Source organism: Gekko japonicus, unplaced genomic scaffold, assembly GCF_001447785.1.
Source record: "Gekko japonicus isolate JY-2015 unplaced genomic scaffold, Gekko_japonicus_V1.1 scaffold1858, whole genome shotgun sequence".
Taxonomy (NCBI): domain Eukaryota; kingdom Metazoa; phylum Chordata; class Lepidosauria; order Squamata; family Gekkonidae; genus Gekko; species Gekko japonicus.
In genome coordinates, this window is record NW_015177068.1 from 224,103 (window position 1) to 336,551 (window position 112,449).

General features: G+C 43.0%; 3 protein-coding genes across 3 annotated transcripts; 1 reads left to right on the plus strand and 2 right to left on the minus strand.

Annotated features, from left to right (window-relative positions):
- Positions 1–18,147: 18,147 nt before the first annotated feature.
- Positions 18,148–36,306, minus strand: LOC107124700 (carnitine O-palmitoyltransferase 2, mitochondrial-like). Its single transcript, XM_015428199.1, has 5 exons — positions 36,062–36,306; positions 33,338–33,418; positions 29,815–29,921; positions 24,591–25,889; positions 18,148–18,613 (listed from the first exon to the last, which is right to left on the minus strand). Exons 1-5 carry the CDS (start codon positions 36,235–36,237, stop codon positions 18,279–18,281), a joined length of 1,998 nt encoding a protein of 665 aa, XP_015283685.1. The 5' UTR covers positions 36,238–36,306; the 3' UTR covers positions 18,148–18,278.
- On the plus strand, positions 36,012–95,687 carry RHOBTB3 (Rho-related BTB domain containing 3). Its single transcript, XM_015428200.1, has 15 exons — positions 36,012–36,088; positions 41,193–41,244; positions 41,504–41,689; positions 41,816–42,041; positions 46,890–47,082; positions 52,859–52,861; positions 71,989–72,140; positions 73,819–73,930; positions 75,171–75,536; positions 78,552–78,664; positions 82,055–82,175; positions 83,824–83,997; positions 88,282–88,448; positions 91,433–91,529; positions 95,277–95,687. Coding segments are annotated over exons 3-15 (1,842 nt in total). The 5' UTR covers positions 36,012–36,088; positions 41,193–41,244; positions 41,504–41,687; the 3' UTR covers positions 95,393–95,687.
- An 8,248-nt stretch (positions 95,688–103,935) lies between these two features.
- Positions 103,936–109,566, minus strand: GLRX (glutaredoxin). Its single transcript, XM_015428196.1, has 3 exons — positions 109,262–109,566; positions 106,142–106,262; positions 103,936–104,833 (listed from the first exon to the last, which is right to left on the minus strand). The coding sequence occupies exons 1-2, from the start codon at positions 109,460–109,462 to the stop codon at positions 106,152–106,154; spliced, it is 312 nt and encodes a 103-aa protein (XP_015283682.1). The 5' UTR covers positions 109,463–109,566; the 3' UTR covers positions 103,936–104,833; positions 106,142–106,151.
- Positions 109,567–112,449: the final 2,883 nt, after the last annotated feature.

The window sequence follows — 112,449 nt, forward strand, 5'->3', positions numbered from 1 at the left end:
GTGCGGCTTGCCGTGCGGGCCTCGCTGCTCTCTTCCCCCCCAAAGCGGCGGCGGCGGTGAGGGAGTTCGCAGAGCGTTCCCTGCGCATGCGCAGGGGATGCTCTGTCACTTTTGGGGGGATTTAAGTATCCCCCCGATATTTTTTCCGGGTTTTTAGATTTTTGTGCACACCTGGGGACTGCCCCAAGTGTGCACAAACATCTCCCTCCCCCCAGGTGCCCCGATGTGCGGAAATAAGTATCCGCACGCAGGGGGCATGTTCGGTATTAGATATATAGATATGGAGCAGAGGTCCATCAGTGGCTATTAGCCACAAGGTATAGATAGGGACTCTGGGGCAAGTGATGCTCTGTCTTCTTGGTGCTTGGGGGGGGCAACAGTGGGAGGGCTTCTAATGTCCTGGCCCCACTGGTGGACCTCCTGGTGGCACCTGGTATTTTTGGCCACTGTGTGACAGAGTGTTGGACTAGATGGGCCTTTGGCCTGATCCAACATTGGCGTCTCTTATGTTCTTATGCTCAGATAAATGGCTGAAATATTTCCACTTGTGCTGAAATAGCTCTGATCTGGATTACCCAGGCTTGCGTGATCCTGACAGATCCCAGAAGCTAAGCAGGGTCAGCCCTGGTTAATATTTGGATGGGAGACCTCCAGAACTACCAGAGTCATGATGCAAAGGCAGGCAATGGCAAACCACCTCTGAATGTCTCTTGCCTTGAAAACTCCATGGGGGTCACCATAAGTTGGCTGTGACTTGGCGGCATTTTACATATGCACACATAAACATAACAAGAAAATAAAGTAAGTAATAGAAAACACAGAACATGGTATACTCCAGATGTCAAATGCAACGAATGGAACCTCCTTAAAAACCTATCTGTGATCCTGCCAAGTCCTAATCACTACAGTGAGGTACATGTTATATCAATAGCATTATTATATAATGGCATATTTGGATTGTGGTAATAACCCATTTTGTTAACAAATATATGCAATGAAATCTGGGTATTGAATCCAAGAATTGTGTTTGCCTGGAATGCATGTGCTTTTAATGCAGCTATCGAGTAGGAATGTGCAATTTTTAAAAAAGGAGGTGTATATGCAAACAATTCTTGCGACTTGTCAGGCTCAGCGGGCCTTCAGTGTAACCATTGTCACTGAGATTTTGTCCTAGCACACACACACCCCAAACTCCAAGCAACCCAGTTGTTGGCAAGCAGAAACTCCCTGTCCTCCCTTCCTCCCCTAATGTTGCTCTTTGTTCTAGGGTGCCATGTCTCAATGCAGCCTAGGAAATTTGCCTGACAGAGGAAGCAAGATTCTGTACTTGCCAGGGTTTTCTAGCTCCTACCTGACTCATTTGGTCTGGGTTGAGCTGGTGGTAGCAGCATCTTCCCTGGCATTCAGCATGTACATGGCAATTCAGTGGCAATGGGGCTTCCACATGGTGGGTTACCTTGTGTTTTCCCTGCCCTAGGTGCCTTGCAGCGCCTTCTTATCCCCATCACCAGGAGGCTTTTCCAGATCTTTTTATCGGTAATTGACAAATTGTTACAGCATTATAATGCAATAGCAACTTTTCAATTATTGACTTTCAAACCCTGAAAAGGCTGCTAGGTGGTACAGCTGGTTGAAATGGACAACATGGAGTGGGGAAAATGGCACTGATGTGGGCAGGACAAGAAAAGATCTGGATCGCCCTGCCCATGTGGCAGTCACCCTGGCTTTGCTGCAATCTTTTCAAAAAGGTTGTAGTAAAGAAAGTTTTGGGGAAAGCCAGAAGGTGCACAGATGCACCACTATGCTGTGTGGAAGCAGGGCAAAAAAACCCCTCACTTCCTGTAAGCATGGGACCAAACAGCTGGTGTGAAAGTGAACCGTGTCAGTTACATTATTTTCTCCCTCCACCCACTGATGTGAATTTTAAACCAGACAGCACTGAAATATCAAAAGATCCACTTATTATCAAATACTGATGGATGTTAACACACACTTGTTAATAAAATCAACAAAAATGTTCTTTAAGTTGTTCATATTTGAACACAAATCCCTGCTATCAAGCTGCCCTTACTACTTTCTTCCCCAGTCAACCTGTGTACCTCTTAATCTGTCAGACTCTGCTTTGGCAGGCAGATTAGTGAAGTAAGATAGTTCCAAAACACAGAAGAGTCGGGTATGGTCTACATTTAAACTGATGTATCTGGCTACCTCCTCCCCCCATTCCACTTTCATATATTTTGCAAGACACTAGTGCTACTAGGGCCAAACCAGACCCAGGGGTCATTTCCTGCGGGAGTGCACAGGAGCGGAGCTCTGGCAGTAAGGAGCCCAGGGAGCAGGCACATGAAACAAACCCCGCCCCCTGCTCCCAGCAGCCCTCAGTTGGGCCACGAGGAGCAAGAAGCAGCCAGGTAAGTTGCAGAGCCCCCCCCCCCCAGCCTACCTTCAGGTACAAACTCTCCTCTGTGAGGGCAGATCTGCACATCCCCCCCCCAATAGCTAGCAATCCAAAACAGTCCAGTGGCACCTTTAAGACCAAGTTTTATTCAGGTACAAGCTCTCCCTCCTCTGCAAAGACAGATCTGCCTCCCCCCCAATAGCTAGCAATCCAAAACAGTCCATGGGGTGTGGCATATGCAAATAAGTTCTGCTAATGAGCTCCTGCACCTCTTTTTCTATGAAATGACCCCTGCCAGACACATCCTTTAATCTTTCATAAGTAGCTTCAGGAATGGGCAATTGGGAATGGGGGGGGGGCAAAGCAGAAGAGTATTTAACCTTTTTTCTGTCAGCTGTTTTACATTTCAGATTGGCTCCCCACTGGCTATTTTCCCCCAATGGAGTTCCAAATACATTTGCCCTGGGGATGGGGGAACTGGAGATGGTGAAAGGGCTTGAGAGGCTAATTTGGAGGGGAGAAGAAGCAGGTGGGCAAAAGCTTACAACCTAACTCTGTATTACACATCAATTTGTGTAATGGAGTCCCAATGGCTTATATATAATTGAATAGTGGGTGCCAAAGTTCTAATTCTAAAATGCACTTCCTTAGTGTATGGCTGATGGCACTGCTCCTCAGCATATATCGCCACCAATCAGAAGGCAAAGCCCGGATGTAAGTCCCTTCCTTAGCACCTCCTGCTGGGCTGCTGTCATCTTGACTTAAGAGCACAGAAACCAATGTGAAGCTGAGCTCACTATGGTTTATTAGCACATCTGAACCCCAAAGAAAAGCTTGTGGAGAGCCAAAATAAATGAGAAGGCCTCTGTTCAAAAGGAAGTTGAGAGCTCCTAATCTTTGTTCCAGATCTGTAAGTAGATATTTTGGAACATTTTGTATATATGTATAACTATTTTGGAACATTTTGTATATATGTAAAACACTAAGCAGAAGTTTTGCTAGCTGGAGGGCAGATACACAATATTTGCAATAGATCATATTATTACACAACAGTGGAAACCAAACACGCAAATAAGAAATGGAATACAGAAACGTTACCTGGTTTGAACTTGTCAGTCTCAATAAATTTGGGAATTCATCCCTAATCTCATCTATAATTTCCAGGAAGACTCTCTGTATTATCTCGGCTGAATTGAAAAACAGTAGTTAGTAAAGCTCCTGTCCTCACAATTAGACGACATGTGGAAGTATTGCTGAAACTTGTAAGATTTGGAAAAGGCTAAATTTATTCTTGACAGTACAGTCCAATGCAGAATTACATCCTTCTTAGCCCATTGACTTCAGTTGACTCAGAAGAGTGTAACTTGGCTTTGGGCTGTACTTTACATCTATAGTCAGGGCATGGGTTGCTTATCAGCTACTATTTGACTGGTATAACCTGTATTGCACCACTGTGTTCTATTACATAACCAGAATGAGGGACCTGAAGAGCCAGCAAACTCCAGATTCTGTCCTATGATGCCCCAGATTAAAACCATAATGTGTCAGATACTGCCGTAATTATGCCGCTGCTCACAAGATTCTATTCTGGCTCCACTCTTTATTCTCCAGGTTCCATTCTGACTCACTCATCGGGTTCTGCCCAAGCTCTGCACGTTCCAGTTTTGCCTCCAAGCCCTTTTTTGGAGGCTGGTACTCTTTTATGGTAATTGTATCAAAGTGGAAGGGTCCCTCTTACCCTAGAAAGTCAGTCATCTGTTCAAGACTCAGACACATACCTTGTCCAGCAAACTTCCTGACCATCTCCCCACATATCCAGCCAATTGGCCTGAGAGCCATTTTTTATGCTGCAGTGCATTGCCTAGCACTCCATTAAGTCGACGTGTGCTCCTAATCAAACTGATCTTTCAGGCTACAAATGACTGCATCCCATACATACTCACATCTCCATATTGAAAGCAAGAAACCTTTGTGAGACCACAATGTGTCTCTTAGGTACAGTCCCTGCTTGCTTGACACATTTTTCATGTATGCTCCCCAAACTGCCTCTTTTAAAATGACTGTTCATAAAAATGTGTGATGTCTTTGTTCTCAGTGCTGCAAGACTCTATAGGGAGGACTCTCAAACAGATGATTACAGAATGATGGAATGTGTGATTTTGTGAGCCTCTTCCTACACTACAAGAAAACGTGAGAGTTGGTGAAAAACAAATATGGCTTTGTTGAGTCTTTTTTATATATATAGTTTATTTGTCATTTTCCATTACAAAAAGAAAACAAAACATAATCTTTTACATATTTTGGAGTTTACATTACACATTTCCCCCCATCCATCTATCTATCTTTTGCCATCTTTTTTGAAACATACTTTCTTCTTTCCCTGCTAATATCATATTTATTTTATTCATTTCTTTTATTTCCATGATTTTCATAGTTAATTCTTCTCTATTTGGAATTTTATCTGATTTCCAAGATTTTGCTATAAGTATTCTGGATATTGTAAGGATATATAATATCAGACATAAGTCGTTGTGTTTAGTCCCATCAGGTAACATATTAAGTAAATATATTTCTGGTTCTAACTTCAGATCTATTTCAGTTATCTCTAATATTAATTGTTTTACAGTTTTCCAAAACTTGCAGATCTTCTCGCATCTCCACCATATATGATAGTATGACCCGATGTTTTTGTTACATCTCCAGCAATTCCCTGAGACATTTTTATAGCATTTAGCAATCTTATCAGGAGTCCAATGCCACCTATAAAACATTTTAAAAATGTTTTCCTTATACGTTGTGGCTCTTAATAATTTTGTTGATTTCCACATTTTTGACCATTTTTCTACATTTCTACATTTTCTACATTTCTACGGCCATACCACCCTGAACACGCCCGATCTCATCTTTGTTGAGTCTTATAGATGTTATAGTAGCAGCCTGATAGTCCAGCCTAGCCCAATCTCATCAGAGCTCGGAAGCCAAACTTTGGATAGGAGACCACCAAGGAAGTCTAGGGTTGCTATACAGAGGAAGGCAGTGGCAAATCAGCTCTGTTCAACTCTTTGCCTTGAAAACCCCATGGTCCTAGGATCACCATGAGTCAGTTGTGACTTGATGGCACGTGATCCCCCCTGAAATGACCTCTGGTCATACACTATCCCACCCCAAAATTGGTTTCTGAGTTATCTTGTATTCTCAGTGGTTTGCTTCCAAGTAAACAGAGTTCCAAACCAATTTTCTCTTAGTTTCACAACACAAGAATGTAACAACAGGTTTGTGTGTGTGTGTGTTATGTGTGTGGCTAGATTAATTCCAAGAATACCATTCCCTACCTGAAATTTCTGAAGACACACTGGTGCCTTAGAACCTTTCTCCAACATAAGTGGCTCTTTGGAAGAACTTCATTGAGCTTCAGACTCTGGGGTGGTAGGATACATGCCGATATATTATTCAGCGCAATGCAGTTAGGAATGCATACATTCATTGAAATCAGTGGGATTAAACATGCCAATGTAATGATGGATTATGCCTTAATGGCTGGGCATTTTACATTATGTTTCAAATATTATGACGGATGTTATATATGTGTAATCAATATGCTGCCTTGAATCTTCTGAAACTGTATCTGTTAAAATCCTTGGTAATTTTCTCAGTCAAAATAATGTCTTGCTAGCAACAGAGACAGAGAGAGCATTGATAAATTCTGTTACCCCATGCTTCACTCAAACTATCTCCCTCTTAGGACTGGGAACAAAAGACCCTTTCACAGGGACAGGTTGCTGGTTAACCAAGAATGTTTCAAACAATAAATCTCTATGAATGATAACTCTCAAGCCAATGACTTTAGGATTCTGGTTTACTGAAGACAAGCTTGGCAGTATCCTTTTTGCCACAATCACTAACAACCCAAATTTAATTTAGTTGAAATATTGTCATTTTGTTGTTTTATTGAAGCCAACTGGATAAATGTGGCTTAAATCCAAGCATTTCTAATTACTAGCACTGTAGGCTAAGTAGTAATATGATATTCGGTCATTTATCCAGGCACTTGTGCTTCAATTACAAACCATAGTTTCTGCAATAAGTATAGAAAGCTGATACATGATATTTCTCAATTAAGGTGGTAAACAGGTCCTCTTGTTTAGCAGAATTCTAATTCTGTGTTTGTATCTAAGTGCTGGACACACATGACTTCATGGGAGACCTGTTGGTTTACCAACCACCTTGCTTGCAGTCTCCCTATGTGAGTTGTCAGAAATGAACTTGTACCTGATGTTGGGACCTTCTGGGTTTTGGATGAGAGACTTTGACATAGTTCCTGAGCCCTCCCTGTCAAAGTAGGCTCAATAGTTTATGGCTTTCTTGAAAACCATGGAGCAATCTCCATTTGTTTTTGGTTCTAGAGTGGCAGACAATATACTTGAATTAATGTTCTCTGCTGAATGGGATAATGTTAATCTGGGGTATGGATTTATCAGCTGTTTCCTTCTTGTGGACAAATCACTTCCTAACAGGATGGAGCAGCTGCTGCCTGAGAAACTTGTGTTGGCTTCCAAGGAGTGATTATGCTGTCCAGTTGACTGGAGTTGACTTTGAGGCTGAAAGGCCATGAACACAGCCCCAAGTGCCACAATTTCCCCTATCCTCTGGATGGCTGTGGTAACATCACCAGTTCACTTAAACTTTGGCCTCTTGGTTAATAGCATCTTGACAAATGGGAGTGAAAAATCAGGTCCAAGAGGTGACTGAGGCATGAGAGAAGATGGGTGATCCTGAAATTTCAGCCAGATTTTGTCCCTAAGCAGTTTACAATTCAAATTCATAAAATAGACAATTAAAATAATACATCAACTTGCAAAGCTCTGTTGGAACAGCAGCATCTTGCTTTTGCAAAAAAGAAAATCTTTGCCTATGCTGGAGGGATGGCACTATTTAGGGTTTGATGAGTAGGAACAGGGAAATGATGTTTAGAGGATGGTACTCTCATTATCCAAGCCTGAAATGTCCAGCTCTTGTTTCCCCCCAAACCTCCTGCTCATTTGCTGCAGCTACTGCTGCTGTTTTTTTTAGTCTTTACCCTCATTAACTCAGATTAAGTGGCTGATTGTTTAAAATTTTAAAAACATCAGAGATGTTCAAAAAGCCCTCAGTTTTGTTCTCTTTTAGGCACAAAGAGAAGGCTATTATTTTCATTAGCTTTCAAATAAAAATCTGTAAACAAGATAATTGGAGTTTTTATGTTAGGTGTCATTACTATGTGGATAACAGCTTTATACTTGTCTACCCCTCCAGATACTGCTTGAACCAATAATTGGAGGCGATGGTCAAATGGACAGGAGAGAACATGCTTGAAATTGAATCCAGAAAACATGGAGGTAATGCCGATTGAGAAAGCAGATGTCCTTGAGGGATTATATCCTTAAATCTAGGTGGGGTCAAATTGACTTTGTTGGATCAAGTAAAGAGTTTTAAGTGTACTTGTAGGCTCATCCCTGTTTTTTTAAAGAAGCAAGTTACAGTAGTTGCTAGGAATACTTTTTACCATCTGCCTTTAATTTGGAAACTTTCCACCCTTTTGAAACAGCAGCACTCATTGTCTGTTCATTTATGGGATCAATTCAAAGAGACGGTTTAAATCTTTAAACTCTTTACAACCTGGGACCCACATATTTGAATGACCACCTCTCTGAGTATAGAACTATCCACTGAGTCAACTAACACCTTCTTTTAAATATGCAGTGTTTTGGGGAGGAACTTCTGATGGTGCAGTGTTCCCTCTAAGCTGAGTCAGTGTGAGCTAGTTCACAGTTTTTTAGCCTCTGGCTCACCCGTTTTTGTCTTAGCTCAGGAAGGATGGCTCCAGAGCAAACTAATGTATGCAGTAGCCAAATCGCTCACTCACAACTTTAATGCCAGTAGCTCACAAAGTAGGATTTTTGCTCACAAGACTCCACAGCTTAGAGGGAGCATTGGATGGTGTTTCCCAGTCTGTGGCGTCCATACCACAGTAGCATCCACACCAGGATATGTAGGAGTTTGTCTGTTGAAGCTGGACAGGCATGACACTCCTTAGCCTGAATCACCTGAAACCTGGAGTGAATAGGCTCATTCTATTCATTTCTCAGTACCTGGCCAGATACTTAGGGAAGGGCAAGATAGAATCTGCTACTAGAGCTGGCCATAACCTCCTAGATCCTCTCAGTGTCAGGAACTCATTCCTCCTGATGTAGGAGATCCACAGCAAGAGTAGAAAGTTTCAGGAACTTTAGGGCACGGGCAAATGATGAAGGAAAACCCTGGTTGCAAAAGGCTTGTTGGGCTGGTGGAATGGTGTCTTGAGGAGGTGTGATGGGCTTTTTTTGATGGAAGGGTGGAATGGTGTCTTGAGGAGGTGTGATAGACATGGGGTTTTTTTGATGGAGGCTCTGCAACACCACACTTTCCCAGAAGACTTTAAGCTATACTTTTAAGCCAGTTTTCTCTTTGCGCATACAAATGGTACCTGCCTTTGTTCTACAGAGCAAGCATATTATTATGGGAATTATGTTTCATTTATGAGCTGTCTGGGGGCTGCTTACTCAATCATCCCCATCAACTACTGCGCCAAACATCTGGGTGAATCTGGCCAAGGTGTTGGGATGTCCACCATGAAAACATTGGATGAACAAAACAGGCCACTTTCCATTTTATACTCACAACAATCCTCGGAGGCAGATTAGGCTGAGAGGCAGTAACTGGCCCAAAGTCAACTAGCACGCCACCAGGGCAGAGTAGTGATTTGAACATGGGTTTCTCAGTTCCTAGTTGACACTCTAAGCACTACACTATACTGCCTGTCAGTTTTCCCTCTTTCTCTCTGGCAGCCACTCCCTGGGAAGGGTCTAGGCAAGCTGCAGAAGTTATGTTGTTGCATGTCACTCACATGAGCTGTATGGTAGCCACTGCTGGCCCTTGCCAAGTTACACAAGTTGTGTGAAGGCTGCCACTGAGCCTAGGCAAATTTTGAAGCATTAAGTCATCTGGTGGTAACTGCCACACCTTGGTGGAGCGAGTCACACAAATTGTATGACAACAAGTTGCCTCATGGTGGCTGCTGGGCCTGGCACCAATGAGTCTTCTAAAAAGGAGGGGGGGGGTGGATTGGGAGGCCACAATAGCCTTGGAAAGCCCCCCCCATTCCTTTGACTGACAGAAACCAAGGTTTGAAGGTAGCAGCTGCTACATTTTGAAGGTTTTACTATAGTTCCTAGTATTTATTGCCTTTATCTTGTATTCAGTGTATTTCCCTGGCTGGGAAATCATCTTATTCCTCTTTCAATGATGCAACCTAATTCCTCATTCTGAAACTAAAACAAATAAGCAGCTGCTCTCTGCCCAGTCTAAAATCTATGCAGGTCTGTACCGCCTTTCCCCACATATACCCCCAAGAGCACTTCAGTCCGGGGCACAGGATCGCCTGGTGGTTCCAGGCCCCCGGGAGGCAAGGCTCGCCGTGACTAGGGCCAGGTCCTTTTCGGTGGTGGCCCCTACCTGGTGGAACGACCTCCCGGAGGAGGTCAGGGCCCTGCGGGGCCTTATGCAGTTCCGCAGGGCCTGTAAGATGGAGCTCTTCCACCAGGCTTTCACATAGGGGCCGCCACTACCACCTCCACCAATGATGTGGACATCGGGGTTAAGGATGGCCCAGGAAGATCTGCCACAATTTTTGCGTGACTGATACCACTGGACTTACTTGTTTGGGATCAGCTATAAGACAACATCATCTCCGGAGAACTGTCTGTTTACCATCATGGCATACATCCGGGGACCATCTTGTTTTAACTGAGTATTATTGTTGTTGTGATTGTTATTAATGTTTTTTATTGCTTTTACCTTGTTTTATATGGGGCTTTGCCCCTTGTAAGCGGCCCCGAGCCCACTTTGCGGGGAGGGCAGGGTAAAAATCCCAATAAAATAAATAAATAAATACTCAGGATATTTATTTTCCAGAGAAAACACAGGCAAAGAAGAATGTGACACAGATTTCAGACGTTTATTTATTGTCCACATTTCTCCCCAGCTTGATGTTTGCAATACAGCTGAAGTCTGGGATTACTTGGAATTTGGAGGTAGATTGGGAGGTGAGGGGTTGACCAACATTCATCATTTTTTTTTTACTGGATATAAGATTTACCAGAGTCTAGCAAGGTCTGAAATACATCTAAGTTAGACCTGGATCTACATGGTAGGGATAAAAACATCCTCTTCCTCTCCTAAAACTGAAATCAAATCAAATCAAATATTTTATTTTTTTGTAATTCCTTTGTATTTATAGCAGGCATTTGGAAGGCAGCAGCATTACTGGATTATTATTTTTTTGCTCTGTGACTGTTTGGCAAATTATTTTAATTGTTTACTCAATTATGTAACTCTTTACTTACTAACCCTATAAAAGTAATCTCCAGTTTTGTAACATAAGGAAGATTAATGCCTTTCTTCTACAGATTGACATTTGGTTGCACCACTGCCTGTTTTTCAGAAGTGGTGTGGCAAGCTATTCTCTGTGACAATGGGTCTCAATGGCAGTTGCAATTTTGCTGTTGGTGCAAACCTTACATCAGTAAGAACTGGCAGGCATTGGAGATCAAAATCTGGATGAGACTCAGTCATAACGCATGTGATCTTCCCATCAGCAGTGACATTGGCAAGGGTAGCAGGAGTTATTATCATGTCATGGTTATGGCTACCAGTATTGGTATCAATAAATTATAGAAAAGTTTCCTCTTGATGCAACTGATATGGCAGTTGAAGAAGAGCTGAATGGGAACATGTGGCTCCACCCACAAAGCATATGTGTTAAGCATCCCTGTGCTTGGGCTGCACCAGCTAGTGCCAAAAACGTTGTACTTTAGCTCTGAAAGGTTGTGAAGGATAATCTGCCCTGGCAAAAGTTCCCATAAAGGTGCCCGCACAGAGACCAAAATGTCAACTGAGGTATACAGCAACATTATGACCCTGTAACTCTAATGCATATGAATGGACAGATGCAGACAGAGGGTGGCGTTGATAATATGTACCTTGTGTTGGGCACCAAGGACATATTAGGGATGTAAAGAAAAATGGTTCCTTGCTTTGTTCTGAGAAATAAAATCTTTGGTTCAGGCTGCAGAAAGGCCTACAAGAATCTTCCCAGAGGCAGTTAGAGATAGTTGGAACACAGTGACCTTGCCAGCTAAATTGTTTGCAGCTGAAGTGCTAGGGAGTACCATCTTCCCCTGGTCCTTCCAATTAGCACATTCCAAGTAATTGATGTTATGGGCATCTGTGTGGGACCTAGCTGCAGGACCTAGCTGCAGTATGGTTTCGTTTCTCTTCCCCTCTAGTCCATCCTTTGATGTCACATGCTTAGCAACATACAGAGTTACCTCATCTCTCTGGTTTCTGATTGGTCTAACAGGGCTGAGGTCAATCAGAGACCCTCTCCATAAATCTAGTTAGTCTTTGCACGATGGCTTGTTGCATGGACACAGAGTAGAGCTGGGTGACCGCTTCGCAGTGAAGCATGTCAATGGCCGTACAGCTCCCGACTTGGCATCCCACTTGATTGCTGTTTGGATGGGCTATGCCCTGACTATCTTGATTTGCTGGAACTGCCTGTGCTAAATCATAACAGTAACTGGAACCTTGACTCTGTGTTTTAGCTATGCTGGAAAACCTTAGGTTTAACTATTTTATTTCCTTTAGTGTCTTGTCTTTTTTGTATATTTTTGCACTTTAAATAAATAACTATATTTTTATTCTATTGTGGTTTTTGCCTTCATTGACCTCAAAACCTTTATCCAGAGCCTTGGCCTTCGACCACCTACCAGCTAACTTTTCAGTTTGGAAACTCAGTCTGCAGTCCCACTCTGCAGGGCTGACTTTTCTTGTTAATTCCCTGAGAAGCCAGACTTCTCTTCTTTTTGCACTGAGCAATTTGCTGGTCATCTGATTAGGGGACTGGAGGTTTGGCCCTCATTGTGGTCCGATCACTATCTTTAGAAGGCACGGTTGAGCATACTGCCTCCTCCCGGTGTAACCAGCAGCACAGACCCAGTACCTGGGGTGGTTTTTCCCCGAGAAACACCCCAAAACAGCCTCTGAACCTCCACAAGCAGTGCCCTCAAAGCCAGGCTTGGCTAGAACGGTGGCTTTTGCTGGGAGGCTAGGAGAACCTCATTTTAACTGGGAAAGCTTAGGCCAAGTGCCAGGCCAGCTGCATGGTCAGCCATCCTCCATGCGAAACCCCCCCCCCACTCTTCTCTCCTGTCAGCTCAGTCCCAAAAGGACTAACAATGGGCAAATCTCTGCCCTTGCCTCAGGCAACTTCTACTGACCAAATGCCCAGTCTTTTGTCTGTCAAATGCACAGGCAGGAAGGAACAAAGAGCCACTGGTCACTGTGTCTCTGTCATGAATGGAATATGTTGTATGTTTTCTGTCCCAAATCCTTTCACACCCTGAAACTCAGAAAACACCTCTTGGTAATCCTTAAATTTTAACTATTTGTCTAAAATATCTGCATTTCTCTCACCTGTGCCAGACCCATCAAGGTAAACATTGCTGTAGAATGGTATCCACTCAGCTTCATCCTGCTAAACATTAAGGAAAGGATTTTCTCCTCTGCCTAGTACCAGGGAAGCACCAGATTGCCCTGTTATTCCACAATGGGAATCCCATCAATCCGTTGTGAAACTAGCTACCACACTTTAACATACCTTCAGGATACATTTTGGGATATAACTATACCCAGTCTTGCACATGCCCAATGTGACTTTAGCTGGGCGTGCACAAAGCTAACACCCCTGAGCACAACTCAGGTTAGGGTTGCCAAGTGGCACTTACCTTGCTGGCGGGGGACTCCCATGCGGATCCCGGCACGCCGCATGCACGTCACAGGGAAGTGACGTCATGACGCCAGGCCCGCTGGGGGCGGGGCCATGACCATACAAGGGAAAACCATAGTGTTTTCCCTTGTATGACCGTGGCCCCGCCCCCAGCATGCCCGGCATCATAACGTCACTTCTCTGTGACATGCACGCTGGGGCGGGGTTCCCCCTGGGGCCCGATTCCCCGGCATCGGGGAACGGGCCTCTGGGGCGGGGGGTTTTCCAAAATCTAGAACATTCCACACGCTCCAAAATCAGTTCGCTCTCTGTCTATCAGAGGGTCTCCCTATTCACTGGCTGCTTTGCCTGAGTCCTGCCTCCAACATTCTAAACATTTTGCTGTTCCTCCCCCCCCCCACAGCCAGTCAGAACACAGAGGTTATTTGCATATGCAGCCTCATTGGCCTTTGCCTCGGAACACAGAGGTCATTTGCATATGCGACCTAATTAGCTTTTGCCTCTAACATTCTAAACACTTTGCTCTTCTGAGGTAAAATGTGTCCAATCTCCAGGTGACGGCTGGAGATCACTCAAAATTACAACTGGTTTCCAGATGGCAGAGATCAGTTCCTTTGGAGAAAATGGTGGACTCAGTGTCATTATACCCTGCTGAGGTTGCCACAGCATATTGACACTGAGTGTCCAAGGCCGGGGCACCCACCCAGAGACTCTTTCTAGAGGCCGTTGTATTTATTTCCACAACGGGCCTTTTTCCTAGTTAGATAAATAAAACACATTTCTGCTACAATTTGGACTGGTCATTGCTTTAAACTAAGGGTCTAAAGGGAACTATCTCCGTAAAAACTGATAGCAGTTCCATGCTATACCCCAGGCTCTTGCTAGTTTTGCCTTTGTAGCTAATTCCCTAATCAAAGCTGTCTTGGGGTAACACCGGCAGGGGTGGTGAACTGATCTGGATAGTCCAACGTCAGAGATTCATGGTTCTTGTTGGTTTCTAGGTGGCTCTGGGGGATTTTTGAGAGCTCCCCCAGTGATTCTGTGGAGGCCCTTGTAGCCCCACGGAATGGGCTGACTGGGACCATAAAGAGATGCTCCTTGACATCCTCTTCCATGCTCTGTGAGGCCCCCAGCTCCTTCGTTTACCGGGGTGATATGAAGTAGACCAGAAAACAATCAGAGCAGTGTTTGTGGAAGGCTCAGGATGAATCGGACAGAGCACATCCTAGAGCCAATCTCCAGGCCTATGAGGTGCTGGCGGCGGCAGTGAAGAAGGCTTTCTTCTCTGCCACAATTGCTTAAGCAGGATCTCAACCAGCTCAATTGTTTAAAGTGGTTTGTAACTTGGTAACATCTAAATCTGACCTTGCTGGTAATGAAAATTTGGCTGCAAGCTGTGATGTTTTTGTAAGGTTCTTTGTTGACAAAATCTCTCATCTGTTGTCACTTGGAGGCCAAGTTGAATGCAGATCTGGTACTTGAGGTGTCAGAAGCACCTGATTGTCATTTTGTTATGGATAGTTTCAAATTGATCCTGCCTATGGATGGTAACAGGGTCCTTGGGACTGTGAGGGCCACCACTTGTGTTCTGTATCCAAGCCCATCCTGGCTTTTAAAAGCTTGCTGGGAAACGGTATTGGAGCCATTAATGAAAGTCATCAATGCCTTCCTGGTTGAGGGGGTTCTCCCTAGGCCTTTGGAAGGAGGAAGTCATTAAACCTCTGCTCAAAAAATCTTCACTGGCTAGGGATGATATGGCTAATTACAAGCCAATCTCCAATTTACCTTTTCTAGGGAAGGCAATAGAGCATGTGGTAATAGAACAGCTCCAGGATTTCCTGGATGACACATCTACCCTTGACCCATTTCAATCTGGTTTAAGGCTTGGGTTTGGTATTGAGATAACTTTAGTTGCACTGGTGAAAATGGGACAGACTTCCCTGTTGATACTGTTGGACCTCTCAGTGGCCTTTGACACCACTAACCACTCTGTTCTTATCCACTTGCTTGAATATGGAGTTGGCATTGAGGGTGTAGCCCTTCAGTGCGTTCATTATTTTCTGTCTGACCAGAATCAAAGTGTCTCTACAGGAGGTTAAGGTCAGCTGGGTGGAATTTATCTTGTGGAGTGCCACAGGGTTTTGTTCTCTCATCCATGCTTTTATCCTTCCTTCTATCAGATCACCGCTCTCATATCATCTTTGCAGTGGCGAGGCTTCTCTCTATTGCTATGAGGGTTTGAGAATATACAGTTAAAGCTCTGGCAGGATGACTGCCTTTGTATATTTAAAATCTGTGATTCCTATGTTGTTATTGTTTTCTTTTTCAATCTATGCCAATAAAGGTTTTGACTGACTGGCTATATATATATATATAGCCACTGAATGAGATTCTGCAGAGCTTTGGGGTTAGGTGTCATCAATATGCAGTTGACACCCAGCTCTGTATTTCATTATCCAGGCCTCCAGAGCTGTAGTCAGGTGACTAAGAACAAGCTGAAACTGAATCCAGACACACTAGAGGTAATGCTGGTTGGGAACACCGATTTTCTAAAGGAACTGAATTCACTTGTCCTACATAGAGTAATGTTGGCTTTTTCAGATCAGGTCAAGAATAGGAGTGTGCATTCTGATGTACCTGAGCCAAAAATATATCCAAAAAATACCTTTATTAGTATTTTTCAGGTATATTTTGGCTTCCCAAGTATATCCAGGTTTTCTCAGGAAAACTGCAAAAAAAATCCCAAGAAAATTCCATATATATTCAGGAATTTCCAGTAGATCTGAAAACACCAAGAGGCAGGAACAATCTGCTCTCTGTTTGTCGGGCTTCTGCAGTCCCTTTAAAGAGGCTGCAGAAGACAGCCTCCACTGGCTCGGCTTGGGGCTGGCTGCCTTCTCCTGGAGCCTGATTTAAACTGGGCTGCAAGAGAAGTCAGCCCAGGATCAGCCTCAGCTGGGGCTGGCTCCTCTCGCAACTCGGTTTAAACCAAATTGCAAAAGAGGATCAGCTGGGGCAGTGGGAGCTGAGAACTCCACACCACCTCGGCTGGGGCTGGCTCCTCTTGCAGCTTGGTTTAACCCAACCTGCAAGAGAAGTCAGCCCAGGATTGGGATCTGGGATTTTTTTGGAAATCTGTTCCCCCCCCCCCCAGTACCCAAACCGTGAAAAACAAACAGAAAAAAAACTGCAGACCCCTAGTCGAGAGCTTGGGCCTGCTTAGGGACCATGACTTGCTGTTTGAAAAGGAGGCTAGCATAGTGGCCAGGATTGTATCTGTGAGTTACATCTGATTTGGCAGATCTTGTTACCTAGACTCAGCTGATCTGGCCACACTGATCCATGCTTCTGTAACCTCATGGTTGGATTATTGCAATATGCTGTACATTGGGCTGCCTTTCAAGACAACCCAGAAACTATAACTGGTCCAGAATCCAGCAGTTGCCCATTTTGAAACAGGTACACTGGTTGCCAGTCTGCTTCTGAGTTCAATTCAAGGTTCTGGTTATGACCTTTAAAATCCTTAACAACCTGTCACCCAAATATTTGAAGGACCATCTCCTTCCATATGTCACAGTCGTCAGGCCGCCATCTATTGACTATCCCACACCTAGGGTGGCCTATCTGGCATTGCTTAGAACCCAGGTCATTTCCATCATGGCTCTGGCTCTGTGGAAGGGGCTCCCAGAAGAGGCTCCCTCCTTGGAGATCTTCAGGAGATACTGCAAGGCCTGCCTGTTTGCTAGAGCTTTTGAGGGGGCTTGAACAGCAGGCATCTTTTAAGAGGGTGAAGAGGCAAAGATTTGGGGTTTGCTGTTTTATTTTTGGTTTTAACAGAACATGTTTTTACCTGTTATCGTAAACCACCTTGAACCATGAGGAAATGATATAAATGTTTTAATAAAAATAAATAAATAATACGTGAACAAAAAGAAAAAGTTTCCTGCATTCATATCATCATTCCTCCTAATAATAAAGTAACTTCCCTCATTATGATTATGAAATTTCCTCAAAGGAAAAAAATATACCACAAAATGTCCTAAAGAGGACTGATTGTACTCCAGGAGGCACAGAATTTTGGGGGCAGTTGAGAAAGAGGATAAAAAGTCAGGAGAGAAAATCAGCCTTTGCCAGCCTCTGAGAGCTTACAGAATTTCAAAATCGCCCCTTCCAGGATTCTGTAAGCTCCCAGAGGCTGGCAAAGGCTGATTGGAGGGTGGGGGGGGGAAGGGTATTTGTTCCCCCTTTTTGTTAATTTACAAAGTCATATTTTTCTGCATAAGTGTATAGTCCCTTGAGTCATGTAGATACCCCAACTACACAGGATTCACGATAGGCATTTAACCATCAAGTTTGCTATTAGAGGGAGCAAGCTGGGCAGCTGCAAGGAATTACTGGGGTGGGGGAAACAAATTTAGAGTCCATTGAGTGGAGGATGATTTTGAAATTTCCCATCCACACACCCAAATTTTCCCCTATAGGATTTTATATACAGTTAGGGGCTTAAGCAAGTCAGATTCCCTAGTTCTCTTTTCTTTAAATGACACTTGATATTTCATGCTTCGTGTATCATTCTCAGCCCCCCCCCCCAAAAGGGAGGGATTGGATTGTACCTTTGGTATTAATACCATACTTTCCCAAAGTGTCCAAAGTGTTTGAATCACATGTGTACAATAGAACCCTGCAGAGTTTGGGATTCAACTTACAGTTAGTGAGCAACTCTTCACCTCAAGGTAACTTCCTAAGGTATGGCAAAACTCCCAGAGATTAAATTCAATAGAAAAATCTTAGTATATTCTTTAATACTTAATATAAAATTTAGAATAGTAATATACACCAAGAACAAGAGATGAGCTGGTATCCATTAACTTTTTGTCTAGGGGTTTGTTGTTGTTGTTTTTGCTTTTTATAACTTTGTCATTCTAGTTAATTTTCTATGTTCATTTTATTGTATCTTACTTAAATATTTTGGTTGATTTTGCACCATTATTTCTTCTGTCATCAATAACAACATTTTTAATACTGTGTAAGCGCCCTTCCTTCTAAGACATCAAATATATCATTCAAACTATACTCAAGGCATCTTAGAAATTCCTCTAAGTCTTCCTCTAAATAACTAGTCATATTACCTCCTATCCAAGTATCAAAGACATTATATCCAACTCCAAAACCATCAGGCACCACTGGTCCAAACCCACCATAATTAACAGCTGGAGTGCTTAACGTACTAGTTGAAATTATAATATGGTTTATATTTTTGTAGGCTGGATCATTATAAAAATCAGGCATACTTCCACCTTTGACCTGGATAAGGTACTTCAAGGCAAATAAATGACGATCAAATCCTTGGCCTAGAGGGAAAAAAAGAAAAGGCAAATGAAGTGAGTATGGAAATGAAGTGAGTATTTATAAAAATAAATTCTCATGCTAAGTTTTTTAAAAAGTAATACCACAACCTCTGGCATGATCCAGTGAAGATTAAGCACTTTGAAAACCCTGAGATTTCAAAGTGAGAGTTATGGAGCTACTTAACATGACCCTACTGAAATCAATGAGATTTCAAAATGCTTAATGTTAATTGTATTGTGCCTCTTTGACCTGCTGTCATTTTACTTAGTGATGTCCTCCAAACTACCCATGAAAAGACTCTATAATTAAAAGTGGGCACACTTGTTTCAGCTTTTATCTAAAACCTTGATTTTCAGGCTATGTTTCTCTCTGTTTAGGTTATCCTGAACTTTTTATTCTTGTCCCTTCTATGCAATGCTTGTTATTCCAGAAACTGAATGTGTTCAATCTCTGAATTGATTCTAAAAAGTGAATACTGTTTCCTAGGACCCAAATAGCAAGCACAGTGAAAGGATTTTGTCAGAAAAAAAATACAGAGGGATCATAAGAACATAAGAGAAGCCAATGTTGGATGAGGCCAATGGCCCATCCAGTCCAACACTCTATCACACAGTGGCCAAAAATACCAGGTGCCATACCAGGATCCTGATGGTATGCCCCCCCCCCAAACTTCATGGAAATCTATTGTTCAGAACCTAATTGTCAGCAGAGCTCCAGTGACAGATCTTTTCCAGCACACTTTCCAGCTGCAGCTCCTTGTACCTTCCTCCTGAGGATTAAGGATCCTTGGGAATGGTCTCAGATGTGGCACCAGATTTTAGAGTTTAAAAAGGAAGGTTTATGGAACCCTCCTGCATAACTGAAATTCGTGCTTCAGAAATGAAAGGACTTAGATCCAGTCATAAGGCAACAGAACTAGTTAATAGTTTGACATCAGGACATGTAGAACTGAACAAAGTACAGCTGAAAAGGGAAAGGAATGTTAAATAAGGTCTTCTAAGTCTGTTTAATTAAGAAGGGACTCAGAAGCCCTGTTTTCTTGCTACACAGAAGCAGAATTCCCATTTATGCAATTCACAAACTAGGGGGTAATGAATTTCTTTTGGAGATGATTGCCAGGGCTTAAAAGTAAAATATTGCTATTTTAAAATAAAATGTATATCTAAATGCATCTGTACAGTTCTGGGAAATGTAAAAACACATGCATCATTTATAAAAATAATCTTCATTAATTCACAGTTCCTAAATGTCCCTGACCATTAGAAGTATTTCTGATTGATACAATATTTAAGGTATTTTTTCCTTCATGAACATTGGGGCATTCCTCATGTATCCTGGTTTGCCACAGGTACCCAGAAGTACCTAACAGTGAAATGCCTTTAGGTGGCTCAAGTGGTTAAGACGCTGAACTGCAGGCTGTGGAAGGTCAGTAGTTCAGCAGTTCGAGACCTGGGTACCGCATGACGGGGTGAGCACCCGTCTCTAGTTCCAGCTCCTGCCAACCTAGCAGTTCGAAAGCAAGAAATTGCAAGTAGATAAATAGGGACCACTTTGGTGGGAAGGTAACAGTGTTCCGTGCGCCTTGGTGTTTAGTCATGCCTGCCACATGACCACGGAAACGTCTTCGGACAGCGCTGGCTCTTCGGCTTTGAAACGGAGATGAGCACCGCAACCCTAGAGTCGGATTCGACTGGCTTTCGAGCAAGGGGACCTTTACCTTTACCTTACCTAAATCTAACCCATCCTTACTAAACAACTGGTAGGAAATTATGAAGTTGGGACCCACAGGGAATTAGAGGTAATAAACAACTGGGATATTTCCCTTTGCCTTTATAATATTGTGAAACAGATGATATTTGGAGTTATAGAAGTATCTTCTTGTTCTTATAACCCTGAGACAGCAATACAAAGTTATAGCACAATTGCCCTATATTGCTGACAACTAAAGTTTGGGGCTAGGCGAGCAGCAATAATTTCTTCTAGGTGCAAACCTGTACTGTACAGTCAGAGGTGCATTTTAAAGGCTACTCTCTGTACTGTTGGAATTTGGGGTGGAAATTGGTGGCTCTGTCTAGTTCTTGCATTTTTCAGAATTCTCCTTCATGCCAAGGAACGGGGGGAGGGGGATCAACATTAAATTTTGAAGTAAATTCTGTCAAGGCTTGCATGTAGCTTAATGTTTCCACAGGCACAAAGCCTTTGCCCACTGAGTGCAATTCCCACTCCCCCTGCTTATGGCCCCTCAAAATACCCCCGGAATGGAGTGTGAGGTGGGATTTCAAGTTGCAGAGCATGGGGGGGAAGTGCTACTGGCTGTGGAAACATTAGTCTGTATCCAGTCTCCAAGTCTGCTTTTAGAATAAAAGCAAGCATTCAGAATGCAGACTGTAACAAATAGGTTTTGAAGATAGCATTTTTACAGTAATTTCGTCCAGGACACACTATTGACAAAACCTGTTGACTTTGGAACAACCACATCCAAAAGCCAGCTATGTATACAAATCTAGAACCATTTGGTGTCCACAGAACCTGGGAAAGCAGAGACAAATGCAAAACATATTTAACTAGAGGATTTGATGTTGTCCATTTTAGGGTGGGGGGGAGGAAACCCATTTTCTATAGTTTTCAATGGCATCTATTGTACATCTATTGTACATACTTGTACATCTATTGTACATACATTTGACCTTCTTCATCCTTCTGCCTTAAATCTCCCTATTTTTCCAAAATCTGACTTCAACTTACAAAGAAAGTTTAATGTTCCTCATTTCAAGATATTTTGTACCCTCATAGCTCTTCATTTAGAAGGCTTCTCTTCCTTTATTTCAAATGTCAGGTATAAGACAGTTTAATGTCATTAGCAGTCTGGAGAAAGGACATATATTCTAGTAATTACATAATTACATTATTACTCGCGGGGGGGGGGAGAAGAGCTCCGTCTCCTCCATCCCCCCCGCTCGATCTCCCCGAGGTGGCGGCAGCGAGGCCGGTCCTCCCCCCCTGCCCGGCGGCGGAGGCGAGTCCGGTTCCCCCCCCGGCTCCCCCCCTGGCCGGTCCTCCCCCCCTTTGCCGGGCTCGGCGACGGCGAGGCCAGCTACAGAGCGTTCCCTGCGCATGCGCATCCGTGAGTGCATGCGCAGGGGACGCTCTGTCACTTTCGGGGGGATTTAAACATCCCCCTGAAATTTTTTCAACTTTTTGGATTTTTGTGCACACGTGGGGACTGCCCCACGTGTGCACAAACCTCCCCCCCAAGTGCCCCTGGAGCGCGGATTTAGCGATCCGCACTCACGGGGGCAACTTGGCTATTAGTATATAGATTATTTATGTATTTATATCAAAAACAACAGAAAAGAACAGGAAAGGGAAAAATTCAAAACCCAGTCAAAATTTTAAAAAGAAAAATAAGTATATATAAAGTAGAAGCAAAAATATAACAAGAGTGGTGGCAAAATTTGAAATTATTCTTTATGCATATGATCTTTTATTGTTTAATTCAGAACCTCAGTCTTCCATTCCTCTATTAATGAATAGGATCAATACCTTTGGAGACATTTCTGGCTATTCAGTTAATTGATGCCCCGGGAGACAATATATCACAGAGTGTATTTGCTTATGCTCATTTGTGGTAGTGCTCAGAAGTCATTACTTAGCTTGGAATATTGATTCATAGAAATATTACACATAAGATTATGCTACATTTTAACAAGCTAACTGCTAATATATCTTTGGATTTGGAGAGATGGGCAAACTTGTCTTTATGGGACAAAGTAAACACACTCAAAATAAATATTTTTATTTTATTTATATTTTATATGCAATTCCTTTACATATGCCTTGTAGATGTATTCATAAAATTATTTATTTCAGAAATGTATGTGGTGTTCCTTACTGCTTTGGATTTCTTTAAAGAGAATGCAACTCACATTCAATGAAGGAGGATTTGGTTTCCCCGATCTCAGTTTCTATCATCAGGCATATCTGTTAGCTTGCATTAATTACTGGGATTGCTTCTTACAGTTAGACAATCTATCTTGGCCCCTCTTGGAGGCTTCCTGTCTGGTACCACTCTCTAAGTGGAATGCATTAGATTGGATCCTGTATCTCCTGCAACTTCTGCAGCTAGAAAACTATGGTGCATAAAGTCACAACAATATCAATTTGATCCATTTTTATATTAAATTAACATTATGGGCCAATCCAGACCTAAAAATTGGGAAGAAATCTTTTTTTAAAAAAAAGAAAAAGAAAAAAGACTTGGACCAATAGGGGGATTTTTATGTTGGACCAATTGATAAGACCCTGCTAAGTTTGTTTGCTTTTATGAGGCAATTTTGTTCTTTGCAGAGTATTTAAGGTCTTCATTGTGCTGCTAATTTCATGACACTGGCTAAATTTTCAGTTTGTTTTTTTCCTCAAGAAGGACAGAGTATTGAAACCGTTGAGGATGAAAACTAAACTGTATAACCAAATGGAAAAAAATTGCTTTGTACTACTTTTATTCTCTGGAGAAATCACAGCAGCCACAGGTCCAGGAGTGTCGATTTGAATGGACCCCCTGCAAGCTAAAGGCATCGGACTTGCAGTGGACTTCCTCAGGATGCCCCTCTACGAGAGGGGGGAGGTCTAGTGCAGGAGGAGGGTTGCAAGTTGGAAAACCAAGTTGATGGGCAGTTACAGCAAGGGCAGCTGGTGATGCCAAGTCTGGCAGGCGGGTGTCCAGAGGCACAGAAGTTGAGGATCTTAGGGTCCAAAGTGCAAAAGGGGGGAGATCTAGCGTGGGAGGGCGATGGGAAGTTGGAAAACCAAGTCAATGGGCAGGTACAGCAGGGGCAGCTGGTGATGCCAAGTGCACCCCCCCAGGTTGCTTTGACAATTAATTGGTTTGACAATTAATTAGTTGGTGGCACCAACGCTGTGGAACGAGCTCCCCAATGAGATTAGAGCTCTACGGGACCTCCAGCAGTTCTGTAGAGCGGTAAAAACGGAGCTGTTCCGCGAAGCATTCCAATAACAACTGATTGCTCCGGTGGGGCTGCACTAGCACTTTATTATAGGATGCCGCTGTATTTATTTATTTAGTCTAACTGTATTTATTGAAATTGTATGAATTGCATTTTATTTTGTATTTGCTGGTTTTAAACTGTATGTTGGTTTTAAATTGTTTGTAAGCCGCCCTGAGCCGCTTCGGCGGGAGGGCGAGGTAGAAATTTAATAAAGAAGAAAGAAGAAGAAGACGACTATGATCATGAGTTTTTGTCATTTTCTCAGTTAAGGTCTAGATATGACTTGTCACCTTCCGTTGAATGGCAATATTTACAACTGCAGCATCTATTGGTATCTAAATATGATTCGGCAGCATTAAGTGTTCCCTTTGCTTCTGGAATCTCTGAGTTGATGCAGAAAACGAAACCTATAATACTTGTTTATAAATATTTCTGTTGATTATTAAATACAATATGCAGAGTCTCATGAAATAAGGACTTGTACTACAACAATGGAGAGATAAATGCTCACCTCCTGTAAATCAATGAATTGAGGACCTTACAACTTTATCAATATTTGAAAGCATGGCTTATAGACAAAATTTGTCCATGAACTTATTTTTCAATATTTGGAAATCTTTTATAGAAACATATGTGTAGATCTGTAATTAAATTATAAAAGTTGTTATATGAACTCTATATTCCTTAGTAAGTTATTTAACAAAACTAGGAAAAGCCAGAGTAGATATTACTCATATTTCCAGGTGAAAACTAAGGAAAAGACATTTTAAGAAAACTCACCTTTTCATATATTTTGTAAGACTTGTAAAACAGTAGAAATGTTATATTTTTAAAAGCATTTACATATTTAAAATCCCATCTTGGTTTATAGTACAATATATTTATTGTGATAAAAATCCTAGAAAGACTTTCTCACAAAACTTAACTAGAATAAATATTATATATATATGACAAAATGTTGAAAAGGCCTAACCTAGTGTAGCTTCCAGCTGCAAGCGTCTATGGTACTTTGAACATTCATCAATCATGTTTTTCATTTCTTCAATGCTATACTTTCCTCGTTCATCAATTAATGCATTTGCACACTTTTTTGTGTACATAGATGTTGGCCGAATTGTTTCAGTACGGCCATGCTTAAAAGCAGCAGTGCTGCACGCTTCATAAGAAGGAACAAATTTTCCATACTGGCGATAGGCAGACATCTGACATGCAAGCTGAAACACAGCATCGGGGCTCATTTTTTGACTCACTACAAACTGTTTTCCGAATTTATTGTACCTGAATGTTCTAAAAACTATTTTTTTCCTTTTTTCCTCAAATTTCGTACGTGCAGCACTTATAGCAGATGTTATTGTCTGGCTCAATTTAAATTCCAGTTTGTCACATGATGTAACAAACAAAGCTGGACTGGAATTTGGTAAAACTGCAGGATGCTCTGTACTGTCTCTGTAGACTTCGTTAACAAAACGTAGAACTGCAACTCCATCTCCCCAAGAATGTTCAAAATTTACTCCCGCAGTGCCATTACTCGTGATAATGAGACTAAAAGATTTGTCAAACCAGCGATTGAAACCATATCCATGAAGCATACAATGGGAGAGTTCAATTTCGTCTTGTGGGGAAACATCATCTAAACAAAGACAAAACACTGCACTGTCAATTTTCTTGAGGTATTCTTCATTACCTTTTTGGACAAGAAATTGCCTTACTGCGGCCCAAGTATTTCTGTCTTCAGTTGTCAAGTAGGAAAGTTCAAATGCAGGCAACCGATCAGCATCATATATTATCTGTGTTAAATGAGCCTGGATTTCCGATGGATGTAGAATGTTACCAAAAGGATCCAGTACTTCAAAAACATAAAAATGGCCATTTCTCATCACCAACAAATGTCTTGCAAATTCACTTGTGAACAATGTATCTTTGGTTAAATTAGGAATTCTGGTACTGTTGAAGAGTGACCTATACTGTGACATATCTAAAGGATAAGCATTCATCATGTATGCTCCATACCAAGACACAGAAGGTGGAAGAATACGGAGAAAATGTCTGAAAATTTTATTCTGACCCCATTTAGGGTTGACATAATATATATCTGGCCGCAAAACGTTATTCTTCAGGGAATTAAGAAACTTTAAAGATGATACAACCAGGTTTGTTGCTCTTACTACTTGACAGTTGTATTCTGGTTTTGGATCAGGATTTAAGGCAATAAAAGGGTTGTAGTTAAAGACAACTGGATCTCTGGCAGAAAGATACATATCATACCAGGGCCCTAAAAATAAAAAATAATTCAGTTATTAAATACATTGCATATAGCATGCTGTATTCTAGGCATAAATGGTTTGAATATGGAAACAGGCAATACATTATTTAGACATATTGCTTATCAAGGATCAGATATATTGCTTATCAAGGATCAGATAAATTTCTATTTCCCGGTCGAAGGTGAGATGGTTCATATGAATATAACCCAGATATTATTTTTAGGTTTGAGATAATTATTTTTAATTGATTTGTATATGTTCTGTATGATAGGATGTAGAGAATGGTGGAGACGTGGAATCTAAGCCTCCAGGTGCTGCTGTCTCAGTTCTTGGTCACCGTCTTGAAGCCATGGTCAAGTGGCTAAGGAAGAACAAATTAAATCTAGATAAGATGATGTTGGGTGGAAAAGCTATTCTTGGGAGTGACTAACCTGCATTAGATGGGGTGCCACTGAAACTGACAGACTCGGTATTTTGGGAATACTCCTGAGCCTGACCCTATTCATGGAGCAGCAGATTGGTGTTGTAGCTAGCAGCACCTTCTTCACCTATATCTGGTCAGGAAAATTTGGCAATGTTTGGACACTGCTGATGTGGCCACACTGATCCATGCTCCTATAGCCTCAAGACTGTATTATTGTAATGCTGCAAGGAGCTGCCACTGAAAATGGCTTGGAAACCGCAGTTGGTCCAGAATACAGCAGTCTGTCTATAAATAATAATAATAATAATAATATACTTTATTGTCATTGTACACAGTACAACGAAATTAAAGGTGCAATCATTTCAGTGATCTACAGCCATACACATATACACTCACACAACCATTCACAACCATCCCATAACTCCCTTAAGGTTCACATTGCAACCTAAACCACCAAATGTATGTTAGTTGTACTAATCTAGTGGTGTATTGGCTAAGAGTGGCAGATTCTGATCTGGAAAACCGAGTTTGATTTCCCACTCCTCCACATAAAAGTTGCTGGGTGCCCTTGGGCCATTAGCAGCTCTCTCAGAACTCTCTCAGCCCCATATACCTGTCTGTTGTGGGGAGAGAGGAATGTGATTGCAAGCCACTTTGAGACTCCTTAAGGTAGAGAAAAGCAGGGTATAAAAAACTATTCTTCTTCTTCTACCCATATGACAGTAGTATTAGAATAACTGCACTGGCTATACCTGTTTGCTTCAGAATACAAATCAAGGTGCTGCTCTTGACCAATATAGCTCTTTATAGTCTGGGTCCCTCATACCTGAAGGACAGCTTCTCCCCATAAATGAGCCTGAACAGATGTTCAGATCATCACAAGATTTGCACTCTTTTTCCTCCTTAAAGGAAAGATTTGTAACTACCAGGACAAGAATATTTAATATGGTGGTCTTGTCCTGGTGGAATTGGCTGTCAGTTATAGTAAGGGCTGCCTCTCAGTCAATGTATGCAGCAGTGTAAGGCCAAATGATTCCTGACTTGGTTTCAAGCATGCTTAATTGAGTCAATTTTTTAATATGTCAGAATTCCTGCTTGCTTTATTCCACTTGTTTTATTTTTCACTGTTTTGAGAATCAAGGAAAAGTGATATAGAAATACAGTAAATAAATATGTATATAATAACACATGCAATCTCTCCTAAAGTGTGATAGTATCATCATTTTCACATGGTCTTGCCACAGCCACTGTAAGGACAACAGCAACATAGCCATTCTACTCCCAAGAAATAAGCAAGGAGGAGTTGTGTTAATCTGACCTGAATAAATCATAGAATGAGAGAGTTGGGTCATACAGGCCATCTAGCCCAACCTCTTGCTCAATGCAGGATCAGCCTAGAGCATCCCTGACAAGTGTTTGTCCAGCCCCTGCTTAAAGACTGCCAGTGAGGGGGAGCTCACCACCTCCCTAGGCAGCTGTTGAACAACTCTTACTGTAAAAAGGTTTTTCCTAATATCCAGCCGGTACTTTCCCACCCTTAATTTAAACCCATTATTGTGAGTCCTATCCTCTGCTCCCAACAAGAACAGGTCCCTGCCCTCCTCTAAGTGACAGCCCTTCAAATGCTTCAAGAGAGCAACCATGTCCCCCCTCAACCTTCTCCAGACTGAACATTCCCAAGTCCCTCAGCCTTTCCTCATAGGGCTTGGTCTCCAGGCCTCCAATCCTCGCCACTCTCCTCTGCACCTGCTCCATTCTGTCCACATCCTTTTGTGAAGCCTCCAGAACTGCACACAATACTCCAGGTGTGGCTTGACCAATGCAGTGCACAGCAGGACTATCACATATTGCATTTCAGATGTTATGCCTCTGTTGATACACCCCAAGATCACATTAGCCCTTTTTGTCACTGCATCACACTGGCTGCTCATAATTTACGGTCCACCCATACCCCAAGATCTTGTTCACACATACTGCTACCCAGAAATGTATCCCCCATCCTGTATGCATGTTCCTCATTTTTGTTACTCAGATGTAGAACTCAGTACTTATCCTTGTTAAATTGCATCTTGTTCACATCCGCCCACTTTTCCAGTGTGTTCAGACCTCACTGAATTCTATCTCCTGGCATGTTTGCTGCTCCTCCTAATTTGGTGTCATCTGCAAATTTAATGAGTAGCCCCTCCACAACCTCATCCAGATCATTTATAAAAATACTGAAAAGTACCGGGCACAGAACCAAGCCTTGTAGCACCCCACTGAACACCTCCCTCCATTCAGATGAAATACCATCGACAACTACTCTGAGTGTGATTCCCCAACCAGTTCCATATCCACCTAACTATCCTAGGGTCCAGTCCACAGTCCTCTAGTTTATCCATCAGAACATCATGCGGAACCCTGTCAAAAGCTTTACTGAAATCCAGTTAAACAACATCAACAGCATTCCCTCAATCCAGTAAGCTTGTCACTCACTACACAGTTACAACTGTGGTGTTTTGGTAGTATATGTCCTAGTAAGATATTCCTCTTAGGCTTGTAGTAGGTCCCACAAAGTCAGCAACAACAGTGGAGGAACACCAGGTTGAGGGTAGGTTTTTAAACATGACTTATCAGGACAGCATTGAGCTGTTTCATGTACTGTTTTAATATACTGCAAGCCACTATGGAAAAAAAGAGAAACTTATAATACCTTTTGAAGTTAAATATCCCTGTTGTGCAGGCAGCTAATATGAAATATTTTTATACTTTAAATTACACATGTAATTCAGTTATCACCTACTATGTATTTTCTTAGTACCCCATCCTCCCTCCAAGCTCAAAATAACTATAGCAAGTTTCCATGCAATCTCCCATCCATGTACTAGACCTGCTTAGCTTCCAAGCAGGTATACAATAAATGCTTTAATTTACCTTTATAAAATAACAATCCTAAACATTTGGACCTTCACTTTCCTTTCTGAACTGGAAACACAAAATTCCTAACAGGAGATTTCTATACAGTTTCATAGAGAAGACTGCTATTTGCTTTTAATCTAGGACAAAATGAGATAACATAATAAGTATAAGCAGAACTAAAAAAAGTAAATCTACTTAATAGAGAAACAGCCATTCATATCACCATTTTGTTCATTTGCAGGCGTTTAATTTTCTACTTGAATAACATCTTGATTGCAACTTGCTTAACTTGATTGTGTAAGAATTATATTATGGGTCTAGATTGTGATTGGAGGACAGTATGTAAATTATATTATGGGTCTAGATTGTGATTGGAGGACAGTATGTAAATCTCCTGGTGGAGAATTCAGCTGCAGTCCCAGAATGAGATCGAATCCTTACATAATCATTAACCTACAACAAAGTGTGATATGGCATTAAAACAAACAAACCCAGCAACCACGGGTAACATGGTTAGTAAAAAAGTGGCCCCTAGACTGACTCAAAAATCAACACCAATATAAAAGAGAAAGTACCCTAACATGTTTAAAACATTGCAAAAACAAACAAACCTGAGATATAACTTGTATGCTTACTATTCCTATCATGTTCAAGAATATCACGGTGTAAGATCATGCCCATTCCATTTTCAAATTCTCTGGCAAGTTTTTCAGTATGTCTGTAAATTAAAATGTGTTAATCCTTACATAATCTGACTGTAATAGTATGTTTTAATTAAAGTACTTTTAATTATAACATTTAAAACATCATTCAATTTTCAGCAATGTCACCAAATGCACACACAGAAATTAATATAGGTTGAACATAGTTCAGGTGAGTAGCTGTGTTAGTCCGTAGTAGTAGAATAAAATTCAAGTCCAGTAGCACCTTAAAGACCAACAAAAATTTCCAGGTATAAGCTTTTGTTAGTCAAAGCTCACTTCATCAGTTGTAAACTGTAGGTTGTACAATCACAGTACTTTTGTAATTTAATACCACAAATATTCAATATGAAACTATTTTAAAAGTCAGAAGTATGCATACTGTAGAAATGATTTAAAATTTAATAAATACTCCAAACCAGCCCCATAGCCAGAAATTTTGGGTTGGTAGGACATGGGGAAATTTTGTGGGGCAGCAGGGGGAGGGGAGGGGCACAGGCAGCCCCCATTTGAAAAAAAATGTAAAGGGTTCCCTTTAAATTGTATTTTTCAAGCAGGGGCGGGGGCTGCTAGTGCCTGAACTCCAAGTAGTGAAATCACCACCTGAAGCTCAGGGAAGGCATGTTGCTTCCCCTCTCCCTCCCTTCCTGCAAGATTTAAAGGGCCTTCCAGCTGACAGGTGGGCCATCCTGTTCCTGCTAAAGTTGGAGGGCTCTTTTAATGTCACAGGAGGGGAGGGGCAGCAGCTGTTGTGGGGCATGCGTCACATTTGAGGTGGTGGTGCCCCAAAATGCCCCACTGTAGGTATGGGCCCGCTCCAAACAGAAATACTAATACTTCTATACCGCTCTATGCTTGGGAAATTTAGATGTGAATTTCTGTCAGGAGTCCACAGATCTGTTCACTAGGTTGCCAGTGGTGGCTGCCTCTGTGCCTCTGGTGACTAACCAGACCTCTCAATGGCTGCAGTTACACACACTAAATAATCAACTTTTAATTCACTTTCAGTGCACTTTCCAACTGGACTTTACTGTGTGAACTGGCAAAATTCAGTTGGAAAGTGGATTGAAAGTGGATTATTTAGTGTTTGTGACCACAGCCAATAATTCATTAATTGTACAGAACTCAGAGGGAGGAAGGATATTTCGCTGTACCAGGCACAATGGGAAAGAGCTACCCCTCCCATGAGTCCTCTGACGCGGACAGAAAACTTAGGAGAGACATCAGTCTCTCACATCACAGTTGGCAATGGAAAAGCAAAAGCAACAAGAAAGACTAAGCAAACAAGAAAGATTATGTTATTTCTGAAATTAGTAGTTAGACAAGATCTCTCCCCCCATCTGCCCAAGTTCTGGAGCTGAAATCTTCAGTTTTGAGAAGCCAGGTCTTAATTGTCTGGTTTAATGTATTTAAACCTTGCTAGCAGAAAAGTGGAACCACTTTTGACTCAATGTGTACTCTGACATAAAAGATTCTGTTCAAGACACATGTCTTTAAATTTATTGAAATAATGTATCAGTATATATAAAACAAGAATAGTAGCATAGATAGCAGTCCAAGAATTTCTCTCCTCAAAAGTTCCTTCCTCAAGATTTTTACTGCTTCTTTTTAAACAATGTATACTCTTATCTCTCAGTTCCATAGTAACCAATTTGGAATTAACTCTCAGACACAACAGGACACGTGTTTGCTCTCTGCACAAGAACTAAGGAATGCAAACATCTCAGACACTAATGTAACTCAGTGTTCCCCAATTCAGAGACCAGTGTTTTTCCATATCTTCAAGGCTAAAGAAACTATCACAGCGAGCACCAGAATCAAAAGTCACCAGATCAAGAAGTATCCATCTCACTATGTTTGTGCAGAGTTTTCAGGGGAAGTCTTTTTTATATCACTTTGTCCTGGGGCTTAGAACAGCCATCCTTTAGAAAAGCAATAGTAAGTGGTATGTGCAAATTCAGTTACACACGGGTCATTTAGTAGAAAAAGAGGTGCAGGAGCTCATCAGCATAACTCATTAGCATAACTTAGTTGCATATGCCACACCCCCTGGCATCAGATGGAAGGGAAGGCAGTTTAAACCCCGTCCCCTTCCAAGGCAGCCGTGGGGCAGCCATGGGGCAAGCCAGCTCCTTGGATGGAAGGGGAGGGGATTTAAACTCCGTCCCTTTCCATGGCTTGCCCGTGCGCCCCACGGCTGCAGGGAGTGCAGGTAAGCCGGCGCCTGGGATGGAAGGGGACGGGATTTAAATTCCGTCCCCTTCCAGGGCTTGCCCGCGGGCCTCATGTTTGAAGGGCGTGCGGGCAAGCCGGTGCCTGGGATGGAAGGAGAGTGGGTTTAAACCCCTTCCCCTTCCATGGCTTGCCAGCGCGCCCCCACGGCTGTGGGGCCAGCGGGCAAGCCAGCGCCTTGGATGGAAGGGGAGGGGATTTAAACCCATCCCCTTCCAAGGCTTGCCCGCGAGCCCCTTGGCTGCAGGGCATGCGGGCAAGCCGGCACCTGGGATGGAGGCGAAAGGGATTTAAACCCCGTCCCCTTCCAAGGCTTGCCCGCGCGCCCCGCAGCTGCAGGACGCGCAGGCAAGCCGGCTCCTCGGATAGAAGGGGAGGAGGTTTAAACCCTGTCCCCTTCCATGGCTTGCCCACGTGCCCCAAGGCTGTAGGGCGCGCGGGCAAGCTGGCGCCTGGGATGGAAGGGGAGGGGATTTAAACCCCATCCCCTTCCAAGGCTTGCCTGCATGTCCCGTGGCTGCAGGCCGTGTGGGCAAGCCGATGCCTGGGATGGAAGGGGAGGGGATTTAAACCCCATCGCCTTCCAAGGCTTGCCCGTGCGCCCCACAGCTGCAGGGTGCATGGGCAAGCCAGTGCCTTGGATGGAAGGGGATTTAAACCCCGTCCCCTTCCATGGCTTGCCTGCGCGCCCCGCGGCTGCAGGGCATGCGGGCAAGCTGACGCTTAGATGGGCTGCTGGGAGCAGGGGGTGGGGCTTGATCATGTGCCCGCCCCCGGACTTCTCACTCCATCAATGCCGCTCCTGTACGCTCCGGCCCCAACCAACCCCTGGTTACACATAAGTTCAACAGAATTCCAAATGTGCTTATTCGGAAGTAAATCTGATTAAGTTAATGGGACCCACTCTCAAATAAGAGTGCATTAGATTGCAGTCATAAGCAGTTTTCAGTTGGGTATGTATACAAATAAGTCATAGTGTTCATGAAAAGGGCAACTTTTGAGAAGGGATTTAAAGGAAGAGAAAGACAGCACCACACAAGTTTTCTATGAGAATGTTCAGAGTATGGGGTAGCAAGAAAGGTTTAATAGAATCATTTAAGGATGGAGGATTTTGGGGAACAGAAGGTGGTTGAATTGGAGGAATAAATCCTGCCTCATTCCTTTGCACCTATAATCTTTTATGTAATTCCAAATGTCATACCTGTATTGTTCATCATTCAACAGTGGCTTCTGAGCAGCTAAATATCGGTTGATAGTATCCTCCAGTTTTGGAATAGGCAATCTAAAAAATTAACAAAGCTATAATCACCATTACAAACAAACCAGCAGAAGTTAATACAAAAAATTACTAGCCTATCTGCCCATACCTATGTTAGTAATTTATGCTATAGTGATACCTGGCAAACAAAAGGTTATATTGTTTTCCCTGCCTTGTTGCCTACAGATCATTCATACCTGACAAATAGAAGTGACTTTTAAAAGCAAAATGGAAGGAAGCTTAACCCTCAAACAACAATTGCAGGGTATCCAGTGTTCCCTCTAAGCTGAGTTAGTGTGAGCTAGCTCAGAGTTTTTTAGCCTCCGGCTCACACATTTTTGTCTTAGCTCAGGAAGGATGGCTCAACAGCAAACTAATTTATGCAGTAGCCAAATCGCTCACTCACAACTTTAATGCCAGTAGCTCACAAAGTAGAATTTTTGCTCACAAGATCCCACAGCTTAGAGGGAGCATTGATTTTCACACCCCCATTGTCTTTTTTTTTCTTCCAGAATGCAGAGATAAGTGTCTCCAGAATTTGTTCCTTTTAGGACATTGTACAGTACAGTAATAAACAATGTTTCCAAAGTACAGCCAGTTAACAGTTACAAATTGCTTTCTGTGAACAAAAAAGCACCCTGGGGGAAAAAAAACCTCCAGGAATCTATGCATTTTGCCATTGGGGTAGTTTTTCACCCTAGCCCATGAAACATATTGGGTAGAAAAAACAGCCCAGGAGTTCATTAAGAAAACTCTGATCCAAGAAACAATTTTAAGGGTTCTGGAGAGACTGCCCCTTCATGACAAACTGAAGACCCTTTCTGATAACTAGAACATTTCCTCACCACAGAGACACACATTTGTGAGGTAGGAAAAGCACTCAAACTATATGGGAAGTTGTCTTAGAGTAGAAATTATACCACAAATGCATAGGTGTAAGGTTTTTTATATAATGTAATTTGAGGATTAAATGATCAAAGGACTGGAGCATCTTCCCTATGGCTGTTAAATGATTTGCGAATTTTGCGAAGAGGCCATGACAGAGGCTCCTAAAATTTGTGGAGAGAATGACATCTTTCTCATTCTTTCATAATATTAGAATTTACACCTAAGAACGGACATACCTGGAGATCTGGGAACAGATTTCTTGCATTTTTAAAAAAGGAGAAATAGCTGATAAAGGGGGGACCTGATTTGGGAAACAGTGGTTTAATCCTCTTAATTTGTCTCGGTTTTTTTTTTTAATTTTTAATTTGCCAGCTGCCCCCCTCTGCCAGGAGCTGCTACCATCCCCACAGAAGGAAAATAAGAGTTATCTGTATGCCCTCACAAATAGCACGGTGCTTGTTAAAAATAAATGTATATGGGGTTAGGGTCTCTGAGCTTGATATGAACTGGGCCTTCCCACAGCAGCTATTTCCACTTAAACAATGAGAAAGTGCCATGGAGGAGAGGAGAATGAGGTAAGCTGCTCTGGGTCTCCCTTGGGGAGAAAGGTGGGATATAAATGAATGAATCAAATAAATAAATAATAAAAAGGAGAGACCTCTACCTGCAGCCTGAAGTAGTACAGCCTATTATATCACCTTGGAAGTCTACCACCTCATTCTGCTACATAGACTTCTGAAATCTTTTAAGAAAGGTTAGACCACTGGTGATTCAGCATAGTTTCCCTCCAATGTTTGCAATAGCTGGCCAGCAGCTTAAGAAGCACAAGACACTCCAGGCAATGGCACAAAATAGTCTTGCAAACCACACAATGTTGTTCTTTGCAGATTGGGTTTGCTACAGAAATTGCTTGCTTTAATGTGAGTACTGTCTCTCCATGGCACAGGAACTGCTGTTTATAATCTACATAAATCTGGCAGCAGACTTCTTAGGAAAGATGACAATATAAAGAACCAGGTATCACATTGTGCAGAAAGAGAAAGATCTTGTTCAGATCTTTTAAGCACCAATGCTTTGTGATGATGACTCTTGGAATGATTGTGTACTATGCCTTTGAGTTTTCTCTTTCATTTCATTATAATGTCATACTTCAAAATAAATAAATAAATAATAAGCATTCTGTCTGATAATGGCTTTCAATCTGAGTGCAACTGTTTGGGTTCACTGTCCGAATGTCGAATTTCCACTGTGTGACTACTGAGCTTCCAGCCATTAGGTCTGGTTGTCCCTTTGAACACACAACTACTGCTACTACTACTTTTTTAAAAAATGCCCTAAGAGACTAAATAGTTAATCAAGGTTTGGAGTCAAGTAGTAAAGACTGAGACTACTAGTTTCATCAGAGCGGAAAATTCAGCATGTGATAGAAATAAATAAGTTTTTTTATTAAAAGGTGGGACTCTCTCCGCGGATAGCAACAGGAGTTTCAAAACTGCCCTTAGCAGGCAAAGGAAGGCTGGTGCCATTCCTCCCCACATCCCAGTTGATGCCACGGGAGACAACATTTCAGCTCTGCAAGCTGTAAAAAGTATACCCCCCTCCCCTTTTTAAAAGGAGAGGAATTTTACTGGCGTTTTTGCTGGAACAGAGAAAGCAGACCGGGCCAACCCCCGCCTGGCCGAAGAGGGAGAGCCCTTGGCGGGAGGGGGGGTGTTTCCCTCCCCTCCCCTCTGGCTCGGCTGTGCTTCCCTCCGTCAAGCTGGAGGAACGGAAAGGAACCTGGGCAAGCTGTCCTGGAAGTGCATGGTAGGGATGGTGCTCCGGTGCACGAACTGATGGTCCGTGTCTTGTTCCGACACGATGCCCTCCGGCTGCCCCACGGTCCTCCAATACGCTCGGCGCCCGACCAAGCTTAGCAGAGCCGCGGCGCGCCATTGGGGCCTAGCTCGATGCATGGCCACGCCACTTGGAGCGAGGCGGGGAGAGAGACTAGACGAGGCACGCCAGGAGGCTCCGCCAACCGATCCCCGCCACCACGCGCGCCTTCGAATGGCGGCAAAACGGCCGGGGAGGAGGGGAAGGGCTCGAAGCCGGGGGGGGAGGGGGAGAGCGAGGGCGGCGGCGCAACAGACGGCGCGAGCGAGAGGCCGTTGCCATGCTGCCATTCGAAATCCGCCTAAGCGCCCCGCCCTTCCCGTGCACTGGCGCCGCAACGTCAGCCGGCGTCCGGAGCGGGGTGGGCCAAGCGTTTGCTTCTGAGCCGTTACGGGGGAGATAGGGAACGTTTTGAAGGGGCGAAATTGGACGTCGCCTTTGGTCACGACCGCTTGTTTCACCCTCTCCTCCAATTCCTGATAATATTGCTGTGCATTATTTATAATATCTGAGAACCCACGGGACTCATCTCCACGTGTCTCTGAATTAGATATGAGGTTTCTTTCGCCTCTAGGTTTTACAACTGTAAATGCGTGTTTAAAAGACATTGGCTGCGGTCAGACGACAGGCCTAAGGCGGCCTGACCCCGCCTCTAACTTCTCCGCTTTTTCTTGTAACAGGGAGTTTTGATCAGACATCCCACCTAGGGTTGCCACAGGTCCTCTCTGCCCACTAGCAGGGGGCGGGGTAGGGTTGCAGGGTCCAGGTTGGGAAACTCCTGCAGATTTGGGGACATAGTCTGGAGAGGACAGAGCAGCGCCATAGCTAGGGATATTTTTTTGCGGGGGAGGGGCACCAGCTACTTAAAGTTAATTAGTGAAACTCTTTAAGGCAGCCCTGCACCCCCCACCAGATTCCAGGGCAAGGGGGGGGGGTAATGCCCAGCAGCTGCAGCTTCCTCTCTTCCCCGGAGCACTGCATGCCTGCTCAAGTTGTGAAGCTAGACAGGGAGAATTGGGCAGCAGCATTCAGGAGGGGGATTGGCAGGGGATGGAGGGGAGAAAGAGATCCTGTGGTGGGAGTGGGTAGAGGCAGCAGGACGCTCTGCCCAGCCCACTCACTGGGGCTAACACAGCAAGCCCGCCTGCCCACCCACTGACTCCGCACCACTGTGCAAGCCAGGCACCTCCTGCTGCTGGGACTGCCACCTCCGTTGCACTGTTCTGGATGTCGCTGGCTGGGAGTGGAGCAAGGTGGGGAAGCGGCCAAGGCGCTCAGTTGTCTGGCTGCCAGGTCAGAGGCAGCATGGCATGGGCAGCAAGTTGAAGTACTTTGGGGCCAGCCTGGGAGGGAGGGGCCCAGAAGAAACGCTAGGGGGGCTGGGCCCCGTTGGCCCCACATTAGCTAGGGACCTGGGACAGAGACCTCAGAGGGGTGCAATGCCATAGAGTCCACCTTCCAAAGCATACATTTTCTCCAGGGGAACTGATCTCTGTAGGGTGGAGATGAGCAGTAATTCCAGTGGATCCCCAGGTCCCACCTGGAGGCTAGTATTAACCCACTTCACAGTGCACTCACCCCATTGCAGATCATTTGTGCCTGTAATGCGTCATCAAGTTGCAGCCCACTTATGGCAACCCCATAGGCTTTCCAAGGTAGGAGACTAACAGAGGTGGTTTGCCTTAGCCTGCTTCTGCAGGCAACCCTGGAATTCCTTGGATGTCTCCTATCCACTAACCAGGACTGACACTGCTTAGATTCCGAGATTCGATAAGGCTAGGCTGGGCCATCCAGGTTGGGGCATTGGGACAATAGGCCTTATACATATATTTCAGATGGAGTTTAGTTTTTTTATTTGCAAACATCTGGTTAAAAGCACAGATTGCCAAAAGTCGCAATCAGTCAAAAGTTGGTTGCTTAACAAATAAACCATTTGTAAGCTGGTATTGTTAAAATAGTTTGTGTGGATTAGTTAAGACAACACATAGTTTTACTGGATCCTTACACAATCAGTGTTGCCAAGGTATATTTTTATTCCTTTATGGTGTTTTATGGTAACTCAGTGTGTGCCTCTATTGGTAAGCTAAGTGAATTTCTGAGCTATGCCATGTAACTTAAAACGGATCTGTAAAAGGAAATTGGATTCACTTACGGATTCACAATGGACAGCTATAATGTACCAGCAGTTTTGAATTTTTATTTTGTTTTGTGGGTATTGTTTTAATAAATTTCTTGGGGCTCCAAGATCCCCATGGGTTGGTATTATTATTTAGTGATAATGGACTGCAGATGAAGACTTTGTCAAAATGCATTTAGCCCTGTTTTATACTAACATAGTATTTTAAAATGCTTCATTGATTTGTGTGAATGTTATATGTTTATTAAAGTTTTTTGTATTGTTTTTGAGACTACTCTTTTTTGGGACTCCTCTTTCCCCCTAATTTTTGGGGCTTAACCCCCCCCCCCCAGAACCTATGCCACTCTGGTGACATGGCAATCACAGGGGTCCCCTCTTCAAGACTTGCAAATACTTTGGGTTACACTGTCTGGGCCTCTGTGTACTAAAGGGAAATATCACCAAATAAATTCATCTGTAGCACTAATTCTTCCTCTGACCAAAAATAGTAATTTTTCTTTAGGCTGCCTTGGGTTACCTGGTCATGTTCTGCCAAGATCTTTCACTTTAAAAGGATGACATGCTGAGTCCAATTTTTAAACTGCAACTGACCTTTTCCCAGTAAAGTGGAGCAAGAGGGCCTTGATTATTCAATTTTTAAAATCCTTTGTTTAGTACAGGCAAATTGGGCAGTGATATTGAAGAACTTGGATTGTCTGTAGTAGGTACATTTGTTCTGTGTAACCTGTACCTTCAGTGGGCTTTGGTCAAACCAAAGAGTTTGTTGTTGTTCAGTTGCGCAGACGAGTCTGACTCTTCACGACCCCATAGACCACCTCACGCCAGGCCCGCCTGTCTTCTGCCCTCCTTCGAAAGAGTTTCCTTAGAAAAACAGAAATTAGCTACTAGAAGTGTGACCAGTTTTTAAAAGTACATGTTTTAGACTATATGTATATATTTTCAAAGCCTTTTTTCGTGGTTACTTGGTCAGGCCTTCCTGACTCTACTTTTTTTATGTGACATTTTTATTTCTTCAAGGCAGATATCTCACTGCACTGGTTTTTCACTTTCTTGCATCTTTCCCACTTTTCCTCAGTAACCCCTTGCCTCCCTGAAAAGCCACTGCTTAGGACTGAGGACCCAACAGAACAATACATAACATAGGATGGGAGATGCAGTAAGAAGGGAAAATCAGAAAAAAGAAGGAAAGAGAGGTAATTTTGGCCTGTTCTTCCTTGTTGATTCCCCCCCCCCCCCAATACCATATGGCATATTGTTCTGGAGAGGTTCCTTGCACTTGGCTGCAACTTGTCAGGGTCAGGGGAGAAGGTATAGGGGCTGCTGCAGGGAGAAGGTAGGAAATATCTGTTTCCACAAATTCTTGAATACAACCTACTATATTTTGCCTTTTGCTTCCTGTTTTGAAATGAAGTGCTGAGTTTGAATTTAGAATGTAGAATTTCATTCTGAAGATGTGTGTTCAGTTTCATTTTGGTGCTTTAGGGCTGAAGAGTCTTATTCTGTTTCAAACAAATAGAAATCCTCAGTAGGCTGATTAAAGAAAGGCCTCTCTTCTGCTAGCCAAAAATAAGAAATTGGTATATAAGTGGCTGAGAGCCAGTTTGGTGTAGTGATTAAGAGCGTGTACTATAATCTGAGAGAACCGGGTTTGATTCCCCACGTCACCAAATGCAGCTGCTGGTGTGACCTTGAGTAAGTCAAAAGTTCTTTCAGAGCTGTTCTATCAAGGACAGTTCTTGAAAGACCTCTCAGCCCCATCTACCTCACGGGTGTCTGTTGTAGGGAGGGGAAGGGAAAGGGATTGTAAACTGCTCTGATACTCCTTTGGGTAGTGAAGGGTGGGGTATAAATCCAATCTCCCCCTCTTCTACTATGAGACAGTGTGTTTTCCTGTCCTTTTCTATTTTTTTTCTAAAAGGGTTTCCTCTTTTTTTTCAAACCCCCCCATAAAGTATTCATGTGAATAAATACAAAATAATTTAAACGTTCCCATTTTGAATTCATACATGAACAAGCATGGATACTGACTGGTTGTCATAACAATGAAGACATATCCATTTGTAATTTAATAGAACCTTTTTACAATGGAGGAGCATAATATTTGCAATGCTGCATGACTGCTTAGGCACAAGAGGCCAGTTTTTGTTTCACTTTTGAGCTGTTTCCACATAAGTTATTTGCACCGGGTCCGGTGCTATTGGAAAACAGGTTTTTTTCATGCTTCCCCAGAGCATTGTAGTTCATTTGTGCACCTCCTGCAGGTCTCCCCCCCCCCCAAAAAAAAAATCCTTCCCAAATCTTTACTGCAAAATTTTGGAAAACATTACAGCAAAGCCTGGATGGATGCCATGCAGGTGAGAAAGTTCAGATTTTCCTGGCCTTGCCCATACAGCTGTCATTTCCCCTGGCCTGTTTACCACCCCCCTCCTAGCCACCAGAGCTTTCCCAGTATTTTTTTAAAGTCAACAATTTAATACTATTATAACATACAACAATGTGATCAGGGTCTTTGAATTCCCAGCTTTCACTTTTTTAAAAAAATTATGGCTTTGTATAAGGGGAGGCATACCTCTTCAATGAAAGAGACCACTAAGTACAAGTTTTGATGCATGTAAATTTTTTATTTTATTTTAAAATGTATTTTACAGTCAAATATAGGATCTAATTTAACTTGCCTGTTAATAATCAAATGTCAAGATGTAGAATCTAAAGGGTTTTATAAAGCTGTTAAACATCTTCGGTTGTACAAGTGAAAGGTCTGAAATGTTTGAATTGAGGTCATTTCTTTCTAGAGCACTGATGCTTCTGATGCCTAGGGCTGTCTGTCTTCCCGTATTTGGAAGTAACTGCAAGTGGATTGGCTGCCAGTGAGCTCATGTATTTATGTATGTTTTTCAGGCTAGCAGCAGCAGCAGCAGCAGCAATGTACTGCGTAGGCTCCTTCAGTTGGGTAAGATGCTGCTGCTCCAAATCTGCTTTGTTTCTCTCTTCTTTTACTTGAACTTGACCATGTTATGTAGGCTCTACAGAAATGTTGAGAGTCGTCTCTTCCCATTGCCGGCGTTAATACCCTTTGTTGGTAGGGTTTACTGACGTCACGAGGCAATGGCTGAGCCTGAAACTGGTAGCTGTGTGTTTATATGCTGATTTCACCTTCAGCAGCAGCAGTATGCTGTTGTCACAAAGCTAACCCTCATTTTGATTTGTAGACGCTGGACTGCTGAATAGGATGTTGCCGGAAATGACCCAGAGCTACTGACTATGCGACAGGAGGGAATGAAACAGCCTCAGGAAACAGAGGAGAAAGAAACACAACAGACTTCGGATTTATAATGCAAGCAGCTTTTGTGGGACCCCTAGCCACTTTGTTCTCCTGCTTTTGGATTTAAGATCATGTATGTGGCTCATTATTTATTCCTTCATTGTTTAATGCCTGGCAAATGCTCTGAAAAAGTAATAATCATATTTTATCATAATAGATACTTGATAACAGTAAATTAAAACAGTTCATTTATTTATAGGTCCATTCACATAGTAGCATTTGGAAATGAAAGAGGTGGATGTTCTGAGGATGATCAGCAGAGTAGTCTGATCTGGACCTACCTTGGGAGAAGTGCTCTTGTTTCAGATACTGACAGCAGTTTGTTGCTGAACTCCGCCAACTATCTTAGGAATCCTTCATTCACCGAGTATCAAGCCCGGGTGTTTGGAAATGTCAGATTGGTGGTACATGACTGTCCTCTCTGGGTAAGAGACTGTAGAACAAAACTAACAGACTAATCTTAAATACAGTTGCTCAGGGTTAAGCTGCAATGAGTTCCATGGGACTTACTTTCTAGTAAGTATGTTGGTGATTGTAGCCCTAGTCTTGTTAACACCCATTTCTGTAAAATTTTATTTAAGTACAGAAACAGTAGAAAAAAGAGAAATGGAAGTTGTGCATATTACATAAAATAATTTCAGTCAGGTAAATCTTAGAAAATCTTGAACAGATCATCATCTGTTGTTCCTCTGTGTTTTCAGAGAATAAAAACATTTTTGAGGACTAAAATCTACTTGTCTTTAACTGGTTAGCTGAAGCTATGGAATATAACATGGTTTGGTACTGATAAATCACAGTTAGAAGTTAAATTAATTTTTTGTGAGGCTTTCAAATGATTGACAGGTGTTGGATAACAAAGTTACATGCTGTATTACTTTTTTTAAAAAATATGTTAACAGAGAGCCAAAATGACTTCTAACAGTGTTTTTGGAATTTAGAAACAGGTTCAGCTGTCAGAGCCAGATTTGTAACTTTTTGTTAAAAATGTGGGCAAACTATATTGGGTTGTATAAATGATTCTGAGATCTATTGGGAAATTCTATTCATTCTTATTTCATAATACTTAATGGGATTTTTAAATATTTCTAATGCGGACCACTCCCTTTAAATATATATGGATGTTCTGTAACACTGATCTTCAGTTGATGGGCTGTGACCCACAAGGGAGAACACCTTGGTGTAATGGCGGTTGCACCGGAAGCATCACTACCCCCATTCTATGTGTGTTTGGAAAAGGAGAAGGATGGGCTGGGGGAGATAAAAATGTCAAAACAAGTCAAAATGTAAAAGTGGGCCCCAAGTTGATGCCTATAGCTCTGTAGAAGTCAATAGAGGTTCAGAGACTACAAGCACTGGTAGTATCTAGATAAGTGAGGTGTTGCTCAGTTTGGAGTTGTCTCTGGCTATGCAAGATGTAACACGGGTTATTTGCAGAAGTCTTATCCTTTGTCTATAAGGAGTACCTTTTGGACCTTTCCTTAAAAGGGATTGCAATTGCAAGGGGTAGTCACTTTGCCAGTGGCACTATATTTCCATCTCCAACATAAGGAAGGTAATGGGGGTAACCTCATTGCCATAGCCCTTTTCATTTATCAGCAAAGCTCTGAAGAAAAGAAGTATAAAGTCTCTGAACAGAGAATGGGAAACAAAAAACAGAAAAAGAGTAACTGAAATGACAGGGCATTTAAACTACTCAAAGTGTTATGGGAAAGTAAATGAGGGACTTTTGTTGCTCATCACATGATGTCACAAGCATTACAGTGATAGCTGCAGTTGCAGAAGGCAAAATAGTATTTTCCTAGCAATACTATTCCCAGTAGTCATGTATGGCTGTGAGAGTTGGACTATAAGGAAGGCCGAGCGCCAAAGAATAGATTCTTTTGAACTATGGTGCTGGAGAAGACTCTTGAGAGTCCCTTGGACTGCAAGAAGATCAAATCAGTCAATCCTAAAAGAAATCAACCCTGACTGTTCCCTGGAAGGCCAGATAATGAAACTGAAGCTCAAATACTTTGGCCACCAAATGAGAAGGGAGCACTCACTGGAGAAGACCCTGATGCTGGGAAAGACTGAAGGTCACAGAAGACGGGGACGGCAAAGGATGAGATGGTTAGACAGTGTCATAGATGCAACGAACATGAAATTAAGCAAACTTCAGAGGACGGCGGAAGACAGGAAGGTCTGGCGTGATCTGGTCCATGGGGTCGTGAAGAGTCGGACTCGACTGTGTGACTGAACAACAACAAAAAGCAATTGTGTGGAAAGTGCAGTTTTTCAAGAACTGATATAGTAGATTGGAAAATGCTGTTTGGATCCCCTGTGTGCACTTGCCATGTACAAAACCAACTATATCTAGAAAGGGTATGTAGGTGCTCTGGCAGATTAAACAAGTGACTAATCAGTGACTGATACACATTTCAAATTAGGGTCATTCTCAAGAGGATTGTTGAAGTTAACAACTAATTTTCTGCACTGAGCAGTTATAAATACATGTGCTAACTACTGACTATATATTGTCTGCATAAGCAAACATGGCTGATAATTGGCAGTCAGTGTTACTGATTCAAACAGCCCTATGTTTTCTGACTGGAATGTGCAATCCCTCATAAAGTCAACCTAATTCTGCTCTTTATTACTTGTATAGGAAACTTATTTTTGTGCACCAGATTTCACATATGGAATAGACAAGTTGCAGGCCCATGAGGAACTGAAAGAGGAAAAAACTATTTGTGCATGCCTATACTGCCCCTTCTACTCCACCCCACCCCCAGTTTAGGATTCTCTAAGGGGCTAGAGCAGACTGACTTTTCTTTGCACTGGTTATTAGCTGCTCAGCCTTTGGTACTCCTGGAGCCTGTTTTGGCCTCACCAACTAGTTTGGGGTTTTTTTGTTTGTTTGTTCACATAGTTTCTGCATACTTGGGAAGTCCCCTAGATACATAGTAACTTTCCTTGTCTCGGTGTCCCGGTTGTGCTGCTTTTGTGTATGACATGAGATCCACCCTCTTAGTTAAAATAAAAGTCTTGGCTCATAAGGAATTTGAAAATCTACATTTCTCAAAAATATCTCCCACCACTATGTTCTCACAGGCTTAAACAGGTTCTCCCCGCTTCCCTGACCTCTTATATATTTAACTGACAGGTACTTTCAACATTCTGTTCCTTTTGGGGCATTTTTAATGCTAATCATACTTTTAAAAATATTTTTTGCCTTTGGGTTAATATGAAGTCCCCCAATATCAACATCTGTCCAGTTTTGATGCTTTCATCATCTGCATGGAGGACAGCCAGCTTACTATTAGATGTAGTGATGGTTTCTGGAATCCAATTATTTGAATAACAATGCAATACTATGAGAGATACTCGGGTCTAAACCCACTGATATTGCAGTATAAGGGTGCTTCCAGATTATAGCTTTCTCCAGGTAACATGATTTGCAAGGAAGGCAGACATCAACTGTGGTGATTGCCATGCAGTTCACTAGTAGTGCAAGTGAACATAGGAATGTGATTATAGTATGTCAGGAAAGTGTAGGCAGGAGTGAACTGAAATGTTAGCCATTGTTTCAGAGAAAAGTACTTCAAGTGCTCTTCTAAAATGTTATGGTTAGTTCATGAATTATTAAAAGAAAGCTGGGGCATGTGCTTAAAAATCAATACATGATCAATTTATCAGAATTTGAACATTTTATTCCATTATTCTGACTCAGGGCCATAGCCAGCCTTCCTTACTGAGTGGGACATAAAAAATGAATGAAAAAACAGTGATTTCATCACCACAAACAAATTTTTTTAGAACCTTCTAACCAAGCCCAAGTATTTATGTACATTTTAGTGCCTATGAATTGTTAGCATTAGAAGCACATAAGTTGAAAAGCAGTTATTTTAAAGTTTAGCCAGGAGCTTTCCCCACTTGTAGTAAACATCTTTCTAAAACAAACTATAACTTTTTAAAGGTGCCCCTTTACCCCTCCCTTTAAGTACTGTGCCATACTCATTCCTTTAGATAAAGAGAGGTTTTTCAGAATCACTTTAATATGATAAGGAGGATAGTGATCTTGCAAAAATATCAGGAGGATGATTCCTAGATCAGGTAAATGGAGTTGGGACCTTTACCACTTTTGTTGAGTATCCATCTACTTTTTAAAATTCTAAATGTTCTTATTCTATAAAGAAGCTCTCACTCTTTAATACTATAAATTAAAAACACTGTTTTCCAAAAAATGGTTAGATGAATTAGGGCTTTGGAAGGGGAAGTGTAGATTCTGGATTCACCTTGATTATGACCCTGTTGTGACTGCTAGTTACTGAAGGAACCAGAATTTAGTTGAATTACAGTTGTTATTGATGCAATATTATTCTTAGGTGACACTATGAACAATGCTAATAACTTTTAATTGTCCTTTTCCCTGTATTTTAGATACTTTTTTAATGTTTATGTCTATTTTAGTACTATATTTTGTGAACAATGTGTACCTATAATTAATTAGAGACAAAAGCATTTTTGTGCATATACCTTTATTATAAGTAACTCATCAATAACTGCAGCAACTGGTAGCACTCAAAACTGGGTAGAATTTGGTATTGAATTTGGTATTGATAAATCTGGGTTCAAATTGTTGAGCACATATTAACTCACTAGTGAATGGAAGTCAGGTGATTATGTACCATATTCCAGGCATGTCCAACTTCGAACAGGTAGTGATCTATTTTTTTCCGGCCAAAAGCGCCGGTGATCTACCACCATGAAAATAAAGTTTCAAATTAGTTTCAAATTAGATTTTAACCCACTAAAGTTGGGTTCCGCCACCCCCCCTATTTATAATGCACCTTCTGTCATTTACTGGTAAGCAAAATAAGCAAAAACAAAACAGAGAGACGAAGATCCAGAAAGAACTGCAAGCATTTATTTATTTTTATTGACATAACTTTCTTTAACTGTCTCAATAACTTTTATTCAGAGTTATTTGTGTTAAATGTAGGCTGATCTTGCGCAATCTTTAAAACTTCGCTCTTGCTCATTAGTGAGACCAAGTGGGGCTGGTGATCTACATCTGACCCCTCCGCGATCTACTGGTAGATCACGACCTACCTGTTGGACATACCTGCCATATTCTGTTACCTGTCTGTAAAATGGGAATATTCATAATGTACAAAATTGGTGCAAGGAAAAATGAGATGAAGCTTAAAAAGTTTTGCGTGAAGGACTATTGCTCCAGTGTGCTCTTTCTCCATAGACAATGGACTTTAGCTCCATCTTTTTGTTTTGTGTAGGGTGTTTTTGACAGTGACTGGTACACATCTCGGAACCTTATTGGAGAAGCAGATATCATTGTGATTAAATACTCTGTAAATGAAAAGTCTTCATTTCAAGAAGTAAAGGATATTTATGCGCCCCTGATTAAAAAAGCATTAAAACACTGTTCAGTTCCAGTCATAATTTCTGCTGTTGGTGCAAGACAAAACGGTATGTGCTGGAGCTTGAGTTAAACATAAAAATATTAGTATGAAGCTAAATGTTGCAGAAATCATGGGATGAAAAGAATTATGCTACTTGTCCAGTGATGATAAATTAGACATATCTACAGAGTTGATAAAATGTAATTTAATATATAGTCAGAAAATTGTCTCCTGTTGGAAAGATCCACTGCAGTCACGAGTCCTGTTCCAGAATTGTACATTTACATCCTGTTTGGCTTGTATGCTTACACTGTTATTGGAGGTAGGCCAGGAAATGCAAGTTTGCCAGTTGGTTTCAAAATTACATCCCTTGCAATGGAATCCTAAGCAGAGTGACACCCTTCTAAATCCACTGAAGTCAATGGGTGTCACTCTGCTTGGGATAATATTGTTAATGCTTTAATGTTCTGTAGATGTCATTAATTGGTATTGCTAGCATAATAGGAACACTGCTGATGAGGCAAAATACTCCTTACTGCTTTGAAAAAATGTGTCAGTATAAAAGATCATGTAGTCTATGGAGATCATTTTATTTTTATGACCTATGCTGTGCATATGTTTTTCTAGACAGGAAGATTTTAAATCTGTGTGGTAGTACCAATTGATTTAAATGTGAAAAATAAAGTAAAAGTAAAACTGAAATATAATCTCACTACAATGATATACGTCCAGTAGCACAATGAGTCCAGTAGCACCTTTAAGACCAACAAAGTTTTATAACTAATTTTAGCATGCCACAATTAAGGATACATTTGCCCATCAATCTCCAAATTTGACATATTTATTTCCTTCACAGTGTTTCCCCCCAGAATTAAACCCAAACAAATGATAACCATATAAACTAAGCTTGTTATTCCTGTTTGGTCCTTGAATATGTTAACCATCTTCATGCTGTATGCTAATTTACTGCTCATTCTATATGTATGGACTGGTAATTTCTGTTTCATTGTATCTGAAGAAGTATGTGTGCACATGAAAGTTTATACCTTGAATAAAACTTTGTTGGTCTTAAAAGGTTCCACTGGACTCAAGTTTTGTTCTGCTGCTTCAGACCAATGCAGCTACCCACCTGAATTTTTCTATGCATTGTTACTATGCCAATCACATGTCTTTCCAATGGAATGTGGTGGTTAGGTCATGTAAACCCTATTCCAGCTTCATGGGATTGGTTTATGTAAAAGCAGCTTCCAAAAGGCTGGGATAACATTGTAAAAGGCTTTGACTTGCTTGTAATGAAATTAATAGCATGTTGCACTTCACTTATGGAAACCCATTTTTCAATGCCTTCTCAGTTTTGTAGCTCCTACTTTACAGTTTGCTGTTGTGGCAAAATATTGGTATGAGCTATAAAAGGGATAAAAGAATGCTTGTGATACTCTGAAACAATGTAGACATGCAATGATTTTTCACATTTGATTTCTCTCAGGGCTTTTTTTCTAGAAAAAGCCCAGCAGGAACTCATTAACATAATAGGCCACACCCAACAGCAGAAATCTATTAGCATATTAGCCCACACCCCTGACAGCACAAAAGGAAATTTTAAAAGGACTGTGATCTGAATGTCCCCCCCAATCTTGTTCATGCAGATCGGCTTACCATTTAAAAACAGACTCCCTGTGAGGTAGGTGTGGCTGAGAGAGCTCTTTCGAGGACTGATCTTGAGAGAACAGCTCTGAAAGAACTTGTGATTGACCCAAGGTCACAGCAGCAGCTGCAAGTAGAAGAATGGGGAATCAAACCCAGTTCTCCCAGATTAGAGCCCATGCTCCTAACCACTACACCAAACTGTAACTCAAAACATTAAGAAGCAAATATAAGAAACATAGGACACCCTCTCCACCACATCAGAGCCTTCAAGCTCTACTTCAGACATTAGGAAAATTACAACAGAAAGAAAATTATAACTTCCAACCACACAAGGTGAGAAATATAAAATGCTTTTCATATAGATCAAATACTAAAAAACATAATTGTACAGTTGTGTCTATAACTCTGTTTAAAAGAAGAAAAGCCAGGCACTTATAGGATGAATGTACATCATATTTCCAAGAAAAATCAGCATAACCAAAAAGTGTTTGTTTTTTTAAAGTCAGACTTTCAGAATACAGTTCAAACCTGTTAGGTGCCAAATCTCCATTTCCAAGAACTGAGCAAACTGCCTGGTGTTTTCTTCCTCCCCTGGCCCATTCCAGAGATAGATGGTTATAAAAGTTTTGTCCCAAAAGAATAAGGTCAAATACATTCTAGCTTCATGTGTCAAGGGGTATGTGGACCCACAGCACGCAAATATCTGGCTGGACCTCCAGTACCTCTGTAGATTTTAGAAGGGAAAAGTAACACCAACTTTTACAAAAGTTCTTTCATTTCAAAAGCTATGGTGATCTCTTATCATTCGAAGGACGATCCTTTCAAACTTCCGAAGGTTTAAAAACATAAGTTTGGTGAAAAGTTCAAACACAGAGAATTGTAACCTATTTGAAGTTCTGATCTTTTTACAAAAACACTGAGATAAAAGATAGTCCAAGGCCCTACTTGCCGTTAGGGGAATAAAATAAAATAAAAATGTTCCCAGAACCTTCTACCCTTCCTCCCAACTCTGTTCACTTCCCAGCGTGCGGACTCACTTTCAGTTTCCAACACACATGCACACACAACACACACACCCCTCGCCAGAGAAGGACTCATGCCACAGGCATGTGTGTGTGGAACGCTTTCAAGCCCTCCACACCACTTTCGACTGCTGCCATATACAGTGGACATAACACTGGCTGTGCTCCCATATGTTCTTTGCTTGAGTCTTCCTGAGATCTTGCTGTGCACTAGGATGGGAGAGCCCTCTTCCCTGATTCGGGCCAGCATCTCCTGAGACGTTTTGCAATAATTTGACCACTAGTCGGTCCAAAGAGCATAGTAATCTCTCTCGACTGATGCCATGTGCCTGCTTGAACTCTTCCTAGTCCCCGTTTCCTCTTTTTTTAACCCTTAGAAGTTGTCCATTGTGACGCTCTGTAGGCTGGATGACCTAGTCTAGCCTCCAGTGTGAAGACAGTCATTCGCCTGGGGTGCAACAGGGCATTGTACGCTTAGCACTCGAGCTTTAATGCAAAGTATTTCAGGACATTTTGACACAGACTCACACACACACACCTACCGCCTCGGGAGCCGGGCAGGCACAGCAGCACCCTGAGGTCGGACAGTCAGTGCCAGGTGTTGCGGAGCAGCTGCAGAGGGGATGTGGGGCCCTGCTGCAGCAAGAGCATGCCGCCCCACAGCCAGCCCTGTAGCCAGACGCAGGCCACGGGCAGCACGTGCCAGCCGCACATTCCAGTAGCAGGCGGCGTTGGCATGCCGGACGCCTAAAAGACAGCTGCGCAGCTCCCCTCCCCCTCCTCGCCTCTGCTTTCGCCCCAATCCTGGCGGCAGCGGCGCAGCACCAGAGCCAGCGAGCTCAGCATCAGCTGCACAGTCCGCCCCGGAGGCAGCGGTGGCATCCTGGTGGCGAGGGAGGGGCAGCAGCAGCAAATTTCGCCTGGCTCTAGCTTCTCTGCACTGGGGGCGGGGCTGCATCTTGAGAGGCTGCTTCTCCATTGTGGGGGGCGTGGCCAACTCAGACGCCAGCCAGAACACCGTTCCGGTGCATTCTGGCCCCCAAATACCCTTGATTTTTCTACCTCTTGATGAGGTGTATAAAGGTCTCTTGCAAACATCACTTCCCTGATCTTGTAGATGAGCAAAGCCCAATGTTATTTCATAACTGTGCTGCTGTTTCCCACACTTCTGACCACTGAGGAACATTTCTGTTCTGAAGGAAAATTGCAGGCATATGTGGAAACATTTCCTTTTCTTTCCTCCAGTAAAAACTCTATGATGCATAGATCTTGAGCATTGAGAAATGTTTATTTTAATGTGTGGGAATAAATTTTCAGCATGCAAGGAGCCCATGGCTTCTAATACTGCAGAAATCAAAATTATAGACAGGTAATTTTGCTACCTTTCTAGTGTTACTGATTAGATGACCTAGTCCCATCTGCAGCAAAATTATCCAGCCCTAACAGACTAGAAAGAGGCCAGGCTATGAATTATACAGGTGGCTACTTTGGACGCACAGGAAAATGAAACATTTTAAATACTTTATGCTTTAAAAGTTATCTAGTATGCCCCAGCATGTACTTTGGGAATTTTGAGGCAGTATCCTACCACTCATGGAATGCAGAGTTTTCCCATTTCCCCCAATTTCCCTTTTCCACCTCTGTTAAGGACCTCTGTTCTTCTAAACTATGCATTCAAAAGTAGAAGGGGAGTACACTGTACTGTTTCTCAGCTGGAAGCATTTGCCAAAAGTTTCTTAGTTTAGTAATCACTCATACATTGCCAAGCCTTTGTCCATTATGTTGCTGTACAATTGCAGCTACATTAAGAGACATTATATAATGTAACTTCTGTAATGCAGTCTTTTAACACTTGAATTCTTAAACTTGGTTGTATTATGTAGTTTTATTCTGCTTGTTCTCTTTGCACACTGTTTTCTTATTTTGAAGCCACTGTTTGGAAAGCTATTTCCTCTGATTTTGAATTAAAACACAATTCCTTCTTCACTCTGATGAAGCTGTACTGAATGGCAGGACAAAGGAAAAAGGGAAGACTTGCTACATAGCTGATAGGTGTTGAGAGGTCTGTGTGTACTCCTTGATGTTGAGAATGTTGTACAGAATGAAATGCAGAAACTAGCTGAGTTACAATTTAGTATTTTTATGGAAAAGGATTGCAGACTTCTGTTACTAGTTATATGTCATAAGAACATAAGAACATAAGAGACGCCAATGTTGGATCAGGCCAAAGGCCCATCCAGTCCAACACTCTGTGTCACACAGTGGCCAGAAATACCAGTGCCATCAGGAGGTCCAGCAGTGGGGCCAGGACATTAGAAGCCCTCCCACTGTTGACCCCCCCCCCCAAGCACCAAGAAGACAGAGCATCACTTGCCCCAGAGCCCCTAGCTATACCTTGTGGCTAATAGCCACTGATGGACCTCTGCTCCATATGCTTATCTAATTCCCTTTTGAAGCCGTCCATGCTTGTAGCACCCACCACTTCCTGTGGCAGTGAATTCCATGTGTTAATCACTCTTTGGGTGAAGAAGTACTTCCTTTTATCCGTTCTAACCCGACCGCTCTGCAGTTTCATGGAGTGCCCACGAGTCGGCATTGGGAACTACCAGAAAGCACACTATGGACCACTTTTTAAGAATCGCAATACTATACCACAATACTATTCTATGGCTTGTTGCCGTAACAAATGCTTCATTCATTCATTCATTCATTCATTCATTCATTCATTCATTCATTCATTCATACCACAATACTATACACATTGTGGTATAGTATAAAAGTAACTCAGGTTTTAATCACTTAAACTTTTTTCCTCAGTGTTTTAATTTCCATTATTTCTATAGGTTTAATTATGATAAAAGTATGATAAAAGATAGTGCTGGGGAGGAGCCAGCACTCATGGTACATATTGACACTAACAATGTGGGAAAATGTAGTCGGAGGAAAAATTTAGGCTGCTAGGCAGGAGACTCAAGGCCAGGACATCTAAGGTAGCCTTCTCAGAAATACTGCCTGTTCCACAAGCAGGGACAGCTAGACAGGCATAAATTAGGAGTCTCAATGTGTAGATGAAACAATGGTGTAGGGAGGAAGGATTTAAGTTTGTTTGGCACTGGGATGCTTTTAGGAACAAGCAGGACCTGTACAAAGGAGATGGCCTACACTTGTCCCAAGAAGGTGGCAGAGCAGTTTTTAAACTAAATCCTGGGGGAAAGCGGACAGGAGATGAAATGTCTCTCGTTTGGGATGGCTCATCTCTAAGAGATGAAGGGGTAGCTGTTATTGTTCTAGAGAAAGTGGATTAGGAGTGGTCACTGAGGGTGACAAACACTATTGACTGCCTGGCAAGGTCTAGAGGCCACAGAAGGAAGGTTGCAGGCCTAACATGCCTGGGGAATTATAGATGTTTATATGCAAATGCTAGAAGTGTCCGAGGTAAAATGGGGGAGCTGAAATGTTTAGTGTCAGAGGGGAACATAGACATTGGGGACATTCCAGAAACTTGGTGGGCTGAGGATAATCAGTGGGAGACAGTGATTCCTGGGTATAAATTATGTCAGAAGGATAGGAAGGGGAAGGTCAGAGGTGGAGTGGTTCTGTATGTCAGAGAGGGTATACAGCCCAGTAAAACTGAGAATCTAAGAGAAATAGGTTTGCTTACAGAAATGCTGTGGGTGGAAATAGTAGGCCCAAAAGGAAGCTTAACCAAGGCTGGCTGTGAAGAGCTCAAGAAGACCTCCACAAACTGGGTGAGTGGGTGACAATGTGGCAAATGAAGTTCAGTGTTGGTAAGTGTAAGATAATGTACATTGGGACAAAAAATCCCAACTTCAAGTATAGGCTAATGGGGTCTGAACTTGCTGAGACTGAGAGGGAAAAGGATTGTGGGGTTGTAGTGGATAGCTCAATGAAAGTCAACCCATATTTTATTTGGTGATATGCCCTGTTAGCCGCCCTGAGCCTCCGGGGAGGGCGGGATAAAAATGTGAATAATAAATAAAATAAGTAAATAAACCCAGTGTGCTGCAGTGGAGAAAAGGCAAACTCTGTGTTAGAGATTATTAGGAAAGGGATTGAGAATAAAATGGCCCATATTATTTATTTATTTATTTATTTATTTATTTGTTAGATTTATACCCCGCCCTCCCCAGCAGGCTCAGGGCGGCTACAACAAAGGCAATTGCCATAACAACAGTTAAAACATCATAAAACAATCATTACACAATAAAAACAATCATTAAGTAAAGTGCGGTGCTCTTGATGTTAAAATGTTTTTCTCAGTCCAAGATGCCTCTTATAGTTAACCTAACCTGACAGCATGCATTCTTTTCTCATTTGGAATAATGTGTACAGTTCTGGTTATCTTCAAAGAACATTGCAGAGCTGGAAAAAGTAGAGGAGGGCAACCAAGACGATTAGGGGATTGGAGCATCTTCCCTATGAGGAAAGGCTGAAGAGTCTGGGACTTTTCCGTTTAGAAAACAGACAACTAAAGGGGGACATGATAGAGGTTTATAAAATTATGCATGAGATGGAGAGAGCTGACAAAGAACCTTTTCTCCATCTCCCAAAATAGTAGAACTCAAGGGCATCCAATGAAACTGATGGACAGGACAGACAAAAGGAAATAGGACTTTACACAGAGAGTTATTCAAATGTGGAATTTGCTGCCAGAGGATGTGATAGCCACGGGGTAAACAGCTTTAAAAGGGGATTAGATAGATTCATGGAGGATAAGCCTTATCAATGGCTACTAGCCATGGTGACTGGTGACTCTGAATCTCAGAGCCAAGAAGCAACATCTGGGGAAGGCCTCGGCCTCTATGCCCTGTTGTTGGCCTTCCAGAGAAACTGGTTGGCCACTGTGTGAGACAGGATGCTGGACTAGGGCTCTTCTTATGTTCTTGACTCCGGGAGTTCGTTATTGCCCACCAGATCAAAGGTTAGAAGAACTGCAGGTTAGAGGGTGATTTAAGAATTAAGTGTCTCATCTTCAGCTATATTTATTGCTAAGAATAAGGCCCGTTGTGGAAATAAATACAATGAGCTCTAGAAAGAGGCTCTGTGAGAGTGCCCCACCCTTGGGCACTCAGCATCAATTTGCTGTGGCAACCTCAGCATGGTATAATGACACAGAGTTCACCATTTTCTCCAGAGGAACTGATCTCTGCTACCTGAAGAGTAGTTGTAATTCTGTGATCTAGGAATTGATCTCTGCTACCTGAAGAGTAGTTGTAATTCTGTGATCTCCAGCCCCCCCCCCAGAGATTGGCAACAATGGCTCTCCAGGAGGCAATGGTTGGTTTGGAGGGTGAAGTCTATGGCATTATACTGTCTGAGGCCCCACCCCTCCTCAAACCTCACCCTCTCCAGGCTCCACCCCTCAAATCGCCAGGAATTTCCGAACCTGGTGTTGGCAACTCTATCTCCTTCCCAGCCAAACATCAACCTGCCATTATCTGCCCCTCACTCTTCAGCTTTCTGTCTCCCCACCCCACCTGCAGCCTTTACCATGCTCTGAAGCCCTGACTGCTACGTCACATTGGCTGTCATAGGGGGGCCATTTCAGCAGAGTATAAGGACACAGAGTCCACCATTTTCTCCAGGGGAACTGATCTCTGCCATCTGGAGAGCAGTTGTAATTCTGAGTGATCTCCAGCCTTCACCTGGAGATTGGCAACAATGGTTCCTCAGGAGGAAAAGTACAGTTTTTCTCTGCAATGGGCACCAGAGCAGCATACATCATTCTCCTCTCCCCCTTTTGAGTTGCACAACAACCCTGTGAGGTAGGTTAGGCTGAAAGTCTGTGAGTGGTCCAAAATCACCCATTCAGCTTCCACAGCAAGAACCTGGGTCTAGCAGACCCTGCTCTGAAGCGCTGACTGCTACACCTAGGGTAGGCAACCTCCAGGTGGAGCCTGAAGATTGCTAGGTTTCACAACTGAACTCCAGAGAACAGATCTCTACCCCCACAGATAAAATAACTGCTTTGGAGGGTGGGCTCTATGGCATTCTGTTCAGCTGAGGCCTCTCCCCTCCCCAAACCCTGGCTTCCGTAGACTCAACCATAAAATCTCCAGGAATTTCCCTACGTGAAGCTGGCAACCCTAGTCAGGACTGGCCCCAATGTGTTTTCTCCTAAAGTCCAAAATAGGCATAGAAAGGGTCTCCCCCCCTGCCTTTTACTAACAGAACCAAGCTCGGTTGCTTCGCAACAGGCACTGCGGGGAAAGTAGGGTTGCCAGCTCTGACTAGGGAAATACCTGGAGATTTGGGTGGCGGATCCTGTGGAGGGCAGTGTTTGGGGAGGGAAAGGACTCAACAGGATATAATGCCATAGAGTCTACCCTCCAAAGCAGCCATTTTCTCCAGGGGAACTAACTGATCTCTGTCATCTGGAGATCAATTGTAACAGCAGGAAATCTCCAGGTCCCATGTGGAGATTGGCAATCCTAGGGGAAAGTCAGCCGCACAGCAGGGGGTTGAAGAGAATGGTTTGACAGCTGCTGGCCCACCTCAAGAGCCAGCCAGCCATAGCGGAGCCAAGCAGGAGAGAGCTGTTTGACAGTTTATTCTGACAGGAAAGTGTCCAAGCTGGCAGTGGGTGAGGGAGGGAGTTACGTTGAAAGTCTGTGACTGGTCCAAAATCACAGCTTCCACAGCAGACCCTGCTCTGAAGTGCTAACTGCTATGCCTAGGGTAGCCAACCTCCAGGTGGAGCCTGAAGATCACTGGGTATCACAACTGAACTCCAGACAACAGATCTACACCTCCCCCCAGATAAAATAACTGTTCTGGAGGATGGGCTCTATGACATTCTGTTCAGCTGAGGCCTTTTCCCTCCCCAAACTCTGGCTTCCTTAGACTGGCTTCCTTAGACACAGAATATCCAGGAATTTCCCAACCTGGAGCTGGCAACCCTAGTGAGGACTGGCCCCAATGAGTTCTTCACAAAGGCCTGGAAAGGGTTTCCTTCCATTGTCTTTTTACTGGCAGAACCAAGCTTGGTTGCCTACCAACAGCCACTGAGGGAAAAGTTAGTCCCACAGAAAAGCCAAGCAGGAGAAGTGTCTTCGTCAGGAGAGACAGCCGTTTTCCAGTTATTCTGACGGAACGGTGGCTGAAGTGGGAGTGGGCGGGGAAGAGGAGCAGACCCACCACCCAGCCAGTGGCACATGAGTACTCTTGAGTGGTGGCTGGTGGGCCAATGGCTGATGGAGTGCATTGCACAGCCAATGGGAGAGCTGGAAGCGGCCAATATGCTAAGAGGATTATTATTCAGAGATTTATTTACTTCATTTATGTCCCAGCTTTCTCCCCAGTGGGGACTAAAGCAGTGTGCATTATTCTTCTCTCCTCCTTTTTCTCCTCACATCAACCCTGTGAGGTAGGTTAGGCTGATAGTATGTGATTGGTCCAAAGTCACCTGGTGAGCTTCCACAGCAAGATGGGGATTCAAACCTGCATCTCTCAGACCCTACTCTGAAGCTCTGACTGCTATACCACACTGGCTTTCATAGGGTGGCTGCTTCTGGACAGTAGCAAAAAGCTAGGCCTAGTTGAGTCATGCAAGTCAGGTGGTATCATGTCAGCCAGAGATTGCTGTTAGGCTTGGTTCCAATGAGCCTTCCCTCAAAAGCCAAAACAGCCCTGAAAAGGACCATGCCCCCTCTCGCTGCCTTTTATTCACAGAAGCCAACCCTTGGAATACTGTGGTTGCCTAGCAATGGCTGCTGAAGGAATCCATTTGTTAAAGCTACAGGCTCTCTTTTTATCATTTGGGGGCTTTTTAACCTCCTGTTGCGGGAGCGTGAATGTAGCGGTCCACGACCAGCCCTTAGGCAAGTCAGCACCCTTATGGACTTTCCAGCCTCCCAGCCTTACCAGCTCTTTGCTGCAGTTCTTGCTGCTCTTGCCCCTTATAGTAACCACACTGCACAGTCCAGTGGTACACTATGTACAAGGGTTTTATTCACAAGATATACAGACAAACTGCTTTGCCAGACACTCAGTTTCATCAGAAGAGATGTACATGGCTTCTATACAAGACCTATATACAAAGTTCCACCAATCAGCTGTAAGCTGAGTCATGGTGACTGCTCACTGTCCAGTGCCAGTCATAACCGGTTAGAACCAGGCTTATCACACCACCTGCTGACAGGTAGCTGTCAGATAGCTGTCAGTTAGATCACACTGATCTTCCTACTGGAGATTAACTTACAACACCTCCCCCCAAGTATTTTTTGTTCAGGTTGTTCAGGTTTGTATAAAGATCTGTCTTGCTTATTCACAGCTCCAGTCACTGGATTTGGCCAACTTTGCTATTAGAATATATGATTTTATGTTTAATTACAATGGAAATAAATAGACTGACATTACATATGAAAAAGGAACTTGTTTCAAGACTAAAATCATTTTGTTTCTCAGTGGTTTGTATGATTATGTCATTAATAAGTTATCCACTGCACTTCATTGGAATATGTGTTAACAGTTTTAACTGTGGTTTCCAGCATTTTAAGTTTATAATAATATATATGAGCTGACATTTATGAAATTTATGTTGATAATTATGATCGTCCTCATTAGTAGTGTAATCCCTGATGTTATTCTGGAAATTATTTACCTAGAATACTTGAGGGCAATTAATATATAAAGTACTTGGCAGCACGTATGCTGATGGCGATGCCTGTGCAGGCTCACATTCAGCCACTGCTGCACCAACTGCATTGGCTGCCAATAGAGTACTGGATCCAGTTCAAGGTTTTGGTGTTAACCTTCAAAGCCCTATATGGCCAGGGACCTGCATATCATTGATATCACCTCTCCCCATATGTGCCCCACAGACAGTGTGCTCAGCTGACCAACATCTGCTGGTTGTCCCCAGCCCCAAGGATGTCTGGCTTTCTCTGCCCTGGCCTCAACCTGGTGGAACAAGCTCCCACTTGAGATCAGTGCCCTGCGGGATCTGTAACCATTCCACAGGGCCTTCAAAATGGAGCAGCTCTGCTGGGCTCTCGGTTGAGGCAGCTTACATCCAAGTCTATCTCTGCCCCGCCCCCCCGCCCCCGAAAATGCTCAGCCATAACTGAGCATTCCTATTGAGACTTCCGTTCTGATTGTTGTTTTATCACTGTTTTAAAATACTGTTTTTTAAACTGTTTAATTTATATTTTGTTATGGTCCCAACTTTTGTGTGACCTTGTAACCCACCTTGAGTCTGCTTGTGGGGAGAGTGGGATAGAAATTGAAATAAATAAATAAATAAATTGTGCTATATGTTAGTCAAACTGTACGGAGCAAACAAATCACCTTGAAAATTATACATAGATAAAGAATTTGATATCTGCTAGAAAATAACTCAATGTATAATGAATAGGGCATAGGCTTCCCACTCTTGACGGGTGCCATCAACACCAGTGCAGTCTCTCAAGAGTTTGGTAGTGATCTTGGACACCTCCTTGAATATGGAGGCCCAAGTCATACATATTGCCAGGCTAGCGTTTTTCCATCTGTGCCAGGCTCAGCACAAGCTCAGCTGTGCCTGGCCCCTCTCCTGTTGCCCCCTGACCTAGCCATGGCAGTCCATGTAATGGTTACCTCCAGGCTAGACTACTGTAACTTGCTTTACACTGGCCTGCACTTGAGACTGACCCGGAAGCTCCAGCTGATCCAGAATGCGACTCTGCAAGTTCTGATGGGAATGTCATGGATGGCTCATATACAACCAGTACACTGACTTCCAGTGGAGTATTGAGGCAAGTTCAAGGTTTTGGTATTGACCTTCAAGGCCTTGAGCGGTCAGGGATCAACATATCTATGGGATCCTCTCCCCCTCTATGTCCCCAGGAGAGTGTTACACTCCTTGGGGAACCATTTGCTGGTAGTCCCCGGCCCCAAGACACCCAGCTGTCCTCGACCAGGGCCAGGGTCTTTTCGGTCCTGGTCCCAAATTGGTAGAACTCTCTGCTGAACACCATCAGGGCCCTGTGGGACCTTATGCAATTCTGTGGGGCCTGTAAGGCAGAGATATTCTGACAGGCTTTCGGTTGAGGACAGCGATGGTTACCATCTTGGCTGGCACGCTCTTCTGCTCTTTATACTCACCTGCCCCTCTTCCCCCCTACCCATGAAGTGGTCAGCAGTCAGTAATCAGAAATAATTGGAAATTGCCATCTGAGTTTTTTAGATTAGTGGCATTAATGCTATTCAGATGTTTTATTCTATGTTTGAATGTTTTTATCGTTATTGTACATTGCCCAGAGCCCTGCAGTAGCAGGGAATGGGTGATCCATAGGTCTAATAATGATGATGATGATGATGGTTTAATGAAATTAAAATAAATGTGGTTTATATATTTCCCCCCTGTCATTGTAAGGTAATAATTTATTTGGAAAGATTGATAATTTGAATATGCAGTAAAAGCTGTGTTATCTGGCACCTGGTTACCTGGCAAACTCGGTCAACCAGCATGCTGGCTGCCACTGCCTGTTCTCATGGTGGAGCAAGCTGTGCAGCGGTGGAGCAGGCTGTGAGTCCCCAGCCATAGGACCAGTTTACTGCTGCCAAATGGGCAATGCCTACGGCCAGAATCCTTCTGCTTCCCCCTTACTCCCTGACCCCATGCCACTGGTTTGGCCCTTTACATCCCTGCCTGGCGCACAGCTAATTGGTAGCATGAGGGCAGGAGACACATTTGGGCCATGGGTGTCCCCTGCTCACACCTATGCCAAACAAGTGGCACCCATGGCCAGGAGTCTACTGAGACCTGCTGCCTACTCCTTCTCTGACTGCTGTCAGGCTGTGGAGGAAGAGGTAGTAAGTCCATGCTTTGGCTGCCAAAACTGGCATTTTTGGTTAACCAATGATGTCAGTTAACAAAACTCTTACTGTAGAAGGGTGTTGAACATGTTATACAAATAGATTCCCAGTCAAAAAAATTGAAGTCAAAATCAGGAGGAAGGTCTTAGTGTTTTAATTGCAATCAAGACACCTAAAGACAGTTAAGCCAAACCAGCCTGTCAAAAATTGACTGCTTTCTCAACACAATCAGGAAGTACATGAAATTTTATACTTGAAATGATATAGTCATGAAGATAACATTCAAAAAGCATAATTGACTACAAAGAACAATGCATCATTTGAGTAATAATCCACTTATTGGTAAAATGTAAAGAAGGGTGTGTCTAAATAATATCTTAAAATGTTTACTTAACCTAACCTGAATAATATTGGCCAAGGGTTCTTTATACCCAAACAAAGGTGTTTTTTTCTTATACGAAGCTAAAATCCCTTTTAACCCAGACACTGCAAAGTTTTACCCTAAGCAACTAAAAACCATGAACTCTATGCCTATCTTCTATACCAAAAGAATGTTGTTTTCTTGTCTCTAGCATCAGCTAGAAAATCAATCTAACCTACAAGAGGAAGGCCTACTATTTAATAGGCCTTCATTACATCCTAATACAATCTTACTTAGGAGAAAAATCTATAAAACCAGAAAAATATGAATAATCAGAAGAAGAAAAAATCTTTATATTCCCATTCATACTACAAATCTCCCCCTTGGTACAGTGACCATATACAGGCTCACTGCTACCACTATAAATCTCTATGCGACAATGGCTTCATCATAATGTGGTCCCCTGAGGGAGCAGATGATGGGAATAATGCCTGACAACAATTTGAACAAAAAGGAAGGCATTGAATACAAAAGCAAAATCCAAACAGAAACAGAATGCCAAGAAAAATAAAAACAAGGCATGTTTTCATAGTTGCTCGCAAACCACTGAACCAGAGGTCATTTCGGGGGGGAACGCGGGGGAACACAGTTCCCCCGGGTGAGGTACGAGGGGGCGGGGCACATGACGAAGTCCCGCCGGCCTTGCAGGTCCACCGCCGGGCCCCTCATGGGGCTCAGCAGTGGAGCTGCAAGGCCGGCGGTGGCGGCCGGGACCGTTGGGGGCGGGGTGTGTGGCCTTATGACACATTTCCGGTGACGTCAGGGGGTGTGGCCTTATGACACACTTCCGGTGATGTCAGGGTGTGTGGCATATGCTAATGAGTTATGCTAATGAGTTCCCCTAGCTCTTTTTCTACGAAATGACCCCTGCACTGAACCAATCTCCAAACCAGTCATTCCACCAGTTATTATCTGAGATAGTCACCCTATATGATGTCTTTGAGATCCTTAATGCAATTTTCAATAGACCTGGAGTGATCACTAAGATTCAGACAGCACGTCCATTCAAAGTCTTCACAGCCATGATTAACATGTAAAAGAAGATAATCTATGGCCATAGGATTCCGCATAGCCGCTTTCTCAGTAGCTTGCAAGTCACGTAACATTTCTCCCAAAGCTTGAGAAGTATCAATTATGCTGAGAAGCAACAAGCTGTAGCATTTAAATTCCTGGAAGTCTTAATAGTTAATCTAGGAACTATGGCGAGAGAAACTGCTAAAGCGATTAAATGAGCATCAGGATTACAATTCTCATCTAAGTGTATAAGGCTCCTTTTCTCTCTAGTGATATTAAAATGTTTCATCCAAGGCACTACAAGTGGCATTAATCAACCAAAACTACAAGGTCCACCCTTGGCAAAAGCTGGAATATAAGAATACACCATTTTCCCCACAGGATGAGGTTAACCTGACCGGGGAAGAACGTTTTTTATATTTTTTGATCAATTTTTGGAGACCAGGTGCTAGGATAAGGTGGGAAAAACCTTTACGTACTGTTGTTGTATGTCCACATGCTAAGTGTGAATGGGCCCTGATATATAACTGGAATGGGGCTCTTTTGCAATGTACTTGGTATTACAGACACTACCCTGTTGATTTTTGGAATTTTAGGGTGAAGTACATCCTATTACTCGATGGATATGGTGATTGGGAAAGCTATAAGGGAACTTGGAAAATAGAGCTGAAAGAGTCTTTTAATCCTTTATCTGCTTGTGAAACAGCCCCTTGGGATATTTTTGATTTTTACCCTACCAATTGGGAAACAGAATCTTTTCTAGATATCAGTACCACACATGGGCAGGAATGGTGGGGTGACTGAGGCTTTGAGTTTTTTTATTGTTGGTATCGCCAGTATATAACTCCTAGAGGAATTTTGAGACCTGATAGGTCACCAACAGATTATAGGAGCCATCCTGATTTATCCACTTGGTGTAATCCTGTCACACATTGGGAAGATGGAATGGAATTATTTTAGATTCCTCCTCTTTCCCCTTTTTAATGTTTTTGTTTTACAGACACACATGCATCAGTTTGAATGGGATTATTCACACAATGTTTGGTTAAATTTGGCATATAGTCTAAAGTTCTCTGCCTTTTGTCTTCATAATGGCTTGGATGCCAAGGAGGTTTTCACTTCATGTTCATGGGGGATCCCTACTAGTTCTAAGTATTTATAAGAGAACACCATTCACAATTCTATTTATACATGGGGGAATTTTACAACTACCCTGGATCAGAATACACATAGTCCTCTGAAGCACCCAGACACTGGGTCATTCTACCAAAAGAGAGAGATTTGGAATTTTTAATTCCTGGTGGCAGCAGAAATCTACTAAGTTCATGTGCACAGAGTGTGGTTTAAAGGAGAAACAGTCTCCCCAATAAGCAGGATACCTCAAAGCCTTTATTTTCTTCCACTGGCTGAGGCTCCTCCCTGAAGGGAGGGAAGAAATGAGAGTTTGCTTTCTTGGGCTGCCTCAGTCGCACAGGTAGGGTTGCCAGCCTCCAGGTGGGGCCTGGAGATCTCCCGCTTTTACCACTGATCTCCAGCCGACAGAGATCAGCTCCCCTGGAGAAAATGGCTGCTTTGAAGGGTGGACTCTATGGCATTGTACTATGCGGAGGCCCCTCCCCTCCCCAAATCACACCCTCTCCTGGCTCCACCCCCAAAGTCTCCAGGTATTTTCCATTTCAGACTTGGCAACCCTACGCACAGGAGAAATACCAAGCACCTTTAAGACCAACTAAGTTTTGTTCAACGTATGAGCTTTTGTGTGCCTTGCTACAGTGTGTGTGTGTTTTGTGGGCTTTTTATGCCAGGGCTCTCCTGGGTGTGACTGGGTTCCCTCCCCCTTTTCACTGTATTCATGCCCTCCTGATCCAGTCTTTCTCAGTAAGAAAGCAATGTGAACTGTTCAGAAGAGGAATAACAACAAGCCAGTGAGGTGGATTAGACTGAGTGTGTGTGTCCAGACCAAGTTCACACCCTTTGTAGGAAGTTGTAGTTATTTCTCTGGGGAAGAGTATAGTTTTGTAGACAAACACATGACCCTCAGTTTGTGTTAGGATGCCTTCTTATGTTCTCGACCAGTACATGAAGCAATGAATGTACAAAAGGTTGTTTCCCCGTGGGTTCTAGGCTAAGAACACGGAGCATGAGATTTCTGTAATAAATGTCAATAAATCAAAAGTAGGTTTGCGGCTTACAGATACAAACCTGAACAGCATATTCAAGATTGCTACCGCACAGACATTTTGATGCAATAATTCAGAACAGAGGTGTCAGTTATCAGAGACTGTTAAATAGACAAAATATTGCAAGAGTGCTAGTGTTTTAAGTATGTTTTATTTAAAGTTTAATTTTTTAAAAATTTTGTTTGTCTGTGTCCTTTATAAAGTTTTTATCTCTGCTACCTGGCATTAACTCTGCCAAACTCTGTCATGCAACGGACATGAAATTGAGCCAACTTCAGAGGACGGCGGAAGACAGGAGGGCCTGGCGGGAGCTGGTCCATGGGGTCGCGAAGAGTCTGTGCGACTCGACTGTGCGACTGAACAACAACAACAACCTGGCATTACATTTTATGACACACATGGCCCAACAAGGTCTCATTTATGGCAGATCTGGCCCTCATAACAAATGAGTTTGACACCCCTGGGCTAGATTGTTTCATGGTCGGCTGGCATATTTTTGCCTTTATAAAGCCTAGGACCGATAAGAGGGGGAATTCTTATGTTTCTGGAAGATGCATTCATCTGTGACCTTCTGAGTTGACTAAGCGACTTTGACTTTTTTCCTCATCAGACTCTTTAAGTTAAGACTTAGGATGTAATAAGCTTACACATTTGAGTCATTTGTTTTTCCATGGTATAGAGATTAACAGTGGCAGATTCTAATCTGGAGAAATGGGTTTGATTCCCTACTGCTTCACATGAAGTCTGCTGGGTGACCTTGGGCCAGTCATAGTTCTCTCAGAATTCTCTCAGCTCCACCTACTTCACAAGGTCCTGTTGTGGAAAGAATAAGGGAAGGTGATTGTAAACCACTTTGGGACTCCTTAAGGTGGAGAAAAGCAGGATATAAAAACATCTCCTCCTAAATAATGTGAAAATAATATGGGTCCAGTGTTCCTTAACTAACAGCATTTATTTCCAGTATAAGCTATCATGTCTGCAAATATTTGTTTATAATGTTTGTCTGCAGGACCCTAGTGAAGCTTAACTAGGCAGAAAGGCAGAATACTAAAGAATACTGATGTTATATTAATTTTGCCAAGTATGATTGAGTGAAAATTGTTTTGACAAGACCTTGCAAAGTGGCAATGTTTTTCTCAGTATTTGTTTTCTAATTTATTACAATCTTCATTATCATTAAAATTGATACTAAATTTTTGATATTTTGAAAAATGAGGAAAACAAAATAGTGCACTTAATGTTTGGAGACAACAGTTGTGTCATACACAGTTATCATCTATGTATAGTTAATATGCATTAGTTTATACAGGACCTGTCTCTTACAATGCAATCCTGTGTAGAGTTACTCCATTGATATTAGTAGGCTTAGATGTGAGTAACTATGCATAGGATTGCACTGCCAATATTATAAATAGGCGAGAGAAAAACCATTTTGAAACTCAGCTAGAGTGTTTTACATTATTAAAAAACAGCTACTTCTATGTAATTGCTTATTTATTGTGATATTATAATATTCTAAAAATGTCAGAGAAAACTCGTAATGGAGGACAGACAGTCATAAAGTGAACATAGTTTCAGAGGGTATCCATGTTGGTCCTCAGCAGAATATCTAAATTTGATTCCGGTATCAGACATGAGAAGAAGGGAGCTTTGACTCTCAAAAGCTTATACCCTGAAACTCTTGTTGGTCTCTAAGATGCTACTGGACTCGAATCCAGCTGATCTTCTTCGTGGTCTCTGTGCACCACAACCATGGGATTATGCGCCTGCACTGATCTGAATTGGTGGTATACAAAGCTCACAATGAGATTTTCGTGCCTCCCTCCCAGGCACGCACGGGAACCCCACTATGCATGCCCAAAGTTCTCTTCTGACCGCTGCGCTGTTAACAGCTTGTTTCTGCCAGTTGGTGAAGAAGTATTTGTTTTTCTCATGAGGGATTTCTAAATCCTTTTTTCTTTCTTCGTTTTTCTTTACTTTAAAGACTTAAATTTTTTTTGAGGGTTGCCGTTACCTCATGCCTTTCCGCCCCCCCCCCCGAGGTAAATTTTCTTCGCCTCACCTGAGGGCTCCTTTCTTTTTGTGCCATTCTGTATTTTTATGGCCAAAAAGTGGGGGTGTTTTAAATGGTGTGTCAGCTGCGGCAGTAAACTTGCCCTCAAGGATGGACACACACTTTTTATTCTCTGCCTTAGAGAAACCCATTGTCCGGAGACTTGTCGCCATTGCTCAAAGTTCTCCAATCAGACCCATTAAAACAGGGCCACGAGACTTTGGGTGGCACTTTGGGAGTCCGCATTGGCTCCGTTGCTGGGTGAAAAGATGTCTGCTGAGATCCTGTCAGACGCTCAACCAATGGCGCCTCCGTCAACATCAGACGACACTTCGACATTGGTCCCACGGCACCATTCTAAATCAGGATAAGCATGTTACAGAGAAGTCTTCTCTTAAAAAGACCACACATAAGTCTCACGATCTGAGTGGCATCGGCGTGCAAATGGGCTCTGCATTACCCCCTTCTAAGCGGGCGCAACCCAATGTCGATAACCCTCTTGTGTCAGAGCTGCCTCTGATGCAACAACTACCTCCAGTTGAGGTGCTGGACTCGCCCATTTGGCAGCTGAACCCCCCGGTATCGGAGGTCTCTATGGATAGTAGACCCATTTCGATCTCGCCCTCCGGAGTCAATGAGGTCATCCCACGCAGATCTCTGAGAGATCGTTCTCCGTCGGCATCATCGTGGGCTAGCGATTGATCTAGACTGGACTCTTGTTATCGTTGTCCTCGATCTAGATCCCCTCGGCATGGGGAGCATCGATATCGATTGGAGGAGTGTTCTGAATACGGTCATTCCGGATCCAGGCTCTCCTATTCGCCCAGGCAGGAGTTAAGACCACATTCCCCGACCTACTTTGAACCACCTGTCCCACCTCCATGGGACCATCAGCAGCACATGCCTTATTGGTTCAGCTCATATCCAGTCTTGACATCAATGCCATGCCTGACACCGAGGCGATAGTCAGACTGGGACCATGGGTCATGTCGTTCACGTTCTCCCCAATGTAAATCCAAACCTTCCACATCTCTCTCCAAACCTCCGGAAGAACCTTGTCGCCCGCCCTCTCCTTTCCATTCCTCCCCTGCTTTACCATCACAGACCGCACCGATATTGGACACTACTACCCGAAGGGCTGATGTATCCTTGCTACCGACACCAGGGTCGCCTTCTGGATCCTCCGACTCAGATTCCAGTGCCGAGGACTTGGATGGGCCCAATTCAACAGGGGGTCCTTCACCCAAGCCTACGGTGTCTGACAACCTTCCAATCTCACCTTCAGAAGACCTTTCTTCTTACGGAGATTTGGTCAAAAGGATGGGACTTTCCTTAGGGCTGTCGATAATCCAACCCCAACCATTGGTGTCGGACTCTGTCTTCGATGTCGTGCAACTCGACACCTCCACAGCAGTCACCCTCCCCATATCGACCGTCCTTCTCCAGGCAGCAAAGGCTCCGTGGGATAAACTATCCCTGTGTCTTCCAGGAGGCTGGATCATATGTATAAGGTCCAGGAGACAGAGGCTGGTTTTCTACATGTCCATCCTAAACCCAATTCCATGGTCGTGTCCTCTTCCGCTAAGAGTAAACGTACCCTTGCTACACCTTCTGATAAGGAGGGGAAAAAGTTGGATTCGTTCGGCCAATGTTTTTATTCAGCTGGAGCTCTAGGAATTAAAATGTCTAATTATATTGCTTGCATGGGCCGTTATGAGTACTTGCTCTGGGAGTGCTTTACCGATCTCTTGACCTCACTACCTGATGACAAACATCAAGAGGCCAGGAAGCTGCAGAAGGAAGGGTTGTTACTTTCTAAGCAGATCATCAATAATTCCAAACATGCCTTGGACATGTTTTCCAAGACGATGTCTTCCGCAGTCGCCCTCTGTAGGCACTCCTGGCTTAGAACCACCTCAGTTCCTGCCGACACTAGGGCATACATAGAGGACTTTCTTTTTGATGGACAAGGTCTCTTTCACGCTTTGACAGATTTGGCCCTGCAAGACATGGACGAGCATTAAAGCGTCTCGGTCATTGGGGGTCTCTGCCCCTTCTAGGCCTTTCAGACCCTGCTCTTGGTCACATTACAACTCTAGGTGCCAGTACACTAAATCATCACCAGATGGAGGATATAGGACATGTCAGTCCCCATCTGGGAATAGACAGCAATATCAATCTAGACAACGGTACGGCTCTGGACTCCAACAGGTCAGACCGAAACCACCCAAACCTGGCAATCAAGGCCTTTGACTTCCACCTGTCTACCTCTTCCTACCCTACCCACCTCCATCCCTATCTACATGCCTGGACCACCATTGTGTCAGACCAATGGGTCTTTTCCATCTTGACCAGTGGCTATTCCATCGAATTTCTGGAACTCCCACCTCTTCCTGTAGTCATCACCATGCCCCCATCGTCATTCCTCCTCGAAGAGGTCGCCACACTTCTATTGAAGGGTGCCATAGAACCCATGCCCCTAGACCACCAGGGCCTCGGTTTTTATTCCCGGTACTTTGTGGTACCCAAAAGGGACGGTGGGCAGAGGTCGATCTTAGACCTTTGCGTCCTCAACACCTATATACGATACCAGAAATTCAAGATGACATCTCTACTGGTCATTCTACCTCTCCTGTCCCAGGGTTGCTGGATGGCCACTCTCGACCTCAAGGATGCCTATTTCCATTTGACTTTACACCCCTCCCATCAAAAATATCTCCAATTCACGATAGGAGGCAGCCACTATCAATACAGAAGTCTACCGTTTGGCCTCAGCACAGCACTGTGGGTCTTCACCAAGACGATGGTGGTCGTTGTGGCACACCTCCGCCTCTGTGGTCTGACGGGGTTCCCATATCTAGATGTCTGGCTTCTCGTCGCGCCTTCCAGGGCCCTTCTCATACAGCATGTGTCTCAGGCCCTCGATGTCCTTCGTTGCCTCAGTCTCTGGGTCAACTACAAAAAGTCACAGCTGGTTCTGTCTCAGAGAGTGCAGTTCATAGGGGCAATATGGGACGTAGCAGAGAGTGCAGTTCATAGGGCAATATGGGAAGGAAGCTTTCCTGCCCTGGGACAGAGCCCTCACTCTAGCCGCCCTTGCAGAACAGGTTCGGCTATACGACACGTCGTCTGCTTTCCACATTCAGCACCTTCTGGGCCTCATGGCAGCTATGACTGCAGTCCTTCGCTTCGCAAGACTGCGAATGTGTCCACTTCAGCTCTGGTTCCTAAGGCACTTCAAGCCCCTACGAATGAGCCAGTCGGTTAGTCTCTCTCCATCACAGGAAGCACGCAACTCCATCACAGGAAGCACGCAACTACCAGTGTCTGGTGGACACTGACAGACAACCTGATATGGGGCATCCCTTTCCATTCCATCACTCCTGGTCTCACCCTCACAACCGACGCCTCGCTGTGGGAATGGGGAGCCCACCTCAACGGCCTCTCCGTAAGTCACAGGTGAGATGCCTTGACTTCTACAAATCACATCAGTTTTTTAGAACTTCTGGCAATCAAGCTAGCCCTCCAATGTTTTCAGCCCCTTCTCATGGGGAAATGCGTGTCTGTGTTGACCAACAATACAACGGCCCTCTCTTACATCAACAGACAGGGTGGAACGGTCTCCCGCAGTCTATGTCGCCTGGCTCTGGACTTTTGGGCCTGCTGTATGCCTCTGCACATTTTCCCCATTGCCTCATACATAATTGGCAATACCAATGTGCATGCAGACCTACTCAGCAGGGGTCTCTCTCAGCGTCACGACTGGGAACTGGACTTACCTACGTCCCATATTCTGAAACTGGGGTATGCCTCGCGTCAACGTGTTCACCACCAGGTGCAATGCAAAGTACGCCCTATTCTGCTGCAGAGGGGCGCGTGATCCCAGGGCCTTGGGAGACGGGCTCGTTTACCCTTGGAGCAACAACTTCCTTTACATGTTCCCTCCTCTGCTGCTGTTGCTGAGGACGGTCCAAAGGCTCATGAGGGTTCACACAAAATGCATCCTCATCGCCCCCTGGTGGCCGAGACAACCCTGTTTCGCCAACCTCCTTTCGCTGACAGGGACTGCCATCTCCTCCCACAGGTGCCAGATCTGCTCCTAGTGGGGAATGGCGCTCTTCTGTTCCATGAGGTCCACAAGCTCAGACTAACAGCTTATCTTGTGGAAGTTTGACATTTTCAGATAGAGTTACTACTCTGTTACTCAATGCCAGGAAGGACTCTACCCGACATTCCTACAGTGGGAAGTGGGCTCGTTTCTTAGCCTTCTTACAGCCCTCAGACGTACCCCTGGCTTCTGTGGAGCGGTACCTAATTCTGGAATTTTTGTTTTCGCTGGCAAAAAAGGGCCTCTCACACTCCACAATTAGAGTCTACTTGTTGGCTCTTTCTGCCTACCATTCGGGTACCGAGGGTCTCTCTGTCTTCTCTCACCTGATCTCAAAGAAATTCCTGAAGGGTCTGCTCCACTTATATTCGCCAATCCTGCCTAAAGTGGTCTTCGAGTTCCATCTCAGCTCAGAGATCTTCTTGCTGAACTTCTTTCCTAGCCCAAAGGATGGCCAACAGCGTCTCCTCCATGCACTAGATGTTAAGAGGGCACTACTTTTCTACCTTGACAGAACACATTCAAGTAGGAGGGACAATCACTTATTTGTCTCCTACTCCAGTCACTCCGTGGGACAAAAGATCTCAGCACAACGTCTTTCCAAATGGATTGTTGAGACTATTAAGCTGTGCTACCAGTTGCCTAAACGCCCGTTGCCCTTGCCTGTGCGAGCGCATTCCAGAAGATCCATGGCTACATCTACAGCCTTTTTGAAGGGTGCTTCCCTGTCGGTGATCTGTGGGGCTGCGACATGGTCTACTCCAAACACTTTCATCAAGCACTACGCTGTTGATGTTCGTGAATGCCACAGAGTGGACCTTGGTTATCTAGTCCTTTCGTCGGCAGAGCACTGAGTGTACGACAGCACCCACCTCCAGGTGAGCCACTGCTTTTCAATTTCCCATGGGTGTGATGTGCAGAGACCACAAAGAAGATAAACAAGTTGCTTACCTGTAACTGATGATCTTCGAGTGGTCATCTGTGCAGTCACACCACCCGCCCTTCCTTCCCCACTGCTGTCACTTCAGTACTTTTCTCCGGTTATTAACATGACAGCGGTCAGAAGGAACTGGCGGGATGTTTGCGCCCCACCTCTTTGGGCATGCACAGTGGGGTTCCCACGCGTGCCTGGGTGGGAGGCGCGAAAATCCCATTGTGAGCTTTGTATACCACTGATTCGGATCAGCTCAGGCGCATAATCCCATGGGTGTGACTGCACAGATGACCACTCAAAGATCATCAGTTACAGGTAAGCAACCTGTTTTTATAAAGTGAAACAATTTAAGTGTGATTCCAAGGAATTGAACTTTTCCTCTCTTCTATGTATGAAACCTATTTTCTTGTAATGCCAAAACAATAATTTCTGTAAACATTTATGTATCAGAGGAGATCTTTGTCTAAGTATATAATAATCAGTTATCAGTAGATACCAGTATAACCATAACTTATCAGGTAAATCTCAAATAATGGGATACATTTCAAAAACTGTATGCAAGAAATAACAAGAATATTTAAGGCAGTATTTAGTTTCAAATGAAAATAATGATACTGCCATAGGGACAAGTCCAGAGCACAAGTGTTCCATGTACTATTAACTGATTAAAGCCCTTTATTTTATTGGCTTGATTTATTATGAATTACCTTGTATAATTTAGAAGCTACTAAAGAAAGAAAGACTAATGAAATATCTTGTATAATTTTTTTTCTCAGAAGTTCCTTGCACTTGTCCTTTGTGTATCTCAGACAGAAGGAGCTGTGTTACAGCTTCTGAAGGTATTCAGCTTGCTAAAGAACTAGGAGCTACTTATCTGGAACTGCACAGTCTTAATGATTTCTACATAGGAAAATATTTTGGAGGAGTGGTAAGTAGAAAATTATAGCAGAACTGTCAGATGGTAAATTGTAACTTCTTAAAATGTTTCTAAAATTGGAACTTGAGTTTTGAGCTGATGCAGACAGGGGTGATTGAGGTAAACTGTGACGACCCCTTAACTGGGGAGGTCTGGTTTCCTTTTAAAAGTGTTCTTTATGTTTTTCTATACTGGGTAATCCGGCTGCCACCAGGAAATTTAAGGCTTTCCAAACCTTTATAATATAATATTCATCACTGGGTAGGTATATCGAGGGTTTAAGCTTTCGAGGAACTATGTGGTCTGAGGAAGGATTCTTTCCAGAGCTGGTATACTTGAATGAAATAGGATTTATTTAAAGAAAGCATAAATACGAGGGTAGAACCAAGTAACTAGTAAAGTAGGTATAACACCCAGTCTGCTCCCTACTGACAGGAATTTTTCCTTAGGTAACTTTGTAACACTTTTTCCTTCAGACCATATACGGTTACTGTTTATTTATACTTCAACTTTTCATAACACACACAAGAAGGTCTCTCCTTCAGACCCCAGAACTAAACTCATCCCACACAGGGATGGGTCTCACTCCTCTCATAAACAGAACTTCTGCTTCTCTCACAGAAATCAGAACTTAACTGATCTTCATCAACTGTCATATCTAACTGACCCTCTTGACAGACGTTCAAATCCTCCACACAGCATCCATTCCAAAACCCCTCCCCCTCTCTATCACTCACCAATCATATCACTTGCCTGATTCCAGCACTCTAGATTATCATCACAGCCATGCAAACCAAACTTTTAAAGCCACACACACACAGTTAAACATGAAATCATTACATAAACATTCCCTGTTCTTACCTGAAACTGACTGACAGTACAGTCCTAGGCAGAACATTGAATTGAAGTTGATGGTGTGGCTCTGTTTAGGCTTGCATTGTGGATGCTTCAGGGAAAAAATACAGTCAGTTTATTGTATTCCTGGTTTTGGTGTGTAATTCATGTTTTTGCACAATGTAATACAGGAAAACACACTAGGTGATGCCGTTTGCACTGTCTGAAATCTCATCATGTGTTTTCTCAGCAATTCTCAGCCATTATGCTATCCTTCTCTCTTCCTTTTTTGAATTTCACACAGTTTTGAGAAAGAAAAGGTACACATGGACAGGAAATGTACAACAATAAGCAAATAAATACTAGGAGAACAAAACTGAAATGTGTTTAAATGTGGCAGAATAATTAGCCTTAATGCATCTTTAGGTTGCTGAGGATTTTATTAAAAAGTTGATGATCATAATATAGATAAGTATGTGCTAGTTAAATAAAAATGGAGGAACTTGGAGACATATAAATAACATCCCTTGAGGCCTCTTGCAGCTTCCCTTTCCTGTTTCTTTTCAGGCAGTTGGGACACAACACATCTCCACAACAAAAAATTTCTCCAGTTTGTAAGGCAAGGTGAAGAAAAACCTCAAACAGCCCCAGTTTGAAATATAGGGGTAACATTCATTGGTCTGATTGGAATTCAGAGATCCTGTGCAGCTTAGCATCTTTCGTCTTTAGTTGTGGGAGATAGTATGACATTTAAACTACATAAATGTGTATAAAGAATATGTGCAGCAGCAACTCCTCTGATTATTTTTCCCTCCAATCTTAGTGATACTTAGTAACACATTTTTTAAAATTTTAGCTGGAATATTTTATGATACAAAGTCTGAATCAAAAGTCAATTGAAAAAATGAAGAAAAGGAAAAAACCCCAGACGTGTCATGAAATTAAGCCACCTCAACTTGAGCAACCAGGTATAATATCTTCTAGCATCTTGAGTTGCTATGTGTTATACTATGTTTCTGTTTGTAATACTAATCAGATAGCATTTTAAAATCATATTTCATATATGTTGCTTAGCACAAAGACTGTATGTTTAATATCTAAGAATATGTTTCTTGTTAATTTGTGTAACTTTCAGGGAAGAGCTTGAACACACAATTCTGAATGCAGTATCTTCTGTACCTGGAAAATTTTGACAGAGGTTTTGACCAGGGCTGAAGTTGGGGGTGGCTTCAAATTTCCTAGCTCCTTTCCCATTTTCCCAGTGGTTACTCTTCCTAGAGAGCCAGTTTGGTGTAGTGGTTAAGTGCGCGGACTCTAATCTGGGAGAACCAGGTTTGATTCCCCATTCCTCCACTTGCACCTCCTGGATGACCTTGGGCAAGCCATAGTCCTGGCACGGCTGTTCTTGAAAAAGAGCAGTTTCTGTCAGAGCTCTCTCAGCCCCACCTACCTCACAGGGTGTCTGTTGTGGGGAGAGGAAGGGAAGGGAGTTTGTAAACTGCTCTGAGACTCCCACTATCTCTGTGTATCATTCACCCCACTTAGGTAACTTTTCTAATCAGGTCTTTTTTTCATATTCCACCAAGGCAAGCAATATGGATAGCTGCCACTAAAACCAGTTCCTGTACAGCTGTAACCCTGAGGCGATTGAATAACAGTACAGCCACAGAATTGTTTCTCTTTGCTGTCTTTTAAGGAAGGTTATTTCATTTTTATTTCATTTCTCACTACCCATTCCAAATTTTTAATTGTTATTTTGATCTGTTTGTTGAAGGGTTTGAAGATTTTTATTATTTATTTTATTTTGTATGATATGAACTGCTTTCACCTTTTTGTCATATAAATGGTTAAAATTAACTGCAGCAATTCAGCCTTCTCTGAGTTGGGACTGGAAAGTCAAAACCAGCAAAAAGTGATATACATCATCAAAGATTAAATTCTAAAATGTTTGGTATATTAATAAAAATAAGGGAAGAATTACAAACTAGATTATAAAAATGCTCAGCAAAATTTTCTTAAATTGAATAAAATGAGCTTACAAGTGTAATGAAGAGGTATTTATTTAGAGCAATCAGGAAAATACCCTTATGTCCTCATTTGATCCTGTCCCAGGAATAAAAATGCTTTTGTTTCATGTTGTACCTAATGCAAGTTTGGTGTTACAAACAGTTCATTCATGATTACTTTTCTAATGTCTCAATTTTGTAGAAAAAATGCCAATCTTAAAAAGTGAAGCCTCGCATTATGATTCCGATTTACATAACCTGTTGTTCTGCTGCCACTGTGTGGATGTGACATTTTATTCTGAAGACTTGAAGGAAGTAGCAGAAGCTCACAGGATTGTCCTATGCTCTGTAAGCCATGTCTTCATGTTATTGTTTAATGTGAAGAGTCCAGATGACATCCAGGATTCCTCTATCATTAGGACAGCTCAGACCCTTTTCGCAGTGAACCAGGAAGCTGCACATCCAGTTTCAAACCAACGTTCATCTTGCAACTCACCAGTAAGAGTCATTGTTAAAGACTCTTTCTTCTGTTCTTGTTTGTCAGACATTCTGCACTTCATTTATTCAGGTATCCTTGTCAGAATGGTTCCAATTGCTTTTTGTCTTTTAGCAGAAAAAAACTATTCACTGCAATAAAGCTGTATCTGGGCTGTACCATTTCAGGACCTAATTATACTACATAGTCCTTGTGCCCTCCAGCCCTGTATCCGCCCTGGTCCTATCAGAATATGGATTCTGTGTTAGGAACTTAATTCTCAGGAATGCAGGGGCCCTATCCAGATCAGGACTACAGTGGGTGGGGAGATGGGCTTAAGCACTATTTTAGCAACCTGAAACAATCAGGGAGAGCCACTGTTTCTCCTGTATTTGCCCTTACATGTACTGATGGCTACTTGTAAGTTTCCCCAGCTGCGCAAATAGTGGCTCCCCAAGGCTGTTTCAGAAGATGGCATGGGGCGGAGACTTATGCCCTCTCTCCCAGTGCACTATGGTCCCGATACAAATTGGGCTGGTGCACATCTGGAAATTAAGTTCCAAGCATGGAATTTCCACTGCTTGTCTGATAGATAAAAGAGCAAGAGAAGGATTCTTTTCTAAGTTTTCCCTTCATGTTGTGCTTTCAACATGCTGTGAGATCATTTTTATACAAAGGAGAATTCATTCATGTGAAACTGCCTACTTGCAATGAAGGAATCAGGTTTAGTACCTCGGTGAGGGTCAAACTAGAAAATATACAAGAAATCTGTGTTCAAAAAACAAAAACAGCCCTTCTTTGAGGAAGGTCTTCTCCTAATTCAAATTGCCTCCCCCCAATTGTAGTTTGCTCCAGGGAGGAAAAACATAGGTACTGTATCTGTCTTTTTTCCTCCCATGAAGCTAATTACTGCCTTGAGGGAAGGGGAGGTTAAACTGGGGAGGGGGGGAAGACAACCCAGCACCCCTTCCCCTAATCTTCACAGCAGCCCACATAGGATTACTGATTAAAAGAACTTTGAGAGATCCTGACTGCAGCTCTCCTGTGTTATATTTAGTTTAACCTTGAGAACTAGACCTTGGTCATATGGTAATTTAAGGCTTACTGACATAGTAGGTACAGTCCAGCAGTTCTATTGTTTTCTGTTAACTCCTTTTGCACAGGATCTTCTATATTATTTCCATGGAAATTTTCACAACACATAACTGGGGCATTTGCTCATATGTGCAGAAGTGCTTCCTTTCACAGAAGAAAACAGCAGGTTACATGTGCATAAGGGGCTTTAAACAATATCCTGTGACTTGACTCCAAGTCACACTGAGCTGAAATTAATTTAATTACCATCACCAGAATTTTTACTGAAAACATCAGGGAGTCCAGGTGGGTCCTGCCAAAAGTTGTGCTTGTGCAATTCAAGTGTACTGGGAACCAAACAAGCCCATTTCCTTCATTATTCTTTGTTTCTGATTTTTATACAGTTTAAAATGTTTGTTGAATTGCACTTTTTCTGTTTGATTGGTTTTAAATTGTAAAAGATGATGATGTATTAGGGTGGAAGTAAGCCCAAAGTGTGGATAGAATTTGGTAAGATAGTTTTTTTGGGGACAGAACTGCTCAGTTCTGTGTAAATATAAGGAATGCTCAAAATTCAGTAGTATTTAAAGGATTGGTGAAAAAGGGGTGCAGTCTTTGTAAATCAGAATTACACAAATATGGACACGTCTACAAGTCTGTTTCATGAAAACAGGCCAGTTATTTGAGACCTTTTATACATCAAAATAGACCCTGAGACTGAACAAAATGCTTGGGAGCAACCACCAAGCTACTCTAAGCTGCAGCTGTTACTGGGGGGGGGGGGAAAGCAGTTTGTACCAGATACTGTAGATCAGGTGTCCCAAACGTGGTGCTTGTGGGAGCCATGGCGCCTACTGACACTTTCTCTGCTGCCTGCCAAGTGATTTTAGGAAGTGGGTGAGGCTGTGTAGAGCTTTTGCCCAGCAAGGCTTTTGATTGACTATTGGAGATCTGATTTGCTGTGCAGATTTTTTTTTTAATGTTGCTTTGGCAGCAGCTGCCACCACAGCAAAAGTTAAGGTGTGGCAATAATTTTGTGGCTGGCTTCACCTCCTGCAGGAACCATTTTGTTGCTGTGCCCACCATGCCATGTCAGAATTCCAAATGTGTCCACAGGCTCAAACAGATTGGGAACCCTTCCTGCAGATCTTGAGGCTCTGTTATGTGGTCTCTTACTATGTGTGCATAGAGGTCTTGTACTCTGAAGGGCTTCTTTAATCAGTGCATCTGAGGAGTAGTTCTGCTCTATACCACTATGGTCAGGCCTCCTGTGCACCACATTTTAGGAAGGATGTTGACAAGCTTCAACATGTCCAGAAGAGGGCAACCAGGATGGTGAGACGGTTGGAATCCAAGTCTTATGAGGAAAGGCTGAAAGAGCTGGGTATGTTTAGCCTGAGAAAGAGAAGGCTTAGAGTGGATATGATTGCAGTCTTCAGATATTTGAAGGGCTGTCATGTAGAAGATGGAGCAGATCTATTCTCTCTTGCTCCGGATTGAAAGACTAGATCCAATGGGTGGAAATTACAAGGGAGTCGATACTGGCTAAATATCAGGAGAAACTTCCTAACTGTAAGAGTGGTTGAGCAGTGGAACAGACTGCCTCGGGAGGTGGTGGATGTTCCTTCGCTGAACGTTTTCAAGCGGAGACTGGATGACCATCTTTTGGGTATGTTGTAGGGCTGTCTTTCGGCTATGCTCCTGCAGAGTGCAGGGGGTTGGACTAGATGACCTGCAAGGTTCCTTCCAGCTCTAACAGTCTATGATTCTATGATTCACCTCATGGGCCATATCCTGTTAGTGGCCATGACACCCAGACAGCCACTATCCATCTAGTCACAATAACGGTGTGTATGATGGGATGAGGCTTGGCTTTTTTGGCATACAAAATAAACTGTATTTAGTGCTACAAAATTTCAGGCCTCCAGCAACCGAAGTGCAAGATATCTGGTCTGTGTGCAACATATTGTTGACAACAATACTTTTATTGTACTTGACTAGCCCACCTTATTATTTCCCCCTCTATTCCCCCAGCTGCTTTCCAGTGGGAACTATTGGAAGAACAAATTAAAAAGAAACTAAAAGATCCTGAGATTGTTGAACTTGTTCTTGAGAAAGTAAAATGTATCTTGAAAATTCCAGGAAAAGTAAGTGACATTATGTTAGTTAGAGCCAGTGTGGTGTATTGGTTAAGAAGAAGAAGAGATTAGGTTTATACCCAACCCTTCACTACCTGAAGGAGTCTCAGAGTGGCTTACAATCTCCTTTCCCTTCCCCTCCCCACAACAGACACTTTGTGAGGTAGGTGAGGCTGAGAGAGCTCTTTTGAGAACTGCTCTTTAAAGAGCAGCTCTGACAGAACTATGGCTTGCCCAAGGTCATCCAACAGCTCTAAGTGGAGGAGTGGGAAATCAAACCCGGTTCTCTCAGATTAGAGTCTGTGCACTTAACCACTACACCAAACTGGCTCTCTTTAATATGTGCTGGTAACAGTTACAGTTTTTGATCTGAAGATCCTTAGGAAAATGCAATCAACAAAACATTGGAGCATTGGACTAGTATCTGGATGACCCCAGGTTCGAATCCCCACTTGTGCCATGGAAGGTCACTGGGTGACCTTGGGCCATTCACACTCTCAGTCTAACCTACCTCACAGGGTTTTTGTGAGGAAAAATGGAGGAGAGGAGAATAACGTTAGCCACTTTGGGTCCTTGTTGAGGAGAAAGGCTGGGTATAAATCAATTAAAGAAAATAAATAAAATAAAATTTTGTCCTGTAAATGCGCTTATTTAAATATGATGGAATGAGAGGAAGTAATGTAGATTTGTTTTGCATCTATTAAGAAAGAATCTTAAAAAGGGGATGTGGTGTGCCAGAGGTTTGCTATGAAGACATTACAACCAGATATGGGTTTCAAGGTGAAATAAAATTTGGTTAATGTGTGGAAGGAATATTCGTTTTGTTTTATGAGATTTGGGCCAAGAAGACCCTGCTGTGGTGCAAGGCAGAATGTTGCCTGACCTAGCAGATTCTGGGTACTGTTAAGGAGACAGACAGATCTGTATGTGTAGTTCCTGTTCATTTTAGAGAGGCTTGCATAGGACAATGTCTAAATGGATTATGCCTAACAAGTGGGAGCCCTCAAGAAACTTGTGAGAGCAGCTATCCCATTCCCCCCACCTTTGCTTCCTTTCCTATCCCTGTACTTCTCTGTCTCTCATTCTTTCTCCATCCCACAACCTGTTCTCTTTCTCTCCTCCATGGCTGTCACTTCCTCTCTCTTTCTTCCCCCCATCACTCTCCCATCCACCTGTCTGCTCCCCCCCCCGCAAAGGAGCAGTAGTGGTGGCAACTCACCAAGGTTCACAATGGATCTCCTAACTACAGAGATCAATTCCCCTTAGGGTTGCCAGCTCTAGGCTTTGAAATTCCTGGAGATTTGGGGGGTCAAACCTTGGGAGGCTGAGATTTGGAGAGAGAAGAAATCTCAGCAGGGTATAATGCCATAGGCTTCACCTTCCAAAGCAGCCATTTTCTCCAGGGAACTGATCTCTGTCATCTGGCAGTTAAAAATGGCTGCTTTGCAGGGTTGAGTCTATGGCGTTATAACACTCTGAGGTCCCTTCCCTCCTCAAATGTCACCCTCCCCAGGCTCCGCCCTTCAGATCACCAGGAATTTCCAAACCTACAGCTGGCAACCCTATCTCCTTCCTATCCAATAGCCAACCACCCTTTATCTGTCCCTCTCTCTTCAGCTTTCCATTGCCTCCCTGCCTCCAGCTTCTGCCTAGGAAACTTTATCCACAGTGGGGACCAAAGTGGCTTACATTATTCTCCTCATCTCCTTTTTATCCACACAACAACCCTGTGAGGTAGGTTAGGTTGAAAGTATGTGACTAGTCCAAAATCACCCAGTCAGCTTTAGGGCTGCCAGCCCCCTGCTTTAGGGGGCTCCAATCTGCCCCAGGTCAGCCCCCAAGAATGATCACCTACCTGGCCACCCCTCTCCTTCCCCTCCTGCCTGATTTAAAGGGCTTCAGCTGATTGGCAGGGACCATGTGGCCTGCTGATCAGCTGAAGGGCCCTTTAAATCTAGCAGGAAGGAGGGAAAGGGGCAGTGGCTTGCCTTTAAAGGGTCTTTTTGTGTGCTGAGTGTGCAGCCTGCGACTGCCCCTCTCCCTTCCTCCCGCTAGATTTAAAGGACCCTGCAAATCAGTTGAAGCCCTTTAAACTGGGCAGGAGAGGAGGGAGGGGGTGGCCGGCCGAGTGGTTGTTCTTGAGGGCTGACCAGGGGCAGATTGGAGCCCCCCAAAGCAGGGGGGGCTTGAGGGCGTACGTGCCCATCCCCAGAATGCCCCCCTCCAATCCCCCCGCCAGAGTGAGGAGGGGACTTGGCAACCCTAGTCAGCTTCCATACCAAGATGGGGATCTAAACCTGGGTCTCAGACCCTACTCTGAGGCGCTAACTGCTACATCCCACTGGCTTTTATAGGGTGGCTGCTGTTGAACAGTAGCACGCAGCCAGGCCTGCCTGAGTCCTGCAGGTCAGGTGGTATCACCCAGAGGTTGTTGCCAGGCCTAGGGATGCCAACCTCCAGGTGGGACCTAGAGCTCCCCCCAGAATTACAACTGCAGACATCTGTCCCCCTGAAGAAAATAGTTGCTTTGGAGGGTAGAGTCTGTGGCATTATACCATACTGAGGCCTCTCCATTCCCCCAAACCCTACACTCCCCAGGCTTCATCACAAAATCTCCAAGAATTTCCCAACCTGCAGCTGGCAACCCTAGTCAGGCCTGGCCCCAGTGAATCCTCCCTCAAAGGCCAAAATGGGCCTGGAAAGGTTCCCTCCCCCTTCCCCTTCCTTTTGCATACCAACAGCCACTGAGGGGATCCATTGTTTAAAACTATAGGTTCTCCTTTGATCATTTTTGGATTTTTTAAACTTCCCAGTTTACATTTTCCTGCAAACCGGGGATCCTTTTCAGGTTTGTATAAAGATGTGTCTTGCCCCTTCACAGGTCCAGTTACTGGATTTAAGTATCCAAAGATGTGGCCAACTTCACTATTAGAAAATTAGTTAGAATCAAAAGTGCCAGACACAAGGTTCTGTATACATACAGGGTTTTTCATATTTCTTCCTGGCAGTAGCCCCTTCCCCCTGAATGTCAGCAGGCCCTTCACAGTAGGACCACATGAGGTATGAGATACTGTTTATTTTTTTAATTTATATTTGTTTAAGCCCTAATTGAGTTTTTAGCCAGCTCTGGGTTGGAAAGGAAATATTTGGTTGCAATTAAATTTCATTTGTTCCATTCCTGTCCGCTGAGGTCAACATGCCATCATTAGAGCAATAACTATTTTATGATTCATGTTTATTGTAAAGGAGATGAAAATTTAAGAAGAATTTTTGAAAATGTGCAATAAGGGTTTCTTAGATCAACTAAAAATAGGATATTATTATTATATAGGGAACAACATAGCTTGACACTTCAAAAGCACTGATGCTTGTATGTTCTGTTTTGTTCTCATGTTCCAGGTTAACAATTCACGAAACTGCAGGTTGTATGTGTCAAAAAGACCCTTGCAGTTATGTAACAGTTCTCTCAGGCTTTTCTTTAATACAACAGTATTAGCTGATGTCATGTTCAAAATACAAGGTACCATATCAAGCTTTTCTGATTTGTTTCCCCACATTTGTTCTGTCACTTTTAAATAATATATAATAGTGTAAAATATCTTCTGATACATTTTTACTGTGCCTTTGATTCCGATACTCTCTTGCTAAAAAACAAAATTGGAAACAAATGTAGACTTTTTTGTTTCGCCTGACATACCCCCAGTAATCGTTATTGACTCTCCTTCTAGAGTTATGTGTTTTTAATTGAATTTTATATTTTCAATTGAGCCAGTTTGGTGTAATGGTCAAGTGTGCAGACTCTAATCTGGGAGAACCGGGCTTGATTCCCCACTCCTCCACTTGCACCTGCTGGATGACCTTGGGCAAGCCATAGTTCTGGCACAGCTGTTCCTGAAAAAGAGCCGTTTCTGTCAGAGCTCTCTCAGTCCCACCTACCTCACAGGGTGTCTGTTGTAGGGAAGGGAAGGGAAAGGAGTTTGTAAACCACTCTGAGACTCCTTTGGGTAGTGAAGGGTGGGGTATAAACCCAATATCTTCTCTTCTTCTGTTTTAACTGTTTTCATGTTTTAATGTTATCTGCCTTGTGGATCCTGATTGGGTGAACAATGTCATAAAATGTTTTAAATAAATAAAAGAGCATACTTTGGTGAGCAATATCTGATATTTATTCTGGCACTGAGCACACTTTGCAAAGAGAAGTGTATATAACTATAAAATACCTCTTTTGGAAGCTGGTTGTTTTAAGAAGCAGAGAATTATCAAAATAACCAGTTCAAAAGAGCTTTTTTCCTTTTACGAGAACCATGTACACTAGTTTGAGTGTCTTAGATGAAGGGCAAGACAAAAATGGATGGATGGGGTATATATACAGACAGTAAAGACCTTATTTGCTATCCTGTGCAGAGTTAGGTAGTTGGATCTGAATGACTTTAGTGTATTTAAGTAGCCTAACTGTATCCAGGATTGCATCTTAGCCTTTTCTACACATATGGGAGTAATGGCAAGTATTTTAATAAACTCCAAATCCCACTTGCATGCAGCTCCTTAATTATTTTGTCTTCGGCTTTGAAAATCCACAGCCAAATCTGACTGTGAACTAGACGCAGGTGTACAAGGGAAAATCTTTTCTTGCTGTTGCTTTCTATATGCAGAGAAACAGACAGTCCTTTGAAAGAAGAACAAAATATAAATGCAACGATTGATGAGACAGACAGCTCAATTCTGAGATCTGTTCTTGAAACAATCCTTGTAGGAAGCAGAGGGAAGAATAGGGCTCAATGATTATCTAAGAGAAAATACTACCAAAATGACACATCTTTTCTCCTTAAAAATAGAATAGCAGTGATTTCCACATTACCTACAGAAACATGTAAAACCCTCAGTCTATGAGTATTTTACTATCTATGAATTGCTATTACCAGAAACAGTAGAAAAGAGTAAGAGTTCAGTAGCACCTTAAAGACGAACACAATTTGTGGTAGGGTATGAGCTTTTCTGAGTCACTGCTCAGTCTTTTCTACTGCTACAGACAGACTAACAGAGCTACCCATCTTGATCTATTATCAGAAATGCATCAATCAAAAACAAGTGTATTTCTTTTCATGAGACTTCATGTTCAAGGATTGTGATTGTGGCTTTTTGTCTTGTCCCTGCCTACGCTCTTATAGGTGCTATTGTGCCAGCTCACAGAGCAGTCCTAGTGGCCCGGTGTGAGGTAATGGCAGCTATGTTTAGTGGTAACTATATGGAATCAAATAGTTTTCTGGTTCCAGTTTTCGGGATTTCCAAGGACACTTTCCTCTCATTTCTGGAGTATCTATACACTGACTCCTGTTGTCCAGGTAAGTGAATATGAACACATGCCAGTATCAAACATCAGGTGCTTCTTATATGGGGAGGGAGGGGGAGGAGGGGCAGTAGATGCCAGAGGGTATCTTTTGTTTCTCTTCTGGAATTGACTAGGACTGCAATCTTCAGAGTAGTTAGTAGGAAGGAAGTTCCACTGAATTATGGGAAGTTCCACTGAATTATGGGATTTAATCTTGACTAAAGAGAGCTAAAGGAGCTGCGGTGGCTCAAGTGGTTAAGACGCTGAACTGCAGGCTGTGGAAGGTCAGTAGTTCAGCAGTTCGAGACCCGGGTGCCGCATGATGTAGTGAGCTCCCGTCTCTAGTTCCAGCTCCTGCCAACCTAGCAGTTCGGAAGCAAGAAATTGCAAGTAGATAAATAGGTACCACTTCGGTGGGAAGGTAACAGCGTTCTGTGAGCCTTGGTGTTTAGTCATGCCGGCCACATGACCACAGAAGCGTCTTTGGACAGCGCTGGCTCTTCGGCTTTGAAACGGAGATGAGAACCACAACCCTAGAGTCAGATTTGACTGGCTTTCGAGCAAGGGAAATTTTACCTTTACCTTTAAAGATAGCACAGTGCTGTAAATCTAATAGCGGATGGGAAGGGTATGTGGATGTCACTTCCCCATGGGAAGGCTATTGAACTCATTCCCCATAGTGCATCTCTAACAGCCCTCAGCAGGGCAGGCATTGCCCTTGTCACACTAAAAAACCACAATCATTTTACCTTGGTTAAGGCACTTCCTTGCTTCACACAGAAATAGTTTGTTGCTCTTACAAAGGCCACAAGTACCTTTTACGCTGGGGTTGTAGAAGAGACGGGCTGATGGATGAGGTGCTGAAGGAACTTGCACACATGGGAAAAAATGTACTTACTAAAAGTCTGGTAGGGGAAAACAGGAACTCTGTGTTGTGGTTTCATAGGAGTGTAAAGAGATTTCAATGGGAAACAACATTCAGGGCCATAAGACCTTTGTATATTTCTCAATAACTAGAGGTTATAACTCGACTAAATAGCACATGGGGGAACTGACTGATTGGAAAATAGCAAATAGGAATTGAAGGGGATAGATTATGCCCTGGTTTTAAAATTATATTTGCAATAAAACGGTTAGTATGCTGATGGTCTTTAGAAAAAGTGTAATTACATTCTTCTTACCATATACTTTATTTCTGATCAGCTAAAAGTGTGATTGAATGGGAAAAGGCATCAATTAAATTTTTATGTTCACTCCTGGAATCCTGGAATAAAGGTAATGGCAAGACAACAACTCTGATTGTGAGATAGAGTGGCAGATAGGACTTCAGTGTCACCACTAAAGTGTTATCTAAAGGGGAGCAGGACTCATGTCCTTGTCAGTGAGTGTTGTGTGACAGCTGAGGCCATGGGCAGCTGAGTGAGTGTGGTGCAGATGTGTGATTGCTGGCCAGTACTGCCTTGCGCAGTGGGATGCCAACAGCAGTTCATGCCCATACTAGGCACTACCAGCCAGCCAGTGTTCCCTCTAAGCTGTGGAGTCTTGTGAGCAGAAATTCCACTTTGTGAGCTACTGGCATTAAAGTTGTGAGCGAGCAATTTGGCTACTGCATAAATCAGTTTGATCTGGAGCCATCCTTCCTGAGCTAAGGTAAAAATGTGTGAGCTGGAGGCTAAAAAACTGTGAGCTAGCTCACACTAACTCAGCTTAGATGGAACACTGCAGTTGCAAATCTGCATGGTGCTGGCTGTGCTACTCTTTGCATCTGCCATTACCATGCAATACTGGCCAGTAAGGGCGTAACACCCCACCTCCCAGTTATTACTCAGTGGTAGCTGCAAAATAATAGTAAACAAACAAGCACTGTATAAATAACGCAGACCATGGAGTGCACAAAGGTCATGCAAGGGAAATTATATTGTAACAAAAGTAAAACTAATAACAATAACAAGGGACCACATATATCAGTAAAGCAAGATTACATCATAAAATGTGCAAGTCCATACATAGTATACATAAGTTCACAAGTAGTTTCACAAATAGTTTGTTTGCTTTACTGATATATGTGGTCCCTTGTTATTGTTATTAGTTTTACTTTTGTTACAATATAATTTCCCTTGCATGACCTTTGTGCACTCCATGGTCTGCGTTATTTATACAGTGCTTGTTTGTTTACTGTACTCAGTGTACTGTGTTATCATGATTGTTTTGGAGCTGCAAAATAATGTAATTGGCTGTTATGGCAAAAAAGAATGCTGCAAACAATTTTTTTATAATTTTATTTGCTAGAGTTTTGCTATCTAAAAAGGAAATACAGATGTGAATGGTTTTTTTATGATCCTGAGAACCTTTTAAGGCATTTTAAATTAAGGCCCATTGATTTAATAACTGTTTTGTACATCACAACTGCAATTCCTCAGATTATGTACAACTATCCCAAGAGGAAAAGGAAAGAACTGCATATGTCATTTAAAAGAAAATCCTTATGTTTAATGCTGTTCATGTGTCTCTTTTCAGTTTTTCCACTTATCTTTTCACCTTCTTTGGTTTCCTTCTTTTACGCAGTTTGAACAAGGAGATAATTTTGTTTTAAAGTACAACTGTGTTGTAATCCATCAGAACAGTCTGTGTATTGCTGTTGGGTTTTCTGGTTAGCAGCTGCAGAAAAAGAAAAAAAAAGTGTGTTTTGTGGCTCTTTTTCTCCCACAGCTAACAATAGGAGCTCCTTGTTTACATAGGATGGGGCAGTTTGGAGCATATCTTATGACACTCTTAAGAGCCTCATTTAGTACCATTTAATTAAAAATCATTTAGCACCATTTAATTCAAAATTGTAAATTTAATGCAGAGAGTTCCAAAGCAGGATTACAGCTGAACATCAAGAATACAAAAGTAAATAATACTAGGGAATTAACTTTAAGGTTGACAATGAAGAAATTGAAATTGTTCAAAATTTTCTATTCCTTGGCTCCATCAACAACCAAAAGGTAGACTGCAACCAAGAAATCAGGAGACTGAGACTGGGAAGGGCAGCCATGAAAGAGCTAGAAGAGATCTTTAAGCATAAGGATTTGTCACTGGTAACCAAGATCAATATAGCCATACTATAGTATTCCCTGTTACTATATATGGGTGTGGAAGTCTGATGATGAAGAAAGCTGACAGGAAGAAAGCTGATTCATTTGAAATGTGGTGTTGGAAGAGAGTTTTACAGATGACATGGACCACCAAAAGGTCAAATAAATGACTAAACTAAGGCTATGGTACTTTAGTCACATTATGAGAACACGTCACAGGAAAACACCATAATGCTAGAATAATTTGAAGGCAGCAGGAAAAGAGGAAGACCTAATATGAGATAGATTGACCCAATAATGGAAGCTACGGCCCTCAGTTTGCAAGATCTGTGCAAGGCTGTTAACGACAGGACGTTTTGGAGGACATTAATTCATAAATTCGCAATAAGTCGGAAGTGACTTGACGGTGCTTAACATACACAATTCAAAACCAGAAGGTTTAAGTTTAGATTCACTTATTTTAGTGGGATTAAACTGGCTGAAATTCAAGTACTTTAGCTAGAGTGGAGTGTGGATTGAGCTACAGTTTAAAGATACTGTGGCTCCGGTCACACGGGCCGGAAAACGTGGGGGGGAGGTGTGGCTATTTGCGGCGGCGCAATTAGATGCGCGACAACGCGCTTAGACATGTTGGCGGCAACCCACGGTTCCGGCCCTCGGTGTATGCACTGCAACGAAGACGGCCGGAGGGAAAGGTCACGCTGGCGCGATCACACCAAAGGAGTCTAGAGGCAGCCCGTGGCAAACTGTTTACTAGTACCTTCGAGGAGGTATTTTTTAATCGCACATTTTCAGCAGCATGCCACAGGTTGACCACGGGTTCGCTCCACTTGCCAGATGTTGTGGTGTGATCGCCCCCGGAAAATCCGCCATTCCATCATGGCTCTCCCTGAACGGGGCCTCTGTTTTCAGAAGGATGCTTTGTGATTGTTTATTTGTAAGTAACCCTTTTGTTACACTGGACACCTACCTGGGCATTAAAACAGTCACTGCTTCATATTTATACACTCATTAGTTGATATCCATGCACAGCTATTTTGGAGGAGTATGAAGCTAGGATCTAGTTTACAGGCATTAGACCTCAAGATCCTTCAAATGGACTGGTAAGCCCAAATTTATAGGAGGAACCTCTAAAAATGTATGCTGGCTGATATACAATAGACTAGCACAGATGTGTATTACTGTGCACTAACATGACATACATTTGATGTTTTTACCAGCCAGCATTCTGCAAGCCATGGCACTCTTGATTTGTGCTGAAATGTACCAGGTGTCAAGACTCCAGCACATCTGTGAACTTTATATCATTACACAGCTCCAGAGTATGCCTAGTAGGGAATTAGCATCAACACGCTTGAGTGTTGTCAGCTTGCTTAGAAAAGCAAAGGTATGTTTCGTCTCATATGAATCTATACTGTTTCAGATATCTGCATGTTAATTTCCATTAATGCTTGATCAGTAACGAGAATTTTCTTTCTTTCTTTGTTTATTTATTTATTACTTCGATTTGTTATCCCGCCCTAACCCCTAAGGGTCTCTGGGCGGCTTACAGAGCGTGCTAATCACATTTTACCGAGTCTAACCTAGGGCCACAGATATACAGGGGTGGTGACAACCCTACCAGGCACCCTTTTTTTTCCCCGGCGGATCTTTTTGATTGTTATCCTATTCTTGCGGGTGGTAGTCGGCGGCGTCCTTTCCTGGTGCTGGTCTTTTGGAGTTCCCTTTCTTCCGGCTGCAGCAATTCATTTCCGGCCAGGACCAACCGCACTTTCGCGCATGCTCCGCTGCGGCCTCTGTCCGATGAGGCTCCGGCCTGCTGCGTTGCTCCGCCTCCGCACCAGCTGGTGCGGCCCCTTCGATCGATCGCTCCTCGCCTTGCCAGCCACCATTTCTTCTCCGCTGCCGCCGCTGACCACTGCTTTGCTTCGCCGCTCGCCGCTGCATCACAGGGACGGGTGCCCCCCCGCTCTAGTAGCAGGTACCCATTAGTCTAATTGCCCTCCAAACAGCCCCGTTGCCAGAGCGACGCATAACGTCACATCCTGGCGACGGCAGTGCAACGCCTGTTGCCATCCCCTGCGGCAGAGCTCCTGTAAAGAATGACGATCCCCCGCCGCGATTCAACGAGACTTGGGAGCCCTAGTAGGCATGTATAGTGGTTAAAGTGTCAGACTGGAACAAATTGGTTTGAATCTCTGCTTTGCCATAAAAACTCTCTGGGTGACTGTGGGCCTGTGCCTGTCACAATCTCTCAACCTAACCAACTTCAAATCTTATTGTTGTGGGGTCAGAGTGGAGGAAGGGAGAAAAACATGTTAAGCCCCTTTGGTCCCAGTTAAGGGAAAAAGTGAGATATTAATTAAATAAATAAAATAATAAACTTTTACACCTCATACCTCAGTCAACACTGCCCCTGTTATGCCTGTTGCCACCATCAAAACCTGTTTGTAGTGAAGCCAACACATAACTACATTGCATATCCTGCATTGTAGGTAGATGAGAATATATTTTATGTATATGGAACCTGTAGATTTGCAACAGTAGAGATATAGATGGGAAGGTGGATATCTTGAAAGATTGTGCTTCCAACTTTTGATAGGGTTCAGCTGATTCTTACTGACTTTGTTAAGAGTCCAGGGGTTATACTGGGTCCAACACTGCTGTTTGAGAAGCAAGTTAATGCAGCACAAAAAGATGCTTCTTTCCAACACAGTCTAGCCCACAAAATAGCCCCCTACACTGATGTGGCTTATATGGTCCTATAAATCCATGCACATCAAGAGTAGACTACAGTAATGCACTCTGCATAGGTCTCCCCTCAAAGTCAACTTGGAGACTCCAGTTAGTGCAGAACACCTCAGTTATTATTAGGACCTAGGTGGAGCATGCATATTACTCCCTGTGACAGAAACAGGCCAGTGAGGCAACCCACTCACCTGAAGACAGAAGGTACACCTCATGAGGAAAGGGTGGACAAGCAGCTTTGAGAAGTCTGCTGCAAAAGGCCAAGTCCAGATGGAGATGGTATGGGCTAACAGCCCTAGAGATCAGTAGACTCAACAGCAGTTAGTAACAGTTGGGAATGGGTGGAGTGGCAAGACAGCTAAGTCAAGGTGCTCATTAAGGCAAGGCTTAAAAGCAGCAGCCAGTTGCTCCTGGGAGTGGCTGATGGAGTAGTGAGGGACAGCTGTGAGCCTTGAGAGAGGAAGGGTCCTGTTAACCACTTCTGTATGACAGTCTGAATAAATGGCTGACAGAACTGACTTGAGAGTCCAATATGTGCTTGGGGAAAACAGGACCAATAAAATCTAGGTCTTTGCCCAGCATGATACAGGCTCCATTGCCTCTCTTCCTATGCTCTGCCACCATGGGTTTGCTCATCTGAGCAGGGCCTTCTGCGGGTGCAAGATCAACGATTGAAAACATGAATGAAAACATTTGGCCAATTAAAAATAAAATTAATTTCTTCACACTAATTTTCTCCAGGCACATCCTTCAGGAAACTTTTAGTGGAAGAAAATAGAAAATGAGATTTAAATAGGGTTGCCAAGTGCCATCTTCACCCCCAGCGGGGGGCTTGGGGGGGCATTACTGGAGGCGGACATCCCTGATGTGATGACGTCACATTGGGGACGTCCCCCCTGCTTGCCTGCTCTTCCAGTGCACCAGCTCCCTGCAGTTAAAGGCGCCCATTTAACTGCAGGCAGCTGGCGTTTCCCTGTGCACCCACCTCCACAGAGATCGGACGCACCAGCTCCCTGCAGTTAAAGGGGCCCCTTTAAGTTCAGGGAGCTGGTGTTTCCACGCACCCGATCTCAGCGAAGATCGGGTGTGTGGCCCGCAGCCACCCCCTCCCTCCTCTCAAGAGAGAAGGGAGAGGGGTGACGGTGGGTGTTGGGGCTTGGGGGCGGGGCCTCCCCTGGCGGCCAGCTGGCCGGCGGCAGGTAGAAGCCCCCAAAAAGCGGGGGACCCCCGCTTTGACAACCCTAGATTTAAATAAGATTTACAGTTTCAGTTCACACATCTGAGAAGTGAAATTGAACAAGGATTTTCAAGATGAAATAGTAAGGATGAGAAATTCCAAATCATCCCTCAAGTCCTAAGACATGCTCCAGGCCAAGATCCACTAAGTGGTTAAGCAGAAATACTACTGTTCAGGACAGTTTAATCCTACTAACTTCAACCAGAATTTCTTGAATTATCTATTTCATGGTGTAGAACCAGCAGTTGTTCAGATAATCTAAATTAACTGATTTATGGGCCATCTTCTTGTGAACTAAGCAGCTGTCTTTGCTTTGGCCCCGCCAACATATACTTCCTCTATACTATTTTTTCTTTGTGTTTTATTTTTATTTCTTTTTCTTGCAGTTTCATAACTCTGATTGCCTTTCAAATTGGCTGCTTCATTTTATTGCTTCTAACTATTTGATCTTCAGTCAGAAACCTGAATTTGGAGACCTTTCAGGTAATTGCCCAATTTGTTTCTTAAACAAGACAGGCTGCATTCCTAAGAACGGTTTCCTGGGAGTAAGCCCCATTGAATAAAACATGATATACTTCCATGTAGACCTACTTAGGATTGCTCCCTCAGACATTTATATTTAGACTCATGAAGTTCTCAGTATCATCAGATGTGCATGTTGGTACTGCTACATCTTTTGCTTTAGTCATAAATGTACTGGCAAGAATTGTGCTTAAATCCCTGAAATCTGACAACTAAGCCACCACCTCACAAAACTAATTGTTTAATGCTGAAACAACTCAACAGGTATACAAATGTTAAGAACAAAACTTTCTGAACACTATTCAAATTCAATCACAGCGTAGAACTTTCTCCAAATTTCATTAATCATGGACCTTATTACTATTCAACTAATGCAGAACTTCATCGAGGTCTGATGAATGAGAAACCCCAATCCAGTCAATAATATCACAATCCAACCAGTAAAGAACTTATTACAGTTCAACTGGTGAGGAACTCCAGCCAGGTCCAGTGAATGTGAAACTCCAATCCAGTTGATACTATCAAAATCCAACTGGTAAAGAACTGCAGAATTCCAATCCAGCAATTCAGTATTCAGTGACAGGATGCTGGCTCCTCATGTACTTTGAACTGTTGTTTACAGTTTAGGTGTGGCTCCACCACAGCTTTTATTTTCACATCTTTTGCTTTAGCAGAGTGGCAGGATGCTTTGCCTACCCGACTTTAAATAAGCTGAAATTTGTCCTTTACCTATACTAAAGAATTGCTGAAGCTTGCTAGGCAAAGGCAAACATGACAGGCAGTTTCATGAAACTATGAGGAAGCTGTGTGAAGAAGAAAACAGGACATGCTACAAAACAAATATGGATGGCTCTTAGATATTAAGAAGCAGGGGACCCACAAGGACTTGCAGGGGGGCATCTCATTTCCCTCTCTCCTCTAAATTTCTTCTTTCCCTTTCCTGAAAGCCCCCATAAGCACTTCCCCCTTTCCTGTTTCCTTCATTCCTTCCCACTCACCAGCCAAACTACTTTCATCTGCCTGCCCTTGTCTTCATCTCCCTCCTTCTCTCCCCTTGACAGCCTCTCCCTGGGAAAACTCTGGCCAGGTTGTGCAATGGCAGTCGCTGAGCAAGGCCCAGTTACCCAGTGCTGGCTGAGCTGGGCCCAGCTGTGTGGTGGGGAATCTTTAAAAACTTGTGGGCACCTCACTTTCCCTGTATCCCCTCCTCACACTCTGTTTTTCTTTCCCTTTTCCTGGCAGCCCAGATATCCTCAACTACCCTGGCTTCTTTCTCTCTTTCCCACCTACCAACTAGCCTACTATTTTTCTGCCCTCATATTCAGCTATATTTATTATTTATTTATTTCATTTATACTCTGCCTTTCACCATAATGGAGACCCAAAGGAGCTTAAATCATTCTCTCCTCCATTTTATCCTTAGAACAACCCTTTGAGTAGGTTAAACTGATAGCATGTGACTGGCCCAAACTTACCCAGCGCCCAGAGAGGCTTCAAAGCAGTGTTAGATTTGAATCTGGGCATTCCAGATCCTAATCTAAAACCATAACTGCCACACTACACTTGCTATTGTGAGGTGACTGTTGTTGAACAGTAATAAGCAGCCAGGTTTGGGTGAGTTATGCAAGACATGTGGTATCAAGTCAGGAAGTGGTTGCAACTAGGCCTGGTACAGTTGCCAAGTCCATCTTCTACCCCCAGCGGGGGACTTTGGGGGCATTCCTGGAGGGGGCAGAGCATCCCCGCCGTGATGACGTCACGTTGGGAACGTCCGCCGCCGCCCCCGCCCGCCTGTGCGCCGTATCTCCAGAAACGGCAGTTCCCTGCACTTAAAGTAGCAGGTGTTTCCCTTTTAAGTGCAGGACCCGGCGTTTCCCCTTTAAGAGCAAAGAGTCGCATTTCCCTTTTAAGTGTACGAAGCTGGCATTTCCCTGCAAGCCTGATCTCAAGCGGAGATCAGGCTTGGGAGGAAACACGGGTTCCACACACTTAAAGGGAGAGGGGTGGCTGTGGGTGTTGGGGGCGGGTAGAACCCCCCCCAAATGGGGGACCCCTGGCAAACTGGGGGGTTTGGCAACCCTAAGGCCTGGCCTCAATGAATCCTCTCTCAAAGGCCAAAGCAGACCTGGAAAGGGCCCCTCAGAGACCTCCCCCCTCCCCCCTGGCTTTTAGTGACAGAAACCAAGCCTTGAAGGCTGGCAATACTGGGGGGGGGGGGGAGTTCCACTGAAGTCATTCATTTCTTAAAGCTACAGGTGCTGTTTCTATTATTTTGCAGTGTTTTAACTTCAACTGCATTTTTTTAAAGATTTCATTTTTCAGGTTTGTAGAAAGATCAGTCTTGTCTGTTCATGGCTCCAGTCTCTAGATATGTGTCCACAGATTTGGCCACATTATTAACTATATTGATGATGAAACTAGAAACCTAACACTTGGAGCCATTTGGGTGAAAAGAAACAAACTTACATGTAATTTATCTGCATGGTACTAAAGAACAACTGAGTTCTATTTAGACATGCTTTGGGGGATTGTAAGACTTGGTTCAGGTCTTTAAAAAACTGCACACTCTGTAGATATGCAGAAAAAATAGGAGTTGGGACATGACTTGCCCTCATAGACCCCCCCCCCCCCAGTCTTCCTGGCTTCACCCAGTAGTTCTGGCTTCATTTTATTCAAATGAGCATTCCAGGATGAGTGAGGCAAATGCGACAGAATGCTGAAAATAGCAGCTGGGAAGAGAGGAGAAGATTGAAAAAGCCTTCAGGAAAGCTATGAAGCATGGTAGTACAAAATCGACATTCCCCACTCCCCCATCACACAATTCAAAGCAGCTGTCTGGATGAAAGCATTATATGTGATTCAAACTCTGCTTCAGGTAGAGTAAGGGGAGCAGAAGCAAGGACAGGCCTTCCCAAACATGTTCTGCCTGTCTGCTCAGGTGTACAGCACAATATCAGTCACTGGGTTTCTAAATACCCTACATTCTGGCATTGCTCATCCATATATCAACTCTACTGTAGTGGTAACAAAGCAATGTAAGGAGCACTAGTGCTACTCATGGGAAGACAGAAAAGTGCCATGTGCCACAATTTCATAGAATCACAGAGCTGGAAGGGGCCACAGAGGACACTGTCTTTCCAGTCCAGACATAGCAAAATACCAGTTTCTACCTATAAATCATTTTCCTCTGCACTCTTATGTGCTGCTGGAAATTGGTAAACATCAGAACCCCATATTTGGTGTATATCTAGGAGAAGGGAACATAGAACCATGCTGAGAACATGGCATTCATGTTAACAAGCATAAGGAAGCTTTGCATTCCAGAGCATGTGTCATGCCTTTAAACCAAAGACAAACCAGCCTAGGATCATCAAAGCATTAAGCAGCTGGGCTTTTCTGCAGTTTCCTTCCCTTCGTAGCTTTTCACATGGACTGGTAAAACTCCAGCAACTTTAACAAGAGGCTGTGATAGCCTATTAATTTAAAGTCTCCTGCCCCACCCTGCAAAGACCTTATGATTTTTCTCCATATTCAGTTTGTCTTTCATAAGAGGTATGCAGGCAGTTAGGTTATATCAAGTCTAGGCAAAACATTCAGGGGGTTGGTCTTTGATTAAGTTATGCAGTAGTTCTATCGCGTTTTTATAATTTTATTTTTGTCCTGTTTGATTTTGTCCATAATAATCATTGATGTCTACTTTTGTTTTAGTGGAAGAACGCAATTTTATTGAGATGCATAGATGGCCTTCTAGTATGTACTTGAAACAGCTTTCAGAATACAGGAATTACATTCATTCTCGGAAATGCCATTGTGTAGTAATGTAAACTCAAAGTTGATCCTTCTTTATTGTGGAAAAACAGAAAGACAATTGCTTCAGGAATCTTACAACCGCACAAAACTGAAAGCAAGTACTGAACTTAAATGCTATGATATAATCTATAATATTGCACTTGCTAATGAAACTACCTTGTAGAAGCATGTAAAACAGTTTATAGGACAGCATAAGCATTTAACAAGGTGTGCTTCTGGGCCTGAATTGTGTGCGTGTCGCAGCAACTTCAACTTCTGCCATGTTATTTCAATTTTATACTTGAGTTAGATCTATTTAAAGTTTGAAAATCTTGCCCACTTTGTTTACTGGGATTTTAAAGGTCCAAAAGACATACATTCCAAGTCTATATTTATGTAAACTCTGCTCCTTTAAAAAGTACAGAACCAGTTTTTTTGTTTTGTCTCTCCAATTCTTTTATTGGTCTTTTATAAAATACTGTAAAAACTGAGAGCTGTATCATGGTGCTGCAGTGGGAATTAAAAATTTAACTCCTGTTAGCTGAATCAGATTTTGTTGCAGTGCTGTTAAAAATATATTACCTTAACACCAGAAAAATTCTTAATAGTTAAATCAGATGTGACTAGGGGTGTGCATTTGGCATAAACCAAGCCAAAAAAATACCTGGAAAACACCTTCCTGGTATTTTTCAGGTATTTTAAGGCCAGTTAAATTGGGGGTGCATTTTGGGTATCTGAAATGGCCAAGCCCCCAAAATCCCAAAAATATGTGGGATTTTCAGGACCACTGGATAGCCAAATTTAAAGGGCATTTAAAAGGATTGCAGTCCTTTTAAATGCCTTCAAACGATGTGACTCTGTGGCGAGTGAACTCCAAAGGCATTTAAAGGGACTGCAAGCCCTTTAAACACTTTCAGATTTCTCCAAGCTGCAGAGTTGCACGGCTTGGAGAAGGCATTTAAAGGGACTGTGATCCCTTTAAATACCTTTCACCCTCCATTCAAATCAATGGAGGATGGGAGCACCTTCTTTGAATGCCCATAGCATTGGACCCCCTGGTCCAATATTTTTTTTAAACTTGGATTTTTTTTTTAGGAGAGGCACCAGCATCTATGTGGCAGGTTTGGTGCCTCTGCCTCAAAAAACAGCCCCCCCAGAGCCTCAGATACCCCCAGATTGATTCCCCATAGGGTATAATGGAACTGAAAAAACTTGGGTTTCCCAGATCCAAATACCATACCAGTATTGGGATTTGGGAATATCGGGAAATACCAATATTTTTTTTGGGGGGGGTCAGTATACCGAAACCTGAAAAATACTGGGGTTTTTTGCACACCCGTAGCTGTGACACTTAGATTTGTGAACCAATCTCCTCAGCATTAAAAAAAGGCAATAGCAACTCTTTGAGGACCAGATTTTGATCAGTGCTGGGTTCGGCAGAAGTATCTTTTCCTGCACTGTGGCCCCAGTTCAACATTTAAAAAGACTCTGAACAACAGTAAAGGGATTTCAGTATCACAGCATGTTTGACCCCATGTTCTCTCTTACTCAGGAGTTCCTCTTCCTTGACATTACCTGTGTAGTAATTAATAACAGACTTAATGACAGCCATTATTTTCCTGGTCCCTGTACAGCAAAAGAGTAGGCGACTTTTGTTGTTTCCAGTGTATCTTAGCCTCCGTTTTTTCTTCTACATTGTCTATCATATTTATGCACACTGTTTCTCCAAGGAGCTCAGGGTAGCGTATATGGTCTCATCCTCCATTTTATCCTTACAACCAGGGCTTTTTTTGTAGAAAAAGCCCAGCAGGAACTCATTAGCATAATAGGCCACACCTAACAGCAGAAACGTATTAGCATATTAAGACACACCCCCCCATGTTACCAGAAGTGTGGTCATCCAGCCACACCCACCTTTTGCTTCTTATTCTGTTTACTTTGTTGTCAAAACCCTGGGCTTTTTTTGTAGCAGGAACTTCTTTGCATGTTAGGTCACACACCCCTAATGTAGTCAATCCTAATGAGTTTCTGCTGTTAGGTGTGGCCTATTATGCTAATAAGTTCCTGCTGGGCGTGGCCAACTCAGGAGCCAGCCGGAACTCCGTTCCTGTGCGTTCCTGCCCAAAAATAGCCCTGCTTACAACAATCCTATTGGGCAGATTACGCTGAGAGTAAGGCACTGAACCAAGTTCTCAATGTGAGTTTCATAGCTGAGTGGGGATTTGAACCTGGGTTTTCCTAGCCCAATCACTGCACCATACCTGCTCTCAGATGTCTTTGGGAGATTTCTATGGAGGAAAATTATGACAATGAACACACTGATCAGAACCCTGTAAATATTCTAAATTCCTCCAAACATGTGGCAAGTTCTGATTTAACATTTTCCAAATGAATTACTTCACTGAAATTATTCCTAAAGGAGGTTGAAGGGAAACATTCTTACAAAAATCACTTGCAATATAATCTTAGCTATGGGCCTGGGCCTGCTCCTGGTACAGGCACTAGGTATCATGGGTGTTTACCTGCATATCAGCCTCCATGCTATCAAAGCTCATGGGGCAAAGTGGTATGCAAAAAACTCTGCTAAGGTGTATTGCTTACAGTTTGATAGCCAAAGACTGTGAAGGAAGGAGGCAGCTAAACTGGTACACTCAACTCTATCCATTCTGGATCTAGACCCTGTATGCTCCAGGGACCTACACACACCTCTCCATAGGGCCCATTCTACCATCCTAATCTCCCTGTCACTAAAGTGTATTTGATAAACTCTGATCAACTCTAGTTGAGTCCTGAATGTGGTTACTTTTCACAATCAGCCTGCATGTCTGGGCTGTCTAGGATTCAAGGAGCTGGATGCTCTCCCAGGGGATGTGAGCCACCCCGTTTTGCTATGCGATGCCACAGACCTATTGAGCTGCCAGCTTTCTTTTGCATATGCACAACCCTGTGTTAAATGCAGGCTTATTTACATGGCGACAGTCTGGCTTCACAGTAGAGGCCTCAGCACTTTCATCTTATCTGTACATAAACACAATATAACATTGCACCTATGTTTACTGAGATCTGATTTAAGTCAGGGACTTCCTGGTTAGAAGATCACACTCCCAGCCAATATAAATATTCTCACAAAACATATACATTTCAGTGATCCCTGTATATAATATTTACATGTTTAATATTTTCAAAATCTGAAGCAGTTATAGAGTTCTTGTTAGAAACTAATGCCCTTTCAGTAATGGGATTTTTATTTCTGAAGGCAGTTTAGAAAGCATTTCTGCTTGTTTGACATACCATACTTAAATATAGAAATGTACAAAGAAAATAAGATATAATTTATTCTAAAGTGGTAATAGGGTAAACATGGATATTTCCCTTCTAAACCAATCTGTAATTATATGCTAAGTATGCAAGTACATAAAATAGTGTATAATTCATCATTTGCTCTCTCTTTTTTCTTGTATGTACTGGATACAGATTGTGTAAACTATAATACTAAATCACTAATGGATTTGCTAAATCATTACAGTGATTTTATAATGTATATAAATCTCAGAATAATCTTCCTAAGCATAGCAAAATTTTAATATGAAGATTCTTTTACTTGGAAGTGGGTAACTATATGTAGGCGTCTGCTATAGATGTATATTTTGCTCTCAAAATATTTGTATCTTACAGCCTGATTGTATGACCTGCCATGGTACAGCAAATGCATGGAATTCAATGAAGAAAAACAATGACCACTAAGTTTCTGCACTATAGGATTACCAGCAGCCCCCAAAGTATCTAGAACTGATTAGTGTATAAATTACTCATTTGTGTTAACTAAGAAATTCTTGGGTAGTGCGAAACACTGAACTTAGCTACAATGGTACATCTCTCCCTGTTTTTGTTATGCATCCAAGTTGTGCCATATTTCACTCTCAAGTTGTTAGACCCTGGTCATCTGTAAAGGTACAGGAAGAACTTGTAAACTAAGTTATGTTATTTTTCAGAAGTTTCATGGACAACCCTCATTTAAAAGATGACTTTAATAGCAGTGTAATAATTATTAGCTTAACAGCAGGTATCAGTAAGCATTGGAAAGAATACTTTTGAAGTCCATTTTTATAAGAAAATACTTTTAGACTCTCACAGGGAAATCTTTAAAAGAAAAATTTAAATGTGAGCTGTCACTCAGGTAGAAGTTTTATACAGAGACAAATATATTATGATAAGGATCTCTGTTATAAACTTCTCCCATCAGATAATGGTTTTAGCTAAACAAAATAGTTATTTTACTATAGCTTATGTTGAATGTGTAACAATAATTTCATACCAGGCATTTAAAATGTTTAAGAATTTAAATTAACTGTTTGTTGTTGTAACAGTTCATTAAAATGTTTTTTTTAATTTAATGTTCATTTCATGTGTTTATTTTATCCATTTGGTAGCTATAGATCAGAGCAACTGTTTCTTGCTAGATTAAGTGAGCACATCCATTGTGAATTTATATTATGTATGTTTTATAATAAATATTTCATTTGAACAACATACATGCATCCACTGTTGCCTTAGAGTACCTTTGTACTTTGTTCCTGGGTTTAATTTCCCAATGCAAAATCAAACTTTAGTTAGTATTTCACTGTTTCCCCAAACTATTGAAAACTCTTTTCCAGTCACAGAATTCTCAGTTAAACAATTTGGTCTAATGATGTCACAAACACGACACATGTCACTGTCCTTTGATACAGGTCTCTGTGATGCAGCTTGAATAACAGCAAGCAAAATTGCAGGTTCTGCTCCTTTCCATGATTGTTGTCACAGGAACGACTTGTAGGTACTGACCAATGAATGATAATGTTAACACTGACACCAGTGTCAGTGAATTCTTAAAACTGCTGGAAATTAAGCTAAATGATCAAAATGGTCAAGAAGTTACAACAGCAAAGCACAAACTCCTGTGACATGTATGTGTGAAAAGAACATCTAGGTCCTCCTGATTTTGCCCAGTTGGCAAGAAAATATTGATTCAGTATGAAGATGTATTTTAAACTTTCATCAGGGTCACCTGAAATGTGTTAATCCTTCATAGCAGCTTAATAGTATATTACTCAAAGGCAGGCATATGAGACTAGTACTGCACAGTGCAAGAGCTTACATTACCACACAGGAAGTGGTGGTGGCTACAAGCATGGACGGCTTCAAAAGGGAATTAGATAAGCACATGGAGCAGAGGTCCATCAGTGGCTATTAGCCACAAGGTATAGATAGGGACTCTGGGGCAAGTGATGCTCTGTCTTCTTGGTGCTTCGAGGGGGGGTCAACAGTGGGAGGGCTTCTAATGTCCTTGCCCTACTGGTGGACCTCCTGATGGCACCTGGTATCTTTGGCCACTGTGTGACAGAGTGTTGGACTGGATGGGCCTTTGGCCTGATCGAACATTGGCGTCTCCTATGTTCTTATGTGTGTGACAAAAAGATATATTTGACACCCCCATACCATTCCCTCTAAGCTGAGTTAATGTGAGCTAGCTCACAGTTTTTTAGCCTCCAGCTCAGGAAGGATGGCTACAGAGCAAACCAATTTATGCAGTAGCCAAATCGCTCACTCACAACTTTAATGCCAGTAGCTCACAAAGTAGAATTTTTGCTCACAAGACTCCAGAGCTTAGAGGGAGCACTGAACAGGGTACTGACTTTTTAAATGATACATTCTTAGTAGATGGTGTTATGGGAGGAAAGGCATCTTGTTCCAGTGCCTGTTGGCTTCCAAGATAGCTCCATGTGTGCACATTAGTATAATTGTTATGACCTTTTTATTTATTGTTCATGTATCTTATGTACCTAACCACTTATTGAGATTGGCAACCAAACCTGATTGGAAATACCAACTAGGCTTTTTACCTGATGTTTTCCCCATGTCATTCAGAATTTAAGACTTTTACCCTAGATCAGGAATCCTTAAAGAAACCAAGGGCCCTCTTAGCTAATGATACTTGAGTCCCAGTTAAGTCCCTTTTCCTGAGAAAAGACCGGGATCAGCGCCATATGGTGGAAGAGCTGCTGGATTTTTCCTCCCCAGCCTAAAAGTCTATTTAGCGCTATGCTTGAACTTCAGTTTTTGTTTTTTCAAACATAATGTGGTTTATGTGAGCAGGAAAGAGAAAGCGGTTGGAAAGCCATGTTACTTTCCATGATACACAAATATACACACAACCTTCTACCCCATATTTGCTTCTGACCCAAACAGATTCTGTAAAGTTTTTCAAACAATAAAAACCTATTTTCCAGGGGATGCTTGCAATGCACCCAACAGGTTTAACTGAGAAAGCCTTGAAAATAAGCAACATTCAAACAGGAAGTAATTGCAGAAGTTTGGACATGAGAAAGCAAAAAACTCCAACCCAGTTTAAAAGTCTGCAAAACTTGTTTCATGCTATTCGTTTTGTATTATTTTCTTTGACTAGGAATAAGGCCTGCTGGGAAAATAAATATAATGAGCTCTAGAAAGAAGCTCTGGGCAGGTGCCCTGGCCTTGGGCACTCAGTGTCAATTTGCTGTGGCAACCTCAACAGGGAATAATGACACAGAATCCACTGTTTTCTCTAGGGAACTCATCTTTGCCATCTGAAGTTGTATTTTTCAGTGATCTCCAGCCCTCACCTGGAGATTGGCAACAATGGTTCCCCAGGAGATGGCTGTTTTGGAGGGTGGAGCCTATGGCATTGTACCTGTCTGAGGTACCACCCCTCCTCAAACCCCACCCTTTCCAGGCTCCACCCCTCAAATCTCCAGGAATTTCCCAACCTGGAGGTGGCAACCCTATCTCCTTCCCCCCAACCATCAGCGTACTGTTATGTGCCCCTCTGACTTAAACATACAGTTATTTGCCCCTCTCCTTGCAGCCTTTACCTTGGAAAAGTACAGTCTTTCTCCACACTGGGGACCGAAGCAGCTCACGTTATTCTCCTCTCCCTCTTTTGATCTGCACAACAACCATGTGAGGTAGGTTAGGATGAAAGTCTGTGACTGGTCCAAAATCACCCACTCAGCTTCCACAGCAAGAACCTGGGTCTGGCAGACCCTGCTCTGAAGCACTAACTGCTACGCCATACTGACTGTCCTAGCTGAGAGCCAGTTTGGTGTAGTGGCTAAGAGCGCGGATTCTAATCTGGGAGAACCAGGTTTGATTCCCCATTTCTCCACATGCAGCTGCTGGTGTGACCTTGGGTCAGTTGTAAGTTATTTCAGAGCTGTTCTCTCAAGGGCAGTTCTCGAGAGAGCTCTCTCACCCCACCTACCTCACAAGGTTCTGATGTGGGAAGGGAAAGGGATTGTAAGCCACTCTGAGACTAGTGAAGAGTGGGGTATAAATCCATTACCATCTTCTAGGGGTGCTGCTGCTGGTGAACAGGAGCAAGCAGCCAGGCCTAGGGTAGCCAGCCTCCAAGTGGAACCTGAAGATCAGCTGGTATCACAACTGAACTCCAGACAACAGATCTCTGTCACCCTGGAGAAAATAACTGCTTTGAAGGGTGGACTCTATGGCATTCTATTCAGCTGCGTTCTCCCCTCCCCAAACTCTGGCTTCCATAGAATCCACCACAAAATCTCCAGGAATTTCCCAACTTGGAGCTGGCAACCCTAATCAGGACTGGCCCCAATGAGTTTCCCACAAAGGCCAAAGTAGGCCTGGAAAGGGCCTCCTGCCCCTACCTTTTTACTGGCAGAACCAACCTTGGTTGCCTAGGAACAGCCACTGAGGGGAAAGTGAGCCCCACAGCAATTTTGGAATTTTATTTAGACAGGGAATGGCCAAGCCAGCAGTTGGTGGGGGAGGAAGTGTAGATCCAGCCCCCAGCCAATGGCATGCAACTACTCTTCAGTGGTGGTTGACGGGCCAATGGCTGATGGAGCGCACAGCACAGCCAATGGGAGAGCCAGAAAGTGCCAATAGGCTAGGGCTTATATATATATGTAGAGGATACCAAACACTTAAATTCTTCGTGCCGGTTAATGAAAAGTTGAATGGTAGGCAATGAAGAAAGAAACATAAAGGAAATGATACGCAGATTAAAAGAAACAATATCCTATGTTTCTTCCAAGATGTGAAATAACTACACTTTTCACTTCTGCCAGTAATAAGATTCACATTTTTAGAAATGTGACCCAGTACTAAAGGATATAAAATTTGTAAGCAATGAATCAGTCAGTCATCTCCCATGATGCATAGATACCACCTCAGATTGTGGGGGGATGTATAGAAGGGAGAAATCAAGGGTTTCTTTTTATGCAGAGAAAGAAAACTTGGCCGGCTAGCTTTATTTGTGCACAGAAGTTTTGAAAAAATCTGAAGTGTTCAGTCCTCACACTTTGTCTGAAGTCATGTAGCCCAGCAACATATGGATGAGGCTGCAGGCCAGAATACTGGGAAAGCTCTTTCGTAGCTGTTCAGCTCATGGGATAGCTTTATGCCATTTCCGGTCTCATTCCCATAATTGCTTTTGAGGGAAGGAAGCCGGTTATTTCAAGAAGTAATTATTAAAACACAAAACCTTTATTGGCATGAAACCACAAAACATCATGGAAATACAGGAAAATACTAAGATGCATCAGTCACTTACACTTGGCTATTCAAGCCTCGTCTTTTGATTGCAAAGAAGTAATGAAAACCAAGACCATTCATGTTACGCATTTATTTCTAAGCTTTCACCAGACCGGCACAACCCAAAAGGTAGCATGGATCCGATGCCTGCTCAGCAGGCTCATTTAGTGATGACTTCACTGGGAGCAGGAGTGATGCATACCAGCTATATAGGGAGCACTACAGTGATGAGGCACTACCCAATGGCTTCACAGGCAAGCCTGCCAAACATCTCCCAGCCCTTGGACTTTTTTGTCACCCGAAAGACAGGAGGCTAAAGAGCTTGCCAAAGGTGGAACATGCATAGTAATGTGTTGTGTTAGAGATGTGGTAAGATTGGTAGAGAAAAGAGGAAGCAAGGAAATGTGTCCTAGACTGGCATTAACGCCTTCTAAATGATGGGGCCAAATAAGCGAGGAGTTCTCACTCCTCTTGGGACAAAGGGATTGTCTCTAAGTAAGAATGAAGGAGACTGAGTTGCTTAAAGTCACAGAGGAAAAAGGTAATGGATGAGGGGCTGCATAGGGTAAAAGGAGTTAAAAGATATTTGGAAGTGCATTTGAGCCAGAGACCTTTGAACTGTAAAAACAATAAGAGACTAGAAGCAGGCATTTTATTACAATGGTTCACTTCTGTCACTTCCATTTTCAGAAAGAGGTGCTGAAGAATAAGTTATAGCAATATTCTTAGCAAGGCAAACAATAACTAGAACATGGAGCTCTCCACCTCTGCATTAATCCTCTGCATTAAAATCCAGTTGAAGAACGGCAGTGGATGTAGAAGAGATGACCAGTTTTGTCCTCCAAGGCTTTCAGGGCAGCAGGAGGTAGTCCCAGTCTCCAGTCATCTCTACTCTGAAAGAGAAAGAAGTCAAGTTAACATCACCAGAAGTCACACCAAAATGCAGCGGAGAAACTCCAGAGAAACCTTAGGTTTCTAGACAAACTAAGTTCACTTAATCACAAGATTGGAAATGTACACATTCTACTACTGTGGGTGGCTCCATGGGATGTTAATGGTCCTTTCAGTTTTAGTATCTTCTTCATGCCTGTATCTAAAAGTCATTCACATTCTAAGTTTTAAGACTGCCTCACATGTATCCCAGATCAGAAACTGTTTATGCCATGACAGTCCTTAATCAGATGTAAGTGTATTCCACCACTTGGGTGGAGCTCCATAGGTTAAGCTGTTTGTGTTAGCAACTATGCATATGCTGTTGATTTGTGGTGACACAAGAAAGGGGTTGTATTTGTCAGCTACTAGAACCTTCTGGGCTCCCTTACCAGCCTACCTGCCAATTAGAAGATTCATCCTAAGCCTTGTTCTGTTTTCCTTGGAAGAGTCATGGGTGGCTTACAGATACTGCTTCTTCAAGTGGCAGTGTATCTATTGTAGATTACTTTGGTTGTGTGGCACCTAACCTGACTATCTTCAGGAAGGGGGAAATGGTGTCTTTACTTGCTGGGAAATTCCCTTAGACCCACTGGTCTCCTGCCACCACCACTCAGGGCCTCCTGAGAACATCTAGACTGAGCCACTGAGAAAGTGCTCTTCCAGTGCAGTACTAGAGCAACAGCAAAGTGGCAGAGTAGAAACCCTAGGAAATACCTTATAACCTACCCAGTAGCATGCTGATGCCTGAAGGAGAGTAAGTGTGGTGTAGTGGTTAAATTGTCAGACCACGATCTGGGAAACCCGGGTTCAGCTCCCCGCTCTGCCATGGAAGTTTACTGGGTGACCTCAGGCCAGTCACACACTCTCAGCCTAACCTACCTCACAAGGCTGTTGTGAGGATAAAATGGAGGAGAGGAGAATGATGAAAACTGTTTTGGATCCCCACTGGGCAGAAAAGGAGGGATATAATTTAAATGAATAAAATAATAAGGGTAAAACTTTTATTTGTTCCTGATTTTTATTAGTGCCTTTTGAAAAATGGTGTTATATGCCTGTTTCTCCCAATAATTGCACTTAAGGCACTGTTGCTGGTCTAACTCTTTCTGGGCTGCTTTTCTCCCACTTTTATTGCTTTGTTTTGATTTTATCATCATTCTGACAAGGTTTATTATAAGGTACTTCAAGCTTAATGTTAGAGGCAACACATACTATGTCATTATAACAACATCTACATCCCACTCTTTTTACAAGTCTACCCAATTACTCACCTCGGAATCACTACAAAGCACCAATTTCCTTCAATTTTGGAATGAGTTCGCCCCTGTCATGTAGAGCTTTCAGGTTGTCATAACCACCAATACAAGTTTCTCCAATAAAGACACGAGGGACCTAGAAAAGCAGAAGTTAAAATCAAAAACAAAAGCAGCTGGAAATCCTGTCTCCTAAAGCTCAGAGGAGGGCTATTCGAACAAGGGAGCAGGGAAAGCTGACCCCAGAGAGGATAGCTATGTAACTAGGACCATAAGATGCAGCTGTTGAGACTTCCTGTTACTTTAAGACCTTTAAGCCCATGAAAATATGTATGTAGCAGTGGAATTTGACCTGCTACAGGAGAATAAACACAGTCCTGGTTTCTACAGAGGGTATAACGGAAGGGCAAACAAATGGGCTGGTGGAGCCAGAAGACATTCTAATCAGACATATTTGCTGGCCCAAGCTTGTAGTTACAGGAAGCGTCTCCAAGAGTGTGGCCCGTGACAACCCAGCATGCCACTTCTGTTTCTGGAGGACAGAAATGAGTCATATCCCTCATCACTAAAGCTGAAGTCCTACAAAGATTATATACATAAATATCAAGCACAGAGGAACACTTTTACTTGCATTTTCACATTTGATCTATTATATATACAGAGTGTAAAACCAATAGGCTCACTAGAACTAGGAAGTAAATAGCAGGATTTTATTTTCCCTAAAGCTAGTCAATCAATTACTACAAAAGTCATGGATAAGCAGACTCCCATTAAGAAGTCGTGCCACTGAGGAACAAGGAACCTTATAAAGGCACCATTAAGTCTCTTATCTAGAACCAGCCAGTGTTCTAAATGAGTTGCTCAAGTTAGTAGGCAGCAGTGAAAACAAGCTTACTTATAAGCAGCAGCACACAAAACCAGCCTAACAGAAAAAAAAGATTCTGGACCTCAGGTTTATACACATTGGGCAGGCAGTCACCTTTAGCATGCAAATAACATGCCAGGACATTTTTATTCAATGATTTCTTTTCATGCTTTACCAGGGTGGGAGTGGGATACTCACTGCTTTTTTGTACCATATTGCTATACACATGAACAGAACAAGTTCCTTATAGTGAGGCAAAGTTTAATTAGACCTAGGTCCCCAGAATGGGCAGTATTCAACATGAAGTTATCTTGGGCAAATCCCACAGAAAAGTAAGAAAGGAGATAAGCAGGACAGAGAATGCCTGGTTAACACAGCACTGGTTCGAATGGATAAAAGGAAGTACTTCTTCACCCAAAGAGTGATTAACACATGGAATTCACTGCCAGAGGAGGTGGCGGCGGCTACAAGCATGGACAGCTTCAAGAGGGAATTAGATAAACATATGGAACAGAGGTCCATCAGTGGCTATTAGCCATAGGGACTTTCAGTCTGGGGCAAGTGATGCTCTGTATTCTTGGTGCTGGGGGGGGCAACAGTGGGAGGGCTTCTACTGTCCTGGCCCCACTGCTGGACCTCCTGATGGCACTGGTATTTTTGGCCACTGTGTGACAGAGTGTTGGACTGGATGGGCCATTGGCCTGATCCAACATTGGCTCCTCTTGTGTTCTTATATTCTTATGCTCAAATTTTAACTGGCTTGGTTCCTGTGCCTTTAACAGACACACCTGAAATGAGTAGGCAAAGCTTCCTTTTTCTTTCAGAAAAGCCTTCATTCAGAACTAAACTAGACAGTTGTTTTTTTAAAAAAGAGATGGGTCTGGATTCCCTACAGCTGCCCCTCCCTTCCCAGTTTCCTGCACAAAAACAGCATGTGGGAGGGGAGGTACGTCTCCCAGTTTTTGCTGCTCCACATGCACAGAATACTCCAGCTACAGCTGTGTTCCAAGGCTGAATGGATTCTAATTTTAATAGCCATTCTCCTCATAGGCTGCGTGACTCCCAAGTTGGGTCTAGAGAATCTGGATCTTATTCTTTTAAAAAATAAGATGTCTAGTTTTGCTCTTACTACAGCTCCATAGGACTGTTAGAGGCCCAGGAACAATGTCCTGTTAAGTCTTATCATATAATTATATCATCAGGAACGATACAAATCATACAGCAAACACTGCTGTTCCACTTGCATAGTACTTTGAACTCCCCAAAGCATTTAGCTATAGATATGTGGCAGCCACACAGTGACAGAGAGCCATTGTTCAAGGTACATGCAAAAGACAGGAATACACAGCAATTGCTCAGCATTCTGTATTACAACATATAAACCCGTTGTTACACAGTAACTCTTCCCCCCTCAGACGCTACATGTTCTTAATGAGGTGCCCCTACAAAAATGTACATTGTGGCTCTAAGAAGCAGTTGCTTCCATCTTACATTAAGGCTGCATCCACACATCAGTGGATATTGTGCTATAGTGCTTCTTTGTAACTGGACTATCATCATGACCACATAGAAGAATCCAATCACAAAAATAGTTCCTACTGTGCAACACCCAGTGGTGTGTGCAAGCATTTTAAACTTGAAAGCAATCCCAAGCTAACGCAACAAATATGAAGTCAGAGTGGCAGAGCTTCCTCCTTGCTAGAGGACTCTCACTCTTGCACCCCATTAACAGGAAGTACCGGAAGCTGCTCCAGAAGGTATACATTATTAGCAAACCCATTTTATCAATGCAGTGCAACCTTTCCGCTCTTAGACATGTCCTGAAAAAAACAAAGGCACAACCTCACCAGTATCAAATCATTTTCACTTCCATCGGTATGGGGGGGTGGGGGAGTTTAATACAGGGTTATACTTGCAAGACAGCCTATTCTTAGAATACTTACGTATCAGCTTTACCCAACAAAGACATTCATCCCTGCATAAAGTTTCTGAATTATGCATGTCTTTTTATTGCAGATGGACAGCTTCCTGCCCCTTAGGCCTACAGAGTGTGCGGGACAAAGGGGAACTACCAACATTTCTGATTAAAACACTATGACGTACCTGCTTTTTCCAAGCTACCGTTTACAATTATTACACTGTGACTTGTACATAGTACCTTATTACACAGGCCTGCTTCAAAAGGGGCGTTTTAAGTTTCACACACTGGAAGACAAGGCACATACAGCAGCCGTTCAACAGCAAATAAATTAAAGAAGGATAACGGGACTCACAGATCTGGCGCCTGTAGTGCGTAGCATATAGTCCTGAATATTGGACATATCCGCTCGGGTTGTGAGGTCAACGTATTCCAAATGCTTGACACCAAGTTTCTCCAGAAGCTCCACTGCCATGTGACAATAAGGACAGGAAGGTTTCCCAAACACTGTCACTTTATCGCATCGTATTTTGCTACTCACAAACTCTTCAGCCATTCTCCAGATCTTCTCCCCCCTCACCGCACAGCAAGCCCACGTTCAAAAGCTTTCTTACAAAGACGGCTCTTGTGGGACCAGCACCGGCTTTTATGAGCTAGAAACTACACTCGTTTTAGGGCCGACACCCTGTAGGAGGAGTTTTCTCTCTTCTCGGCGTCTTGTTTTTTAAAGAGATAAGCACGCCTCTGCCTTTCCCACACGGGGTGTCAAGTAATTCATTCACCCGAGAATAGTTCGTTTCGCAGATTTTAAGTAATGCAAGAAAGCTGCAGCATTCATTAATCGCCGCGCGGTTAAAGAGTTGCTATATGGAAGGGTACTGTTGCCGTCTTAAGGCTGCTTGCTAAGAAGTCCGTGGCATAGGAAATGACTCGGACTTGCTTAGGAGTAAACGCACTTAGCTCGGTGTGCTGCAGTGGTTCAGTCCTGGAGAGAGAGGGAGAGGCTCTGTCCGTCATGCCTTGCCGCTTCTCTCGGTTTGCCCGCCTGCCAAAGTTACCCCAAGGCTAGAACGACTAACGTTTATCCGGATGGGATATCTATTCTTATAGTAATCAGAATCAATGTTCCCTCTAAGCTGTGGAATCTTGTGAGCAGAAATTCTACTTTGTGAGCTACTGGCATTAAAGTTGTGAGCGAGCGACTTGGCTACTGTATAAATTAGTTTGCTCTGGAGCCACCCTTCCTGAGCTAAGACAAAAACCTGTGAGCTGGAGGCTAAAAAACTGTGAGCTAGCTCACACTAACTCAGCTTAGAGGGAACACTGATCAGAATCACAGCTCTTTTGTGTTCACTCAAGATTGCTGAGGGCACAGAAGGCCAGGTCTAGTGACATGAGGCTGTTCTGGCGTCTGGGGAAATGAACTTGCATTGGTAAGATCCTCAGGATGGCATGGGTTTCTCCTCGCATCATTTGTGTGAGGTAAGTAAGCGTGAGGAAGGGTGGAACTGTCTAGGGTCAGGCACCCAGGCAGCCTTGTGGTTGATTTGCTGGGAAAGAGGATTGGTAAAGTAAAGGTTCCCTTGCTTGAAATCCAGTTAAGTCCGACTCTAGGGTTGCAGTGCTCATCTCTGTTTCAAAGCCAAAGAGCCAGCGCTGTCAGAAGATGTTTCCGTGGTCATGTGGCCAGCATGACTCCCACCAAAGTGGTACTTATTTATCTACTTGCAATTTCTTGCTTTCTAACTGCTAGGTTGGCAGGAGCTGGAACTAGAGACGGGAGTTCACTCCGTCATGCGGCAACTCAGGTCTCGAACTGCTGAACTACCAACCTTCCACAGCCTGCAGTTCAGCATCTTAACCACTTGAGCCAACGCAGCTGTGGTGGCAGCTGTCACTGACACAATTATATTTTTATCTGCTTAGCCAATTGGTTCTCCAGTGGCCAATCACAAGCCTTGCTGGGTAAGTGCCCCACCTGGCCCTATTCACTTTCTGAAAACACTTGGTGGACACCAGGAAAGGTTTCCTCAGGCACTCGCACCCACGGGCATCACGCTGGGGACACATCCCTGTTGGGCTGCTTCCCCTCCCCCAAATAGCCCCCCCGGCTCCCCCCCATTTCAGGAATTTCCCAAGCAATTCTAAATAGAAGCATCAGTTAGCCCAGCAGTTCATTCTTCTGACAACATGTGTGTGTGCATGAGCACGTGCTGTATTTAAAAAAAGGTTTTATTTTCAATATTATATCCTGGGTGCTGCACAAGAAATGATTTCATCGAGGCTCACATGTGAATAAAATCTAAACAAACTGTTAATTAATCTTTGATGATGGGGGTTGCCAACATGCCAGGAGAAAAATGTCCTGTTCCTTTCATAGAGGTTTAAGGGGATGTTATTTACCAGGTGCTGTTGTTTGCCTCCATGCCATGAAAAGCGTCAACTGCCCATTTCTACACATCAGCCCTCTATTAAGAGGACAGGACGTTTTCCTTCAGGAATATTGGCAGCCACAATTTCTCCCACCCTGCACAGTTTTTGCCTGAGAAAACTGCTGGGGGGAGGAGGCAGGAGCCCCTCCCCCCCCATGCCATTCCAAGCAGTTCCAGGCCGCTGCTGAATGGCTGCAGAGAACATGGGAAAATCAATGTAAACAAGTGAACAAATGTAAGGAGTCGTTGATCTTGGTATTCTGAGAAGACTGCAGGCCCATTTGTACCAGAACTTTTTTCTTTGTTTGTTGAGCAGATCACCAGGTACTGAAGTCCTTGAACCAAAAATCCCCCCCCAAGTGGTCATTGTGGGGAAAGTATGAAAAACCTTTCTCTTGATATGTCGACTAAGCAAAACAGCAGCAACAACAACCCTTTGCACAGCATGCAGTTCATCTGTGGAACTCTTTGCTACCAGAAATAAAATAGTAAATAATATTACTGAGTTTAAAAAGGCTCAATAAGTCCATGAAAAAAAACAGGACTGTCAATAGGAAATAGACAGAATTCTCATCAATCAAAACACAAAATTACTAGTGTATGTTAAACTACCAGAGATTGGAAGCGGATACAAGGAAAAGGAGCATTCAATGAGCACATACTGTTTACAAGTTCTGAGGAATCTTGACATGACTGCTGCCATACTGGATGCTGGGTTTAATTCTTCTGACTAATGTTCTTAGCACATAAATCCATTCTAAGTGGGAGCTGAGACCCTTGTGAGCATGTTACGAAACAGCTTCTGAAATGCATTATCATGCTGTTTGGCACAATGCTAACATACAATGATGTCATTTCTGTCACAATGCTAGGCAAGGTAGTTGTCATGTTAGTGATCAAGTCATAAACTTAACCGATGCTGCTGGCCACTACTTCCTTGTACCTGCAAGTATGCGTTTGTAGTTAAATTACTTCTTTGGGTGCTGAGATTGCAAATGGGATGCACATAGAAATCCCCAGAGTAATATAGTAGATGGGTTGGGACCTACATTGGGAAACTTGGGTTTAAATCTGCATGCAGCCATGAGGCTTACTGGTTGATCTTTAGGTA

Coding starts and splice junctions, on each gene's coding strand:
- RHOBTB3 (XM_015428200.1), top strand. Junction 82,176..83,823: donor TGTCATGTTCAAAATACAAG/GTACCATATCAA, acceptor ACGCTCTTATAG/GTGCTATTGTGCCAGCTCAC. Junction 88,449..91,432: donor GCTTGCTTAGAAAAGCAAAG/GTATGTTTCGTC, acceptor TTTTTCTTGCAG/TTTCATAACTCTGATTGCCT.
- GLRX (XM_015428196.1), bottom strand. CDS start 109,462: ATGGCTGAAGAGTTTGTGAGTAGCAAAATACGATGCGATAAAGTGACA. Junction 106,263..109,261: donor GCACTACAGGCGCCAGATCT/GTGAGTCCCGTT, acceptor CTGCTTTTCTAG/GTCCCTCGTGTCTTTATTGG.
- LOC107124700 (XM_015428199.1), bottom strand. CDS start 36,237: ATGCATCGAGCTAGGCCCCAATGGCGCGCCGCGGCTCTGCTAAGCTTG. Junction 33,419..36,061: donor TTCCAGGACAGCTTGCCCAG/GTTCCTTTCCGT, acceptor TTAATTTTTTAG/ATTGCCTATTCCAAAACTGG. Junction 25,890..29,814: donor GCATACAAGTTATATCTCAG/GTTTGTTTGTTT, acceptor TTTTATTTTTAG/GGCCCTGGTATGATATGTAT.